At 38.1% G+C, this 107695-nt stretch overlaps 9 protein-coding genes across 24 annotated transcripts; 6 read left to right on the top strand and 3 right to left on the bottom strand.

Moving 5' to 3' along the window:
* Nucleotides 1–4267: 4267 nt before the first annotated feature.
* LOC114352752 (katanin p60 ATPase-containing subunit A-like 2) lies at nt 4268–9623 on the bottom strand. Its single transcript, XM_028304461.1, has 7 exons — nt 9600–9623; nt 8993–9190; nt 8476–8678; nt 7586–7769; nt 6745–6941; nt 5610–5857; nt 4268–4852 (listed from the first exon to the last, which is right to left on the bottom strand). Exons 1-7 carry the CDS (start codon nt 9621–9623, stop codon nt 4722–4724), a joined length of 1185 nt encoding a protein of 394 aa, XP_028160262.1. The 3' UTR covers nt 4268–4721.
* A 6686-nt stretch (nt 9624–16309) lies between these two features.
* Nucleotides 16310–19258, top strand: LOC114352743 (3'(2'),5'-bisphosphate nucleotidase 1). Of its 2 annotated transcripts, XM_028304444.1 has the most exons (6): nt 16310–16514; nt 17017–17136; nt 17230–17374; nt 17532–17636; nt 18534–18820; nt 18898–19258. In XM_028304444.1, the coding sequence occupies exons 1-6, from the start codon at nt 16395–16397 to the stop codon at nt 19156–19158; spliced, it is 1038 nt and encodes a 345-aa protein (XP_028160245.1). In that variant the 5' UTR covers nt 16310–16394; the 3' UTR covers nt 19159–19258. The 2 variants fall into 2 exon arrangements, with proteins under 2 accessions (XP_028160245.1, XP_028160246.1); XM_028304445.1 differs by lacking the exon at nt 17532–17636 and having other exon boundaries at nt 16312–16514.
* Nucleotides 19259–19359: 101 nt separating this feature from the next.
* Nucleotides 19360–26819, bottom strand: LOC114352742 (luciferin 4-monooxygenase-like). Its single transcript, XM_028304443.1, has 9 exons — nt 26404–26819; nt 26104–26311; nt 25679–25997; nt 25324–25507; nt 25093–25238; nt 24835–24961; nt 23970–24197; nt 21110–21280; nt 19360–19612 (listed from the first exon to the last, which is right to left on the bottom strand). Exons 1-9 carry the CDS (start codon nt 26524–26526, stop codon nt 19487–19489), a joined length of 1632 nt encoding a protein of 543 aa, XP_028160244.1. The 5' UTR covers nt 26527–26819; the 3' UTR covers nt 19360–19486.
* A 3993-nt stretch (nt 26820–30812) lies between these two features.
* LOC114352744 (4-coumarate--CoA ligase 1-like) lies at nt 30813–46758 on the top strand. 6 transcript variants are annotated; one of them, XM_028304448.1, is made up of 11 exons: nt 30813–30982; nt 37812–37968; nt 39123–39330; nt 39685–40003; nt 40084–40249; nt 40712–40811; nt 43310–43355; nt 43451–43583; nt 43752–43979; nt 46045–46215; nt 46523–46758. In XM_028304448.1, the coding sequence occupies exons 2-11, from the start codon at nt 37834–37836 to the stop codon at nt 46649–46651; spliced, it is 1635 nt and encodes a 544-aa protein (XP_028160249.1). In that variant the 5' UTR covers nt 30813–30982; nt 37812–37833; the 3' UTR covers nt 46652–46758. The 6 variants fall into 6 exon arrangements, with proteins under 6 accessions (XP_028160249.1, XP_028160253.1, XP_028160250.1 ...); XM_028304452.1 differs by lacking the exon at nt 30813–30982 and adding an exon at nt 37297–37475 and having other exon boundaries at nt 40712–40818; nt 43317–43355; XM_028304449.1 differs by lacking the exon at nt 30813–30982 and adding an exon at nt 37314–37499.
* A 2853-nt stretch (nt 46759–49611) lies between these two features.
* inaF-D (trp-interacting inaF-D) lies at nt 49612–62805 on the top strand. 2 transcript variants are annotated; one of them, XM_028304470.1, is made up of 2 exons: nt 49612–50226; nt 62535–62805. In XM_028304470.1, exons 1-2 carry the CDS (start codon nt 49929–49931, stop codon nt 62732–62734), a joined length of 498 nt encoding a protein of 165 aa, XP_028160271.1. In that variant the 5' UTR covers nt 49612–49928; the 3' UTR covers nt 62735–62805. The 2 variants fall into 2 exon arrangements, with proteins under 2 accessions (XP_028160271.1, XP_028160270.1); XM_028304469.1 differs by lacking the exon at nt 49612–50226 and adding an exon at nt 56090–57035.
* Nucleotides 62806–66156: 3351 nt separating this feature from the next.
* Nucleotides 66157–71414, bottom strand: LOC114352759 (digestive organ expansion factor homolog). Its single transcript, XM_028304467.1, has 8 exons — nt 70916–71414; nt 69956–70564; nt 69605–69847; nt 69204–69478; nt 68933–69088; nt 66895–67090; nt 66564–66740; nt 66157–66345 (listed from the first exon to the last, which is right to left on the bottom strand). Exons 1-8 carry the CDS (start codon nt 71324–71326, stop codon nt 66181–66183), a joined length of 2232 nt encoding a protein of 743 aa, XP_028160268.1. The 5' UTR covers nt 71327–71414; the 3' UTR covers nt 66157–66180.
* Nucleotides 71415–74361: 2947 nt separating this feature from the next.
* On the top strand, nt 74362–82884 carry LOC114352751 (zinc finger MYM-type protein 1-like). The gene is made up of 3 exons (XM_028304460.1): nt 74362–75527; nt 82463–82496; nt 82688–82884. The coding sequence occupies exons 1-3, from the start codon at nt 74406–74408 to the stop codon at nt 82882–82884; spliced, it is 1353 nt and encodes a 450-aa protein (XP_028160261.1). The 5' UTR covers nt 74362–74405.
* On the top strand, nt 76296–79723 carry Fntb (Farnesyl transferase beta subunit). 2 transcript variants are annotated; one of them, XM_028304454.1, is made up of 5 exons: nt 76296–76313; nt 76655–76805; nt 78088–78901; nt 79260–79368; nt 79495–79723. In XM_028304454.1, exons 2-5 carry the CDS (start codon nt 76719–76721, stop codon nt 79700–79702), a joined length of 1218 nt encoding a protein of 405 aa, XP_028160255.1. In that variant the 5' UTR covers nt 76296–76313; nt 76655–76718; the 3' UTR covers nt 79703–79723. The 2 variants fall into 2 exon arrangements, with proteins under 2 accessions (XP_028160255.1, XP_028160254.1); XM_028304453.1 differs by lacking the exon at nt 76296–76313 and adding an exon at nt 76343–76459.
* Nucleotides 82885–87912: 5028 nt separating the features above from the next.
* On the top strand, nt 87913–106302 carry msn (serine/threonine-protein kinase msn). Of its 8 annotated transcripts, none has more exons than XM_028304483.1 (22): nt 87913–88198; nt 88392–88457; nt 89187–89394; nt 89487–89663; nt 89740–89971; nt 90051–90179; nt 90378–90608; nt 90896–90972; nt 91054–91138; nt 91903–92026; nt 95893–95913; nt 96075–96171; nt 96419–96548; nt 97602–97722; nt 98500–99393; nt 101344–101466; nt 103509–103710; nt 104298–104518; nt 104594–104784; nt 104860–104986; nt 105117–105245; nt 105328–106302. In XM_028304483.1, exons 1-22 carry the CDS (start codon nt 88133–88135, stop codon nt 105574–105576), a joined length of 3900 nt encoding a protein of 1299 aa, XP_028160284.1. In that variant the 5' UTR covers nt 87913–88132; the 3' UTR covers nt 105577–106302. The 8 variants fall into 8 exon arrangements, with proteins under 8 accessions (XP_028160284.1, XP_028160283.1, XP_028160282.1 ...); XM_028304482.1 differs by having other exon boundaries at nt 105111–105245; XM_028304481.1 differs by having other exon boundaries at nt 103350–103710.
* Nucleotides 106303–107695: the final 1393 nt, after the last annotated feature.

The following is a 107695-nucleotide window of genomic DNA, read 5'->3' as shown; positions in this document are numbered from 1 at the left end:
GTCGTCAGTTGATTGTTGGTAACTCATTAGTTAAATTTATTTTTGTCCTTTCTTTTTACTTAGTCTATTGTTAAACTATTTTTTATTTTAAAATCAACGAGTTTATTTTCTCTCATACATGTAGAGCTGTGATAACATGTTATTGAGCTGTGCAAAATGTAGATAGAATTTAGTAAGGGCATCTTAATAACAACACAAAAGACAAGTGAATCTATAAATACGAGGCTGATATCGAATTTTCTCCTCCATATTCATAGCCAGCTTGACAATAATTAGACAGTGAACTCGGAATATCCCAAAGTCGATGTATTTTTTACCCGACTGCGCCAGAAGGAGGTTTATGTTTTTTATTACATCACTTATAATGTTCTGATTCCACAGAGTAATGGTGAGTCCACACTGGGCGAACGGGCTCAAGCGGCACGCTGGTCATCCTACTCACCCTGCTCTTGAGTGAGCAGGATGTCGAGTTTTCCGCGCTAACCAATCCGCCCAGTGTGGACGTACCATAAGAATAATGGTGTATTTTAATTAAGAAGTACGATGAAGGGTCACTGTTTAGTTTTTGTCAATCTGTGACTAGCCTGTCCAAGATCCATTTGAGCTCTACTGAGGCATCCACTATCAAAAGGGCGACTTCAAGCTTCGCCTCTGATCAACAATGGCAACACTTATAGCCCGTTAGTCCTATAAAGGTGACAAAATCGATATCAGCTGAAATAACGATTCACTCCAATATTTACAGCTTAGGGTACGTTAACACAAAAATTCGTTATCACTCAAGTCACGATTAAAAACGTATACGATAAAACTAAAGAACGGACTGTTGTGTAAACGTGCCCTAAATTCGATAGAATATTTTGATACATAGATAATATTCATATTTTTTTATTCCGTACTAATACATAATAATATAATTCATAGAATAGTGGTCATTTGAGACCTACTGCCAAAGGTCTTGTTTTCGGTTCCCTTGAATTTCTTTCTGATTTTTCGAGCTTTAGTATAAGTCCGCCTTATTGTTAATTTTGGTGAAAGGTGTATTTTTCTTTCTCATTTTTCTTCACTCGGTGCCAAAAGTATAAAGAATTTTCAATTACAAGAATTTTGATTATCGTTTTAGAAACATTTGTGAAGATAAACAAAATCATCGAATAAAATATTAAATTTAAATTTCATGTTTCGTTTCATTTTGTGACAGAAAAATTGGTAATATCTAGTCAAAATAAAAGCAATGTATTATCGCTATTAATGTGTTAAAGTAAGAAAGGTAGTTGCACAATTTCCAAAATTATTGTTTCTGAACAGAATATAGTTCAGAACAAAAGCAGTCTTAAGACAAGGTGATTAAGTCTTAATTGGCTCCTTAGGGTAAGCAAAATGTTTGTAACAGAATCGTGACGAGGAGGAATTGAGCTCTGTATTGAATTCCTAAGCTTAAGATGTGTATTTTTAAAAGGATATTTTGTATAGCAAGTGATGTTGGTTTAGATCATCAATAAACAGTAACAATATTATTAGCGTTTTATTGTCTTCACAAAATCAATCATAATCTAATATCTTTAACACGTAAACTTCAAAATCATTCTAGAAAAAAAATCAATAGATAAATCTGGACTATGTAAACCAGAGATCTTCTAAAGCCTCAAGGTTGGTTAATCTGTCTAGAGCATTGGTTCCCAAAGTGGGGGGCGCAATGACCTATAAAGGGGGCGCGGGCCATCTTAGTAGGGAATTTAGTGCAAGAACCCCTCCACTTTGGTATAGAAGGCTCATTTTTGCAACAGTGGTTCTTTGGGTGCTCCTGAGTGGATTTCCGTCGGTAGACATCGGGAGCCCCCCCTGTGGTAGCAGGGGGAGGGGGGGCAAGTTTCCTTCCGCCGTGCTTCACTTTAGGGCCATATCTTCAAAACTATGGGTATTAGGGCAAGTGTGGTATCATTTTCGGATAATTAAAGGATGGCGAATTTATTTCTAGAACAAACTTTTTGCCTTTTCATACAAAAAATTAGAAATATTGAGTAAAATTCACAAAAACCAAAAAGTATTTTTTTAAATAAACGTCGTTTACTTTTAAACCACTGGAGATAATCTAATAAAAAAAATATGACCTGAAAGCTACATTTATCAGGATTATAAAAATATAACATTGTATGGTACTTTTTTCGCAAAAAGTAGGTGAAAAAAATTTTTTCTTCAGGACACAGCGGGCGAATTTTTTTGCGCATCGGAAAAAAATATTTATTTTATCCATGAATTCATACTATTTGGTTCATAGCAAGCAAGGATTATTATTTTAGAATTTATTTAGAGTTGCTGGCACATCAATCTAGCATAATTTGTATTTTTTTGTCAATTGATTTTGAACTCTATGTGTGAGACATAAGGTTGAAAATAGTTTAAATACATTTTAATATTGAAAATATCATAAGAAGAAAGCACTATATAAAGAACTTTAATTTGTCTAAACGTCTTAATGATTATTATTATTTTAATTAACACTTATTTCTACATAACAGTACAGACAGCACCAGCTTCTGCACTACTTCTTGCACTTACATCTCACCATTTCCAGGCAAGCCTCGGCAGCTACGGGCAAACCGGTCTATGTAGGCTCCATCTTGCTATCGGCTCTGGTCCACCTCCAACCAGTCGGGTAAAGGGAAGACTGAGTCGGTTCGGTCGGTCGCCCGTAGCTGCCGCGGCTTGCCTGGAAATGGTGAGATGTAAGTGCAAGAAGTAGTGCAGAAGCTGGTGCTGTCTGAAAAAAACAACTGAAAAGGTCACAGCCGTAACCTTTGTGCTAAAAATATCTCCCGCACTATGATTGTGAAACCTCATTTTCCTCACACTTACCTTTCCGTTAAATCACTGGTACAATAGTATGTAGAAATAAGTTTTAATTAAAATAATAATAATCATTAAGACGTTTAGACAAATTAAAGTTCTTTACGTACTATGATTGTGAAACCTCATTTTCCTCACACTTACCTTTCCGTTAAATCACTGGTACAATAGTATGTACAAATAAAAGTGTTAATTAAAATAATAATAATCATTAAGACGTTTAGACAAATTAAAGTTCTTTATTTGTATATGCTTATATAATAGTGCTTTCTTCTTATGATATTTTCAATATTAAAATGTGTTTAAATTATTTTCAACCTTATGTCTCACGCATAGAGTTCAAAATCAGTTGACGAAAAAATACAAATCATGGTAGATTGATGTGCCAGCAACTCTAAATAAATTCTAAAATAATAATTCTTGCTTGCTTATGAACCAAATAGTATGAATTCATGGATAAAATAAATATTTTTTTCCGATGCGCAATACAATTCGCGCGCTGTATCCTGAAGAAAAAAATTTTTTCACCTACTTTTTGCGAAAAAAGTACCATACAATGTTATATTTTTATAATCCTGATAAACGTAGCTTTCAGGTCATATTTTTTTATTAGATTATCTCCAGTGGTTTAAAAGTAAACGACGTTTATTTAAAAAAATACTTTTTGATTTTTGTGAATTTTACTCAATATTTCAATTTTTTTGTATGAAAAGGCAAAAAGTTTGTTCTAGAAATGAATTCGCCATTCTTTAATTATCCGAAAATGATACCACAGTTGCCCTAATAGCCCTAGTTTTGAAGATATGGGCCTTAAAGTGAAGCGCGGCGGAAGGAAACTTGCCCCCCCTCCCTCTGCTACCACAGGGGGGGCTCCCGATGTCTACCGACGGAAATCCACTCAAGAGCACCCAAAGAAACACTGTTGCAAAAATGAGCCTTCTATACCAAAGTGGAGGGGTCTCCATACAAATCATTGCACTAAATTCCCTACTAAGAGTAGGCGCACACCGTTGATATTGAGTTGGCCGATAGTTGTGCCCGATTTTAATTTGTATGAAATCGGCCAAATCGATTTGGCGTAGTGTGCGTACTCCGACATGCCCATACTGATCAACTTNGGAGGGGTCTCCATACAAATCATTGCACTAAATTCCCTACTAATCTGTAAGAAGGCGCGCACACCGTTGATTTTTAGTTGGCCGATTGTTGTGCCCGATTTCAATTTGTATGAAGAATCGGCCAAATCGAATCGGCGTAGTGTGCGCACTCCCATACATGCCCATACTGCCCGACTAAATTATCGGCCGACGAAAAATCAAAGGTGTGCGCCTACTCTAAGAAACCTGCGACCGCTGAGAGAATGCATTCCAGACTGCTCGATACGACCAATAATCTTGACTGGAGGAGGGGGGGGCCGGCCACGGAATTTTTTGTATGGTCGAAAGGGGGCGCGTCTCAAATAAGTTTGGGAACCAATGGTCTACAGACAGTGTAGCGTCCGTTTTTAGTTTTTTTTTATTGGGGATTACTCGTCGTAGCTGAGCCTAGACTACCTTTAATCAAAATCCAATGTCTCATACTTAGGTTATGGAAAATTATAATCATCATTTGGTCAATCAATCTTCACTGTAGGACGTAGGAGCACGACCCTCTCTAACTTCCAGTTGCAAATAGATTTGGCCAACACTACGTGTCCAGGATGGCCAGAAGGATTGGGGAGAAGAAATATTATTTATTTCTAATTAATATCCTTGAGCTAGGAAGCAAATACCTAATCGGACGGGACGATAGGGTATGATAAAATTTTCCGCCTCAAATAAATGAGTTGGTAATAGTAAATGGAATCTAAAATACCGCTTTCACTTCTTCCATCGCTAGGAGCAGCCCATCTCACTCTGCCAGGCCTCGTGTCTCTTGGCCAAGTTCTTGGAGACCGGCTTGGTCTTCTCTATGGCTGTCAAAATATCGGACAAGTTCAGTCTGTCCTTGCGATTGACTTGGGAACCTGAAATAAAAGGAAGTTCCGTCATGATTGTAAGTTTATAAATCTTGCAGGTATGTATAAGTCTTGCATTCTTAAAGTTCTTCATTCATTTCGATACATTATAGCTACATCAACAGATATACTGTGTCAACTGTAACTTGTGCTTCATTCGGTGCTACAATGTTCCGAATCAAAATTTCAACTGTCAAAAAAAACGTTTTCACGTTCAAGTGGAACTCCAACATATTGGAATTTACTTCGACATCGACCAATCAAAAAGGATTGCCACTCCAATTATCCACCCGTGACTATTTTAGCTAAGTGGTAGAGCTAAGTACTCGTCGTTTATACAAAAAGATAAATGCTTTCGCACTAATTATGTATTTTGCACGGACCTTCGTAATTGGCGTCCTTGCATTCTACATTTGCGACGTTCGTTTTAGCAACATAGGCTTGGTTGCACCATCTTACTTTAACTTTGACAAACGTCAAAAATCTGTCAAACTCCATACAAAAAGCACCGGTTATCGTCATAGTTACTGTCAAAGTAAGATGGTGCAACCCACCCTAAGTTAGGTGAGTGTTTAATTTATACTTCAAATCGCTGGAAGACATCGTCTACGATGCTCTACTTACCTCTAGTCTACAAAATAATTACGATTTTAGTTTTCTCATCTGAACCGTTTGCATCCAGCAATTAGAAGCTTTTCACAACCTCAACAGATTCCAAGGAAAAAACGAATTAAAGACGGTTAATATCAAATATTGAAAAACCTACCTTTGAACACCATACTTGGCAGCATCTTCCGCACAGTGGACATTAAGGCCTCCTTGCACACCAGCTTGATGTCGCTTCCAGAATACCCCTCAGTCTTCGCAGCCAGTTCCTGGAAGTCCACCTTCGGGTACAGTTCTATGCTCTTCGAGTCGAGGAACTTCTCGAACAGTTCGGCGCGCGTTTTGAAGTCGGGCAGCGGTATGTAGATGCGTTTTTCCAGTCTTCTTAGCATAGCTGGATCGATCTCCCTGAAAATGGTGATTTGTAGAAAGTTTTCCATGTAAAAACCTTTGAAAGATAATAAGGTAGCTCAAAGTAAATAAAATCAATTAATATTGATTGATTTTTTTAAATTCAATCAATAGGTACCATAGGTTCTATCCTATCATCATTATGATAAATCATTGTTGCCGAAATGCTACTGAAATGGGTAGAGAAAATTACGTTAGAAATCTAATCTTTAAGTAACTATTAGTTAAACAAGATAAAAGTTTTCTAAAAACATTAAAATCCTCGTGTATAAAAACTAACAATCTGCAGTAGTTTTAGCATTATATCTACGGTAGGTAGTGATGATTTCTCCATCCATACTTTTCTTGGCAATGCCGCGAAATGTGGTTGTTTATTTCTTCACGCTGCAGCAGCGAGCGCATCAAAGAGAATGGCTCAAGCTCAAAGGTCAAGGCTGTTAGGCAATATTTACTGGATATTGTCCATTGAAAAATACTTTGGAATATTGGGGTAGGAATTTTTATATTTGAATTTACGTAGCTTACCATTTTGTTTGATATCTGCGTGTATAACCTAGGTCCTAGTTCGAAATATCCGAGAAACCTCTCGTCAAAACGCAGCATTAATTGCCGTTAAGAATTTATGTCTGTCTGGTCTTTTGAAAAAGCATGTCACCTGTGGTCTGTTAATAATCGTACCTACCTAACTTGTTAGAGCACAGCGATGATTCATCATCATCATCGTCATCATTTCAGCCATAGGACGTCCACTGCTGAACATAGGCCTCCCCCAATGCTTGATCGATTGGTAGCGGCCTGCGTCCAGCGCTTCCCTGATCCAGCGATGATTACCTAATAGGATTTCGATATTAAGACCCCTGAAACCTTTATGAAGTTTTACCTACCACGGCATGTTCGAGTTTGCCAGCAGAAACACCACTCCTTCTCTCGCACTGATGCCGTCCAGCTCAGTCAAGAGTTGAACCTTCAATCGACGGGAGGCCTCGTGCTCCCCCGGCGCGGACCGGTCGGAGGCTATCGTCTCCACTTCATCCACGAAGATGATTGACGGGGAGTAGTAGGAGGCCATCTCGAAGAGCACCTAGAAAGAAAACATTATGTAGGAGCAGGAGTGTTGGCGAATAGCAACACCGTAGGCTGCTGCGATGTCGTGTCAAGATTGAAGTGTTGAAAAGGAACCAAAATTGCAAATTACGTAGATAACCCTTTCCCACGACAATCCAGTTTTGTGAATCCCGTGAAACTGGCCGGAAATGCAAAAAAAATAGTCAAAGTCAAAGTATTTATTTGCAAAGAAAATAGGTACAATGGTTTAGGTGTTACGTTTAGGTAAAGTGCTACTATTTTGCTTAACAATATCAGCATGTAAATAAGTGTCTTATGCCCTTAATGTACGAGGTGAAATTACTGAGGCTTGATTTCCTCCTACGCTGACGTCGTCACCGATGTCAGCCTAAAAGGAAATCAAGCCTGAAGAATATCATGCGATTGAATTCTGTAACGATGTAACTAACTCTACCTACCTTTATTTCTGACGTGAAGTTCAGAGTATCAGAGTAAGGCCTAGGTGTAGAGTAGGCTTCTATTTGTTACCTACTTAAAATTAACTTGCGATTTCTTGCGAGTAAGTAGGTGAGCGCCGATGGCTCTCAACCTCAAAATTTAAGGAACAGGCTCTCAGCCTCGAACAATTAACTTCTGAACTCTTGTTCCTGTTGCTATTACCTTGACCAGCTTCTCGGACTCCCCCCGCCACTTGTTGACGATGGTGCTGCAGGACACGTTGAAGAAGGTGCAGCAGCTCTCGCAGGCCACCGCACGCGCCAGCATCGTCTTCCCAGTGCCCGGGGGCCCGTGAAGCAGCACCCCTCGCCACGGCTCCAGAAGACCGGTGAACACTTCTGGATACCTGGGTATTTAAAAATAAAAAAGTAAAAAATATCCTTGGACATTTTACACTGCGCTTCTAGTCCCAAACTAAGCAAAGCTTGTATATGGGTACTAGACTAGACAACGGATATAAACATACTTAGATACTTTTTTTTGTAAATACATACTTATTATACATAGAAAACACCCAGTCCAATACAAACAAATATGTTCATGCACACAAATGTTTGTACTGTGCGGGAATTGAACCCGCTACCTCCGGAATAGTAGTCCGTTTCGAACCACTACACCAAACGGCCGACGCTTAAGATATTTTATAGCCCCTCAATGACTTCCACATCGCACTGTTGGTAGCGGCCTGCATCCAACGCCTCCCTGCTACCTTTATCAGGTCTATGTTCAGCACTGGACGTCCTGTGGCTGAAATGATGATGATGATCAGTTAGCCATGAGATGATGATTCGGAATTAAGTGGACATGACGCATCCCTAGAACATATTTTTCCCACTACAGGTCACTAATGTCGTTTCTCTAACAAGTAAAACCAGTCGAGTAAGGTCAGGCAGACCCAAGAAGACAGCATAGAAATTAGATCAGAAGTTATTAGGTAGGTACCCCTGCATTCACTCGGACGAAGTGAAGACCTATTTCAGTAGAAGCTATATCTAAATCTAGTTCATTTTGTAAATAAATCTGCGTAATCAAGGTATTAATGGCGACCTCACCTTACAGGATAGACGACGGACTCCACAAGCAAGCTCTTAGCCGAGGCCAGCCCCTTGATGTCGTCCCAGGCGACGCCCGAAGGCCTGACGATGTCCTGGTACAACATCTCCACCAACTGCTTTTTGTCAGGCGACACGTTTGACATGAAGGCCGCCAGAGATTTTCTTTCTACCGCAGGTATGTTCGTTTCTTGATTTACTTCCTAGATGAGAAAATGGGCAGTATTATTTTATTATGGCATGTCCAAAGAGTATTAAGGTAATGAAAGGTCTTAATTTGCTTTGGTTTAATTGAACTATTCTACTCATAATAATGATGATGACCCTACTTAATTAAATGAAGGTAGAGTTAGTTGTACTTGCCATTTTTTCTTACATGTCTCCATAAAAGGAACAAACTTCATTCTAGTCACAATGTGGGTACGAAAGACGTTAGCTTTCAACCTTATCTGCAGCAAAATGTTCGTTCGTTCGCCGCAAAATGCATAGCTACTTGCAAAAGAAAATTCTTCTTTACCCTAGTCAACTTGGTGACAGTAAATGTAGAAGGCAAGTCCGCCTCCTTCTCTCCACAGGGCTCCAGGAACACCGCCCTCTTGTCCTCTTGAGGGCGGCCCTTTCTGGTGGGCGGGCGGCGGAGAGCTGGCTTCTCCTCCACCTGGCGGAGGAACTGCGGCTGCTTGTTGAACCTGATCAGGTAGTAGCTGCAGTAATCCTGGGGGAATACATACAATCGTTATTAAAATTTCTTAGTGAATAGTCGCTCCTCAAACTAAATTTTAAATAAACAACTTGAAAAAATCGAACTTCCTAAGGGGGACTCGAACCCACGACCTTCCGCTTGCCTGGCGACTGCTCTTCCGACTGAGCTACTTATACACTGGATGAACCCGTCGAAATAAGTGTTATGGCCGCGTTTTATTTCATCAATCTTGGGTAGTTACTACCCTTTAACATCCAACAGAAATATTGTCACAAATATTTGACTATCAGTTAAGATGAAACAGTACCTTATTCAATCGTTATTAAAATTCAGTTGGAAGAACAGTTGCCCGGCAAGCGGAAGGTCGTGGAGTCCCGCCTTAGGTAGTTCGATCAGAAAGATGACGCTACTACAAGTCAACCAAGAAAGATGAGGACAGGATCATATCATGGATGCATACAAACTCATCAAGGTACATATTTCTTGTAATTTTCGAACCCTCGACCATTAATAGCATTTTATAGTTACCATAATAGCATTTTTATAGTCTACTTATGTATCGGTCGTAAAAAAGTCTAGAGAAAAATTGTACAAACATGCAAAAACTGTGATGCGATAATATTTACCGAGAATAGAAAATACAAAAATAAATAAGCAATAACACCAGCAACAGTTATTTAATATCAAAGCGCATGGATTTACGGTTGGCAGGTAGCGACGGTGGGCGGGCGACAGTAGGGTTGCCATTTATTTGTTTTTTGTTTCAAAATATAAAGTAAATCAAAGGTCGGAGAAGGAAAACAGACAGTATTTACAAAAAAAAAACAGTTTAGCTCTACATCGCGTACCTAAATGTAGTGTTGGGTGGACTTTTAAAAAAATCTATAGATAATAGTGATGCTTGCTGAAAACAGTATTTTGCCTACTTTATTTTTGTTCAACAGTAAAAAGTATAATTTAGTGAAAAACAGTATAATACTGTTCAAAACCGCCTCTGTGGTCTAGTGGTAAGACCACCTGCTTCAGACGCAGACGTCCCGGGTTCGATTCCCAGTGGAGGCAGAATTTTCTGTTCGGTTTGGTTGGTGGTAGGGCTTGTTCTAAGTCCGCCTGGCTACCACCATCTTACCTAAGTCTGTCGCCATAGCAACAATGTTAGCAGCAATGTTGTGTTCTGGCAGTTAGAGGTAAGATAGCCAGATCCTCCGTGGTTGAGGATTCCGGGTGAAGCTCGCTTCCACCTTCGGCCTGATCGTCACTTACCATCAGGTGAGATACAGGCCAAGAGCTTCCTCGTTGTGGATAAAAAAAACAGTGTACTTAGTTGGCAACAACCCTAGGCGACAGACACAGATTCTTGGCGCCCGCGCGTCTCCCGCACGACTTAGGCACCGCTCCAAATGCAACATCACTCGAGACACACGAGAATTAGATATGCACAGAAGGTCCGGCTCAAATAAATACCCGACTACAAATGTAACACATTTGAATAGTTTTTACATCATAGAAAACACCTAGGTGTAGACACAAATTATTAAGCACACAAATTATTGTGAACCCTGAACTTCTGGCAAAAAAGAATAAGTACTTAATGCCAATTTTAAAACTGAGTACATCAAGTTTCCAATAGGCTACTCATGCAATCGTCACAGTAAAACACTATTTTTCTATGAATTTACAAGAAAATCTAGATCCTTTGTTCTGGTTTAAACTTTTTAACGTCGTACTTAAACTACTTAACTCTTCTAGCCGAGCCTTCAACCCGCATAAATTCACATAAAAAATGTCTAGACAAGTTTACACCTTTTGTATCTTCCTACGTTATGATAATAATATAACCCACTATTCACTCTCAGTCATAAAATAAACGCGTTTCACAAAATGTGTGACTTTGATCAACGCTAATATTATTTAATGTCATGGAAGCAATAAGCAGTCTATAAATATGTTGTAGGGATTTACGTGGAAGATATTCCGCGATATATTTCAGTTGATGCGGTGCTGTGCGTCAGGATAAAGTAGGAAGCGTTTTTATAAACAACATGCTCATAGTAAATTACCTATATTTTTGTTGCTTGTAGAGATATCTTTCCCCAAAAGAGTATCGCCTATTCACAAACATTACTATGAGGTCTCACAGTGCGCGTGGACGCACAGGGTCATACACGAACCAATCACAGAGCTCTATCAAACGTGCATCGTTTGTGAATACGGGCGTAAGTCAGTTTATCTTAAGTTTTGTACTATTGGGGAAAACATGTGGTTTTTACCATGTTCCTACTTACTTATATGTATTTTTGCTCGTATTATAGTCAAACTCATAGATAAACACATAATTTAGCTAAAAGTCTGTCCCAAAGTGACCTTCAATCGGAGGGCATGTTTTCTCATTTCCGATCCGCACATCAGCCTGCAAGAAAAGATTTTTTCCTGGCGGCTTGGTGACTGGAATTGAACCGCCACCNCTAAACGCAATCCGCGAGAGCCATAAAGAAGAAAAAAAAAAAAATTTATGTAAATGTCGCTCTTTTTGTGAAATAAAATATTTTATTATTATTTCATTCTTCGTTTGCTCGTTATTGGTGAATGAGGGTTTTCGCGAATGAAAGATCCGCTAGATGGCAGGGCGTGGATGTGGGGTCTGACTGCTGCGTGATTGGTGGATTTTGACATATTATCTGTCAATGTCATGTCAAAAATAATCATGCAGCATTTGGACCTCGCGTCTACGTATTGCGATCTGGCGGATTTTTCATTCGCGAAAACCCTCGTTGACTTCGCTCGCATTACCCAGGTGCTGGAGAAGGTGATAGTGCAGTGCGGCGCGCGCGCGGCGGACCGCGGGCGCTGGTCGCGCGTGCAGTGCCTGCGCGAGAACACCAAGCACCTGTTCGTGTACGCGGTGGAGGACAAGCACATCGCGCGCATGCTCGACACGCACACCATCGACCAGATCGTCCTGCACATCCTCGCGCAGGTCGCCGACGACTGACCGACACCGGTACGTGACGCAGCCGTAGTACTAGTATTGTTTTACTGTCCAGTGTGTTTTTTGATTACATCTGTGCATACAGTTTGTTTCCTGTTCTCGAAAATTTCATAATTAGTTCACATTCAATGTTGCGACTTTGTTGCATATTTTTAGTATTTTGACGATCACCCGGCGATGATACGCAAGTACTACAATAATTTCACTTCGCGATTAACGAGAGGTTTTGTCGCATCACTAGTTCACAGACTAAAAATATTTTTATGTCAGTTGGCCATGTTTGATGACATTTCTGCTGATTTCTAAAAAATTAGACTGTAGAGAGGACCTTTTGAAGCGATGCCCTAATTACTTTTTTTAATGTGATGCATTTTGGGTTGCTACTTGCTAGCCGAGAATCGCGTGCCTTCTACCGTGTTTAGCATTTTTACTAAAATGTTCTGGATTTTGTCAATTACTAGAATTTGCGCAAAGATACAGTTGCAGATAAAGGCATTGCATGCCTCAAATTGTAAGGCAAGCAAATGTTTTTGCAAAAATTTGCCTTTATTCTTGTCAGGTTAGGTACTTTTCATGGTAAACACCCCTGCCCTACGTAATATTCAATACTAGCTACGGCGCTGGACACACCCCGATTGATGCGTATCGTAAAGCTGTTACAGATTTTACACGACACGATGAAATGAGTAATGTGACCCACACATTTTATATCTTAAACACACCAAATGTAAAAATAATACTACTAAATAACTTTTATTGTCGTAATGGTACTACATTGAACAAAGTAAGTTACTGTGCATAATCATATATTTTTAGGATTCCACTTAGTTGGTAAATACAAAAACTATTATTATTAAAATTTACAATGCCTGCTATCTGAAAATCATGTATTATGCCTTAGTTATTAAGTTTATAAAAGATTTATTAGTAATATAAGAATTAAAATTATATTCAGATGTAAGTAGATTTAAGTATTATTACTATTTGAAAACATTATTTAAGTTTATTACATTAAAGCGCATTTTTATATAATGTCACTGTTATTTTGGGGAATGGTATAAAACTTATGTATTATCACGTTTTGGGTAGGTATATCATTTTTATTTTCTATGGTATTATGAATTTATGTGGATTTTGATAATAATATTCTATAACTTTGTTAAACTGTGAGCAATTTCTGAATTATGCTATGCACTTGTATGAACTATCTATAGTTTAACTTCTGCTAATATCATAGTGTTAGTATACCTTGAGGAAATTAACTTTATAGTTATTATTTCACTGTATAAGACCATTGATACTTGAAGACGGATTTATTGTTGATTATTAGTACTTTAAGCCACTTCTTATAATAAGACCTTATTGTTGTGCCTTAAATTGGTTCAATATTATCAATAAATTGATGAAATAAAATGCAAATATATTGCAATGTATTATTTTAATAACACACCATGATAGTTACAGTAGGTACAACTGAGCTGACAACACATTAGACTAACTTTATGTTTCAATTTAATTTGAACTAACACTTAATACAAGTCTTAAGGAACAACCAACCCGAATATTATCGGCATCGCTGTGTGTGGCCCAGGCATTAAAAGCTATGTATTTTCCTCGGAATACCTGATGTAAAGTATCTAGCTGGCTTATAGCATTAGGTATGTAACAAATAGTAGACCAGGATTTTCGTAGATGATAAATAATTTCAACAGCTTATACCTTCAAACATCCGCGGTTCTGTTAATTTTTGAAGGCAATGCTACCCAGCAGTTCGTTGGTTCGTTTCAACCGAAAGACGTCCACAGCTGGACAAAGGCCTCCCCCAAGGATTTCCTCAAAAGACCGGTCCTGCGCCGCTCGCATCCAGGCACCTCCCGTGACCTTCACCAGATCGTCGTTCACCCAGCTGTTACCAGTAGGAACCTATTGTGAGAGCAGGCAGGCGAACTTCATCATTGAAATCTCAGTATTGATGACCTACACTGAACTGTCCCACCAAACTCATTGACGGGGGGGCGCCACCATCATTCTAGTTACCAACATGGCAAAAATCGGAACCAGCGATCTGGTATAGTTCCAAAATGCTGGACTGTCCTGTCGATGACATTGACAGTGGGGCGCCACCGTCAATACCGGATCGCTGGTTCAGATTTTTGCCATGTTGGAAACCATATAGTTTAACGATGGTAGCGCCCCCCTGTCATTGAGTTTGGCGGGACAGTTCAGCGTGGGTCATCTATATTGACGGTGACGCCCCCCTATCAATGTCAAGGGTATAATAGGACAGCGGGTCTAGTCAAAACGCACTTTAAAATCGCAAACCCATCGCAAACCAGTCGCAAACAAATAAACAAATCGCAAAAGAGGTCGATAACAAAAAAGGCTTAGTCAAACGGCAAAAAATCGAATCGCAAAGCCCTACCTATCGATAATCGAAAGACTGGATTGAAATTTACCATACAAAGGCTTAGCCAACATGCATTTAAGACTCAATCAAAATCGAATCGAATCGCAACACCCGCCATTTTCATTGCGATTACTAAAACCCCGGTGATAAGCTTCGATTCGATCGAAAACCAATAGGGTGAGTTGCACCACCTAACTTTGACCGTAACTATCACATTAACCGGTGTTTTTGGTATGGAGTTTGACAGATTTTAGACGTTTGTCAAAGTTAAACTAAGATGGTGCAACCCACCCTAAGGCTGTTTTGACAAATCCGTATCGCGATGTCGTTTTGACAGTTAGTTTGACGGCGAAGCATAGACGTAAACAGAGAGCAGAAAGAAGGAAGAAACAAATTAAAAAAAAAAAGCTGAAAAAAGTAAAAACAATCGCAAAGTCATAGACATTTTTTAACTTTTATTCGATTTTGAATGAACTTTTATATCGCCGCGTCGTTGGTGGTTGAATGTGCATTTTGGCTGCCATTTTCCGATCGAATCGAATTACTGGTGACGCGGCGACTGACATTAGTGAAAACTTCATATTGGTTTGCGATGGCATTTTGACTAGACCCACAGTTCTGTGTACCGGGTCTATACACAGTGGGTCTAGACAAAGTGCAAATTATAATCGCAAACCAGTCGAAAAGTGGTCGAAAAGCCCCTTTTTGTATGGAGTTTTGACGGATTCGATTTTCGATTCGATCAAAAAGTGAATTTTGTCTAGGGGGGCAGATATGGATAGATGCAGCATGTGTCAAAAATTGTATGAAGCCGAGCGTGCCACTTTTTAAACGTCATTAGTGTCATTTTAGCGAATTTTAGTGATTGCCGCAACGTAAAAGTAATCGTATCATCGTACTGCATTCGCAAAGTCATCGAATGATATCGTGTGACTCGATTCAAAAATTAATTAATTCCGATAAAACTGATATTTTGTTAAATTTATAGCTAGTCTGACTGCGGATTAAAATAATTTTGTAGCGGTAGACGTTATTCTACAATTCTGCATTATTAATTTGCAAATAATATTTTGTTGTGCCTAATGTTTATGAAAGTAATGAACGTTATTCCATTATGTTAAATAAGTACTAGTAATTCATACTTAATTCCATACTTTTAAATATCCTAGTAGGTAAATGATCTAGTTTCATAAAATAAAGACTATTTTTAATCAAGCTTTTTATTTTTAATAAATGTAAAAATGCGTAGTTTTGCCAATACGTTTTCTTTCATAAAGCTAAGTCAGGTACCTAGTTTTGAAGATATTTCTAAACGACAAAATCTCGGGCGTCGTATACATAGACTAGTAATAGTAATACTGCGATCACTGACCTAACTTCTTGATTTGTATATTTCGACGTTATACAGATCACTGATCTAACTTGTTTTATAATTCTTCTACTGCTACTTTATTCTAATTAATTACATATTTGTTACTCGTTGCTGTTAATTACAATTATCAATCCGTAAATAATTTCTTCTCTCTACCGTGTTCGTACTACTGTCCTCGTAAAATCATCGTATCCAATTGTTGTAATCGGATTACATGAACATCACTCGACCATGTATGTCCATTTGGACATATCGGAATGGCACGCTTTGACTAGCAACTTGCTGTATCTACTCTAATCCATATCTGTGGGTCTATACCTTTTTAGTCTTTGGTTTTGACAGTTGACATAACAAACATATGACATTGACAGTTCTATGCAAAGTGGCAAAGTGGAGAGCGAGTTAATTTTGTTTTTAGTTTCATAACAATATTTACAAGTTTAGTACCATGTCCTCAACTGTTCCACTTATTGTGAGATTATTAGCTTCTTCAGTTTCGGTCGCTAATAGAGCAGGAAAAATTGTTCGAGATGTTATGAGCAAAGGAGAACTTGGCATAGTTGAAAAGGTTTGTTATTTCGATTCATTGTGTTACGTATCTTTATTTTTTGTATGAATTGTGCCAATAAGGAAGTTATTTTAAACTTCCAGTATGTTACATTCAAAAGTTGTTTGACTAGATATATTAAAAAGGTGTTCGGAGTATTTTTAATAAAGCGCTTTTGTTACCTCTAAAATTCTCATTGTCACTGTTTCGACGCCTTTCACTATGTGATATAATGAAATTGATTGAATACAATAAGGTCGTCAATATAATTGACTGCATGACCATATCAAATTTTAATTACTTAGTCTTCCAAATTGTTCATAAAAGCTTCATTGAAACCTTTTAAATTATTTTTGTAATACAATTGTTTTCTAATAACATTATCATGAAAAGTGGCTATTATTTTAAATTATTGTATAACCCACTTAATTTTAAGCTGCATGTGTCAAACAAGGCTGTATGTTTCTTTAATAAAGATAAATAAATAAAATAAAATAATAAATAACTTTACATTATTTTATAGGGTAAAGATGATTACCAAACCGAAGCTGACAGATCTGCTCAAAAATGTATTATAGCAGCACTATCTGCTCAGTTTCCCAAACTGAGCATAATTGGTGAGGAAGACAGTCCAGAAAATGATGTAAGTAATCCAAAATATACTGCTAACTATGGTTCAAAAATAGATCAATATTTTGTTTGTAGTTATTTCATAATAAATGTCATCTTTTTTCAGACGGAAGTTCCAACCGATTGGCTCGTGGTTGATGCAGACAAGGAGGTGCTGACTTTGAACTGCCCTACCAACCTCCAGGGTGTGAAGGAGGAAGATATAGTTGTATGGGTTGATCCTCTTGATGGCACTTCAGAGTATACTCAAGGTAATTGTGAGCCATTAGATTTTATTCAAAATAATTTTGATCAGTGTAAATCACAATTTTATTTAATTTAATCTTGTAAATACTTTTTATAAATAGTAATTGATTGATTTATGACTGACCAGTAAGTATTAAATTATTCTTGTATGAATAATTTTAGGTGCCCTAATGTTGAAGAGGAATCATTGGGAAAGATGGAAAATGTATTTAATGCATCCATTTATTAGTATCAAGTGGTATTTAAGTTTACTGCAATCAAACTATGGTAAATGAACTGAAAATTAGTGGGATTAGAGGTGCTAACATTTTAAAAATGTTTCAATACATACATAGGTACATTTGCATGCAATATTTAGCATTTACATTATTTATGATTATTTAACCAACACATTTCAACAGTTTCAATCCAATCCTTAAATATTTGGTATGTGCTCTAACTGCTCTAAGCACTAAAGTGTGTGCTCTATTACATTTTGTAACAGTGCCACAAGAAGTCCAGCTCCTTACATAGGTCCCATTTAAATCACAACTCTATCAAAAATATTGTAGATTTTAACAAAGAAACCTATGAAGGATATTATACTACACACTAATGTTATCCTACCTGCCAATGAAATATTCTAGATGGTTCTACTGACTAATCTTATCTCATCTCTTGAGAAGCGAGCTACAGTACAGATATTTTGTGATCCATAGTAGATCAAAATTGTATATTATTGTATAGATAATGAGAATTAAGTTTTTTTTTAATTAAATATTATTAAGGGAATTATTAAATCCAGATACAAATGATATATGGGAATAAACATATAGTTTGATAATGAAATAAGTACAGTTTTCTAAAACTTCACACAACATGATTATAAATATTGGCCTTGTCTTAACATCTTGTTTCTCAATCTGTTGCACTGTACTAAATTACGAAACTGCACTGTTTCTAAAAATCCATAATAATTAAAATTTTCAATGAAATTAGGCAATTTAACACTATCACTGTAGTTTAGTTTGTTTCGGGCTTGAAGGTGTTTTAATTGAGTGTTCTTTGTGTTTATCAAACTAAAAGTGAATTAACAAAGCCATTGATACTTTGTAAATAAAACATCATGAACTAAATATTAATTTGTGACTCAGTTCACTTGTCACATGCACATCATTGTTACAGGTTTTCTAGAACATGTAACAGTATTAATTGGAATATCTGTCAATGAGGAGCCTGTAGCTGGGGTGATCCACCAGCCCTACTATAAGTCGATGATTGGGGGCGAGAAAAAAATGGGCAGGACAATATGGGGACTCAAAGACGCGGGCGTCGGGGGCTTCACGCCCGCCCCGCCTCCCGACTCTCTCATAATAACTACCACCAGAAGCCACTCCAATCCCTTGGTAGAAAAAGCTCTTCAAGTTATGAATGCTTCTCAAATTCTCAGAGTGGGTGGTGCTGGTTATAAGGTATTTTGTTAATATTTTCAGTTGGAATTTATAGAAAAATAAGTAACGAAGTTTATTATACAATATACCCATTTCAGGTGCTACAATTATTGGAAGGGAAAGCTTCTGTCTATGTTTTTGCTAGTGGTGGATGCAAGAAATGGGATACCTGTGCGCCAGAGGCGATCCTGTCTGCCTCCGGCGGCACGCTCAGCGACATGCTGGGCAACCGGTACAAGTACGGCGCGTCCGTGGGCAAGCCCAACAAGACGGGCGTGCTCGCCGCGGCCAACCCAGACCTCTACAACTACGCCTTGAGCAGAATACCACAAGAGCTCAAAGAAGCTCTAGCGAAATGAGATCGTACGTCCGCGTAAGCGCATTAACGTTGTTGTTAACTTACTATGTACAAGGTACACAAATCAGGTGATAATATGAAAATAAAAAATGTTTTCGAAACAAGTGTTTTAATAAATGGTAAAAAAAAAACTAAAAACAAATTATTTGTAAACATCACAACAATCTTAATATTAAAATCGTTACTTACTTATTGTAATAATACCGTGATCATTAAAAAATGCTAAAATAGAAATGCATATTCTTGGCAACAGTGAATGGTTAATTTTAATTATAAATAATGAATTAAGCTATCAAATGCTTAAAACTATCAGGCATTTATTTGAACACTTACAGTTTGCTCTTTGGTATATCAAGCATTTTCTTCAATTCTCGCCTAAGAATTTTCCCTGCTGGGGTTTTGGGAATTTCATCTATAAAACGGATACCTCCACGTAAATATTTGGTGGGTGAAACCTGTAAACGACAATCAAACATTAGAAGCCAGATAATACGAGATATTGGTATTATCACTAAGCAAAGTTCAAAGATAACTAATGATACGTATTAGTTATCTGATGATATGGGCAGGCATTTATGTCGCTCACGCGAATTTTAATCTTTAAACCGCAATATCATAGCAAGATAAACTGTGTAATAGGGAAATGGTTGATTTACTTTAAGGTTATTCCAGGGAAACCTATAATTAGCCATACATACAATTAAGTTACTTTAAGATTTACTCGTTGTGGTTTCTAAATAAAATAAAAATAAAATAGAAATACCAATTCACTTTTAATTGCTTTATACATTGGAAAGCATTTTGTATAGTCTACTTGAACACAGGTCTGCGTATGTTATTCTGCCTTTACTGATACGCCATCTCGCCGGGGTTATTGTGGTTTCTTATACCCGTTCACTTTATAGCCGTATTTTTTTGTCTATTCCAGTTTGATCACTGGGTGGTCAAAGTGGACTCCAGGCGACACCTTTGTGTCCTTTGATCACCTATCCTATCATATAGATAAGATCTTCTAGGATCAAAGTGGACTTCTTATACATGGGTGATCAATCAAAGGACAATAAAGTGTCGCATTTTATTACTACTTTTATTACTTGGGTGATCAAAGTGGAATAGACCTTTTTTTGAGAGCAGTCGGGGCCCTGTGGCCTAATTCACGTATTTTGACACAGTCAAAATCTCGTTGACGTTTAGAAGTCTTCCTATTGAAAAACAGTTCTAAGTCTGTATTCTAAGGGTAATTTCGATATAGTTCCAAAATATTGAACTGTCCTATCGATGACATTGACAGCGGGGCGCCACCGTCAATACCGAATCGCTGGTTCCGATTTTTGCCATGTTGGAAACCATATAGTTGAACGATGCTAGCGCCCCCCTGTCATTGAGTTTGGCGGGACAGTTCAGCGTGGGTCATCTATAGAACGATTACTCGACAGGATCGCAACTCGGCGATTTGTTGTTGAAGTTTTGTTACGTGAATAAGGCTACTACTGGGCTTGTGCTCAATGAGGGCTATCGTTTTTATACTTAACAGTTGGCACCCCTGGCGATTGACAGGACCTTACTCTACAGTGGCGCCATCTTGATGAGTGCAAATGCGATAGTTCTCCTACCACTTTAGCGCTCACCAGTTGGTGCCACTGTCTTCGCTACTATTGTCTGGTCCGTGAGCACGTAGAATTTTGTCCAATGACCCCAAGCTACCCATCCTTATCGCTCGCACGTAATTATATTGCTGTCGCGACTGTGCGACGGGCGCCCGCAGTGAGTGTGCGAGCGCGACAGCAACATAATTACGTGCGAGCGATAAGGATGGGTAGCTTGAGGTCATTGGACAAAATTCTACGTGCTCACGGACCAGACTATAGCAAGTGACAGGACCTTACTCTACAGTGGCGCTAACTGGTGAGCGCTAAAACGATAGCCCTCATTGGAACGAGGGCGCGTCTCACCTTGGAGGCCACGTGGCGCATCAGCTCGTCCTCTGTGACGGCGCTGCCGGGCGCGCGCACCACGAAGGCGGCGGGCAGCTCGCCGGCGCGCGCGTCGGGCACGCCCACCACGCCGCACTCCGCCACGCCGCCGTGACGCAGCAGCACCGCCTCCAGCTCCGCCGGCGCCACCTGCAACGTTCGAAACTGCCCGTCACTATCTGGATTCTGGACCACAGATCACAAACACTAAGGCCGGATTCCCACTATGCCGGACCGGCAGATCTCCCGGTCCGGTAAAATCGCCGGAAGGCCTAGCGGCGGTACAAATTGTATGAAGCTGTTCACATTATCCCGGATCCGGCTTTTTCACCGAGCCCGGCATTTTTACCGAGCGTTTTGTCGCTACAAAATGCCGGCAAAATCACCGGACCGGAGTAATGTGAACGAGTTGCGGCCCACCCCGCCCCGCCCGTGCTCCCCGCACTTCATTCGGCTCGGATTTCGGATCCGGTGATCCGGTGTAATGTGAACACCCTTGTCCGGTGTCCCGTTTCCGGCAGAAATGCCGGTCCGGCATAGTGGGAACCCGGCCTAAAGGGAGATGTGACAAGGGGGCGGGGCCGGTGTCGCAGCAATATTTCCAAAAACAGAACACATTGCTCGTGAAAGCAATGATGACAGCGGCGACGTCATAATGTAAACAGTTTTGCTTGCGTATCTAGTACTAAAGATTATTTAAACTGAGTACCAATACTGCAGTGTTGAGCACATATTTTGATTTGTGTGTGTGAATTTCTAATGCGATACTGAGTTTCTAACTCAGTTCATTAGTTGGCATGATCTGAATCCCTTTTCAGAGCACGAGTACGAGTTACAAATATAGCTTGCCGGCCTTGCCGTGCCAGCACTTCAGGACAACATTCGATTGGTGCTGATAAGAAGTTATTTAAATGTTGCAATGGTCTTACAGGGCTCATGTTTTCGAGTCTGTATTGTATTTAAGACCTAATTGTATGACTATAATAAGCAGTACTTATTATGTATTATTCTGTGCTATAAGTAGCGTTATGAAAGTCACGAGAGTGTCACGTGCGAGACCTCGGTGAAATTGGTTAATAAAACCAATATCAGCATAATTAGGGGCGTGAATTTTAGGTGTCGCTATACAAAAACGTACATATATTTGCTTATGGGTAAATCCGCGAAACAGTAAAAAACTTATGTTCCGATCGATAAAAAAAAAACTGTTGTAGTTCTGATAAATTAAACTTCTGAATAACGATTCATACAAGTTTCCACATAAGGCGCCATGATCCATATTGATTAAATACTTCAAGTTATTTCGATAATCAAGAAAACACGCACTAAACGTCATTACNATCTAAAAAGCTTATTGCTTAACCTTTCAGTTTAAGCTAGTTTGCACGCATCCCTGTTAAGTTTTTCAAAAAACGTAAAATAAATCCCGCGGAATAAAATCGGCGGATCTACCCTTAGCTGTGAATATTTTAGTATCGATAACATTTTGAAAAAGCATTTTCTTTTTGTTGATCGACAATTCGACATATCGATATTTTTTTTTTCACAACCCTGAAAATTGACACAGGGAGGCTGAAACAAATAGGTGGCGCTGCTAGGCATCCAATTTATCGATTTTTCACTATTTTTTTTCATTTGTTTGTATGTCAGGGATGGGAAACCAATCATAGATCACCGTGTATCGGTGTATCATACACGTGCCATTGATGGCATACTCTCTAATCTGTGATTGATGGCACGCCACAAAATTTCGGGCACGCTATACTTATTATCATAATAAAATAGTAAATAATATGTTCTGAATTATGGGGCTTCACTTGTACGATACCCCTCATGGTAGCTACGCACCGTGATGGTAATGGCATAAGTACACTATGCGGGATAGTGTGAACACCATTTCGGTTGCTTTCTCCTTCCTCCTCGCGTGCGTCGCCCATACTTCGGTGTGCGGGCGCCTCGCCACGCGGCGAAAGGCGATACGGTGTTGATGTTACAGTCAAAAACTCATAATCGGTCAAGATCACCTTTTGACTGCAACAAATCAGTCTACTATCCGTTCTCTTTAAGTTTGCCGCTGGTGATTGACGTCACTCGAAGCAAAGCGTCTATAACTTTAACAAACTATATTTAAAATATTATTAATTTATTATTATTGATAAAAATTGTGTATTTGCGTAAAATAAGACACATTACTTAATTGCGTTTAATCACTAACTAATTGCGTTTAATCGCGGTTAGGAGATGGGGCGCGCATTCCTCGGACCGGCAAACTTAGCGCGAACCTTTAATAAATTCATAAATTAAAGGTGTTATGATTAGTGCAAATTACTTAACAAATCATCAAAACCACTTTAGCAGTCAAAAGTGGTTTTGACTGATTTGAGTTTTGACTGCAACATTGATACTTTTCCGGGTTGATTTTTAAGGCTCCTCTTTACAATACATTTTTACAGTAAATGCAGTAATTTAATTAATTACAACTGTCTACAGCATTTTTGCGCACGGGTTATGCATAGCTTATTTTTATTGCTTTAATACCTAGAAATAAGAATAACAACAAAAAATTGTTCTGAATTTGCTTTTATGTGTAAAAAATAGAAAAAATCATATCAATGAATGTATGAAACATGAACATAGAGATGATTTCATTTCNTGAATCATGATTGATTATAAGAATTATCATAATAAACATAGATATTAGAATTATAATATGAATGTAATCCAAAAAGCGAATTTTTTAAAAACTTTCCATGATGTATGAATCGAGAAGGAGTTTGAGTGAGCTTCGTAGAAGAACCCAGACTATTGAATGAATGCCGTTCAGTCAGTACTTCTGTACCTGGAACCCGTTGTACTTGATGAGCTCCTTGAGGCGGTCGACGATGTAGATGTACCCGTCGGCGTCGTAGTAGCCGACGTCGCCGGTGCGCACGTAGCCCTCGGCGTCGACGAGCGCGGCGCTGGCGGCGGCGTCGCCGCGGTAGCCCTTCATGCGCATGGCCGATTTGATGTACAGCTCGCCCTCCTTGCCCGGGCCTAGCTTCTGGCCCGTCTCCAAATCTATCACCTGTACAGTTTTTTTTTAATTATCCTTATACACGAGCGGCTCATAGCAGACGGCAGTGGCAACGGTGGTGACGTCGACGAGTCGACAGCTGCTGCCAACAAGTGCCGTTGCCACTGCCGTCGGCTATGAGCCGCTCGTATAAGAACACTTAGATATTAGCTTAGTACGAGGGACTTACGGGACTAAGGCCGTAAACTCCCCGTACTGAACTAAATATGCTTGTGTTATGTGTGTTCACCACATTAGTCTAGGGACAACGGGGTTCGAACCAGCGTTCCTTAGATTTATAGTCAGCTATTGATACAATACATTCATTATTATATTCAATTTTCAGGTCTCAAGTGCCTATTACGTATGAAGTTTTTAAACAGTAGCACTAACTAATGTGCTTGCTTTCAAAGCATGGATGTGTAGAATGCACAGTATTTGACAATCAAAACAGCGGGCAAAATGGAAGTAAGGTAAGAAATAAAAATAAATAGCATTTAGTAGTAGTAGCTATTTTGTTAATAGAGTCACTCGCAATTCTAGTCTTGTCGTGTGGCGATTATTTTGGATATAACTAAGGTAAACAATAGTTCCGCATTATTTACGTGGTAGATTTTTTTATTGATTTAGTATTTATGCATTAACTCACTTTAATTTTAATTCCAGGACCAGGTGTGCCGCAGGACCCGACTTTGTCTCCACCAGTAAGATCCACACAGCAACCCATTGTAACCTCAGTAAGCCCATAACCATTTTTTATGTATTTTAAGCCTGTTCTGAAATACAAATTATAGAATTGATTGCCATTCAGTGGAAGTGGTTGCAAAAATATTTTCATAAGGCCAACTTTGAATTTAAAGATATCAAAGGCAAAATTATGTACAAAAATATCCTAATGAGAACATACCTTCCTGATATGGCTTTTTGAATATCAGAGGATAGTGGGGCTGCCCCACACCACACTTCATTAAGAGATGACAAGTCATACTTGAGGACAAGGGGGTCTTTGGCCAAAAATACTGCTAGTGGTGGAACTATTGTAGTCATATTGATCTGTAAAAAATACGCATGAAACAACTTTTGACTTGCAAAATCAAGTCAGTGGTGGTGCACATAAAGTGCATCCAGTTAAGTTTACCTTGTATTTCTGAATAGTTTCCAAATATTGCTCTGGCTCAAATCTGGTTAGAAATACAGATTTGATTCGTAAAGCCAAAATTGTGCATGTAGTGATAAAGCCATAGGCATGGAACCATGGTATCAAAGACAGTCCAGAGATAATTTCATGATTTGTCATCTTCATTGAATTATGAAAATAATACCTAGAACAAACATTATAAAATCATTAGAAGTGCAATAGTCAGTAAGTTTAATAAATTTTAATCTAGATCCAAAGGACATTTTAGCCCTGCACTTAACAAGCATATTATTTTGCTACTCATTGTTGACAGCTTAAAATTATTATTAGTCTCCTTAAAAAATCTTTTACTTACTTCATATGAGCTGTTGATGTAAGGATGTTTACATGTGTAAGCATGACTCCTTTAGGGAGGCCAGTAGTTCCAGATGAGCACATGATTGCAAGAGTGTCTTCTCTCCCATTTACATCCACTAGTGAGAAGCTGTCCACATCAATATGTTCCTTAACCAGGTCTTTATACATGAGTGAAGGCACAATTTCATATTCACCAAACATTATAAGCTTTTCCACATAGGTCACCTCTTGACATGCCTCATATACATTTTGTGCCCCAATCGGTGAAACAAATATGTACTTTGGTTTAACTATATTAAGCAAGTGATTGATTTCCTCTGAAACAATTACATCAAATTGAACAGGCTTGTGATTAATCACAATTTCACTTTGTGTTCATGCAAATATTATAATTAAAATATAACAATTTCCAACTTTACTCACCAGGAGTGTATGTAATGTTGAACACAGAGAGAACGCCACCACTAAACATCACAGCCAGTGCAGAGATCATGAACTCAAATCTGTTTTCACTACTCACTACTACTACATCATTTTTCTTAAGACCTAACTTTTGTAGGGCTACTGCCAAATCTACACTACTTTGTAATAATTCTCTATATGTCACTGATTCGTCTGTATCACCAGAGATCTGAAAAATTTTGTTAAAGAAAATATTTTAAAGTTTATAACTTAAATTATAGAATTTAAAAGTATTGCATGTAAATGTAATCGTATTCTTACCAGAGCTATGTTGTCTCCCCCCCTTTTAATCTGATCAAACATAAACTGCCCATAAGACAAATGAGCAGGAATATATTCTTCTTCAGGTCCAGTAACAACATTATTATGAATGGATACTTCCATTTTAAATTATCAAGTTTTTTACAGACCCGTGTAGATAATCGTATTACATTAATTTGACTAAATGTGGACTAGATTAATTATGATTTATTTATCGTCTACTATCACACCGCCAGATAAGATTTTAAGACGTGTTTATCTGAGACACACTTCTTTTTTTTAGAATGGTCAATATGGAAAATTTTAAATATTTAATTTATTCATTAAAATATCCATAATTCAAACTAATTACTCAGTCTAAATTCGTAATTTTGCAGAAAATTTAAAGAATTTCGTCTGGGGTGTTTGTATCCATAGAGAAAAGTAATACATAGGAAATAGAGAACCCTCTCTGTCAAATTTTTGAGCCTACTAATTGACAGCCTGGTGTTAAATTCGCTGTACTTAACCTACGTACGTAACGCTCACATACACACATAGTACACGCACACATACATACATAAAGTCCACGCACACATACACACAGTTCACGCACACATAGGCCCTCATAACCTTCAAAGAATTATTGTTTTTATGATGTACAATGTAGAATTTTTTCAAATCCATTATTTAAGATAAGACGGGGGACGCATCTGACAAGTGTAATTACCGGCCCATATCGCTTGCTACCGCTGCTGCAAAGATACTTGACGGTTTGCTTAACGGCTGTCTCGCAAAGTATGTGGAACTTCGCGATGCGCAATTTGGTTTTAAACCAGGTGTGTCCACAGAAAGCGCCATTTTCAGCCTTAAGCACACTGTCAAGTACTATACAAAGAGGAAAACGCCGGTGTATGCGTGCTTCCTAGACTTATCTAAAGCCTTCGACCTGGTAGACTATGGCCTACTATGGGAGAAACTGGGGAGAGCTGGTATGCCGGCAGACTGTACTAAATTATTTAGATTTTGGTATAAACATCAAAAAAACCAGGTGAGGTGGGCTGGTGCACTCTCAGATGAGTATACCCTTCAATGCGGAGTGAGGCAGGGTGGGTTAAGCTCGCCTACCCTTTTTAACCTCTACATTGACCAGCTGATTGGGGAGCTCAGTGGCATCCATATTGGCTGTTACATAGACGGACAGTGTGTAAATAACCTAAGCTACGCTGATGACATGGTGCTGCTGAGCCCTTCTATTGGTGGGTTAAGAAAATTGGTTTCTCTACGTACGTAACGCTCACATACACACATAGTACACGCACACATACATACATAAAGTCCACGCACACATACACACAGTTCACGCACACATAGGCCCTCATAACCTTCAAAGAATTATTGTTTTTATGATGTACAATGTAGAATTTTTTCAAATCCATTATTTTGAAAATATTTATCTTTATGGTGTACGTATTTTCAAAACAATGTATTTGGAAAAATTCTACATTGCACATGGAAATGCAAATAAGTAAACAAAAACTTTTGAATTTAATAATTTTACTTTATTTATGAACACACATAATATTATACACCAAAAGCGTCTTTTCGCAAAGTTTTCAACAACACTAAAAAAGCATTTGCACATTGAGAAAACTCAGATCACTTGTGAACATAACAGAAAGTTTCTTAGCGATTCACGAAGGAACGAACAAAACTCCGATGAACCAGAACAGCAGCAGGTACGAAGGAATGAACTTGAATTTGACTCGACGACTCTTCAATACTTTAATAGGGCCACAGAAAACTTAAATGATGGATAAGAAAACAAGAATGCATTTAACATAACAACAAAAACAACACCGGCCATTTTGGAGGAAAAACAAAGTTGCCATATGTTAAATAGTAATTTCTAAATATGTAAATTATAACAAAAATGTCAATGTTCAGTTTTAAATTAAAACAAATTAATTTCATTTAAAAAAAGTTTTCACATTGTAATTAACAATATTCTCAAATATATTTTAATTAAGAAAAAAATGAAAATATGAAGGAAAGAGGAGCAGCGACATCTAGAGCGTTTTAGGGTAGTTAAAAAGTATTTGAATTTATTCACCGATGTCGCTGTTTGGAAGCAAGTTTCACTTCGATGACCGTTGTATGGAAGTTTCTTCACCCTGTGGGTCTAGACAAAGTGCAAATTATAATCGCAAACCAGTCGAAAAGTGGTCGAAAAGCCCCTTTTTTGTATGAAGTTTTGACGGATTCGATTTTCGATTCGATCAAAAAGTGCGTTTTGTCTAGGGGGGCTGTTTGTATCTGTCAGTGTCAAGTGTCAACCACAGATTAGAGAGTGGTGTCAACCACAGATTAGAGAGTATGTCTACCCATGAAGCTACAGATAAAAATGGAGGCCACACTCCGAATACCTACTTGAAGCACAATCTATCGGCCGAATACTGAAACGCCATTTAAATATTTGACGGCTTCTCAAATAGTTAAGCAACTCCTAAACTTACATTTCGCATACTCAAAACATATCTGAGCAGTTCTCAATAAAACAATGATTATTTCCTGTAAACAATCTCAAACGAAATTAACTGCTTAATAAACAAAATAGTAAACAACCGCCATGATGTGCCGGATTGGGCCGATGTTGCCACATGGTACCGATTACCCAGGAATTGGGATTGTAATTCCCTGATTCGCCAACACATTAAGCCTAAATGGCCGACAATTTTGTGATTTTTTATTTAACTAGGTAATCTTAGTTTCAAATATTAATTATTTATTTGTTTAACTTCAGATTTGGTTGGTGAATTTGCTATTTCGAAGAATTTACAAGGAGATTTAAATCAGAAGATAGCAATACTACAGTTCACACTAAAAAGAGAGGTAGGGCCGCAGAGAGCGAGATAGATATAAGTAGGTATTTGACTCAAGTTTTTGTTCCAACTCTGCCCTCCATTTTTATCTTTAGCTTCATGATGTCTACCATACTCTCTAATCTGTGGTGTCAACTGTCACTGTCACTTCCAGTCACTAATTAATTTGGTCACTAGTGAGTTGACGCCACAAAATCGAAAGTTTATCGATTAATAAAATTATTAAAATTTGATACCTATAGCTCATATAGGTCGCCTCCCGCAATGAGTGTTGAGGCGATCACAAGCATAGTAAAGTCAGCGACAAATAATTCGTGACACCCAAAGTAGCCAAAACATTCGTGTCAACGTGTTGCGTATGTTACGTATTATTTGAAGGTGACTACAGACGCTGACGTCCATGATCCATCCATGTCACAAGCAATATTTGTATCGCCGCGGGCCGCGCTGATGTCTTGCAATATCGAGTCGATTAGGAATGAATACATAGTCATTATTTTATGACTGGGGTCCATGGTCGCGTTAACAATATTCACTTAATTTCACTTATTCATGATGATGCACTTAGCTCAACTTAAACATTATTGTCGTAAAACTAAAATCGACATTATTAATCTTAATAGATTGTATTGGCATCGACTAATCCGGGGTTCAAATAACTACGGCCCGCGGCGGGCCATATCCGGCTTGTCACCGCCATCAATCCGCGACAGCTTAAGACTAAAAGAATATGTTTGCATAGGCGGGCAGAAAAATTCAAAGTTTGGAGACCCCTTCACTAATCAATGAGGGTGTTCGCGATTGAAAAATCCGCCAGATGGCGGGACGTGGATGTAGGGTCTGACTGCTGCGTGATTGGTGGATTTTGACATATCTGTCAATGTCATGTCAAAAATAACCAATCATGCAGCATTTGGACCTCGCGTCTACGTATTGCCATGTGGCGGATTTTTCAATCGCGAAAACCCTCATTGAAATCGATAATATTCTCTTAAATCTAACGGATATTATCGATTGAAAAATAAAAATCGATTGTTTAAAAGAGTTTTTGAAAACACTATGCCACCAATCTCGGATCTCGTTCTCGTGTGCTTGCGTAGGCGCACAGAGCCACAGATGAGACACAAAGTACTTTTTATATTAGACTTACCTACTCATAAACCGAGATTGTAGTTTTATGTATTCTCAATAAAATAAATAACTTAACGCCCTTTCAAGCCGTAACAGAAGCTTTAAATCTTCCAATTAAGTTACAATAATTCATATTGTATTTTATTTATTTCTGGATGCAATATCAAACCTACAACTTAATGCCTTACCGACATGAACTGAACTTTGAAACTTGATAAACGAGTTACTACCTAAACGTGTGTTATGATTAACCACTGTGAGGTCACTCGTTAATGAAGCCAATAAACAAAGATACTAACGTAAAGGCAACATCATCCAACAAAAATATGTATAAATGTGAAACTAAGATCCAAATTCGAATGCGTAGTTGTCGCCATTGTCGGCGAAGTTAGAAATAGTTAAAAAGTTTATGTACTAGTTAGTTTTATGTACCGTCGGATCACAATATTTTTTATTGCGCTTACTGTGACTTACTTTTTTAAAGGTTGTTGTGGCATGAATATGAATATCATGTGTGTCGTATCGTAAGCTATTGTTTTTTAGTTGTTTTCAAAGTGTTCTTGTTAACTTGTCAGTGATATTTTGTGGTGAGTGTGAAACGGTATTTTTAGTTAATTGGATTGGTTCTGCTTCTTATCAGTCGGTACACCGTTTCGTGATTGTCATCATCTCTCTTGTAATTTGTAGTGGTCATTTGTGAAACCGACTAACCTACATTAAAAAATAAAATAAATAAGATTACCTACCTAATGACATTGAAGACTATGCTCCAGCAAGGTCATGGTCAACATTTGATCTTCCTCTTTTTTAATGTCGGTCAGAAATTAGGAATTTCATTTTTTGCTACCTTACTTTCTTTTATATGCTCGTAACAAACGCTATGGAAAATGCACTGTTTATGTGATATTCAGTGGCGGATTTACCAATAGGCCAAGTAGGCCAGTGCCTAGGGCGGCAGATTTAGAGGGGCGGCAAATTTAGCAAATATTTTTTTACAGGAAAAAAAATAAATAATTATACGTATACCTACACAATCCATATATAAATAAACGATTAAAAAACGCACTGTAATATATACTTAGGTACTTATGTGATTATGAATTTTAAAATATTCCAATAGCGTTTCAATAAAAATAAAATAAAAAACTCTTAAGTAGGTAACACAGGATCTTCGGAGCCTAGGCTAGCACGAGCACCATCTCTCCACAACTTCGTGTATATTGTTTTACAGGGTAGCCCAGAAGAAAATTCACTTTTGAAAATTCAAGGAAAAGAAAACTGTACATTTTTGTAGAACTTAAACTATTGCAATTTAAAGGAAATTTAGTGCAATTTATTTTAAAATTTACTATCTTTTACAAATTTTATCGTACATGTGATTCCCTTGACGTTTACAACATTCGGTCAACATTAACATACATCAACATTTTGGAAAACTTCGTAAGCGCTGAAGCACACGACGCCGCTACCGCGCCGCCGCCGCGCCGTCGCCGCGCCGTCGCCGCGCCTTTGCACTGTTTATACGCGCCGCGTGAACACCGCTGCCGCCGCTTACTCGGTGCGTATGAACAGTGTAGCGGCGCGGCGACGGCGCGGCGGCGGCGCGGTGGCAGCGTCGTGTGCAGGAGCCCTTAGAGTTACCTCAAAATGGATTCAGGATGGCTGAATGCTGCAGAGTTTATGGATTATTAGAGTATACTCTGCTCATAAGGTAACCTCACAAAAAGAAGTCTGCTGGAATGAGATTAGCGCTTCTTAGAGGCAGTGAGATTTCACCGATTGAGAGTTGCATTGAAAGGATGATTAATTTTGGGAGCGCTATACTGGTAGGCTGAAAAGCTTTTTGATTTCAAATCTGCAAGATTTGCAAGGTTATGACCGGAGCACTTGGTTTTATCAAGATGGGGCTACGTGTCACACTTCAACTGAGAGCATTTAGATGGTAAGAGACATGTTCCCACAAAAAAATAATTTCAGGCAGGGGTGACATCTCCTGGTCACCAGGAAGCCCTGATCTCACTCCAGAAAATTATTTTTTGTGGTGTTACATTAAGAATAGAGTATACTTTTATAATCCAACAACCATGCAGCAACTGAAGCTGAGCATTCGGCAAAAAATTGAAAATAGGTTTCAAAGTAATTCTGACGAACGCATTCCAAGATTTTGATGTATGTTGATCGAATGTTGTAAGCGTCAAGGAAATCTCCTGGGCGATGTAATTTAATAAAGGTAAATTTAAAAATAAATTGCATTAAATTTTCTTTAAATTGCAATAGTTAAAGTTCTATAAAGTTTTCGTCTCCTTGAATTTTCAAAAGTTAATTTTCTTCTGGGCCACCCTGTATTACCAAGCCTTGGCCTTTCTGTTTACCTTTAAGTAGTTCTTAGCTAATTATACTGGATATAGCACTTCGCATGGCTCTGTGCACATTCAGGTGAGAAGCTTTTCTTGCTTAAAACGGGTTAAAAACTATCTACGATCTACTTTAAGTCAAGAAAAGCTTATAGGCCAGTAGAATTAAACACAAAAATGAATTAAATCGGATATAATTCCTACTAAAGATTTTATTGCTTTAATGGCCATTAGCGATGCGGGCGATGGAGCGGGCTATGCTCGGAGTTTCCCTGCGTGATCGAATCAGAAATGAGGAGATCCGCAGGAGAACCAAAGTAACCGACATAGCTCGCAGAATTGCTAAAATCAAGTGGCAGTGGGCGGGGCACATAGCTCGTAGAGACGATGGCCGTTGGGGCAGGAAAGTTCTCGAGTGGCGACCACGGGCTGGAAGACGTAGCGTGGGCAGGCCTCCTACTAGGTGGACCGACGATCTGGTAAAGGTCGCGGGAAGAGCCTGGATGCGGGCAGCGCAGGACCGTTCATTGTGGAAAACCTTGGGGGAGGCCTTTGTCCAGCAGTGGACGTCATTTGGCTGAAAAGAAGAAGAAGAAGAATGGCCATTAGTTGCCCATAAAGACTCTCCTAGGTTTTCGACTTAGACGGAGTTGTGCTTAAGTGGTGGGGGCCCCCGAAAGGGGCGCTTTTTCGGTTTTCCGGTTATACCGCGTAAAGGACTTACCCTATCGAAAAGTGGTCTTCCTGAAGGTTAAAGGGCATTTAATCCTGCATTAAATAAGACCAAATTCATATGTTTTGAACAAACCGTTCTCGTGCAAATGTTCGGCAAAGCAGAAAATATGTGTATAATTTAATGACCCTCTCCACGTCCAATGACTCATTACCCGCAGGCTTCCAAGTCTTGAAAAGGAGCGCCTCCACCAGTGTAACCCTATCAAGGTTTACGAGCTGGATGCGCCTATCCTTGTTCGTCCTAGCCGTTCCTTAACTGCGGTTGCTGCACCTCTTCCTGGCACTCACCTGAACGACTCTGTGTTACCTACTGTGGCTGCCCCTCTTCCTTGTACCCTCCTGTACGATTGCATTGCTTAGGTATACGCTGGTTAAGGCGACCCTTTACAAGGCTTGGGAGCCTACGGGTAATTTCAAAAGTCAGTAAGTAGGGGCGGCAAAAATTGAATGGCCTACTAGCGGCAAATTTGTAAATCCGCCACTGGTGATATTGTATTGAGTCATCATGGATCATGTCAGTTCATATTCGTAAATGAACTGTCACCTATCTTATAGTTCAATTCTGTAATATTCTTCAAACAATGGTGTAAATTAAAACACTAATTATTCAGATATTTTGCATTTGTCTTGTAAGTCCACAGCACTTAAATAAAATAAAATTGTGTTGTAAATTGTAGCTCCTTCTAAGATGCCGCAATGTTTAGCTTATCAGACTTGAACGCTTGAACAGACTGCACTCTGCACTGAATTGATAAAAAAGGAATTATTACACTGGTCAACAGTGGTTTTGGTGCCAAGGAACTGTATATATTTTTTGATTGAGGACCTTATGCTGGTTGCTTTAGTAGCAAATTTGTCGATTTCCTACGTGTGGTTTTCTAGATTTTGACGTGTATAGAAAAATACAAAATTTCACCAAAATCAGCGTTTATAATATTTTAAAATGCTTAAAAACTTTATTTTCCACGACTTTTGTGAATAAGGTGTAATGGAACTATCACGTTACATCCTCCAGCAGTAATCAGCCATCATATACCGATCCCATCTGGCTTGGTACCTCTCTTCCAATGGTTTTTAGGTCTTGATAGCATCGCTCTCCCTATTCTTAGCTATAGCATGCTATAGTGACCCAAGATTCTCTGGGGATTGGTCAAGATGACTGTGGAGGTAGTGCTCTTTGATGAAAATTATGACATCCTGAGTTTTTAAGGCATGTCTCACAATTTCAGAGTAGTTACTGGACTAGTAATTTCCGAAAAAAAAAATTGTAATTTCAATTAACAAAATCTATGCAAATCGTTCCAAATAGTCTATCGAACTTAAGAAATCAGTATTTTTTATTAATATTGTTATTTATGGACCATAAAAAATTACTTAATTAAATTAATTAAAAAAAAATATTTATGCTCAAACTAGGATTTTTTTTGTTCTTTCCTCACTTTCTCCACTCTGAACTTCATGTTACGACTTCTTTGACCATTGTAACATTGTCTTAAGTGTTCACAGCAGATTATACAAACAATTTTGGGTATCTACGGCTTGAATACAACCACAATTTCCGACTTAAAGTAAGAAAAATAAGCACTTTTAATAAAATATTGCCTGAATTTTTGAACTTTTTAACTGTGTACACACCACAAATGTAAAAAAAATACATTTTGATTGTTGAGATAACTTCTTGGCAATGCAGACATGATATTAAAATAAATGCATTTATAAAAATGTACCGATAACACTACAAACTGTGCAACCAAAGTACCGATTAAAGCTAAATTTTAAAACTGAGGGTAGATCCAAAACTACACGTAGGAAAAAAGAAAGAAAAATATTTTTATTATTACTAATGCACACCTAATAATAAACTATCAACAGAATCTCGGCACCATTTTCATTTTGATTTTTTGTTGACCAGTGTTATTATGTGTATTACAATGATGTTTTGTTTTTATATAATATCATTGGTGTATTACGAGTATGCGAGCGATAGTAGGTAACTATAGGTACTGTGGCTTTACGTACCTATAATACGCGAGTCGCTCGCGCACACGAAGGGTTCCGAACCATCGCTGCATCGTATTAGGGTCTAAATTAAATTTTTAGCAATAAGATAAATCGACTTTTAAGTCGATTTATCTTATTGTTATTAGGTAGGTACTTTGAATTCAATAAATAAGTAAGTACATGACGCGTTTTGTTTTTGTTAATTATAAAATAATTAAAAACGTATTAAAAATTTCCCTACTCTCGGGAAAATCGCCTTCACTGTCTACACTCCCCAACAAAATTGACACTAACTAATGACATAAGATTTTTGCCTCACTCTTGACGAAGCGTTTGTAATTGAAACTTTGTATGAAGACTATCCATCTAGGTTTTATTAATCTAAGCCTACAATACTAAATATTAAAAAAAAATGACGCCCCATACTATAAATAATAATTAAATTACATTTACTAAAGTACCAAAGGCCGCGGGTTTGATTCCCACATCACCGTGACAGGCAGTCAATTATCTGAAATACAAAGCTGCTGTCTAGTGTCTGTGACAAATTATTATATTAATTGAAATTGGCACTTAATGATTATTTTTAAACTAATTAAGTACGTAGAATTTACAATATGTAGAATAAGTAAATTACGTAAGACTATTATCGCTAGTTTTTGACCCTTTCCTCCCTACTATAAGAAAAAATAAGAATAGGCCGAACCCCTCCCCCCTGTTTAATCCCAACTTCCCAACTAATATCGAGCCTTTACCGCCAAATTATCGTAAGCGACACTTTTGTCAAAAAACCGTTTTTTATCGATTCTAGTATTTTAAACCGTAACGGACCCATCCCTGTTGGTGTTGCCCGCCAAAAAAAAACCGTTACAAAGTTACAGCAAGTGCTAAAATTATCGTGAATACACATTTTTTCTAAAACTTAACGTAAGCGACACATGCATTTTATCGCAAGCGACCGCACTTGTTATCGCAAGCGACATTAGCGCTTCACTGTGGGCGTTTACTAATAAACAAACCTGTTGTTTATATCAGCAAAAGTTCTGATGCAATAGAGATTGCAATCGAATATTAGAATATTCGAATTTTTAATTTCAAATTAGTATTCGAATAGTAAATTAACATGTATTCGAATATTCAAATATTACAAAAATAAACAGAAAATATAGAAAAAAGACGACTTAGTGTTTGCAAATGCAGTCGGAAGCATTCTGTCTGTCTGTCTGTCTGTCTGTTACGCTTTCCCGCTTAAACCTCGCAACCGATTTTGATGAAATTTGGCATAGAGATAGTTTGAGTCCCGAGAAAGAACATAGGATAGTTTTTATCCCGGTATTTGAAACAGGGACGCGCGCGATAAAGTTTTTCTGTGACAGACAAAATTCCACGCAGGCGAAGCCGCGGGGGTGAAAGCTAGTATTTTATAAGTAAGAATCTAAAGGAAAAAAAACACGTTTGACGCTAGTACACAAGCAGGGAATTCCCGGGAGGCGCAGTGCGGGTAGCGCGGGTCCTTTGCCATGGAAATGGAAATCGTTTACCACGCATCCGAGCAAAACTCAAATTTTAACTTTGCGCATTTTTGTAATTTTACGTAAGAACTATCGAGACTCCCTCCCACCCCCTTGTAAGAAAAAATATGACATGGTCGACCCCCCTAAATCGTCTTCCTGTGGTCTTACGTAATAAATGAATGGCCCCTTACGGATGTTGCAAAGCTATAAGCTATTACCCAAAACTGACATAACTTTATTTTAAAATTTTTCTTTTAAAATTGTACGGAACCTCAAAAGACACCACTCAATATTATCTTATCTGCTTGTAATCTATCATGATCTTGAAACATGCTATCCTATCTGATGTTTTATAGATGTTTAAGTAAATGGTTTATTGTTACGACGTTGTTTTGCGAAGAAGCTATCGCGTTCGCGTCTTTTAAATAAATGAGGAAAATAATCTTTGCAACAAATTATTTGAGCACAAATGTTAAGTAAGTTAAATATCGAGCAAGTAAGTAAGTTATCTTTTATTATTATTATATTGCGGTCTGCGGAGGTGTGTATTCTAATAAAGACTGTACGCAATATTTCTGGAAAGAGGAAGTTTATTTAACAAATTAATTTATTATCAACGATCTAACTTCAGGAAAATAATTTACAGCCGTCAGTAAATTGGATTAATTATTTTTTCGCACATTTTGACTTTATATGAAACCGCTTTCAGAATCTTTTTCTTGCAGCGAAAAATTTCTTACGGGATTTCAAAAAAGGTTTATCAATAATAAACTAAATTTTTAGGGGTTTAATGTGTTAATTTTTCTTTCCAGTAAGAATTAGAAAGTGTTCAATATGGTGTCAATAATAAACAACGTTGTGCACGGTGGACCTGCGTTCGATGTTCCTGCCCACTTGTCTTTTGGTCAGTTCGTTTTGGATCAATTACGCGAGTATCAAGATACCGATGAAGGCAATAATGTGGCTTTGGTATGTAACTATGTACAGAAATTATTTTTTATATCTAGATTTATTTTATTTAGAACCTTACTATAGGTAGGTACATATAAATGTGAAGCAATCTTTAAATACCTACTTTTCTTCTGTGTCCATTTGTTTGTCCGAGCACTCCGAGTCCGAGCTGAGTGGTCCTAACGTTCGTCCGTAACTCAAACAGCCCCTTTTCTTAGTTCCATGATTTGTATTCTTAAAATCTTAACGCGATCACACGCCGTCGGCGTGCGCGTGCCGCGTGCAGCAATGACGTTCAATGCATTTATGTCGCCATCACTGCACGCCGGCTGATCGCGTTGGTTTGGCCGAACCTTTATTACAATTATTTATTTAAAAACTCATTAGCATGTACCCACTTTTTCACCCGATAGACAATCTTTTGAACACAACTATTGATGTTTATTTTAACACCTCACGTGTTGTGTCTTCACAAAGTAGGTACAAAGTTCATAGATTATGTACATATCTTGAAAGTAAACATACTTAAGACTAGAATAATAATGTTGCATGACTTAGGTATTTAGTATTTTTAGTCGACACTAATGTTGTAAATTCAATACATATAGAGGAAAAGTTTGATTGTATGTTTGTATTGAATAGGCTCCGATGCCGATGCTACGAAACTACTGAACAGATTTGGAAAATTCTTTCACCATAACCTTATAAAACATAGGCTACTTACAGAATAAAGATGAGATGTTAAACACATTCTTGAGTTTTGACAGACCGAAATTAACACGGGCGAAGATGCGGGAAAAAGCTAGTAGAGAAATTAGAGATTTCAATAATGTTGATGCATTTCAGTTTGTTTGTAATATGTAATTGAGAAAACATTTTATTTTATACCGATATTCATAATATTTGCGGCTCAAAAGAATAATTCTATACATACTTATTAATTTATCTTAATTTAACAATTTGAGTTGTTTAAATTTAAACGTTTAAATTTTGAGTTTATGGTAAAAGTTTGACCACCACCAGTCACCAGTCTCTATTTTGGTTGTGGCCATGCACATCATGCCCGCCCACTCCCACTTGGTACTTAGGTACTAGTATAGTGTATTAAATCCGCGCATATTGTCATTAGAACTTAAAAAATTAAGCTTGCCTAACAACTCAAATGTTTACAGATCGATGGCGAAACTGATCAGAAAATCACTTACAACCAACTGTTACAAGAAATCGTGAACTTTGGCACAGGATTGAAGAAGTTGGGGGTGAAGCGCGGCGATGTGGTCGCCTTGTGTAGCGAAAACAAGATGGAGTACATTTCGGCGGCTCTTGCCGTCGTCTGCTGTGGAGCCACCATCACGCCACTCAACATTCACTACACGAAAGGTAGTGCTACCTTGCTTGACTGATTTCATATAATTAATTTAAATGACTAGTACGCTATGGATTATCTGTGGCTATGAGATTCATCTATTTAGATTAAATACATATTGACACACATAGGTAACTTTTCGAGCAGTATTATTAACATACTTATCTACTCTTATATCTGCTTGACTGCATCAATACTTATTTCCGCTCCGGATATTTTCTTTTTTATACTACATTTAACTAAAAATATTGCAAGTGTTACGAGTGTCACGAGTGAGTGAGTTCGCGGCATCGAGTCCGGTACCGACACCGTTGGGCTATATTGTCGCCTACATTAATGCTACATTGAATTAATTTTCTTGATTTCAGATGAAATGATACACGTATTGAATATATCACGACCGAATATAATGATCAGTTCAGAAGCGGCGATGAAACTGAACTATTCGACGATTAAGGTGTTGCCTTTCATCAAGACAATAATTCAGCTGGACGGGGCGCCCGCCGCGGCCGGGGTCGTGCCCTACAGCCGGGTGCTGGTGGCCGCGGACGCGCGCGCTTTCCAGGCGGAGGAGGTGCAGGGCTGGACCGACACCGCCTACATTCTGTACTCCTCGGGAACCACTGGCCTGCCCAAAGGCGTAATGCTGACGCATCTAAACATTTTATACTCTGCAGCTAATTTTGTGTGAGTAAAACAAAAACAATTTCTGATGAAAATTTTCTTTCAGAATAGCATAATCCAAATTAAAATTTATTTCTTTTCAGAGATACTAAAAATGCAGTAGAGGATGTAACATTTTTAACTATAGTGCCATGGTACCATGCGTACGGATTGATGTCTACGATAAATTATTTAATCACAAAAAGACGGCTGGTGTACTTTTCGGGATTTAACCCTCATAAATACTTGAACGCTATACAAAAATACAAGGTAAAGTAACATCAACTTTGTATCAGATTAGATTTTTTTTAGTCCTATAGTCTGGTCCGTGAGCACGTAGTATTTTGTCCAATGACCCCAAGTTGTGAGACTGTCGCGACTGTGCGACTGGCACCCGCAGTGAGTGTGCGAGCGCGATAGCAACATAATTACGCGCGAGCGATAGGGATGGGTAGCTTGGGGTCATTGGACAAAATTCTACGTGCTCACGGACCGGGCTTTACCTACTTTATATTTATCTTTTACTTATTTCTGTTCTTTATTAAGTCAATGCTTTAATGAAAACCATCTCTACTGTTTGAAGATATTTGAAACTATTATGTTGCATATTTTAGTATAAAATTATCACTCCACGGAATTTTAACTTTTATAACGCTAAAATATAATGTTAAAAAGACTCGAGTAATTTTGACAGGAAATTGTGTTTTAAATGGTTTTTTATGGTATTTGCAGATTAATATCCTATTGGCGGTTCCACCTATAGTGGTGTTTCTTGCGAAGTCCCCACTAGTGAGCAAGTACGACTTGTCGTCGGTGTGGATAGTGTTGTGCGGCGCCGCACAGTGGTCCCGATTTAATAAAACATGGACATTGATGCTAGAGGCACGAAATTTTTTTTGATGGTTACTGCTATGATAACTAATAAGGCAAAAAAATATTACAATCCTACGACGTCTATTTCGTAGTAAAAAAAAATATATACATATTTTTTGTATGGAAGAAATTACGTTTCTGTCAATTTTTCGAAATTCTTTAACGATGTCAAGATGCCGATCACACATGTTATAAAACAAGTGATTCTGAGTATTTCATGCGAAGATACTTGTCACTTATCTCTGCGTACTTTTGAGTTATCGAGGGTTGAAAAATCGATTTTTTTATATTAAATATTTCCACGAAAAATTGCCAAAATTACAATATGGTGTATAAGGGACACCTTTGATGACACATAACAACGACTCACACTCGCGCGCGCTCGTATGCATCAGCTTTTAATAAAATAAAATAAAAAATTAAGGGAAATACTTAATACAAAGTTGTATGTATAGGTCCGCTGGCCGTCAAAAAGTAGCTTATACGAGAGGTTGCCCAATTTACAATATGTCCATCATTGATAACTCACACAAATATCGTCTTTCTCTGAAGGATAACAAGTTTTTTTTGTTTCCAGAAGCTCTTGATAGGATGGAAGCCCATAAATACTCTCTGAAGCGAGAATGAATCTCAATTTGCGATATTGCCATTTTGACAAATTACATGATGTAACTAGCGCTAACGTTTATCTTCAGGTAGACACAGTTTTAAGTTAAAAGATTGTCTACAATTTACACTGTTTTTCGTTTTGGAACAGTTCTTTGATTATAGGTAGTCACTAATTTCGTTTTGTTAGACTCTTTCGGTTTAGCAAATAAAGCGTAAACTAATTCCTCCTCAGAATGATCTAAAAGTGTTAGAGAGCGCCTCTTCTTCTGCAGAAGAAGAATTTTGCATAAATCTTCAAAAGGTCTATGCAAAATTCTTCTTCTGCAAGGTCTTCAAGGGACTAAAAGTCGATGGTTGCACATCTACTTCCGCAGTCTCATCAACTGGAGCGTCTTCCTCAGTATTAACGTTGTCTATGCGTTGTGTTAACTCGGTAAAAAACATATTTTTACAATTCGGCCAGACAATTTCAGAGTCTAGCCAATGCGAATTCTGGTGCAAAAATGTCTTTTGGGCTCTACTGGAAGCAGACCATATCTTCTTTGATATATTTCTTGTAAAATTACGACTTAATGATTTGATAATTACTCAAATCTTCGGAAGACAATTCAATGCCAATACGTTCCTCATTTTAGTCTGAAATGGTCTGGCCGAAATTTAAAAATTAGATTTAAAAAATGTTCTTTTACCGAGTTAACACAACGCATAGACAACGTTAACACCGAGGAAGACGCTCCAGTTGATGAGACTGCGGAAGTAGATGTGCAACCATCGACTTCTGTTGTAAATAAAAAACCTTTTGAAGATTTATGCAAAATTCTTCTTCTGCAGAAGAAGAGGCGCTCTCTAACACTTTTAGATCATTCTGAGGAGGAATTAGTTTACGCTTTATTTGCTAAACCGAAAGAGTCTAACAAAACGAAATTAGTGACTACCTATAATCAAAGAACTGTTCCAAAACGAAAACCAGTGTAAATTGTAGACAATCTTTTAACTTAAAACTGTGTCTACCTGAAGATAAACGTTAGCGCTAGTTACATCATGTAATTTGTCAAAATGGCAATATCGCAAATTGAGATTCATTACAGGATACAATATAACTACAATATTTAAAGAAAACTCATTAATGATTGTGTGAGACCGGAGCCTGAGCTAGGTAAATGAATACCTGTGTTACAGGTCACAGTCATTCTCACTTCAGAGAGTATTTATGAGCTTCCATCCTATCAAAAGCTTCTGGAAACAAAAAAAACTTGTTATCCTTCAGAGAGAGATGATATTTGTGTGAGTAATCAATGATGGACATATTGTAAATTGGGCAACCTCTCGTATAAGCTACTTTTTGACGGCCAGCGGACCTATACATACAATGTTGTATTAAGTATTTCCCTTAATTTTTTATTTTATTTTATTAAAAGCTGATGCATACGAGCGCGCGCGAGTGTGAGTCGTTGTTATGTGTCATCAAAGGTGTCCCTTTATACACCATATTGTAATTTTGGCAATTTTTCGTGGAAATATTTAATATAAAAAAATCGATTTTTCAACCCTCGATAACTCAAAAGTACGCAGAGATAAGTGACAAGTATCTTCGCATGAAATACTCAGAATCACTTGTTTTATAACATGTGTGATCGGCATTTTGACATCGTTTAAGAATTTCGAAAAATTTACAGAAACGTAATTTCTTCCATACAAAAAATATCTACATATTTTTTTTTACTACGAAATAGACGTCGTAGGATTGTAATATTTTTTTGCCTTATTAGTTATCATAGCAGTAACCATCAAAAAAAATTTCGTGCTTCTAGCATCAATGTCCATGTTTTATTAAATCGGGACCACCGTGCGCCGCGCCGCTCAGTGTTGAGACCATCAACGACGCCAAGAAGCAGTAAGATATGCGAATATGCCTGGGAGTCTGGGACTCTTAACACATTCTATTTTTTCTTTAATAAGTAATCTTAACTCTACATTTTTTCGTTTCAGATTGCCAAGTTGTCTTGGAATATTCCAAGGTTACGGCATGACAGAGACATCTTTGCTAGCGACGTCAGATCTTGATATAGAAAAAAGTAAACCTGGAAGTGGGGGTTATCCTGTTCGGGGCGTGAAAGCAAAGGTGAGAATGCGTTTTCGGGTTCAGTCAGCTTCTCAATTTAGAGTTGAGTGAGATAAATCGCTATGTATCCTATTTTTTAAAACTTTTATAACTAGGTATTATTTGTTTAACGATGAGAAAATCTTGTGGTTTATTAATTACTTAGGTAAATGTGTTTTTATTTTTCAGGTGGTAGATTTAGAGACAGGCAAAACTCTGGGCGCTAGGCAGAACGGTGAGATTTGCCTGAAGGGTCCGCTCGTGATGAAGGGCTACGCGGGCAACGAGGCGGCCACGCGCGAGATGATGGACGGCGACGGCTACCTCAGGACCGGCGACATCGGCTACTACGACGAGGACGGCTGCTTCTTCGTCGTCGACCGCTTGAAGGAGCTCATCAAGTACAAGGGCCATCAGGTACGTAAATGTTAATTTCCTATATCACTTACCAGTTACCACCCTGGGGATAGTAACTAGGAGAATATTGAATGCCTGTAAACCTTTGAAAAAGAGGCTGACAATAGTGTCTGAGTTTCTTGCGCTGCTTCTTCTCAGCACTGGCCCATTTATTGTCCTGAAGCAGTGGTAGGGTTAATACTGTGACGTGTAAAAGTGCTTTTTTAAAGCCTACTTACAGAAATAAATGAGTTTTACTGAGTTTTAGTTTTTACGGAGTACATGCGAACGGCGTTTCTCCATAATCCCGCCTTGAGGAGCTTATTTCAGGCGGGGGGTAAATTTGGCGCCTACATATGGTGCTGATTGCTCCGCAATAAAAGAACCATTTAGGTGACTTATTATAAATAATGATATAAATTACTTAACCACGGCTCATGTTGATTAGATAACAATATTATGTACAATATTTAAGGTATGATTATCATGATCGGCAAGTCATTTAGATTAGATATATTCAATAGAACTTTGGACACCGAATATATCTAATCAATTAACTGACTTTAGATTTGAATAAATGTACTTGTACTTGTAGGTACTATCGTCTTCAAATCGGTAGCCCAACATCCTGAGGTGGGTCATGCCCACCCGGCAACCCGTCCGCTATACGTGTGTCCGGGGATGTAGGATGATTAAAATTTAAAGTTAGGGTGGGCGTGATCTATGGACAATTTTATCGATGAAAATGCTTTAACGACCTACTACTACGAGTACCTATAACGACTAAAAATTTAAAACTTAAATCCTTGCAATTTGGTCAAGCACTAGATTTGAAGTATTTTCGTCGATAAAATTGTCCATAGATCACGCCCTTAAAGTTTGATGTTTGATCACTACATGTCCTGGCTGGACACACTGTATACGCGCGCGCATGCCTACATGCCTAGGTATCTTTTATAGATAAATGATTGAAGATATTTGTTACTGATTACTGTCACCGATTATGATAATATCTTGGGTAAATATTTGATATTTATCAATGTCTCTATAATTGCTTTTATTTATTGATACTATTATTATCGGATCCAATATTATGTGACTTATGTGGAGTTGGGGCTGTTAATGAAATAGTTAACTATGTGAATTATCGCTACTAACCCACTAAACTTTTACATCGCTAAAGTTAAAGCGTACCTACGAGTACCTACATTTCGGAAACGCGTGACAAAATACATTTTATCATCTATAATCTGTGCTGCGTTACGAACATACCCGTACGTAAACAAAATTAAATGTTAACTTTCGCTAATTAGCCTAACGGTCTTTTGCCCAGCTGTGCTTATAGGTAGCATGGTCAGTGTTAAAAATACTGAATTTGCTGATAATGATGATATTTTAATTATAATTCAAAAAACGTAGTTAAAGGAATAATTTATTTTAACTACGTAGTACATAAGCAGGTATTCTAATTTCCCGGAAGTTGGGTAAAAGCGTGTGGTGTTTTTACACTACTTACCTATTATACCTAAGAACATTGTTTTATGTAATGAGTCTTAATGCGCGTGGAGTCACAGACTATAAGTGAACATGTGGATGCAGGTAATTGTTCGTATTGGCCGCGGCGATACAAGCTTTCTTGCTTAGTGCAAAGACCGCCAGAATAAATAATTGCATGTTATGTTACGGTTAATGTGATAAATTGAAAATTATTAATAATAACCGGTTATTATGAATAATTACCGACAGTCGCGGTAAAAGTGATAATTTTGAACGTTTTGATATCATATATTAATATAATTTGGCATAATGAGTTTGGAATGTTTCTTGCATAAAATTACTTTTCCATGATGCCTATAACATAATGTTTTGATTTAAAGTGAAAAATAGGTTAAGGTGCGGCGGGGGTGGCCCTTGGGCCACCCCTAAGCCGCCTATTTAGTTTTATACACACATAAATGATCTCATATTAATCACATTTACCAAATTATTCATAATAACCGGCGATTATTCATAATTTTCACATTTATCACTTTGACCGTAACATGTACATGCACATCTTTTAGTAATAAATACTACTTATTTTTAGGTGCCCCCGGCGGAGGTGGAGAGCGTCCTGCTGGAGCACGCGGCGGTGGCGGAGAGCGCCGTGGTGGGCGCGGCCGACGAGCAGGCCGGCGAGCTGCCCACCGCCTTCGTGGTCCTCAAGCCGAACGCCCGCGCCACTGAGAAGGACATCATTGATTTTGCTGCAACGAGGGTCAGTATTTAGCGCGTTTCCTTCAACATTGGTAATGTCGACGTTGTGTGGTCTCTGCATATATGAAATTTTAAATTGGAACGTTTATTCAAAATCATATAGCGCATATAGATGCGCTGATACAGATCGAAACAAATATTATAAGTGATAGAGCATAGGCTCTATCACTAATAATATTTGTTTCGATCTGTCTTTTATACACAAAAGATTCATTCCTGTTATATTTAAGTTATAATAATAATAGTTCTTTATAGTCTGGTAAAATTTTACGTTGTTATTTCAATTTCTTAAAAATTTCTTTCATCAGCTATCGCAAGCGAAGCGTCTCCACGGAGGAGTGATATTTGTGGAAGCTATCCCCAAAAATCCATCTGGAAAGATACTACGGCGAGTGCTCAGACAAAAGTTACAAGAAAAGAAAAAGAGTAAATTATGATTTATGAAATGTTATGTAGGTGTTTGTTTATTGTATTTAATTAATTTAAGTGATTTATTATGACTGGTTTTTGGTTTAAGATACATTAAATCATGTTTTTTTTATAATCAGATTGTTTTTGTAATTATGTAACGTACCTACCTATGTATGTATAGTTTACCTTATTACCTTTACATTTAAAAAGATAAATTGTTGTTTTGAAAATACAGAAGGGTCAATCATACGAGCAAAATACTGCAAAATATTACATCATACAAAACTGCCTATCAGCTAAACACGTTTTTCTCTAATCAGTAGATTATCTATATATATAAAAATGAAACCCGTTTCGCGTTGTCACGGCATCACGTGTGAACGGCTGAACCGATTTCGATAATTCTTTTTTTTAAATGTTTGTGGAAGTCCAAGGATGGTTCTTACGGAAAAAAATATTAAGAAAATCTCTACGCTAAGGCGGTACGAAGTTCGCCGGGTCAGCTAGTTGTAAATATAAATTCTTTGATAATCTTGTAGATAATCTTAAACTGCCTTAGATAATTGAAATCACTAGGATTATCTCTTAGGATTTGCAAGTTCAAACGGAATAGAATGAAACCCCTAACCGAATTAAAAATCCTTTTATGGACTTCTTGGCGTCTACGCTATTCCTGGAATCGTTTGAAATTGAGAAGTAAGTATTACCTATCTGTGTAATACCTATAGATATCGTCCACGATTGATTAGCGCTGTAAAAAACCAAGATCTAAATGAATGTTGACGATGTTGTAGGGGATGAGAAAAGGCGTGTCTCCTCGCAGGGTAAAGACTTTACCTAGCGGCTGCTGATAGTTTAGTCGGGCAGTTAACAGTATGAACACGGTCGATTAAATTCTTCATACAAATTAGCCGATCAAGCTACCGGCTAACAAAGTCTTTAGTCTGCAGGGAATCTCAAGGGTATGGATGGATGGAACCCTTGTGTGATTCATACCTACTCAACTTTCTTGCATAGTACGTGACCCCAAATAGAGTAAAGATGTTTGCTTGTCAGAGCCCTTCTGTGTAGGGCTGGTGTCGGTGCTTGTCGCGAGCATGATTGATTGTGGCGGGGACGGCCCGGCCCGCAGCCAGTGCTCTTCACTGCCCGCTACTCTATTATATCCATCCAATTATCCCTAATGGACGAACTCCCAGCGCTCCTGTGGGCGTAACATAAGCGAATTCGGAAAATTGTTCTACACTTGGTTGTACGTCTATATTGTAAAGTAACATAATGTTAGGTAATAAAATTAATCAATGACTTTAACGCATTTTGATAATTGATAATATTAAATACAAATTCACTAAATACTTAATTAAGTTGTCACAGTTGTGGCACTTTGTGGCGAGAGTTGTCTCTAAGTTGAATCTTAAACAAAGCAAAAAACATCACCTGCCTATACATAACTTTTGGTTTGTAGAACTCAGGTCTATAAGTAAGGTACTTGATACAAATAAGGCCTACGTTCTAATAAGGCCTATACATCAGAAAACACAGATAAATAAATCCAACCGGGATAATACTTCAAGGACACGTACTCATATGCCCTACAACCCGGTAGAGTGCAAGAGTGTCCCGATCCACGATCCCAGCACCAATTGGCACGCGTTCTTCTAAGGTGGTGGGTGATTTCGTGCTCTCTTATAAAAATCTGGCGATTTCATCTTAAATTTTCGGTAAAATAACGCTGTTTTAGATTAATCTTTCCTTAGTAATCGTTTCTAAATATTTCTTACTGGCTAATAATTACCTTAATTTGTACTACTGGCTATAGATGCATTATTTGTAAATTTTTAAAGACAACAAGAGCGAGATATCTAATAAGGCCTAGGCCTTATTTCAGCATGGTAGGCCATATTGGATACTTATGTCAACACCTGATTACGGACAAATTCATTAAACTAAATGAGTCAAAGAGTAACTAAATATTTATTTAATAAGAATGTTACTAACAGCACAGAAAATAAAAAAAACTAGCTGACCCGGCGAACTTCGTACCGCCTTAGCGTAGAGATTTTCTTAATATTTTTTTCCGTAAGAACCATCCTTGGACTTCCACAAACATTAAAAAAAAAGAATTATCGAAATCGGTTCAGCCGTTCACACGTGATGCCGTGACAACGCGAAACGGGTTTCATTTTTATATATATAGATAAGCATTTAAAGTTAGGTAGGCCTTATTTGTATCAAGTACCTTACATAGTCAACCTAATTCGAAAAACATAATGTTAAGTATTAGCCTCTATCTCATTACTTAGTTGTCCCACAGGATTTTTCCACTTGCCGTAAATGCCCTTGATACCAATTCTATCATTTTATTGCAATACTATTACCATAATTAAAATGTAAGTAGATTAGTTTTATATGTCTATATCTTCGTCACATTATTTTACATAATATCTTAGAGATTAAGCTTTCCTTATGGCTTAATGGTGTCGGCCTCGGACAGGCCGGTTTGAAGGTTGGTAGTTCATTCCCTGCTGTTGTCCTATTCACCACAACTCCTCAAAGTTCCTAAAATATCGTAACAAGTAACTTAGAAATACTAAACTCTCTAGTATTGTTTAAATAAAAAATATGCATTACAAATTAAATAATACGGAACGCAGTGTGTTCTATTTGAAGCATGACATGAAGGATTTAATAAATTGTTCCAAACCTATCACATCCTGGCTCAAACTGGAATAATAATAGTTAGGTACCTACTTAAACTAAACATAAATGTTTAATGTCCATGTGCCCTAAAGAGATTCAAACCCGAAACCACATCTTGCGCGTTGTAGTAGGCAACGAAATATATACGTAGCTTTGTTACTTAACTACAGTTTCTTTCATATTATTATAGGTACCAACATCTAGTTCTGATAGAAAGTTTTATTTAGTTACGCAAATTTTATGCTGTTTGAAATACAAATAAATAAACCATGAAAAGATAATTTTACTGGCTCGCTCGTTAACAGGTTTATTTTTGTCCATCCGTCATGTAACTAAATTTTCATACATCTCTGTAGTACCAGGGAGAATCTTCGGTAGGGCATAAAATTGAACATTCGTAAATCCGTGACGTGTGGTAGTTGATCGGCTTAGTGCGGAGCAGTGCGCGCGGTGGACGCGACCGCGGCCGCCCGCACTCGCCGCCCGCCTCATACGCGAATACCACTCACCGCTCACAAATAAACAAAGTTTGTTTTACTTTTTCAAGTGATTTAGTATATTTGGAAAAATAATGTAGGTGAGCCAGAATCCAGACCTAGCACGATGTCGGTGTGCGCTCAGACAGAGGAGGACAGCGCGACGGAGGAGATGGGCGCGCCGATCCGCGATATTTACGAGCAGAAGTCCGTGAGCAAGGTGGTGCGGGTGCTGACGGTGCTGGCGTACCTGCTGTCGGTGTCGCTGGCGGCCATCCTGCTGTCCGTGTACTACGTGTGCGTGTGGAAGTCGCCGGAGCTGCCGCCGCTCGACGACACGGCGGAGCTGGCCGCGCGCCGCGCCGACCCGCACCTCTTCGGCTCCGGCTCCGGCTCACCCAGCTTTAACTTCACTGCTGCAGCTGGTACGTAACATTGGTTAAAGTGCGTATGTAAAAAATCTTGTGGCTTGTGCCTCTAGTTTCCAACTCCCAAACTTGAAAACGATCAGGTAAGTAAAGACTTAATTTTCCTAAATCTCGAATTAAGATTATACAATACATGTAAGTCATGAAAATGATAAGTGACACTCGCACAAGGGAATGTAATGGATCAACCAACAGACAGAGCAATGAATTAATTAACATAATATGCTTTACCTTTTTTTTAATAAGTTTCTGAAAAGTTAAGTTGTTTTCAAGATTTTGCAGGACACTTTCCTGGACAGTGAACTGCTATTAATAGCCGTCATAACATTAAACTTCTATTGTGTCTGGGTTACTGTCCGGGAAAGTGTTAATTTTATAGTGGACCAGACACTAGCATAGGTAGGTACTAATTCCATTCTATATTCTGAGGGTACTAACATCAATATTATTGTCATTCCTTCCTCCTACTCTATGAATAATTCCTTCAATCCAACGACCATACAGTCAGTAATAATAATGGCATTATGTTACATTGAGGATGGCATTACTTAAGTATTTAATAGTTTCAGCTTTTGCATACTTTAATTTACAATACACACCTTTCATTGAATCAACATTCGTTTTCAGAGCAGCTCTACCATTGCGACAATTATTTTTTTTGTCATCTAAACTTCGAGTAGCACTTTTTCGAGGTTTTTAATTACCTGGATTTCTGTAAAATTGTAATCAAAATCTAATTATTTCGAAACGATGTGATAATGATTCTATAATATGCACAGTTAAAACCAATAGATAGGGTAGGTATATTTATTAGGTCCTTACGACTTGGATTAAAAACTTCAAACAATTATTATGTGTACAAAGGAGCAAATTAAACGTGTTGAAGTATTACGATCGGGTCCATAAACTATATAAGATTAAGTTATGTAATATTTAATGTATTAGACGTTATAATCAGGGCAAATTTAATTTGAACGAAACGAAGGCTATATACGCCGACACAAAACATTGTATAAAATCAGTAGGAAAGAAAGTGGCTTATAAAAATCCAATTTATCACTAGGAAACTCTAGTAAGAATGAAGACATACTTGTATATTTACATAAAGACGTTATGTTAAGTGAGCAAACACCTAAGCTTATTTTGAATCAAGCATGTTAAGGTAATAATAACTTCGTTTTTTATTTGATGTTGAATTAATGTCTGTGTCAGTTGCAGAAAAAACTTTCCCGGGCGGGACTGGAACTCCAGTTATGGTGCCATAATTTAGATAATACGAGTATGTAATGTTAACTGGCATATGTAATAGGCATTCGCTACTCTACTAAATCACACTTTTGGTAAAGCAATTAAAGAGGATAGAGGATTAGAGGCAGATTAGAAAGCTGCAATCAGTTTTATTAACGTCTTGGGTCCTTTGTAGTTATTATTATTCTGTTTAATGGATTCAATGGTGCGTATTTGAAGCGGGGTCCTTTGTAGTCTGGTTGTCTTTTAATTGGCACATAGACACGACATAACAAGTGACATGACAAGACAAAGAATACATACGACATAACGAAGCTAGCCGAGCCGAGAGGGCCGCCCGAGGACGTCCCACGAACGTTGTGAATGGCCCTATACGATAACTTGCTTGCACTACTTCACTAAATTATGTCAAATTGTTTGCACAAATTAATTAATTTAGGAAAAACTATCGCGGTTCCGAGTTACACTAGTCTAACCAAAGTTCAACAGCCATAAAATGAAAAGCCCATGTTGGGCTTTGTTGAAACTTACTTTCATGAATGATAAATAAATGATTTTGATTAGGTTACACTCCACGCATCCTTGTCCTATGTTTGATAATATACCTGCGTTATTGTCTGCCTAGACTAGACACAACGTAACTGTTAAGCTTCTCAAACAGGTGTCGGTAAGCCTATTGTCATTAATTAAAATAACAACATAATTAGATACAGATATCCATAATAGATGTCCAAAAAGCGGGTACTTACCTATGTTGTGTACCTACTATACTTATGCAAAAGTAGCATGCTTAGTGGAAACGGTAATATGAACATTAGATTTGACACGAGGGGTTTCCTTCCTGTAATCCAATTAACTGTCTAACCCAATTGTGTCCAGAACTGAACATCAATTACTACCTTGTTCTATTGGTTACGTCATCCTGCCGTGCCTCCTACTTACCAAATTTGATAAGTACATTATAGGTAGGCTTTGAAAAACATATTATGGCTTGTGCATGCATTAATTGTCATAGAAATCGATGCTCTATCCTCTTATTATCAAATTAGTTCTAGGAAACGAATACAACATTATTAACGCTTGTAATCCATCACGTCCAGATCCGAGCCAATGCAAACCAAAAGCTGTGTTTGTGTTTGAATATGATCGAAAATTGAACCCGGGACCCCTTGCGCGCATTACGATTCACCTAACTGCGCCTCTGCGCCCACGTGTGTTTTGTCGATTAGTCAATCTACGTCACTCAGTAGATATAATTTGTTAAGCCGTCGGATAAGTATGTGAGGCATTTCATGCATGTAATGATCTAAGCATATTACTTTGTCCTCTTTCCTGAAAATGTAGAGGGGCTAATTACATTTTTTTACAGCATTAACATCAAGTAAGAGGTAGTACTTATTATTATTCTGTGGTAAGAGGTACAATACAATTACATCAAATCAAAGAATAAGGTTCCAATAAAAAGCGTATCTTCTAAACTTTTTATGGAAGCTGCTCTGCTGGCCACTTTCTAACAAGGATATTTTTTTGTACGAGTATTCGCACATTATTTATTTATTTATTTATTGCAATAAAATACATTGTACACTTGCATTATGTATGTCCTAATTACCTACAAAGAATTTAACAAGGTTAAATTCTTTGGATTTGTCTCATATTTGAGGAATTTTTAATTGAATAGGTATCATGAGTTACCACTTTTGAGGTACCTACTCAAAGTAAGACTCTAGTCTTACACTTTTACATAGTAGGAACCGAACATCATGAAATCAAAACAAAAGTCAATTTTATTTTATCATGGAAAGCGTAAGATAAAATAAATCTATAGGTTAGGTACTTTACACTAATATTATAAAGCTGAAGTTTGTTTGTTATTTTTATCGAGGAAGCATAGGCTATATGCATTCATCACCACGCCGCCACGACCATTAGGAGCAGAGCATTAATGAAAAATGTTGCGAAAACTACGAAAATTATTCAAACTATTTTCACGCGTACGAAGTCGTGGGCACAGTAACCTTACCATGAAATAAAGACGGAAGGCAAAGGAGAATCGGAAATAAGAATAGTTATAAATAAAATAAAAAGCGGGAAATTTGCAAGGAGTGTTGATATCGATTTGCGCTGAGACTGTTGGAGTTGGCAAAAAGCAAGCTGACGAGTGAAGGCTAGAGATGGGTAGTGGGTAAAACCCATTTTACCCGATTGGGTTTAAACTGGGTGATTTGGGTTAAAACTCGGTTTTTACTCATATCACCCATTCTAGTGGGTGAAAACAAAAATAGCATTTTTTTATAGTGAGAAGTTGTATTCGTTGCTAAGGGGGCGTTCTAGTGTTACGTAACGCAATTTGAATAGGGGGTCTTGTATAACGTTACGATGCGTTACAGGGGCGGAAGGGGGTTCGATTTCAAGTGTTTACGCAGAAGTACTTTTAGTCGGTGTTGTTATTTGTAACTTTATACCGTAATGTCCTCAAAGAGGGAGTTTGGCATCACCAGCTGAACTTCTTGGCCTGTAAAAGCTCTTATGCTGACAAACCAGAGCAACTGTGCCAAAGTTATATACTTACTAGCTGTGCCTGGCGTATCTAGGGTTATTTTCCAGGGGACCTAGCCCCTGAAATGCCAAGGCACGGGNCTTACTAGCTGTGCCTGGCGTATCTAGGGTTATTTTCCAGGGGACCTAGCCCCTGAAATGCCAAGGCACGGGGGAGGGGGGGGGGGGGCCGACACGATTACTATCATAGAGCTCTCACGAGTGAGTGCATCAACTACCAGCCGTGCTCGCCCGGTCTATTACAGAAGTCTTTATCGTGTGCGTATCTCCCTTCAAAAACTTCTGGGATAAACTATACTATGTTTTCCCTGGGTCTCAAACCACTATACACTGCATCTAAATATTCATTTTTCATTTTCGCTCTGCACCTATTACTCGTAGCGTGATGGTATATACTAGTATATAGCCTAAAGCCTTCCTCAATAAATGGGCTATTTAACTTTGAAAAAATTTTTTAAATCGGACCTGTAGTTCCTGAGATTAGCGCGTTCAAGTAAACAAACAAACAAACTCTTCAGGATTACTTGATTCTACTATAGGCCTTCGATTCTATCGAGACTTGGGCAGTGCTACAGTCTCTCCACAACGGTGCCGTATTGACTATCGGTATATCGAGGTACTGAAGTGCTTGCACAAAAACGCCACCATGTCGATCCGAGTACAGGACCAGAGCACGAGGGCGATTCTTCTGCAGCTAGGCGTTAGGCAGGGAGATGTTATATCTCCGAAACTGTTCACCGCTGCATTGGAAGATTCGGCATAAACATTAACGGCGAGTACATCACTCATCTTAGGTTTGCTGACGATATTGTGGTCATGGCAATGCTGGAAGACCTTAATAGACTTTCCCAACAGGTAGGCCTGCGGATGAATATGGACAAAACAAAGCTTATGTCCAATGTCCATGTTGCGCCCTACCCAGTTTCGGTTGGGAGCTCAATCCTCGAAATAGTTGACAAGTATGTCTGCCTCGGACAAACGATTCAGCTAGGTAGGTCCAATTTCAAGAAAGAGGTCAATCGTCGAATCCAACTCGGCTGGGTAGCGTTCGGGAAACCACGCAACATCTTTTCGTCCAAAATACCTCATTCAGGTCTACAACTAATATGTGTTACCAGTGATGACTTATGGTTCGGAAACGTGGCCTCTCACTATAGGCCTATACAGAATCTCAAAGTTGCATAGCGTGCTATGGAGAGTGCTGTGCTCGGTGTTTCTTTAAGAGATCGAATCAGAAATGAGGAGATCCGTAAAAGAACTAAAGACGCTGACATAGCCCGACGGATTAGCAAGCTGAAGTGGCAATGGGCAAGGCACAGAAGTGACGGCCGATGGGGCAGCAAGGTTTTGGAGTGGAGGCCGCGTATCGGAAAACGCGGTGGCACCCACAAGGTGGACCGACGACATCATAAAGGTAGATAAATAAACTTAATTCCCCCCCCCCCCCTCGCTAAAACTTTAACAAAGTATTCGATCTCCTACGGATATCAGTCCACCACCCCACCATTGCAGCGCCCACTCTAACCAGCCCAAAATCTCCCAGCACTCCCTATTGAAACTTCTAGTACGAAGTCTCCTGCACCTCCCCAACATGCAAAACCGTCTAGTTTTGCAACCCCACCCTCCAATCGCCTACCCCCTAACCTGGTATCATGTCCTTTGTCCTTGCCATGATCACAAATTATTGTGTTCCTACTACATTTCTTCTAAATCGGTTCAACGATTCTTGAAATAACACTATTTTATGAAATGATCGGTCACATCATCATAAACGTGATCAATTTTACGACTTGGTCACGATATAAATGCATTTAGTGTTAATATTTAACTTAGTACATAATAATTAATAAACTTAAATGAGAAAAAATCAATAAAAAGAAAGAAAAGATACCAATTGATAAAAATATGAAATTATTTGTTTTTACCCGCTATAAACACCCACGGGTGGAATGAAACGGGTTTTTATTGGGTTTTTACCCGGGTGGAAACCCATCTCTAGTGAAGGCGGCGCGCGCCTCCGCGCCGCAGGCGGCCCGCCCGCCCGCCGCCGCCGCGCCGCCCGGCGGCGTCCAGCCCGCCTTGCCTCTCGGCCCGACGCCCGTCCAATAATCGTTGTCACAATAACGCATCACCCTCGTTTGGATTAACTTTGTTTGCGTATTGTTATTCGCGACCTCACTTGACACAAATAACACCCGTCACGCACCGACATCCGAACCGCAGATTGTACCTACTTATACGAAAGTGTTAGTGTTGTGTGCGAACTCGATTGCAGGAAAACACCAACTAGCCCGATCTCTTAACATAATTTACGAATAATAATCTTGTTTTGAATTCGGTGCAATCACGTTACCTACTGAAACCTAAACTGAAACAATGAAAATTGAAGGACGCATTCATGACAGACGAATCGCGATCGTACGGCTACGTCAGAGCAACTGGAATAGATCAACGAACCTCGGGCGTGAAATTAAAGGATAAACAAATGAAAACCGTTTCGGGTGCGATTATAATGTGGCAGCAGTCCGCATCAGGAGGTGTCAAGCAGCAGACACTGGCGGCGGCGTGACCCGGCGTCGCGACTCGGCCGCGGCGCATCGTCCGAACTGGGGCATATCAATAAGCGTGTCCCAGTTACCTGGATTTAGTGCGGAGCGAGTGCCGCGGTGCATTTCGGCGGAGGGCGTCGGGCAGCATGTCGGGCAAGTCGTGCGCGTCGGGCAGCATGCGCTCGTGCGCGGGCTCGGCGCGGCTGGGCACCGGCCATGAGGTGGTGCTGGACGCGCTGTACGAGCGCAAGCGCGACAAGAAGAGCGTGCGGGTGCTCACCGTCATCATTTACGTGTTCTGCGTGTCGTTGGCCGCTATCATGCTCTCGCTGTACTACGTGTTCTTCTGGGAGCCCAAGGACGCGCAATACGCGCAACGCAAGGTGGCACACACTGTAGAGAAGCAAACCAGCACAACACCAATGCCCACATGCTTTATGCCCTACACCGGTAGGTCACACCACCGACACGCTTTCCTTACTCACTTGCATACCTACTTCAATTATTTCCAAACTTATTAGCTACCTAACACAGCTCAATAACAATCGTTACCTTATTTAGTTACAATAAATAATAGTATTTATGTAAGAATATAATAATAATTGTGTTATAAATAATTACTCATATTTACATGGTAACACATTTTGCTGTAAAATAGGGGTAGATTTATGTTACACTTACAAGTAAAAAATACCTTGCGTATTTATCCTCTTAGCGATCCTGCAATCAGCCATGATGATTTTTTTTTCATCATTAATTAATAATGTCTGTCTAATCTTTTACTCGGCCTTATAAATACGATTTGGTAGCTTATAAGCAACCGTAGCCCTGTGCGCAGTGTTACTGTGGTGCACGTCATTACTGTGCTACTTACACGCGCCCGTATTTATTGATAAAATAAAATAAAACAAAATCAAAAATATTTATTCAGTTTAGACCACAAGTGGCACTTATGATATTTGATAGATGTTCAAATACCTACCTACATACCTACTTATTATAGTTATCATGACAAGACTAGAATAGAGGGATGTTTTCTGTCTTTATAAAACCGTCCAATACTTATTCGTTGGTGGTTTCAGGCATTTGGTAGCCAGGTAACAGAAAATTCGTGGAAGAAAACCTTTTAAAATTAAAACTTGGTTGACAACTTTTATCTGGACCTCATGAATCTCTCTAAAAATATAAACCTCAATATTCACTTTGGCATTTACGATCGATAAAATATAAAATTTGAGTGGATTCGTTCCGGTATACAACAACGTAAACGACGATAGACGTAAACTTTACAGCATTTTAATTACTATCATGTCCCAAACAGAGCTTTGTATCTTTCATGTTCCGATAATTAAAACAAAGGTAGTCTTTTGATTTTGGAGTAATAAAGTTATTTGTACAACATGAAAACAAAATGAAAATGTTTTGAAAAGTGGTAGGTATCAAGTAGGTACACAATACATAAATAAAATCCCATCAAAAACAATACTTGTCAAAAAAACCAAGTCTCGCAACTCAGTTGTTCTACGGTAAAAAGTTGTGAGATCCATGTAATACCAAATCCAGGCCAGGAAATCTTTAACGTTTTACATAAATTATTGACTTGGCCATCGCACTAAATAATTTAATTTACACGTGTTTTCATGCGATGGCCAAGTCAATATATTTATGTAAAACGTTAAAGATTTCCTGGCCTGGACTTGGTATTACATGGATCTCACAACTTTTTACCGTAGAACAACTGAGTTGCGAGACTTGGTTTTTTTGACAAGTATTGTTTTTGATGGGATCTCATTTCTTTTTGTATTTTGTAGACAGCAGTTATGTATCTAGAAAACTGGACCGAAATTGAAAAATTTTACTCGACTTGGCGGTTGCACTACCGTGCCCCCAAATATTTTAGTTTTTCCTTGATTCATACACCAAACACTACTTATATTCCAAATTTGAAGCTTCTAGGTCTGCTAGAAGTGCCTTAGAATTTTGATGATCGGTGAGTCAGTCAGTGAGTCAGTGAGTGACAAAATTAAGTAACTTTGACCCGTTATAATTCTTAAAGTACTGGTTCAAATTGAATGAAATTTTAAATATACCGTGTCTTTACAATGCCTGCATAGCTAATGAAAATTCAGCCTTCTAGTTTTATCCACAACATAGTTACAGGCGGTCGAAAATGGCCTGAATTGCTTCGAGAAAAGGATGGTACGGCCGTGCCGCTTTTTTGCTCGACTTGGTGGGGGCACTGCCGTGCCCCCAGATTAGTGTCCGTGCATGTTGTGACCAAACCTTAAGGGCGTACTTAATCTATGAACAATTTTATGGATGAAAATACTTCACAGCGTGGGCACCTTAACACTATGCAAATATTTTATTATCATGGGTTAAGGGATAAGCTACTAAAAATTATCTATTGTTTTAGACAGACACAAGTTTCATACATTTTAAGAAAGGATTTAAGTAGAGAAAACATGACTTTTTTCACTTTTTTTTTCAGTTATTTTACAACACAAGAAAAACCAGGTCGTTTAAGTATGTTTTATTTGCATAGTATTATTGGTATTTGAGCTATTCTACAAAACCAGTGCCGGATTAGCCACGTAGCAAGAGTAGCAAATGCTACGGGCCCCGCGAATTTGGGGGCCCCGCGCTCCAACGCCTATCTGACCGAAATAAAAAAAGATTAATTTAGATAGGAGCGTAAAATATCTTGCATGCCTTAAACGCGAAGCGCTTAGGCTATGCTTGAAAATCTAAAACTCGATTTCATCACGTTAAATCATAAAAATAAGTAGGTAGGTATTTTACGAACTTTTTAACGTGAATGTTCTAATGTTTAATTATAATCGATAAAACTCATTTATTTCTGTGAATAGGCTTAAAAAAAGCACTTTTACACGTCCCAGTATTAACCCTACCACTGCTTCAGGACAATAAATGGGCCAGTGCTGAGAAGAAGCAGCGCAAGAAACTCAGTCACTATTGTCAGCCTCTTTTTCAAAGGTTTACAGGCTTTAAAATGTACAAAGTTAACTATAAATATTTATGCGAGCTAGGCAGTAACGCATCCCAAACATTTTTATCTTTTAAATAATCATTGACTTTATAGTAGCCCTTTTTCATTAAGGTACTTTTAATATGTGCTTTGAATTTATGAATGGTCAATGGGTAGTTCTACAACAGTTTGTGGTAATTTATTAAAGAATTTAATACATTTTCCCATAAATGAATTACCAATCTTATGCAGTCTGAATAAGCCAGTAGAATTAAACACAAAAATGAATTAAATCGGAAATAATTCCTACAAAAGATTTTATTGCTTTAATGGCTTCATTGGTTGCCCATAAAGACTCTCCTAGGTTTTCGACTTCGACGGAGTTGTGCTTAAGTGGTGGGGGCCCCAGAAAGGGGCGTTTTTTCGGTTTTCCGGTTATACTGCGTAAAGGACTTACCCCATCGAAAAGTGGTCTTGATGACGGTTGAAGGGTACTTAATCCTGCATTGAATAAGACCAAATTCATTATGTTTTGGACAAACCGTTCACGTGCTTATCTTCGACAAAGTAGAAAATTTACGTTTAGTTAATAACCCTCTCTACGTCCAATAGCTCGTCACCCGCAGGCTCCCAAGCAAGCCTTATAAAGAAAGGGCCACCTTAACCAGCGTATCCCTGTCAGGGCTCGCGAGTTGGATTCGCCTATCCTTGTTCGTCCCAGCCGATCCTTAACTGCGGTTGCTGCACCTCTTCCTTGCACTCTCCTGAACGACACTGTGTTATCTACTATGGTTCCCCCTCTTCCTTGTACCCTCCTGTACGACTGTAATGCTTAGCCGTATGCCTGGTCCAAGGTTCGATGCCCCAAAATCCTGTACGATTGCATTGCTGAGCCGTAAGCCTTGATAGGGTTACACTGGTTTATACACATATTTTCTACTTTGCCGAACATTTGCACGAGAACGGTTTGTCCAAAACATATGAATTTGGTCTTACTTAATGAAGGATTAAATGCCCTTCAACCGTCAGCAAGACCACTTTTCGATAGGATAAGTCCTTTACGCGGTATAACCGGAAAACCTAAAAAGCGCCCCTTTCGGGGGCCCCCACCACTTAAGCACAACTCCGTCGAAGTCGAAAACCTAGGAGAGTCTTAATGGGCAACCAATTAAGCCATTAAAGCAATAAAATCTTTTGTAGGAATTATTTCCGATTTAAAATCTAATTCTACTGGCCTATGAGTCTACGGCTCAAATTAATGCAACAACTGTACAACACTGTTAAATTAGTGTTTGGGTATCCTTCCGTTTGGCCAAATTACTTTTCGCCAAATTTCACTTCGCAAACAACTTATCGCCAAAGTTTCATTTCCCAAATGAACTTTTAGCAACTGTACCTACTTTTCGCAACTAATTCATTTGGTCAAATTATCATTTGGCCAAATTTTACTTGGCAAATGTTTATATAGCAAATGTTTTATGTTGCCAAATATTATATCCCAAATAATTTGTTTGGTCAAATTGACACTTCACATACTTACCCACCGTTACCCACAAAATAAAATTATAAGGCACATGATCATGGTTTTCACAAGAATTTTATGTAAAACATTGCAGGAAATAGTATGGTTGCAAAAAGTAGGTTTTACAGAAAAAAGTAGGTATTACAGAAAAAAGTAGGTTAGGTTAGGTTAGAAATAGTGACCCTTAATGCCAAATGAAAATTTGCGAAACGTTGTTTGCGATGTGATAATTTGGGAAACGTTTTTTGGCCAAACATTAGTAATCCTAGTGTTTGATATAATAATACACAATCAAAAAGTAAGCTAGTTCCAGACAAGTACCTATGCAAAGAACTATTTTTAAACAATTAAGAACAGGATAATACGTTTTAAAGCTTGAATGATAATTTAATTCCAATAATATATCCGCTCGGCCACGTAGTTTCAAAGAATTCAAACAATGTTTTGGAACACTTGAATGAATTGGATCGAGCTCTCTCATGTAGACTGAATTTTAAGTGCTTGCGCGCTGCGCTTGCTGAGTGCTGCGGCTGTTCTAAATTTAACTGCAGTAGCTTACACCATCGCTACAATACCCAGAGCCCGTTCACTGATCATGTTTATAAGTTATAAATCACCAAACGATTTCGAGCGAATTGCCCGGAATAGCGCAGGCGGAATGAGCAAACGTATTCGTAATCAAGCAGGTTCAAAGTAGTAATAGGTACGGAGGTACCTATTGTTTGCTCACATAGTCATTAGTCACATACCCACTTATGATTTATTTATACCCAGAAGACAAGTAGGTACAAACGTTACGTTTTTTTTAAATTGAAGGGCTCTACTTCATTTTAGCCGAGCACCCCCATGTTGGTTAACGCCTTCAGCCAGGATGAGGCAAGGTTAGGAAGCTTAATAAAGTGATAATTATGATAGATATTGGTTACTGACTTACACCTACCTATGTTATTCAACGAAGGATTATGATGCGATGGTCCTTCCTCATTTATTTTACAAAAGTACCCGTAGGTAATCCCGCCGTTGCACACCTACACTTGTAAGATATTTTTGCACAGCTTTTGCTAAGTGTTTGTAAATATTCTTGTCTAAACTGTTTTTAATCACAAATGAATGAATATTAGAGAGAGCAATGGCGCCCAACCGCAGCTAATTAGACAAAATGTACATACAACTAAGTAGTAGAGCTCCGTCTTGGTAGATAGCTTGGTAGATCAACATTCAACCATCAAAACTTTAAAGCTCTACTATAACAAATAATTATATTCACTCTGTTATTTTCTTAAACCTCTATTATACTTAAGTATTTCATTCTGACAAAGAACGGTTTTTAGAATATGGTTTGTCGCTGCTATGGATGCTGTTCCAGAACCTAGGAAGTTTGAAACTTGAGTTTTAACGTCTGAAGTTCGATTCTAAATGCAAATGTTTTTTTTTTCAGGAGGAGGCAATACCACAGTGAGTGAAAATGCTACAGAACAAACAATAGTCAACATCACCGAGGGTTACTCAAACGGGTCCGAATTCAGCGAGTCCCCATCGTCAGGAAGCGACATCTTAGAGGCCGGTAACGCTTCAACGCCCAATTACTTCGACTCGACTGAGGGTGACGTAGGCGGCGACAGCGGCGACATTACATGACCCTCGAACAAAACGCTAAAAGTAATTATATGCAATTCCAAAAAAACGTAGCAAATATCGTGATGCGTACGGTCAAAAACTTAAGACTTAATACCCTAAAAACTTATTGATAAACTGAAACAGAAACACCAATCAAGTTACAATCGTATCTTGTTAGATTAAAAAGTATATAAAGTTTTATATCTAATTACATAATTGCGCTAAATTAATAACATAGGCTTAAATCCATCGCGTGTAGTGAATTAGGTAGGTAATCTACTTATTCTTGGTCTAAACATATCTTTGTGACTAGAGTAAGCAGTTCCTACCATGAAGTAGGTACGTAGGCCTTTCCTTGGCGTTAAATAAAGCTTAGATCACTATTTTATTAATAAGGGGGTTTATGTTAATACGGGAACTATCAAAGTCTAAGAAACTCATCTGTAGGTATCCATCCTGAGCACACTAACTAATGCAGGTATTTTTTTCCTGAACAGCTGAACAGCGGTAGTGAATGGTAGGGTGGTGCTAGGGTGTATTTATGTTACGTAGAACGTGACGCGAGATATCACCTCTCTAGCATCGCCTCGCCTCGCTAGAGGACTTCACATTGACTTACTTGACTTATGGTCCTATGTCTCCTAGATAGGGCAGAGGGCGTCCACAACAGTCCTCCATCTCGTTCGGTCTTGAGCTTCTCGCTTGATCTCGCTCCAGGTTTTGCCGATCTTCTTCGCCTCGTCCGCTACAGTGCGCCGCCAAGTTTGCCTGGGTCGACCACGTTTGCGTTTTCCTTGGGGATTCCAATCCAGAGCCTGCTTAGGAATGTGATCGGGGTCCCTTCGGAGAGTGTGGCCAATCCAGTTCCACTTGCGGCGCTTGATCTGCTGGTCGATCGGAATTTCGTGGCAGACCAATAGCTGAACAGCGGTAGTGAATGGTAGGGTGGTGCTAGGGTATGTTTATGTTACGTAGAACGTGACGCGAGATATCACCTCTCTAGCATCGCCTCGCCTCGCTAGAGGACTTCACCTAACTACTCAGTAATGCGCTATGCCTTGGACAAGATCATTTTCGCCACCAACCTAGTTTAACTTAACGGCCTTAATGTACGTAAACTTATCCATGAAACACCTCCCAGCTCAGATCATAGTCATACTTAAAATTACTATTATAGGTACTTACTATTTATTAAAATTAATAAGATCAATGGGTTTGATAAAAAAAAATAGATTGAAGTAACTTAGGTAGGTACCTAGTTTTAGTTAAAGCATAAGTAACAACGATACCGAATCGTTGTAAAATCGTAAGTAACTTTACGCAGCTCAGGACCTAAAAGCTTATTTTTAACCACCTACGCTATGAGTAGGCAGATTCTAGTTAGATCTAGATAATATGTATGCTTTCTGTAAGTAAATATGAAACTTAGAAATTAACGCAACATATTATTTAAGTAAATAACATATTAATTGATAAGTATAGTACCTACCTATGTAATAAAAAATATACAATATTTTATTTATTTAATGGAGCGTAATCTTACTTCGGTATAATTTTATCTGTGGTATAATGAAGAAACTATAAATGCAGCTAGCGCACAAAGCTAACTGCTGTTACTGTATCGTCCTTGATAATAAAAAATGTGTGTCCACGAATTAATATGTCATTGTCATCACAGTAGAGTGAGTGCTTTTAAAAGCACTCACTCTACTGCTCGACATTAATGTCGAGCGCATAATCTCTGCATTTGAATGGTACTTTACGATCAAAATCAAAAAAAATCAAAATCAAAAATTTGTTTGGTACTTAAGTCCACCGGCTAGTTACGTAAATAGGTTATGCATTTTTTCTGTATCGCAGAAGAATAACTCAACTTCTATTCAAATAAGTATGAAGATAATGTATGTATAATGCTGTTTCCCTTAGAGAGGTTATACTAATCTTTTTTGCTGTTCTCAAACCATAAAATATTTCATGTTATTCACCGTGTAACGAATTAAACAAATGTGTTTTATTTATAGACTTAGTTAAGTTCAGTGTTAAGAGATAAATAATCTTAATAATAAAATTATTAAGCTTATTTCAGCTAATTCTGTTACTATTACGATTATGTAAATTGAATGGTGATTATGAAAGTGTGTAGAGTGTATAGTTATTAGTCGAGGCGGAGTTGCAGCCCTAGCCTTTTATCAACATACTTACGAGGGTGTAGAAGTATAAGGAATAACAAACTAGCGGTATTCTTATTGTTGTACTACAGACACAGATAATATTAAAATTGTTTTTCTACAACTTTTTGTTATGATTTCGTGCCATGATCAACGTGTAAAAAAATCACTAGAATAGTCCCGCTTTTGCTTAGCATGTCATCTGAGACATGGACTTACATTTACAAAACCTTAGACAGGTTCAAATCAATGAAAAATTTAGCGCAGTGCGTTAATAATGAGGACTATCATATGAATCATCACCATATGGTGCCACTCTAAGGTCCTGTCAGCTTAGTGGCGCCAACTAGTTAGCGCTGAAGAGATAGGAGGACTGACTGCATTTTGTGCACTCACCAGGATGGCGCCACTGTAAAGCCCGGCACTCGCGAGTTAGTGCCAATAATGATGTCAGCCCTAGATAAGTAGCAAAACGTGACAGTAGTAAATTCGAAATCCCTTTTGTTTGCCCTGGCTTTTTGTATGGATGATACGATTTCGAAAATACAACTGTCACGTTTTGTCACTTGTCTGAGGGGCTGGACCAATATTCGAATGCAGTATACCTATTTATACATTATCATCGGCTTATTGCAAGACCTCACCAACAACCTAAGTCAATGAATAAGAAATCAGCAAAATGATTTTTCAATCTGAATCCTGCATAGGTACACAATCTTAAACATAAATAGGAGTTATCTATCGACATTATTTATACGCCATTATGCAATATATGATGTAGTAAATCTTTACTGGTATTAGTGTTTTTTTTTTAGTGTTTTTTAACACAAAGCACTTCAACGAGCAGGGAGCGCAGTGTCAGTTTACGTCAAACGCATTCGACATCGACTGCGTAAAAAAGTGACTTTAGATGTATGACGGATTGTACAGCGCCCCTAGCGAAGACTTTTTAGAACTAAAATCTTAATATATTTTTTTGCGCGCTCGCTAGTGACGACGTTTGATGTCAACTCACACTAAGAGTAGGCGCACACCGTTGATTTTTAGTTGGCCGATAGTTGTGCCCGATTTTAACTTGTATGAAGAATCGGCCAAATCGAATCGGCGTAGTGTGCGCACTCCCATACATGCCCATACTGATCAACTGCCCGACTAAACTATCGGCCGACGAAAAATCAACGGTGTGCGCCTACTCTAAGCCCTCAGGGACTTGCAATAGGTCGACGATAAAAGCTCAGACGAAGAGTTGTTAAATGAAATAAAACTGTATGTACTTGGATTTAGAAGTATATTCGTGCGTCAGTCGCCGGTCATGTAGACGTGCAGCGCGCGGTCGGCGGCGAGCGCGGCGCCCAGGCGCGGCGCGCCCAGCAGCGCCGCCGCGCGCTCGCCGTCGTAGCGGCAGTACAGCGCCGTCACCGACATGTTGCACTCGCTGCCGCCGTACTTGTTCTGATTCGACTCCTGGGAACGAAACTCTTATTATGTACACGCCAGCACACACACGATATACCTGTCGACTGAACTGTCAGTGTATAAAACGCGACGAATAATCAGAATGAACAAAGACAATACTGATCCAGAAGTAACAGGGCAGGGCCAGGAGCTAAATTATTGTCAGTTACAAAACTGTTTTTACAAAAACACAAAAGTCAATATTTAAATAAATATTATTTATTTACCTGCATGAGATTGCACATCTCTGAATAAAAATGTGGATAAGTAGGGGGTTGATAAAATATTATGTGTCTTATTCCTTTCATCCGGAATCTTCTAAAGAAATGAACTCTCTCTGAATACAACAAAAAGTGTGCTTCCGTGTGGAAAAACATATCTCTTGCACGTGCTATTTTTGAATCCTGAAATTAATATGGAACAAAACATGCATTAAGTACTCAGAAGAAATATGCTCACTAATCTAGGTAATAAGAATGTTAAGTTAGTTTTTATTATTATTATAAAAAATTATAGTGTCTTGTACTTTTACTTATTTAATTTGAAATAATATTTTACCTTAGAATATTCACAAATTTGAACAAAACCGATATCTTCCTTCTTGAAATAGTTTCTGATTCGGACGTAATCAAAATAGCTTGGCACATAGATGAGTGTATGACTCATTAGAGTATCCCTATGCTTCGGCAGGATCTCTTTGACGAAGTACTCGAACCTCGCGTCGGCAGACGCCAAGGGATTATCGGCTTTAAATCTGTGAATAACGCATTAAACTTTAACTTAGCATAGTACGACGCAACTTCATTGCTATACTTATTGTACATGGAGAACCTATCCGAGTCTATAATTGAAAATAAAAATACAAAATTGACGGGCCACGCGGAAATCAAACTCGATCACTGAAGTGATTACCCACACTTGCAGGCAGGAGGAGACAGATGTTATTACTACACTTGCGAGCAAAAGTATGGAATCACTTACATGAAATTGTTTCCACGCGATCTTGTGTACTAACCAAATTGTTAGTAACAAAAAAGTAGCACCATTTTAAAGATTAAACTTTTAACTTTAAATTGATACCAAATTCATTTAAATCACACCAGTTTTTAAAAAGATATCCCGGCTGATGTGAAGAAGTAACGAAAAAGGCATGTATCAACTGATTGATACGTCGCGAGTTGCGGCCTATTTACCCCCCATAAAAGCAAGTGTTTTCTGATTTTTGCTTTCACACGTTGATCCATACACATCTCCGCTTCTTTTGACACTTTACCTGGGATTCTACACCTTCAGAAGCAGCACAAATCGTTGCACTATTGCAAGAAGGGCTCAGCCAGCGGGCTGTCGCACGTCAGATCCACATAAGCCAGTCCTGGGTTTCGAAAGTTTGAAGACGCTTTCGGGATACCGGTGGCTTTATCCCGAGACCAAGTTCTGAACATTGCCGGTGCATATCGCAGAGGGAAAACCGTTTTTTCATGTCAACTTCTCTACGAAATCGTCATTTGACTGGTATCGACGTCCAGCAAGAGCTCAGAAATGTTCGTAGGATAGCTGTTAGCAAGTGGACAGTTCGTCTAAGATATAAACAATAGAATTTGACTCCAAAAAGGCCTGCCACAGGCTTGAAACTGACGGCAGGTCACCGATAAGCACGCTTTCAATTTGCTCCTACACATCTCGATGGGAAGTCGAGCAAGCCACTCCCATAAGCCAATGTTTTAGCGAACCAGCACTGCACAAATCGCTCCCTAGGCCGTCTATAGACCCGACCTCTTCGACTGCTGCACTGCAAAAACAGTCTGCATTCATCGGAGAACAAAACTCGCCTCCATTACTCGCCTTCCGAGTGCGACCTAATTGAAAGCGTGCTTGTCGGTGACCTGCCGTCAGTTTCCAGCCTGTGGCAGGCCTTTTTGGAGTCAAATTTTATTGCTCATATCTTAGACGAACTATCCACTCGCAAACAGCTATCCTACGAACATTTCTGAGCTCTTGCTGGACGTCGATACCAGTCAAATGACGATTTCATAGAGAGGTTGACATGAAAAAACGGTCATCCCTCTGCGATGTGCACCGGCGCTGTTGAGAACTTGGTCTTGGGATAAAGTCTCCCAAAAGCGTCTTAAAACTTTCGAAACCCAGGACTGGCTTATGTGGAGCTGACGTGCGACAGCCCGGTGGCTGAGCCCTTCTTGCAACAGTGCAACGATTTGTGCTGCTTCTGTAGGTGTAGAATCCCAGGTAAAGTGTCAAAAGAAGCCGAGATGTGTATGGATCAACGTGTGAACGCAAAAATCCGAAAACACGTGCTTTTATAGGGGGTAAATAGGCCGCAACTCGCGACGTATCAAACAGTTGGTACATGTCTTTTTTCTTACTTCTTCTCATCAGCCGGGATATCTTTTTAAATACTGGTGTGATTTAAATGAATTTGGTATCAATTTAAAGTTAAAAGTTTAATCTTTAAAATGGTGCTACTTTTTTTGTTACTAACAAATTCGTTAGTACACAAGATTGCGTGGAAACAACTTCATGTAAGTGATTCCATACTTTTGCTCGCGAGTGTATATTGGTTATATTACACTATAATTACCTGTGAAATATCTGAGGTATTTGTAAAATTACTTGCTGAATAGACCCATTTTCAACAGGATTAGTAACAATCACTTTACCAGCATAATTTTGACATTTCCGATTTATTATAGACTTTATTTCTGGAAGTGAAACTGACGAGAAGACTAATGTTTGCCTGAAAAAAAATCAAAAGAAGCCATTGAAGGGAGACAACATATTCATTTGGCACTGTACAACAATAAAAAATACTTTGATTTTCCAAAGAGAATCCTGTTATTACTACTACTCACCTATAATATTTCGACCAACCATTCACAGACCACATTCGTACTCTAGAAAAGTCAGTTCCATGGGTTTTTTTGGGCTGTAAATGGAAGTGATCAAGGACATGTAACAAGTGATCCCAATTTTGCATCAGAAAAACATCAGTTTGGTCCATTATTAGCACTTCAATTGAAGCTAAAAAATCGAAGTCTCTTTCTTCTTCACCCTCCGCTCCAACAAGCATTCGCAAACCCAATGGCGAGGCTACTATAATATCGGAAGAATAAAAATCTGTATAAAGCTGAAACAAATAATGATGATTTGATGATTCATATTGTATGTATAACACCAGTCACAAATAGTCTAAATAGGCCATGTCTGGATAGGTGACTGGAGATAGTACTGAGATCACATTTAAACATTATACCTTGAGAGTTTTTTTTGTCAAAGCCATTCCAAGACGAAATGTGTCTTCTGTATTGCCACTGAAAAGTAATTCATAATCCTCAGGTTTAGGATTCTTTTTGGGCATAATTAGTTCACCACCAGTAAAGTCCTCTTCAAATCTATTTTTATTTACAACTTGCCCAGCTTCCTTAGGTACTAAAATATCTATTATAGTTTTAACCACCCTATAGGCTGCATCCTTGAAAGGTACCATTATCAAAACCTGAAAAAATCATAAGGATTAAAGTAGCAAAAGTAATCCAATTGAAAATCAATAAATGATGAGGATTAAGGAGTAAGACAATTTAATTGATTCAAACCAAAACTTTACCTTTGGTCTCACCAGTCCTTGATCACGATATTCTTCTGTGAGGTCTGACTTTTTTGATATTTTAGCATTATGATGTAAAATTTTTGTCCTAGTTTTTAACATATGATTTACCACATGAAGACAGTAAGTATACCTAATTTCATCAGCATTAATAAAATTTCTATGTGGATAATAAAGATCTTGGTAATTATTTATTACAGCAAGCAATTCTTTTTGTAAAGGTGTAAACACTTCATGAAGATCTAAATCATTTTTGACAAGATTTTTCTTGTTTGATGAAACTATATTACTGTGTATTTGTGTTTTAAGATGAAGTGTTTTATAATCCACATTGCAAATTGTTCGAGGAACTGTCCCACAAGCTGCAAAAGTTTTATTTTCTGCAATAGAAATTTTAGGCATTTTCTTCTGTGAGACTGTGATGACAGGTTTTGGGATAATAATATTTAGGTTTCCAAGTACGGGCCAAGTTTTCACAGTTTTGTCCACTGTTGGTGGAGTGGTAGACAAAGCAACAAGTAGCTCATCTCCGAGATCAAATTGTAAATGTTTTGTAAATGGATCATCTGGCACATCTGGTTCAGTTTCTATATCATCTTCAAGTATTACCTGAAATAAATTGAATGTCAAGATAAAAACAAAACCTATTACTGAGTAAATGAAACAATAAACATTCCTGGTATTTTAATCGGCATAGTTATTTTTAAGGCCAAACATTGGCCAAATTCTAACACATTTTAAAAAATTATTTCATTCAGAAGAGGGTTGTATAGTTTGGAAAGTTAAATGTATGTACAACAATGCAATGTAAGCAATGTAAAAAATGTTAAAGTTGATAATAAACTTTTTTTTATTTTTTAAATGTCTAGGTTATAAAATATACATATTATATATTATATGGGGAATATTATTATTTACATGGAGTAAAAAGGGGAAAATAAAAGTATGCCAAATATCTACCTCATTTTCATCTTCGTCTTCATCCATGTTTTCAACTGTGGTTTCTTTAGGCTGGCCCATGTTTTCTTCACTATTTACCGAATCATTGTCAGATAATTCGTGTTCATTATCACTGTCTTCTTCACTCTCCACTTTTTTGGTCACTGACTTAGTAAAACATGATATTAATTGGCCATATGTATCTTCTTCTTCACTTTCTGAATAGTTGACCGGCTCTTCTAGGAACTTCTTTTCCATAATTTTTTTCTTGGCAAGTTCTTCTTCTACTTTTTGTTTGTTTTTATACCGATTAAAGATAGCCTTTTTGTTTTGGATATCTTTTTCAGGAAATGCTCTCTTTTGCTTTTTCCTTGTAATATTTTTGTTTCCATTTTTATTTTTCCTACCAAAATTTTTCTTACCTTTCTTCATGTCAGTTCTAATTTCTATTTTAGACGTCTTTTAAACAAATACCATGCACCCACTAAAGGTTTCAAAACATAACCTCAAACAAAATGAAATGACAAGCAGCAGGTTATGTGTCAGTGTCACTCAGCTGTCAGAGGCACAGATATGGATCTGTGGTCAGAGCACAGATATGGATTAGAGTAGATACAGCAAGTTGCTCGTCAAAGCGTGCCATTCCGATATGTCCAAATGGACATACATGGTCGAGTGATTTCATGTAATCCGATTACAACAATCGGTTACGATAATTTTACGAGAACAGTAGTACGAACACGGTAGAAAGAAGAAATTATTTACGGATTGAGAATTGTAATTAACAGCAACGAGTAACAAATATGTAATTAATTAGAATAAAGTAGCAGTAGAAGAATTATAAAACAAGTTAGATCAGTGATCGCGGAAGACAGAGTGCACTGTACAACGTCGAAATATACAATTAATCAAGAAGTTAGGTCAGTGATCGCAGTATACACTATTACTAGTCTATGTATACGACGGCCGAGATTTTGCCGTTTAGAAATATCTTCAAAACTAGGTACCTGACTTAGCTTTATGAAAGAAAACGTATTGGCAAAACTACGCATTTTTACATTTATTAAAAATAAAAAGCTTGAGTAAAATAGTTTTTATTTTATGAAACTAGGTCATTTACTTGGATTTACAACTAGGNGTATTAAACTTTCAATGCATTGGTAAAAAAAAATTTAACCCAGTTTTAGAAAGAATGTTCAAAATCCAATTACTCGTAATAATTTTGGAAACATGTGTGGACAAACATACCTCAAAAATGTGTATATTGGTTTACATTTATATTCACTGGGCATGTCTCGCTGAGACTAGGTAGGTATACTGCCGGCATTAAAATCAGTGTTGCCGTTATAGTGCATTTCTCGCTAGATAGCGCAATTCTAAACTCTTCAGCGCTTTTTTTCTCAATACAATGCGCTAAAAAATATTTTTTGGAATCTAGTAGAAAATTGTAAAAATTATTGACGATCGTAAATTTAAGCCAATAAGTTAATTGCCAGAGCCGTAAAACGTTACATAAATTACGATCTGGGAATTCCCCGAAGGATTTAGTATTCCCCGACCACAATGTTATTGATGCGTTTATTATTTTGTCTCTTTTTTACATTAAAGTGTTATGTTATGACTGTCTCTGATTTTACTAACAGAGTTCAATTATAATGATACGTCATCAGTTGATCGAGAACGGACACTGTAAACCAAAAGGCCCCTTTTTAAGGGATAGTAACAATAGATCTTTCTTAGATAAATATTATTACACTGTTTCTAAATCTGGCGTAAAGTTAGAACGCACATGGCTGTCCTATTCTCTATTGCTTCAAAAAGCATATTGTGAACCATGTTGGTTATTTGCAAATAGGGCATCTAAAAATATACAAAATATTTGGATGGAAGGCTATGATGATTGGAAACATATTGTGGAAGCCATAGAAAGACATGAGACATCGAAAGAACATTTGCATTCTTGTTTTGTACATCGACAGTGGCAGTTACATGGAACACTAGATGAAGAGCAAGAGTCCATTATCAAGAGAGAAAAAAATTTTTGGCGCCAGGTACTCACTAGACTCTTTGATGTTACTCTGACACTTTCAACCTGTAATTTAGCTTTTCGTGGCCATAAAGAAACGGTATATGGCAACGATTCTGGTCCAAAAGGAAATTTTTTGAGTATTGTTGAGTTATTAGCCAAATACGATCCTATTTTACAAGAGTTGCTAAGCAAATCTAAGGGCCAGATTAAATACTTAAGTCCAAAGATACAAAATGAGCTCATTGCTGTTCTGGTTCAAAAAGTGGAAAATGCTCTGGTAAATGAAATAGTCACCGCACCGTTTTATTCCATTTTGTTTGATACTACTCAAGATATTTCCAAAACAGATCAATTGTGTGAACTTTACCGTTACTGTGTAATCGAGAAAGATGAAACTGGAACTCCAAAGGCGCTCGTAATTAAAGAGTCATTTTTAGGATTTCATGAGGTTAAGGATCAAACTGCCTTATCAATGTCCAAGCAGATAATAAAATCCATAAATGACAAAAGTATTTCTCTGAATAAGTGCCGTGGACAAGGGTACGATGGAGCTAATACCATGAAAGGTACTTATGGCGGAGTTCAAAAACTCATAAGAGATATAGAGCCAAATGCAGTGTATGTCCATTGTGCNCAACATTTATTATTACACATACTACTTAAGTAAAAAAAAGTTTTGTCTTTAATTTATTTGTTACCTTCTTAGTTGCATACACAACTAAAAAAAATATACCTATGTATTAAACTTTCAATGCATTGGTAAAAAAAAATTTAACCCAGTTTTAGAAAGAATGTTCAAAATCCAATTACTCGTAATAATTTTGGAAACATGTGTGGACAAACATACCTCAAAAATGTGTATATTGGTTTACATTTATATTCACTGGGCATGTCTCGCTGAGACTAGGTAGGTATACTGCCGGCATTAAAATCAGTGTTGCCGTTATAGTGCATTTCTCGCTAGATAGCGCAATTCTAAACTCTTCAGCGCTTTTTTTCTCAATACAATGCGCTAAAAAATATTTTTTGGAATCTAGTAGAAAATTGTAAAAATTATTGACGATCGTAAATTTAAGCCAATAAGTTAATTGCCAGAGCCGTAAAACGTTACATAAATTACGATCTGGGAATTCCCCGAAGGATTTAGTATTCCCCGACCACAATGTTATTGATGCGTTTATTATTTTGTCTCTTTTTTACATTAAAGTGTTATGTTATGACTGTCTCTGATTTTACTAACAGAGTTCAATTATAATGATACGTCATCAGTTGATCGAGAACGGACACTGTAAACCAAAAGGCCCCTTTTTAAGGGATAGTAACAATAGATCTTTCTTAGATAAATATTATTACACTGTTTCTAAATCTGGCGTAAAGTTAGAACGCACATGGCTGTCCTATTCTCTATTGCTTCAAAAAGCATATTGTGAACCATGTTGGTTATTTGCAAATAGGGCATCTAAAAATATACAAAATATTTGGATGGAAGGCTATGATGATTGGAAACATATTGTGGAAGCCATAGAAAGACATGAGACATCGAAAGAACATTTGCATTCTTGTTTTGTACATCGACAGTGGCAGTTACATGGAACACTAGATGAAGAGCAAGAGTCCATTATCAAGAGAGAAAAAAATTTTTGGCGCCAGGTACTCACTAGACTCTTTGATGTTACTCTGACACTTTCAACCTGTAATTTAGCTTTTCGTGGCCATAAAGAAACGGTATATGGCAACGATTCTGGTCCAAAAGGAAATTTTTTGAGTATTGTTGAGTTATTAGCCAAATACGATCCTATTTTACAAGAGTTGCTAAGCAAATCTAAGGGCCAGATTAAATACTTAAGTCCAAAGATACAAAATGAGCTCATTGCTGTTCTGGTTCAAAAAGTGGAAAATGCTCTGGTAAATGAAATAGTCACCGCACCGTTTTATTCCATTTTGTTTGATACTACTCAAGATATTTCCAAAACAGATCAATTGTGTGAACTTTACCGTTACTGTGTAATCGAGAAAGATGAAACTGGAACTCCAAAGGCGCTCGTAATTAAAGAGTCATTTTTAGGATTTCATGAGGTTAAGGATCAAACTGCCTTATCAATGTCCAAGCAGATAATAAAATCCATAAATGACAAAAGTATTTCTCTGAATAAGTGCCGTGGACAAGGGTACGATGGAGCTAATACCATGAAAGGTACTTATGGCGGAGTTCAAAAACTCATAAGAGATATAGAGCCAAATGCAGTGTATGTCCATTGTGCTGCTCATAATTTAAAATTGGTAGTAAATGATGCAGTAAAAGAGGTCATAGAAATACAAACATTATTCGAAACTGTGCAACAAATTTATAATTTTTTTGGCCATAGTGTTAGACGATGGAATATATTATCTAGTTTTATATCTGACAACAAAAAAGGAGAAACCGTTGTATCATCAAATTCAGTAACATTAAAAACAATGAATCCAACTAGATGGGCAGGACGCTTTGATGCCATGTTTGCTTTAAAGGTTCGATTTGTTGATGTTCAAAAAGCGCTAACAGAAACCATTTTATTAAATTCCAAATCAGATGAGAGAAATGAAGCTATCTTGCTAAAGAAGAAGGTATGGGATCATTGTAAACATTTTTCACATTTTTTACAGTAATTTCTTCCTAAAACGTTTTACCAGTAATTACACTTATCATTTTTAATGATACCTATGTCAAGAAATAAAGATTTTACATTGAGTTTCACTGAATTTAGCAATTTTATATTTTTTGTTTATTTAGAAAGAGCGAGTCTGCCCACAGAGAGCGAGATAGTGATACATAGTTTGTGCTTCAAGTAGGTATTCGGAGTGTGGCCTCCATTTTTATCTGTAGCTTCATGATCTATCCATAACTGTGGGTCAGAGGCTTTCGTTTGTTTTTTTTTTACTCCGCTAGGATTATTCTATGATAATATAATATTATTCTGCTTGCTACCAGTTGGCTGTGGTTCTCTTATTTATTTATAGGCCGCTCAACGAAAGTTGAGGTGAACACGTACTCACACTGTATTAATTGAAAATAATAGAATATACAGGGTGTTAGGTAAATGGGTATATGAGCCGACACTAGCCCATGTTAACATGTTCATATAAATGGTATGGTGAAGTCAGAAAATTGTTATCTTCATTTTAATTTAGAGACATTACAAATTAGCGCAATCGGGGCTCAGTGCAGGAGTGCAGCACAGACAGCGTATACCTCCTAAGACCAAGAATCTAAGGCGTATACAGCATACTCTCTAATCTGTGGTATACAGATACGAATCTTTGTTATTTTGATGTCCTCAACTCTCATTGAAGACTTGGCTGATATAGTTTAATGCCTTCTTTGCCTTTGTCGTAAATCGAACTAAAAAAAATGTTAGTGTCATTTTTTGTTTGAAGTTTGATTGACATTTCTTTCATTTATAACACCCACTGTGCTTGTAAAATTGTGAAGAAGAAATTTTAAAATTTTTAAATTAGATTAGTTTTGTGGCATTACTTGTAAAGTTAATGTATTTAAAGTAAGCTAATTTTGGCCGATTTGTTATTCGAAAATATTGACTATTTCGACCAATATGTTTAGTGTTAATTGATGTCTTGTACAACGTTTTGTTTACATACTTCTAACCTGTGAGATTATAATAACTGCTCACCTGTCTGACAAATAACTCTTGCTTGCTGCTATTAATAAAGTAAAGGTTACCGATTATTTATAGATAACACACGCTGCAAGATTTTACACCTCCTCTACCTTTACAATCTGAATAACTTCTTCTGATCATGGACAACGAAGTAAGATGTTATAATGACATAGCAAAAGAAAAATACGTTTCAGAAGGTGTAATTACGGATACTTCGTCAGATCAGGTATGTGAAATCTTGTTATTTTTTAAATTGTTGAATTGTATTCTGTGATTGTGCCTTTAGTTAAATAAATAGTAGTTTTCTGATAAAATTAAATACCTATCTTCGTAAATGGCTAGTTCAAACTGTTATTTTTACAAAAGTTTAAATTTACTGAAATCTTTACTTAAAATTTACAAAACAGTGTATTTATTTGTTATTCTTTAACAAGGCATGGAATTCATTTTCATTCATTTGTTTTTAACCTTTAACTATGGACGTCGGGTCTCAGAGGCCCACCCCCCATTCCGATTTCTCGGTTTAAACACCTTCCCGCCACGTGCTGCTCTCGACCATCTCAGTAGCTTCAGTTTTAACTGTGTTTAGACCGATGAGGCATAAAATCGCGTCTTCCGGCACATATTACGTGAGTAATAACCATCCAAAATTTTGTCCGGGCCTGGGAGACCCGATGACTATAATTTCCATACAAACATACTTGTATGGATGTGACTTGTCAACTATTTTTTTTAATATTATATTATTATAGGTAATCTTAAGTAAATTGCTCTAGTTTAAGAATACTTCATGGCAGAAAGTATCTGAGTACATCAGCTATATTATTAGCCCAACTATTTAAAGAACATTTCAGGAGTAAGGTATTACTTGTAGACAATTCTTCTTTTGAGTTTGGATGTCTTAGAATTCACCATTGCTGCAGATTCCGATTCTGAATGGTATACATTTTGTCTATCAAAGCTCTCAAAGAAAGATAACACATGCCTGTAGAGATAGTTTGTTTTTAGTGTTCTAGGCCACTGTGTATAATTTTAGTAACTTTAACCCTTGTCAAAATTTTTAATTTATGTCCTTCAGAAATTTTGTTCATGTTTTTATGTTACATGGTTATTAATTAGCTAGGAAAAAAATATTACTTTCATTTATTAATAATCGACTGTAATCAAGGAGCCTACATGTGATGGCAAGTCAATTAACACTGAAAACTGTCTAAGTTTTTTAAATTTGCAAAAAAATAATTCAATGATGGTTAAAATTTGATTACATTTACCACTGAATCCTTTATTAATAGTTATTAGATATATATCAACTCTTTAATAAATTCAAATTAATTCAGATATAAAAATAAGAAGTATTTTAGAATTTTTAGATAGGGGTCTGTGAGACCCGACGTCCATGGGAGTGTGATTATTTTTTCACGTCCATAGTTAAAGGTTAAAATTTCATTAATACCAATCACTATCACTTATTTTAACATTAATAAAACATAGGTATTTGTTGTTTTAAGATTGATGTGGAAGCTGTCATCTTGAACCTATACAAACAGTTTGAGAAAAATGCTGCCATTGATCCAGATTTGCCATTACTCAATAGGAAAGCTCACATAACTGTGCTTAAGACGTGGTTAAAAGGTCTGCCTAAGAGTTATGAATGCTTAGATGCCAGCAGAACATGGCTAGTTTACTGGATCCTGCATTCACTATGGCTGCTTAATGACATGCCTGATGCTGAAACTCTTTCACACACTGTTCAATTCTTGTCACATTGTCAACATGAAGAAGGTGGTTATGGAGGTGGACCAAAACAATTCCCTCATCTTGGCACTACCTATGCTGCAGTAAATGCGCTTAGTATTATTGGCACAGATGAAGCATACGATTCCATAGACAGAAGTTCTCTTCAGAAGTTTTTGTGGACAGTAAGAGAAGTTGATGGCTCCTTTGCCCTTCATAAAGGTGGTGAACAGGATATAAGAGGTGCATATTGCGCTATAAGCATTGCTAAAATAACAAATACTTACACAGAAGCCTTGTTTGATAAAACAGCTGAATGGATTGTTAGTTGCCAAACATATGAAGGTGGTTTTGCTGGCTGTCCTGGCATGGAAGCTCATGGTGGATATGCATTTTGTGGCTTGGCATCTCTAGCCCTCTTAAATAGAACAGCTCTGTGTGACATTGATGCCCTGTTAAGATGGTGTGTGAATCGCCAAATGCGTGTAGAAGGTGGATTTCAAGGACGAACTAATAAATTGGTAGACGGATGTTATTCATTTTGGCAAGGAGCTGCTTTTCCAATTATAAGTGCAATACTATCACAAGGTTAGTTTCAAAAATAATATATGATTAGGCTTCCTAATAAACTGACAAAATACATAGGTATGCACTTACTATTCACACACTTTATTAACTTATTTAAGCCATTAAAAGGCGTAACAAGTCCAAATTTTTCAATGTTTTTGGATCTTGGTAGTGGGAACTATATTCCCACTGCCGTATAAAGGGTTAACAAAGAAATAATAACTTTGCTTCTAAAAAGTTACATTAAGAGCTCTAGAGCTATATTACTTCAAGAGTTCATAATGTACTTTTTTTAATGTAAAATGCAATTACAAGTTTAGTGTTCTGAATGCTCTGTAACTGTTTTGCCTTGTCCCTTAGCCATGTTATTTTTTTACAGGGAATAAAGAACTAATCGAAACAGTATTTTTCAACCAGAGTGCTCTCCAAGAGTACATCACTGTGTGCTGTCAAGCTCGCGATGGCGGCCTTATTGATAAACCTGGAAAGTAAGTAAAAAATATGTTTAACTTCCTACAGTCAGCAACAGTCTAAAATGTTTGTTTGTTTTGTTAAATTCTAAAATACAATATGTTTAAGTGAATTACCAGCAATTAATTTCAATTCTTTTTCAGATTTCGTGACATATATCATACCTGTTACACTTTGAGCGGCTTATCGGTGGCGCAACACGGCACCGGTGTCGGCGACGCCTTCGTAGTTGGTTCACCGAGTAACGAGCTAAACCGGGTCCACCCTCTGCATAATGTTGCACCACATCTTGTTTATAACGCTGTTCACTATTTTATCAGACACCCGCCTCCGGTAAAGGATAAGAATTAATGAAAATGACATACATTTTTACTTTTTACATACAGCTCGATCGAGCTAACTGCCTCGCTGGAATGCGACTCCCTCCCACTTCCGCACACCTCCCCGAGTTGGCCCCGTCCGTACCGTCGATGGCCGCCAGGTACGCAATTAATTCGACAGGTTGTACCTATTCAGTGTACATGCAAATTCGTCTTAAAATAGGATTTAAAAGGATCGTGAGTAAAAAGTAACCAAAACCGTTAGGCGTTTATCAGCGCAGCGGCAGCGGCACCTGTACGGCTAGCACGAAAAACTTTCGAGTTCGAATCGTTTGCATATTCGGTAAAATTCGATACTCAACCTTCGAATCAAACGATAACGAGACAATTTTAATTCTCAAAATAAGTTTCGTGCAACCATTTCTCATACTAAGTTCACTTTAGGACACGTTCACAAGGGCTCTGTTGTAGTTTTTGTACTAAATCTTTTGATGGCGATTCGAATACCTAAACGATTCGAACTCGAAAATTTTTCGTGCTAGCCGTAACGTACTGCTGCCACAATGACATAGTGTACCTATAACGCGCAGGTAGGCGCGCCGAGGCATAGATCTGGCGTCTAAAATTACCTACCATTCTAGTTCTATTTTCTCGTAGATATAAAAATATGTATTTATAATTTGTTATACTGGTTTATTGAATGTTCGTTTGTTTGTTCGTTCGTTCGTTTCAGCCGAAAGACGTCCACTGCTGGACAAAGGCCTTATTGAATGTAGAAAAGCGAAATGCAACTCACTGATTAATCACGAAATCTCAGAAACTATAACACCTACAAACTTGAAATTGGGCAAGTAGGTTTCTAGATTGTAGAAATCTGCTAAAAACGGATTTTACGAAACTCCACTCCTAAGGGGTTATAACGAGGTCCAAGCGTACGAAGTCGCTAATCTCAATCTGTTTTTGTTGTTCCAACTATCACATCAAAACCAGAGCTTATACTATGGCGACGAGATAGGTATCTACAGGGTGTTAGTTAAATGGTATATTAAGCCGACACAAACATGAAAAACTTCAACACACTATGGACCTATTTATTTATATTCTTAATGTTAACATAGGCTAATGTCGGCTATACCATTTACCTAACAGCCTCTATTAAAGCTTAATATTAAAGCTTAAAGGTTTGTTTACTTGAACGCGCTAATCACAAGAACTACTGGGCCGAATTGAAAAAATATTTTTGTATTGCATAGCCCATTCTATCGAGGAAGGCTTCAGGCTATACAGGGTGGAATTTTGTAATGCCACCTGGAGGGAAAGTACTTTTAATATTGTAGATAGAATTTTTTCCTCAAAGAAAAATTTTCCTTTATTTTTGAAAAGAAATAGAACTGCATTCAAAGATTTCCTAAAATTTTATTGCCACACCCGGGAATCGAACCAACTAAAATATGACAAAAATTACACCCTGTATTTGTATTGCATCGATCGTTAGGGTTAAGTATAATGATGAAATCTCTCTAACAAACTTGATAAATTAAATGAAAGGAAAACTATGAAATCTTAAATTATCTTAATTATTATTTACAGAAAATTGTATGGTATGGTAGTGAGTTTTCGAAATTTTTTCGAAAATGTATGAATGCAGTTCTCTTTCTTTTCAAAATTAAAGGAATGTTTTCTTTCAGTATAATTTTCTGTCTACAGTATTAAGAGTACTTTCCCTCCAGGTGGCATTACAAAATTCCACCCTGTATAACATTATTATCCTAGGGGCGCAGCAGTAGAGAAATAAATGTTACAAAATTGGGAATTATTGATAATTCTAGAGCTCGTATGCCGAGATGAGCACTAATGAAGTAGATATTATTAATAATCTGTGCAACGCGACCAAACGGGCACCCAGTGTGACACGCGCGCCATCTCCTTTGGAACCGCACAAACGACGATGGTCTGTGGTCCGTGTGGTCAGTGGCCATTATTAATAATCGTAGCTGAAATTTATTATTTACCTATAATAGATTTGTATCGAGTGGCTGCCACATGTGTCGCGAAAGAGTCGCTAGTGGACGCCTCTCGCTACACGTGTATAATACAAAACGTGTTTTTTTTCTAATGATCAATCATGTAAGATCGATATGGCTGTGGTCAGTGGGCGCGAAGCCCTGGTTCCGTACCTTTTATCACACTTCACGTTTATGGCCGAAGTCCTCAAATACTTAACTATCAGCAATTATATTTCCATTGTTTAATTAACCTAATAACTCTTGCTTACATACACTAATAGTAAATTTGTAAATATTATTCTAATATGTAAGTACTTAGCTAATAAAGGAGTTCATGTTCAAGTTTTCTTTAATAGTCTAGAACTTTCCACTGACAGTTTTATGTAGGAACCTACTGAATAATGTGTTTAAGTAAATTCTACAATAATCTGTAATTCATATTTATTTACCTACAAATAAATATTTGTCCTATCGCACAAATGAGTTTCACTGGTTTCACATTCGATCTCGCACGTGATAGTTTACTAATGCGCTTTCGCTCAATAGTCCACTCAAAAAAGTAGTTGTAGAGTGCGTGAGCTGGTACGACCAGTGGCGTAACTATAGGGTGGCAAGTCGGCAAAATGCCACGGGCCCCCAGCCCGAAGGGGCCCCCGGTCAGAGGAAATCTCAATTCCCAACATTTATTATTACACATACTACTTAAGTAAAAAAAAGTTTTGTCTTTAATTTTATTAAATTCCAAATCAGATGAGAGAAATGAAGCTATCTTGCTAAAGAAGAAGGTAGAGAACTACAATTTTATTATGTTGCTGGTTTTCTATTGCAAAGTCTTACAAACCATAGACGCGGCTTCTAAAGCACTTCAATCTAAAGCCATCGATCTTTCAAATGCTTCAAAGCGTTTGCAAGTCTGTATAGAAGAACTTGAAAAGTATCGACATGAATTTGAAGATTTAAAAACGGAAGCAAATAGTATTGCAGTTAAATGGTCTACAGGGTGGAAACGNTCCATTGCAAAGTCTTACAAACCATAGACGCGGCTTCTAAAGCACTTCAATCTAAAGTCATCGATCTTTCAAATGCTTCAAAGCGTTTGCAAGTCTGTCTAGAAGAACTTGAAAAGTATCGACATGAATTTGAAGATTTAAAAACGGAAGCAAATAGTATTGCAGTTAAATGGTCTATAAACCCTGAATTTCCTTAAACTCGTCAGAGAAAAGTGAAACGTCATTTTGATGAAATTTGTGAGGATGAACGTCTCCAAGATCCTGAAAGCTTGTTTAAAGTGAACGTATTCTATCGTGTATTAGACATCATCATTAATCAACTTAAATCGCGTTTCCTTGGAATGAATGAAATTGTTTCCAATTTTAGTGTCTTGCAGCCTGCCACTTTGCAAAACTTGAATGATACTGATTTATTGGAAAAGGCTTTAGCATTTGTCCATTTATATAAAAATGATATATCCCATCAAAAACAATACTTGTCAAAAAAACCAAGTCTCGCAACTCAGTTGTTCTACGGTAAAAAGTTGTGAGATCCATGTAATACCAAGTCCAGGCCAGGAAATCTTTAACGTTTTACATAAATATATTGACTTGGTCATCGCATGAAAACACGTGTAAATAAAATTATTTAGTGCGATGGCCAAGTCAATAATTTATGTAAAACGTTAAAGATTTCCTGGCCTGGACTTGGTATTACATGGATCTCACAACTTTTTACCGTAGAACAACTGAGTTGCGAGACTTGGTTTTTTTGACAAGTATTGTTTTTGATGGGATATACATTACATTAATGTAGTAAAGATATACCAAAATAGCTTGTTAGCTTATTATTATGTTAGTTTTGAAAGCAACCTGTAATATAAAACCCTTTTTAACATGTACCAGCCAAAACAAACACGCTGAAGTTAGTGCATTGTCTTCACTAAAGGTCTTAGACATTTTTCGTGTTCATTGACACGAAATTATCGGAATCTTCCTCAGAAGCGCTTGGTCTGCGGCTACGAGCTTCGGCGCATTTAGTGTAAAAAGAAACACTTAAAACTTATTGGTGGAACAGTTTTAAAAGCTATTTTCCTTAACCAGCTTACAACTTACACGTGAACTCCGTTTATAATCAAATCTGAAGCCTTTATATTTATATTGTGCTTATAAAATACCTTATCGTAAGCATGCGCAATGGATATAATAAATTGTAGGTGCATATTGTTAGTGTTATAACTGTGCTTAACCTAAAGTAAGTAGTTAATTACAGTTAGAGCAATAAATGTAGGTAAAAGCCAAAACAGGAACACATAATAGATATTGTTAATCATAAAATGCTTATAAGTGTCATAATATTAAAACTCACCTTCGTGGATGTAAAAGCGATCCAATAAACCACCAGAATCTGAATAACACTCCAGTGAATAAAGCACGAGATGTAGCACTTCGTCTCTACCTTCCAGAACAAGTTTCGAGTTAGTTCATGAACACCCTCGTGGCACAGCAAGTCCTGAGAGTCCCGGTGACCAGTCAGGTCGAGTGCAGTAGCTGGGTGCCGGCGGCGCGCGGGTCGCGGTCCGATCCGGCCGCACTACACGCCTCGCAACGGTAAACTGGCGGGCCGCGACAACACCTCTCCCTCGCTTGTATGAGTGCCTTCAACCTCCCTCCAAACAAATAGTACCGTACACTGTGCCTGTGTCTTGGTAACATTTATTATACTTTTATTAGTGTTGCCTCCGCTGCGCCTGTGTGCGGCACCAGCACAGCCAAAGATGCGAGTGTGGGAGTGCTGTGGGTAAAGTACCTATGCGTGCTTTGATCTTACGATTCGGTATGCACGGCCGCGCGGCCGCACGTAGCACCGCCGCTATATTTTACTTCTGTAATATCTAGTCAATAATTTTAGTTTGGTGTTTGTGCAATAGCACACGTCGTTTCGAGCGACTACAACTAGGCCAGGAACCGGTATCGAGTACAACCGAAATTGCGTCTTCATGATTTTGCTTGTATTCAGATGTAGCCTAATTTAAATGCAAGGGTGTCTGATGATCTTAACAATGATAGTAGTGATGAGTCTTGCCGTAGACAAGGTAGACTCTTGCGAGACTTTATTAATTGGTTCCCGTTGAACCCTCGTGCGGGGGTCTTTAGTGCTGGACTGAATGAGCCTTAATGACGCGCGCGACGTCAGCTTTGAATCATCATCATCATCATAATTTCAGCCATAGGACGTCCACTGCTCACTGCTGAACATAGGCCTCCCCCAATGCTTTCCATGTTGATCGATTGGTAGCGGCCTGCGTCCAGCGCTTCCCCTTTATGATGTCGTAGCATATGCAACTTTGAATACTTAACATTAAATAATCTCCCAATGCAATCAGAAAAATACAATATCTCTAAAGGGACCCGATTAGTATCCAAACCTAGGACTTGTTTATACAGATGCGGATAAACGTATTTTTATCAGACAGTATAGTTAGAACCGCTTCAAAGTGATCTTCACAACTTTGTGGCCTACCTGGAAATCGAACCCATAATCTCTGGGTCAAAAGTCCCAACTTTCAAACCATAGGCACTAAAATTTGCATGAAACATTATCAGATGTCGATAGAAGGACTTAATTGAAAGTTCTAAAGTCAGATTGACCCCTTCGGTCTTACGGCTATAGCATTAGTACTTAGAGTCAGGGGTGAAAACCTTCATTCCTTCAACAAGACAAAGGTGTTTCCCTGACTGCTTATGGTTACTTCGTGTCTTACTTATTTCCCATATTAGAAATATACCGAATACAAAAGATTATAATTATTGAAGCAACATGTAAGTAAGTTCCTACTCCTAGTTCTGTTTAAGGATATTCTCACCAAGCATTTACAATTTAAGTTACGTTACTGAAGATAGTATCAACGCATTTCCACACGCACATGCAGTTCGAGAGGTTTCTATATTACATAGACAGAGGACCTACTAGAAATACGAGTAGGTACCAATATTTATCAACACTTGAGAAAATCTTTTTCTTAAATATTTGGAGTGAGATTTAAAACTGAGCAATTGCTTGTAAGATTGCTAAGGCCATTGGGTCTGTAGACGTTACTGTTGTCATTTTTGTTAAAGTTAATAAAGTTAAAGCTAACTATATAGTTTTTGCCCGCGGCTTCACCCGCGTGAAATTTAGTTTGTCACATATCGTCATAAAATCAATAGTGTTATTCTGGGTTATGAACAATGATACTGTAAAGTTTCATCAAAATCCATTTAGTAGTTTTTGCGTGAAAGAGTAACAAACATCCAGACATCCACACATCCACACATCTACACATCCAAACTTTCGCATTTATAATATTAAAGTAGGATAAGCCTAATCTAATAGGTAGGTAGTAGATAGGTAGGTACATAATGTGTTTAGGAATGGACTTCCGATACCTTTTTTTTTTTCGGGAAAAAAATGCGTTGAATCGCATACCTACCCTGCGGGGACAGGGTAGGTTATGTGGGGCTCACCAAGTCAGAAAGACGAGGCATACCCACTAAAAAGACCCCGGTGCTCCGTCACTCGCCATAAGTGGGAGGAAACTGTGGGTTTCCGGACAAAGCCTTCTCTACCACAGCCCTTCCCGGCGATTGCCCGCCTACACGGCGGGCCCTACAAGCCCCCCAGGACGGGGGGCGACAGGAACTGCTGGAAGCACACAGCTGTTCCCGTCCGACGGTGGTGGTGGCCTGTGCAATGCAGGCGGGGGCGCCCCCACGCCCCCGGCCCGCTGGCCATCACCGAGGAGAGGAAACTGAAGGCGATCATATTGTCGCCTCCTCTGACCCCTCCGCCGTCGCCGGATCGAGGGCGCGTTTGGATCATCCTCGCGCTCTCGCTCCGCGGCTTCCTTCTGAGACATCACGTCTTCACAGAAGGATGCCATTGCCACCCAGGCCTCGTTGCTGTCCAGCATAGCTTTGACTATACTGAGCAGCACAAGGTCGCGGCCTACCGCCGCGATAAGCGTATTGCGCTGCGGAGCCCACGCTGCACATACCGCAAGGGTATGGTGCGCCGTGTCCTCCGCACCGCCACGACACGCGTGGCAGGACGGCGTCTCTTCCCTCCCAATGCGGTGCAGATATGAGCCAAAGCATCCGTGCCCGGTCAACACCTGCACCAAATGTAAGGAGGACTTCCGATACCTACTTTAACCCTGTGTTCTTTTTGCAACTACATCGACAAAACACCATAAAAGTTTATTGAATGAAACATTCTTTTTCATCATTTTATTTTCCCTTCATGATACAAACCATATTTTATTACATCTGAAAATACTGTAAATGTCCATCTGCTTAATAGATCCTACTCCTCTGGGGAAATTTAAAAAGTTCAAGGCAAGCAGCAGACCGTGGCTTGACATAATATTTAGTTAAATTAATATAAAATGTTTTAGGAACTCTTGAAAACAAATAAGTACTAATATGAATTTTATTTGGCTCATTTCTTTGCAACGACGCCAGTTTCCATTGGCGCAAACTCTATCGGCGCACCAAAGGACCGCCAATCTCGCTGCTCCGTTCGTGAAAACACAGACTCTGTGTCCTTATCTGTGGTGTCTTCTGTGTCACAGAGGAGTCCTCTGAGAGGACCCGTGTCGCGGGTCCAATCAATATTATGGGTCTAGTGAAAAATCCAACCTTTGTCATTAAAAATCAGAAACCAACTGCAATGGGCCATTATTAATCTTCCTCTTGATCTTTCCTACTGTGGAAGAGAGAAATAAAAAATCCTTAATTTATACTCGGTTCCCTAGGATAAAACTTGCTAAAAGCTATGAAAAGCGCAATCTAAGTATTTCAGATTCATTTGTAAGAACAAAAATATTTATTGCACCTACATAAAATCTACTAATCGATATACTCATTCGTAAACTTATAGTTTAGCGATTCTAGCGCCGTTGTGACAGCTGTCAGTCTTATAAAAAGTAATATAAAGATGGCAGCACAATCGCACCTAAAAGGGTTTTAAAATGACGTAGTCTCGTTTGTACATTGTATTTTTAGGTATAAAGTTATCGTCATTGATATTCAAAGACTCAGTATAACATTTTCGTCACTGATATTCTACATAACAAATAAATACTTGATTACTAATAAATATCATTGTTCCTAATATTTCAATTGAATGCAATTGAAACTTATTTGATATTGGTCGGAAAACAATCACGTCACATCACTAAATAAAATAAAATAAATCTGGCAATTCTGGCATCTCTGCCGGGTGTGTGTGCGACATACGAATTGTGTATCTGTAATTTACTCAAAATTTAGGTGTAAACAATGTGTCTCTTAAATCATTTATACATTTAATACAACAATATTAATAATCCCTTTGCCAATGTCATAGTTTAGTGCTTTTTTTACTTGTTATACATTGATGTGAGGCTCCCGTGCTTTGTCTTCGTGTGTGACAATATACTCAAAATGGCGCATCAACTGGCACCGTCTGTAAATTGTTCATTGGACGACATTGACCTCAGCGCTCTAAAGGTATGTTTTAAAAGCATTTTAAGAATAGGAGCAACTAAAGGCCTATAGATTAGCAGCCTCCTTACGTGTAACATTTTATAAAATCCAACTAAAGGGCAATGATCTCACAGGGCGTGAATCATAGGTATAGGTTCACTTTACAGAAAAGTATATCAACCTTTATCTCCAGTTTAATTGCCCGTATTCATTTCAGGATCCTGCTGGCATTTTCGAACTCATAGAAGTTGTCGGAAATGGCACATATGGCCAAGTGTACAAGGTAACATTAATCGTATTCTACTATGAAAGTGCAAGTAGCCCTTCACTGGGAAAATACTCTAGTAACAATACCTGTGATATGACACAAAACTTATTTCATTGCATATGATAAATGTCCATCTGCTTATTAGATCAACTCTCCTGGGGAACTTATTAAAGTTAATAGGCTTCAATGAAAGCTGTACAATTAGAGAGTCAAGCTATTAATGTCAATGAATGTAGGTAATGTCATCATCATACCTCGAGAGTGATAATGTAACAATGAATCTTACTTTCAGATAGCCCCCACTTTTAAGTTCAGTTATTCTATTAACTATAATGTGCAGAATTTGGTTCATTATACAATAGGTATTTAAAAATATATCTAGTATTTTCATATTTTGTATGTTATGATAAAACTTGTTTAAAAAATCTAACTTCACTTTTTACTAGCTGATTATGAATTGATTATTTGAATAAAAACATGTTTACAACTGAGAATATCAATCATTAAACATTGCAGTAATAGTAAATGAGTAGATCTAGATGTAAATTCAAACACTTTATTTACTTGTATTTATCATTTGTGTGTCATGAACCTAAATTATAGATTGATATCATGCCCATTACTATCATCATTCACATACTTGTTAGTAAGTTATCTGTAATGATAAATAATGATATTTACAACATAATGAAATGGAAATACTAAATAATGTACTTAAATTTTAATTGGGTGTACTATCTTCAGGGCCGCCACACCAAAACTGGCCAACTTGCTGCCATCAAAGTTATGGACGTCACACAAGACGAAGAGGAAGAAATCAAACTTGAGATAAATGTTCTGAAAAAGTACTCTAACCATCGAAATATAGCTACTTATTATGGTGCATTTATTAAGAAAAGTCCCCCCGGCAAAGATGACCAACTTTGGTTAGTCATGGAGTATTGTGGTGCTGGTACGTCACATTGAATTTATTTAATTATCTTTGATTTAAATTAAAGCTCGATCTATGAGTATGCAATAAACCTTTTTATAATGTAAACACAGGTTCAGTGACGGATTTGGTGAAATCAACCAAAGGACAATCTTTGAAAGAAGAATGGATCTCTTACATTTGCAGAGAAATCTTGAGAGGTCTAAGCTACCTGCACTCAAACAAAGTCATCCACAGGGATATCAAAGGACAAAATGTCTTGTTGACTGACAATGCTGAAGTTAAACTTGGTATGCTAAATCTCTATTTTTTATTTGCTCAAATGTACTTGACATATTGTATTGATTGTTTTTATTTGGTTTTTAGTGGATTTTGGTGTGTCAGCACAACTTGATAGGACCATCGGTAGAAGGAATACATTCATTGGTACACCTTACTGGATGGCGCCAGAAGTCATTGCCTGTGATGAGAATCCAGATGCCACCTATGACAACCGCTCTGATCTTTGGTCTCTTGGCATCACTGCCTTGGAGATGGCTGAGAGTCAGCCACCTCTCTGTGATCTCCATCCTATGCGTGCTCTCTTTCTTATTCCAAGGTAAGTGAATTTATACAAATATGTTCACAGCAACCTAATGTAGAACTTAATTTGTTCTAATATAATTCTCATATTTCAGAAATCCGCCTCCTCGTCTCAAATCCAAAAAATGGGCTAAGAAATTTCATAGTTTTATTGAGACTGTTCTTGTCAAGGATTATCATCAACGGCCTTATACTGAGCAGCTTCTAAAGCATCCCTTTATCAGGTAAATGATTACTTTTAGGAGGATATTTAAAACATTACTAACAGGTAACAGCATCAACAAAATGTAGCAAGTCAAAATAACAAATGAGTCAGACTATAACATGTTTTAAAAAGTAATGTACTAGGTTTGTCCTCTTTAAACTTGTATTTTAGCTGTAACTTCTAATTTTTATTTACTTATTGAAACTTCATTGTGCAGGGACCAACCTACCGAAAGACAAGTGAGAATACAGTTGAAGGATCACATAGATAGGTGTAAAAAGAGAAAGCAGGACAATTCTGTCCGCGAAGACTACAAATACTCGGGATCTGAGGGCGAAGAAGAGGAGAATGCGATCGCTGGGGAGCCCTCTTCCATCGTGCACAACGCCGCGGCGCACCAGGGCGGCGACACGCTGCGCCGCAACTTCCAACAGATACAGGAGGGACGGTGAGTGTCTTTTGTTTTCATAGCCACTGGGATAGCAGTCTCCATCTGTGATGGTAAGTGCTCACCAATTACCATCACATGCTAAGGTTTATAAAGTGTGTTTTAACAAAGTGCAGTGTTTACTGCAGATAATGATCTTTTTGAGAAAGCCATTAGCAAAATCATTACAAATAGACATAAATCAGTGAAGTGTTTCTAACTGCAAGAATTTTTCGAAGCTAATGATGAATCAAACTAAAACTGCCTATTAACTGTGTTCGTCCTCAATTAACTGTTTCTTAACCCAGAGCTCCCGCGGAGCCCCCACAGCCGCAGCCGCCGCCTAAACGCAACAGTAAACGCGAGGAGCGGGAGGAGATACCAGGTAACCGACGTTCCTAACTTCATGTGACCACGTGACGTTATTTGCATTGTTTATTAACATTTGTCGTTTGTCGGACTCTAGAACCTGGCCCGCCGGCGAGGCCTTCCATTCCACAAAGACTGATTGTAGTGCCAGACCCACAAACACAGCAACCTAATAGATATAGGTAAATATCATTATTTATTTACAAGCTAAATACAATTTAATGCTGCATCTTTCCTCAGAACATGTCATCAATCTACATATCGTACATCCACGAAAATATTACAGTGAAATGCCTTTGTCATCATGTAATTAGAACCCGGATTTTAATTAATTTGGTTTTGTGCTAACAAAGGTTACGAACATTAAAAAACTGCATGATTAAATGAATGAATAATACAAGATAAAAATGCTCAGTGACTAGAACTCCCGGGATTAGTAAAAATCAGCTGAAGAAATCAAAAGTAGTGTAGTTTTAAAGCTAGATTCAGATGGTTGTGAGATCAATTATCTTTAATGTAGAGCTCATAAAGCTGATCATAAGATCGTAATAAGTTGAAGTGGTACAATTTAAGCATTCTCATCGGGCATAAAATAAGTAAAAAATCCATGATATCACATGGAAGACACGTCATCGCGCAACCATCTGAGCGTCGCTTTAATCAACGGAAATGAAATCGGATAACGAATGTTTTTTAGTACGAATTAGTAAGTTTTTTCGCCAAATAATACAGCTAGATATTTGGATTAAACAGGCAGACAGTGGTGACTGAGTTTGTTGCGGCGCTTCTTCTCAGCACTTGCCAAATGTTTGTCTCGAAGCGCTGGTAGGGCAAAAAAAGAATGAGACATGTATAGGCTCCTTAAGAGCATTTGACGATTTGTAAGTACTAATTTAATTAGTCTAAATAAATAAGGATAATTTTGATTTTGGATGTAATGTGGTAGGCCTCTGCCCCCGACGCCGAAGTCGTCGGGCTCGTCCAACAGCTCGGGCTCCAACAACGGGACGCCGCCTGCCAGCGGCCCGCAGCCGCCGCAGCGCGGCTCGCACCACATGTTCAAGCCTATGGTGCGTACTGTACTGTATGCTAGTGCATGGTAGACTTATTTTTATTAAATCTATGTTTAGACAATACGAAATGATGATTCTTTTACTGTTACTTCTGACAAAGTACAAACAGGGTATTTTTTTTATTACCATGTAAATGTATTTTAAAGATTATTAGATAGCAGTAACGAGGCTGTTGAATTTCATTCTGTTTGTTTATTTCATTGTCATCTCTTTTACTTTAGGAGTGATTTGCTTAGAGATTTTATAAACATAACTTATAGTCTATCCAATATAGCTTGATTAGAATGACAGCTGTCATCAAAAGTAACGACATAACTTTGTAGTAGCGATCAATGAGAGCTAAATATTGGCGGACAAGAAATAATTCACGTCTGACCTACAAACAATATTTTCGACGACAGTGCTTCCAATAAAAATGATAATTTCGTGTAAATGCAGCGTTAAATTACACCAATAAGTAGTAATTCGAAATTATAAAAATCAAGCTAGAGTATTAACGACGTCTCTACAAGGTTATCTCGAGTTACAAAAATGTNGCACGACTGCCCTTTTTAGGTACGGGCTGTACGTTTGCAAGCTTCCATGATTTAGGGACTAGTCCAGTCTCAAGTGAGAGTCGATACAGGCGTGTCAGAATAGGAGACAACTCCGGCGCACAGTTACGCAGGACAATTGCCGGAATTCCGTCGGGTCCACTGGCTTTATTTACGTCAAGAGAACGCAAGACATTTAAAACCTCTCTCTGCCGTATGCGGACCACACGCATGGTGGAGGAGGCAGGGGGTAATGAGGGTGGCGTTTTGCCTGCGACGTCAAGACGTGAGTTATCAGTGAACAGGGTGGCAAAAAGGTTCGCCTTTTCCTCAGCAGTNGTTTCCAACTGTCCCTTCCTAACAGGCCTCGGTCGCTAGACATGGAGGTGTCTGGTGGCGGCTAAGGACGAATGCTACAGGCAACAGCCAATGGCGATGTCCCGCGTTCCCTCATATCCCCAATAAATATCACTCAATGAATCATGGCAGTAACAGTCAGGTTTTTAGTGGGTGTAGGGGCTACCCACCTTCTGGTAGGAAGAACCCCACATAACCCACTAGCTGCCCCCGCAGCTGGTGGGTATGAAATGTTATGCATTTTCCGAATAAAAAAAAGAATAGTTAACAGGAAAAGTTTGTTTTGAATAGAACCGATTTGAAAAAATCTCTCACCATTAAAATTCAATTTTTTTTTCTGCTGAACATAGGCTGCATAAAATATTCTCAAAATAGTAAAAAAACATTGATAATTTACTATTTGATAAATAATTTACGTATTTATTATTTACTAGCGGCCGCCCGCGACTTCGTACGCGTGGATCCCGTTTTACCCCCTTCATCTATCATACGCGGTTTAGATTTTTTCATACAAATGTTTTTTCCCGCTAACTCCCGTTTCAGTGGGAATTTTGCAATATCCTGTTGTAACTAAGCTTCAAGTTTACTAAGGTACCTGCATGCCAAATTTCAAGCGTCTATCTTACGCGGTTTAGATTTTTTCATACAAATGTTTTCTTCCCGCTAACTCCCGTTTCAGTAGGAATTTTGCAATATCCTGTTGTAACTAAGCTTTAAGTTTACTAAGGTACCTGCATGCCAAATTTCAAGCGTCTATCTTACGCGGTTTAGATTTTTTCATACAAATGTTTTCTTCCCGCTAACTCTCGTTTCAGTGGGAATTTTGCAATATCCTGTTGTAACTAAGCTGTAAGTTTACTAAGGTACCTGCATGCCAAATGGCAATGCCAGATTTTGTATGGAAAGTGGCGTCTTTTTTTTTTCGCGCGGCCATCGACCAAACTTTGTTTTTTGGTTACAAAATAGTGTAATAAACCAAACTTACTATTTCATGTATACCTCTAAACTCAGTCTGAANCTGGTGACGCGGCGACTGACATTAGTGAAAACTTCACATTGGTTTGCGATGGCATTTTGACTAGACCCACAGAAAGAAGGAAGAAACAAATTAAAAAAGAAAAGCGAAAAAAAGTAAAAACAATCGCAAAGTCATAGATATTTTTTAACTTTTATTCGATTTTGAATGAACTTTCATATCGCCGCGTCGTTGGTGGTTCAATGTGCATTTTGGCTGCCATTTTCCGATCGAATCGAATTACTGGTGACGCGGCGACTGACATTAGTGAAAACTTCATATTGGTTTGCGATGGCATTTTGACTAGACCCACTGAACTGTCCTGTCGATGACATTGACAGTGGGGCGCAACCGTCAATACCGGAACGCTGGTTCAGATTTTTGCCATGTTGGAAACCATATTATTATAGTTGAACGATGGTAGCGCCCCCCTGTCATTGAGTTTGGTGGGACAGTTCAGCGTGGGTCATCTATAAGCATTGTGATTTGAAACTTAAACAGGTGGTCTGACGTCACGGCACCTCTTATGTTTAAGTTCCACGCGAAAATATGGAGCTAATTTAAATAATTAATTTCTCAGCCATTTCTTGATGGATTTCAAAAATAACTTCACCGGCTTTTTAGTTTTGGTCTATATTTTAATCCTATTCAGTGAAATCTAATGTTTTCAACATCACGAAACTTCTCCATTACCTATGTTTACAAAAATTACATTGACTCATAAATATTTACTCAACTAGAATGTATTAAAATTACATTGACTCATTACTTTACTAGTTGAATGAATCTAAGGCTGAGTTGCACCAACTTACTTTAACTGTAACTATAACAATAACCGGTGTTTTGTGTATGGCGTTTGACAGAATTGTGACGTTTGTTAAAGTTAAAGTAAGATGGTGCAACTCAGCCTAAGTAAACAAAAGAGATGCCCTTTTTTTCCTTGACTTTGGGAATCATTAAAACGTAGTTTTATTGACATTCTTACACATGTATACCTAGGTAAGTATTAACTACGAGTACCTACTTATTGATACTAAAGGTGATGAAATGATATTATGAGCTTCTTCTTCTCTTTCTTTTTCGTTTTTTCATACTTAAATCACATTAGGTATGCAGTAGGTCCATTACCACGAGCCTACGTCGTTTAGAGTGCCCAGCACACCCAGACGCGAATCATTTCAGTCAAAAATATATCTAAAGACAGACAATAATTAATTACGATTTCTATGGATAATATTACTTGTTCGCTGTAAGTACTTACATTATTTGACCACTTTAAGGTCAAGGGAAAATTGAAAATAGTTTAAACTGATTAAAATTTATAGATTATTAAATTTATATATAGCTATTTTAATTGAAATTCAATAAAAAAAAGTAATGCAGAATTAAACCTTTAATGGTACTTATAGGAATTAAGTTTATTACCCGACTACGGCAAAGCCAAANACTATGGCTTTCATACAAAATTGATATATATCAAAGTTAATATATATCGAATATATATCATAAATATCCGATATTTTGATATTTATAATAAATATCGGATATTTTCGAACCCTGCTTTACATTTAAATCATAATTGTCATTTTTATGAATAAAGATATATGAAGAAAAATTGGGTGCATTTTTTCATATCATTTTTTCGAAAACTTATCGATACATCTATGTGAACCGTACGAAACATACCCATCACTAGTCACATTCGTTTGACAGCCGTCATTCTAATCAAGCTATATTGGATAGACTATAGTAAGTAGTTAGTTACTATTCTACAATGTAGTAAGAAATTGTAATTTACACAAATATGAATTCATCATTTGGTGTTAGCTAATTTTATGACTGTATTATATCCATTTCAATACAAGTTGTTGTAATTGTTTGTTTTATTTGCGTATTTGTTTTATTTCCATGTCACGCTGTTACATTACTTTGCACTCCAATGTAATCTTCAACTGCAGCTTCCTCCGCGAAGACCAGAGGTTGGTTTATCTTTATTTATTGCAATGCTTTATTGTACATGTACTTGCTTCCCAAGGTTTTACTAAATATGCACGAGTAGAAAACCAGTTTATATGGATGTTGTAGTTCATATTTTGTTAAGAAAAATTAAGAATTGTAGTGAATGCTTTAAAATTTTCAGGATTTGGATAAGTTGGCTGCACAACTCAACGAACTGGGAGTGGTGTCAGGCAACGAGCCGCCCAATCGACCTCCGCGTGCACCTACTAATGGGCAAGGTACGTGCCCTTACATGTTTTCTAAATGATAACATGGTGTGTGACAACCAAAAAATTATATCACTTTTTATTCCAAGTGAGAATTTAGATGCTTAAAACGGTATAAAAATGCTTAAAACTATTGGTACACTTACGAATATGTGATTGAATTTACAAGTACTTAATTCGTTTTGGATGTTATGATATGTTAAATTATTTTGAATTCTACCTATTTTATTGTAAGGTATAAAATGGTATGTAATGCTAGGTCCTCCCGTGGAGCGCAACCCACCGGAGCCGACGTTCGACGAGTCGGACAGCGACTCGGACGCGGAAGAGAGCGGCGGCCGCGTGCGCAACGACGGCACGCTGCTCGCCAGCGACCCGCCCAAACCGCTGTAAGTAGCACGCCACGTTACAGATAGTTACCACTGTGACCGAGAGATGGCGCCGATTGCATATTAGATTGCAGTGGCGACTGGTGATATCGATATCTGGATGATATACCTGCTTTCTGGATGTCGTATTTTTAATTTCATATAACATATCACATTGTGTTTACATTACTTTTGTTGAACCATCGGTGGTTCAACAGATTTTTTACCTTTCATTTCAACATTGATGAACATTATTATTTCGTTTAGTAGTGTAGTCAAAGGACAATAACCAAAAATGTATGGAGTGTGGTCCAAATGTCCACCACTAACGAGACCTATGTAGTAAAATAGTCTACTAAATACTGATTCATTATAACCAAACCGCAATCAAAAATATTCTGTCAGTAAAAAGTTATGACTGAATGAAAAGTCTGTTTTTTACCTTTTCATCCGAAAAATGTTCTTGATATAATTCTATCTATGGCACATTTGTAGATTAGTCCATCTACGTATGTTATGTCATGTCGCATGTGGCGCGGGGTTATAGATGAACTTTATCTCTCTCTAACTCTATAGGGTTAAATATTATACTAGCTGTGCCTACGACTTTGTACGTGTGAGAATTGTTAGAATAATGTTTCCCATTTTTACAACATTTGTCTTTACTGGTTGTTGGGTGATGTTATTTTAAAACCATCCTTGATAAATAGGCTATCCATAACAAAAAGATTTTTTCCAATCGGACCAGTAGTTCCTGAGATTAGCGCGTAAACTACTACATTTTTTCAAACAGTCATAACTTTTTACTGACAGCTTATTTTTTTTTCGTCTCATACTAAAAGTTAATCTCTATTTAATGGACTATAAGCCAATATAAGTCTCATTGGTGGTGGACATTTGGACCACTTTTGGTCATTGTCATTTAATTCATTTTCAATCATGTTTCCCACACTTTTATTTCCGTGTACACTAACCATTACCCTTTCTGTTACTTTTGATTTGCGTTTACCTTTTCGTTTGCCCCGTTTTTTTGGTTCCGTTTGGTTCGCTTGTCAGTCCCGAGTTCTGCTACAGACCGGGCCTGAGCGCGGTGTCGGAGGACGGCGGCGGCGCCGGCGGAGCGCCCACGCGCCCGCTGCCGCCCACGCCCGACGACGACGAGCCACACCCAGACCGCACGCTCGTGATGAAGCGGGTAAGTTTAAGACCGAGATGACACGATCGTGAGGGTGCATTTGAAACTGCCTGATTTGAAACACATTCGCGTATTTGTGAAGATGCTACATTATTTGTCATTTCTAAGTAGTTTATAGACATGTTTAGAACTACTTCAATATAATATTGTGAATGTGTTTCTATCACCTGTATCAAGGTTCACATTGGCGACTTTGCAGCGTCTGACTGCAAGTAATAGATATAACTGAGCCTTATTTTTCAATTTTCATAGTTTCGAATCTAAATTTCATATCGCAAGAATGTAACAACGATTGTAAATGATTGCGATGCTTGAGCTAAGCTCCAGAGTCGCCAAATAAGAAATTTAAATCATACTGCAGCATCAGTGACATTAAGTTACAGCGACATTCTTGCGCGGATTTTGATTCGACTTTAATTAAAATAAGAAAAACATGCACCCGGTTTGCAAAAACCTTTTTTGATTAGCTTCAAAACTTAATGTAAGGCATTATGAGGTTGGGGAAGTACTTGAGGTCGCATGAGGTTGAGGATAATGGATTTGTACATAAAACTAGTTACTTAAGCAATTTCATTCTTGAATACACCACAGCGTCGCGCAAGATTGTCGCTGTGCCACTTTATAATGTTCAGGTAGGACTGAAAGCAAACATCTAAATTATAGCTTCTCACGCCAAAGTAAGATTAGTGAGCACAATCCCTAACATTTTCATGTTTTATTTTTGTTTTTATTATTTACGTGTACTTTTTGTATCGGACATGTTCGAAAAAACACCAGAAAGAGAATACGGAAACCGATAAACGGCAGTCGGACGTTGACGAGGCGGTGCTCCTGAAGGATTGGGACTTCGCGCGGTTTTTCCCCTCGCGGAATGCAGAAGGCAAGGGCGAGAAGAAAGAAACGCCGCGCGTAGAGCCTACGCCCCCGCCGCGACGCGAAGACCCCTGGTCCCAATTCAAGGCCAACAACACGCCGCCCGCCCGCCACAAGCAACCTCAACCACAAAAACCCAGCGAGAAATCCACCCAGGACAAACTCTCCGACATCATCAAATACAAGAAGGAACAAGACGCGGAGTTGAACTCTCCAAACAGATTCTTTAGAGGGTTCAGAAGGGAGAACTCCGATTTTTTTCCTTTGCCCAGCACGCGACACTCCGCAATATACTTTCCTAAGCACGAAAGTCAGGTCGGAGCGAGCAAGCAGCTGAGATCCAGTGGCATATTTAACAATTCGCGGAAGCAAGTGATCAAGTCGCCGGCCTCGGGCGAGCCGATATTGACTGATTTTATAAAGATGAACGACAGTCTGAAGATGTCGGCGCAGGGCGAGGTCAAGAAGAGTGATAAGAAGGCGAGCGATAGAAAGGTGTCGGCGAATAATCCGATTGACGCTCTGAAGACGGTGGCGGCGCTGATCAGGCAAGATAGCGAGAATAGCACGCCGAGTCGGCAGAGTTCCGTCAACAGCGATTCACCTGCGTCAAGCGTGTGCTTCGCGGGCGCGCCTGACGTCACCGCCGATACCGCCACGCCAGCGCCCGACGCCAGCATCGTCAGGCCCCGCAGAGAAAAGACTGAATCTGACATAGTATTCCGAAGAAACTCACATTACAATCGGCACTCTGAGCTTATGTCGAGTGGGCAGGAAGCGGTACTCGCACAGGATAAGGTAAATTGCTTCCCCGCTCAGGATAGTTTGATTAATGAATTTATCATACTTACATTTTGGTATGGGGTTCGATTTCTAACCTAGTTATTACTAACCATTAGTGAAAGAACGTTAGTCCTTTATCTGTATTCTGGTTTTGGTTTGTATTACATCTGTGTGGGAATGGTTAACATGGTTACTCGACTGTGCGTGTAAGCGATGCTATTAAAAAATATAACAAATCTAGTCCAAACCTACATAAAAATGCGTCCTTTATACCATACAAGTCTGTACATATAATAATAGATAACTAATTCAAGATAAGTTACACTTTATATCTTTATACCTTCATAAACTAACTTGTTTTTTTTTATTATGTCCTTTTGGGTTATATTTACTTTATATTTATTTGTAACAAGATATAAATTGTTATCGTCTCCCGTAAATAAACGAGTGTTAATGAAGATTCTGTGTTTTAAAATTGGTGTGGTATATAGTTAACGTATATTTATGTAGATTAACCAGTGGAGGTGTAGTTATAGAGAAATGGCTTCCTGTAGAATTAAAATTTGAATGGTTGATTTTGTTGTAACAATTAATATTGCTCACACGTCTTACATATTGGCGTGATTAAATAATAAATACATTCATAGGCGTATTTATTTAATTTATATTTACATTTTCATTGATCACTTCGGGATTTGGAATAATTAGATTTTAATCAACATAATATTCTTCAGTATTTTATCATTTTAGTTTGCACATAACAGCTTCTTTTCAGACTAACTGACCATAACACTAGTCACAAAGAGTTTCTAACCTTGTCCATTAATCTGTGCGCGCGAATACCGTCTTCCTGCCAGAAGTGCGACTTCTAAATAACGAGCCTAGGAGACCGAGCATCGACACCTCCAACTATTAACAAGTTTGGGAATGACCGCCTAACGACATGTCGAAGCTGAAAAGGATATCTACAGTTTTTTGTGAATGTGTTTATTGCATGTATGGCTGTGCATTGTTTGTGTTTGTCACGCTCTGATGCTGAGAAATTATTAATAATACTAGTCATTGTAACATTCATCAATCCATTACTTAGTTATAGATATTACTCTTGTTCTTATTTTGATCGATAGCGTAAAATTGTGATGTTGCGTTTAAGGCCCTTATTATTATATCTACACTTAATATTAGATTCAAGTCTGAATGCTCCAACTTACAAATTCAATTAATTACAGATTCGAATCTATCTTGAGTGTGAATCAAGTTTTGTCATTTGTATCACAAAACGAGTGTTGGCTGCCTGTCCACTGAAGCGCAGCAGAGGACCACATTTACCAATAAGGCTCGCTTGCACTATCTTACTTTAACTTTGACAAACTTCAAAAATCTGTTAAACTCCATACAAAATACATCGGATAATGTTATAGTTACGGTCAAAGTTAGGTGGTGCAACTCAGCCTAAGTCTCTACACTGCGGCTAGCCTAGGATGTGAGCCACGATATAAACTTATCCAGGAATTTTATCAATTTTACATGATAAGCCCATACATTTATCGCTAAAATGACGATAAGATTATATCGTGATGCGTATCCTACAAGCGAGTTTTAGAGTATCAATATTTGCAGAAGTTGACTTCCGCAAACTGTCACCACTGTAAATCTTGCAGAATTTGGCTTGCCACAGCTATTTACACAGTGGCAAACAGCTTGCGAAAGTCAACTTCTGCAAGTTTAATTGCTAGTCTAATGCCCGTTTTCACCATCGATCCCTAATTTTTAAGAGACCCCTATGTATACAAAATTCCTGTTGTGTTACCATAGGGGTCACTTAAAAATAGGGATTGATGGTGAAAACGGGCATTAACTCAGCTATAGGCTATCTGTCTTCCTATTGCTTAATATAGGCCCTCTTCCAATGGCCAGGCAGCCTAAATCTTACGCCCGTGTTATGTAAACCGGCTTTATGCGCAGGGTCGGTCGAGTGGCGCGAACGACGGCAGTGGGGCTCGCACCAGCTCTGTGCTCCCCGACTTGGTGAGCCAGGCGGGCCAGCCCACCACGCCGCCGCGCCACGACAAGTCCACCAGCGAGGAGGTGAGATACACGACCACTGTACCGCTCACACGCTCACCCGATGAGCAGACTCATGATAGCCTAGCCTTACACTCGCTACACATACAGCGTAGAAACTGCTTGATGTCGGGATTTGGTCTGAGGAACTTCACTTTAGCAATTCAATTACTTAACCCATTCTCATGTTGTATTCATCTATTTGTTGATGCAAAACACGCGTTAAAGGCGACAAACTGGATTATCTTTTTCCGCATCTTAGCGCGATAACAATAAAATTGTTTTCTATTGTCTTGTTTTTCTGATACTAGATAGGTTAATTGATATCGATTGACGTCACTGAACACCTTGTATGGTGCTATGAGAATTACACCTGCAATAATCAACTATAAATCTTATTGTATTTTTGCCAATAAAGTATAACACATTTTAACCATTGATTACTTACGTCTAGTTAGAGTTTGTACACTATGCATAGAACAAATTCATTATCATAACTCAGACCAAACACTGACAATACATAGAATAATTTTATAGTATCTTTAATTAAAATACCTACATAATCATTTTCTATATAATTTCATGGGATTATATTCGCAACATCTATCCATGTACTATCATACAGTCTCCCAAATGGGCGCTTATAAAACACTATACCTAATTATACAATTTGAATCTTTAAATTGGCTCATAAAATTGCCTAATGAGTGTTAACATAAGGGGCTACCAAAACAAATTCCGAATCTTGTCCAATCACTTGTATTTATTCCATAGCCCATTCAGTAGCTTCCCTTTAACACTGAAAGTCTAGTCTTGATATTTGTAACTGGACGCTAGTTTTGGGAGCCCCCGAGGAGAACGGGTCCCGTGTGGTTTCGTGCTTTTGGTTTACCGTATTAATGTATAATCGTTGTCAATCATGCCAACACCCGGAGCCCGACCGCGACCGGTTCGCCGACGACTGTTGCCAATCAGTAAGTATCCATCGAGTTGCAACGAAGCGCTTCTAAAGGTTCTCATAGATTGTTGTTTGTTATAATAGATCTGTATCATTTCTTCCTATTTATGCATTTTCTAGATGCTTTCATTTGTATCGGATTGATTATGTTGACCATCAATGCGTATGAATATGCCCTAGCTTTAGGTAGTGAAGTATTTTGAGGCTTAATTAATAACTTTGTAAACAATGGTCGCGGGTCCTAGGACTGGGAGCACGCGGGCTGCCTCCCGCTTGCGGATGAAGAACGTACGGGGCCATGTATATTGTATACTAAACAAACCTTCACAGTCTATTAAATTGTTATAGAACTAAAAAAAAACAAATTTTATGGACAAACTTTACCATAAGGACAAAATTTGTAGAAATCAAAGATAGCAGGAAAGCAAAGGCGCTTTGCCATACTGCCTCAAAATTTAATTGGTTTTAAAACTAATTGAGATGACACTACAATCTTATTTTTTATCCAAATTTACAACACATAAAAAAAAATATCACATAAAAAAAAAACAACAACAGTCAAATGTCTTATTGTCAACATACAAGGTTTTAGGACATTCATAAAATTATCATTGATGAATGGAATGAATCCACACTCGAGGAATGCCAAATATAATCTGATCATTGCCTGCAATCATTCATACTGTCATGTGTCATATTTAGTCATGATTTTGTAGATAATAGCAATGAGCAAATAACTTTCCAACTGTATTGAATTATGACCACTAATAACTGGGAAATGGACTTACCTGACTAACATCACTTATTAATGTTTAGATTTAAGTGTCAATGATCACGATCGAACGGCATCGAAGTTAAAAAATCGAGTAATATTCACATCAATTGAAATTTGCATATAATTGAGTTTTCAAATGAGAATGTAAAGTAATACTAATTTGGTCTTCCACAGTACAGGCAAGCGATTGCCGGGGGCATGCCCCTCCCCCACCACCACCCGTCCCCCCCCTCGGCGCAGTCCACGCCGTCCAAGTCGTTCGTGGCGGGCGCGCTGCAGCAGTCGCCGTCGAGCTCGTCGGTGGGCTCGCAACAGTTCCTCCCCCTGCAACAGAAGCAGCGCTCCTTCCTCACGTTCGGCTTCGGCGCGGGCTCGGCCGGCAGCGGCACCGGCGGCTCCGGCAACGCGTCGCGCCGCGAGTCGCACGTCAACGTCAACGTCACGCCCACCGGCCACGACCTCAGCTCCGACACGCCCGAGATCAGGAAGTACAAGAAGCGGTTCAACTCGGAGATACTCTGCGCGGCGCTCTGGGGTTAGTGGCGAGCGTTTTGGTATTCCACATTCAAACTTGCGACGGCACATCAGAGTAAAATGAGCGAATAGGCGCGATTGGTCCAATTCGCAATTGGTCCAATCGTGAAAAATTCACAAATTCGCGGTTAGTCCAATTCGTGATTGGTCCAATTCGCTATTGGTCTAAAATAAAAGGATATCCAAAATGAAAAAAATAAGGAGGATATTCAACTTTTACTACTATTGCAGAAAAAAACGAATTGGACCAATAGCAAATTGACCCAATAGCGAAATGAGCACTGTAGCGTCTCATAATAAGAACAATTTTTCATAAGTTACTTTCCTGATGTGCTGTCGCCTGTACAGAGGACCATAGTTTCAGCTACCCATTTTCGGTCATAGTCGTCTCGTTCTATTGCAAAGTTAAGCATCACTATTTTATGAGAGCGAAAGAGAAAACGGAAATATGTAGCTGTAACTAGCCAGCTACTGTAACTTACTGATGGCATACAATTTCAACATAGATAATTTCGTAATTCTTCCTAGTTTTGGCATAATATTATAATAGCGTAATATTTATTCTAATAAGCTACACTCATTCTACAGGAGTCAACTTACTAATCGGAACGGAAAATGGATTGATGCTACTTGACCGCTCTGGACAAGGCAAAGTTTATCAATTGATCTCACGACGCCGCTTCCAACAAATGGAAGTGCTAGAAGGACAGAACATTCTCGTGACGGTATCCGGCAAGAAGAACCGCGTCCGAGTGTACTATCTCAGTTGGCTCAAGTCAAAAATACTGCGCACCGATGGATTAAGTGATGTGAGTAGAAGCACCTCTTATTTTAATCGAATTATTAACAATGAACAAATTTTAATGTTTGACCTCGTATTACAGCAAGCGGAAAGGAGGAATGGTTGGATCAACGTTGGTGAGCTGCAAGGAGCAGTCCACTTCCGCATTGTGAAATATCAACGAATCAAATTCCTTGTAATTGCTCTCAAGGATTCTATTGAGATATACGCCTGGGCTCCTAAGCCCTATCACAAATTCATGGCCTTCAAAAACTTTGGAGAGCTACAGCATAGGTATGTGATTTGTTAACATTTTAAGTAATTGATTTATTTTAAACATTATCATACTCACTTCATAACTTTTTTCAGGCCTCTTTTAGTAGATCTTACCATTGAAGAAGAAACAAGACTGAAAGTAATTTATGGTTCTGCCGATGGTTTCCACGCTGTTGACTTGGACACTGCCACAGTCTATGACATTTATATTCCGAAGCATGTAAGTGTATTGTTTAAATAATTGGCTTTTTTAAACTCTAACAAGCATGCAAGTTCAAAGGTTTAAAGATGCTTCATTAAATTTCTTAGCCTCAACAAAATGTATTTGATACTATTTTTTTCAGACACAGGGAGCCATTGTACCACATTGCATTGTACCTCTTCCGAACTCCAATGGGATGCAGTTATTGTTATGCTACGACAACGAAGGCGTGTATGTGAATACTAATGGACGTGTTAGCAAAAATATTGTTCTTCAGGTTAGTGTATTTTGTTATTGCCAATATTGAAGTGTGTTTCGTTGCTAGTACATTTTAATAATTACTTTTTTTTTTGTTACAGTGGGGAGAAATGCCCACTTCAGTAGCCTACATCGGCACAGGACAAATCATGGGCTGGGGCAACAAGGCAATCGAAATACGTTCCGTCGAGAGCGGCCACCTCGACGGCGTGTTCATGCACAAAAAGGCCCAACGACTCAAGTTCTTGTGCGAGCGCAACGACAAAGTATTCTTCTCGTCGGCCAAGGGCGGCTCCTCGTGCCAGATATACTTCATGACGCTGAACAAGCCCGGCATGGCCAACTGGTAGTGGCGCCGCCTGTGATCTGTGATGACGCACACCGCACGCGGCCCGGTGCCCGCAGCCAATGTAACTTCGCCACAAAGCCACAGTTCGTCTCGCTCGCACGACAATATGTAGATGACGTTACCATATGCGAATCCATTTGGACGATATCAGTACATTTACGTAGCTTTAGATAACGCGTCCGTGCACCCTGACGAGAGCATACGTCATGACCGTACATTTTTCGGCGGGGCGTTTCGAACAACGAATGTTACTTGCCTGGGGAGCTGGTGTACGCTCGTGCCCTCATTGTACAAGACGACATGCCAGTAGTTTAGTCAAAGTAACAAAATTATACCATGTGCTTCGGTCATTTGAAATTTAAAGACTTGTGATAGTGACAGATGGTAATTTATGCTCAAAAGACAATCCACGTAATTACAATCGAGTTAATTGAAACCCATTTATTACAAGTGTCATTTTGTACTGAGAATCGATACAACCTACTAAGAAATATTATTGTAATATTAAGCAATAACCTCTAGAATAAATGTTTTGATATTGAAAATTATTCTTAAGTAAGTTAATATTGCTTAGGTTTTATTATTATGTTGCAATTGTTTATTTCTAAAAGAAAGTGTAATGAGAAATCTACCTATTCATTCGTATATGGCCATATTATATTGTTTATATAAAGTTAAGCTAGTTGGTGGTGATGATGAAAAGTAATTGGTTACATTATGTTACGTTTTGAACAAAGAACAATGCCATTATTAACTGATATAAATAATTTTATTATTGACTATTAAAACAACAATTTAGATAATGTAAATTTATTCTTCAATTTTAAGAGTATCCCACATAATATACAAATTGGCATTTAGTCAAGTCACTTTGTATTATAACTCTCACCAAACGACAATTTCTTAATGGATAAATCCTGAAATTTGGTACTATTTATTATTTATTTGTTATGTACTATATTATTTACATGTATAAAGATGTAACTGTGCATATTGAAAATTATATATTTGATGATTTTTTATTTGAGACTACCTTAGCGTAATAAAAAATATTTAAAAAATACTTTTGTTTTATTCAATTGGGACATTTCAACTCGATGTAGGTAGAGATGGGTAGTGGGTAAAAACCTATTTCACCCGATTGGGTTTAAACTGGGTGATTTGGGTAAAAACCCGGTTTTTACCCATTATCACCCATTCTTTCAAAATTCAAAACAAAAATAGCGTTTTTTTAAAGTGAGAAGTGGTATTTGTTGCTAAGGGGGCGTTCTAGTGTTACGTAATGCAATCTGGGGGGAGAGGAGGTCTTGAAAAACGTTACAATGTGTTACAGTGGCGGAAGGGCGGTCGATTTCAAGTTTTCAAGCAGAAGTACTTTGTAGTTGCGTGTTGTTATTTGTAACGTTATACCGTAATGTCATCAAAGAGAGAGTTTGGCATCTTTGGCATCCCCCCCTCCATGTCCTTGCCATGATCACAAATTATTGTGTTCCTACTAAATTTCTTTTAAATCGGTTCAACGATTCTTGAAATAACACCATTTTATAAAATAATTGGTCACAACATCATAACGTGATCAATTTTACGATTTGGCCACGATATAAATGCATATTAGTGTTAAATTTGACTTATTACTTATTAATCAATAAACTTAAATGAGAAAAATTCAATAAAAATAAAGAAAAGATACCAATTGAAATAATTATAAAATTATTTGTTTTCACCCGGTGTAAACACCCACGGGTGGAATGAAACGGGTTTTTACCCTCATGTGGGTTTTTACCCGGGTGGAAACCCATCTCTAGATGTAGGTAGCACAAAAAAAAAGTTAGCACTGTTATTATTTAATTGTGAAAGAAAATACGAGTCTAATATTTTGTCATCTAGCCTATTGGCTTAGATTAATAATACGGTTTTATTAATCTAAGCCTATTGGTAACAAAACAGTAAGGCCCTTTTCACACGTCCCGGTTGCCGGCTAACCGGCGCTGGGTACCCGGTCGTGAAGTGTATGGGCATGCCGGATTAATGACGCCGGAACGTGTGAAAGCTACGTACCATTCCCATACGCTTCACCACCGTATTTTAACCGTAACAATAACATTAACCTGTGCTTTGTG

This window comes from Ostrinia furnacalis, unplaced genomic scaffold (assembly GCF_004193835.3).
Source record: "Ostrinia furnacalis isolate ACB-3 unplaced genomic scaffold, ASM419383v2 OfSCF1435, whole genome shotgun sequence".
Classification (NCBI taxonomy): Eukaryota; Metazoa; Arthropoda; class Insecta; order Lepidoptera; family Crambidae; genus Ostrinia; species Ostrinia furnacalis.
Note: the sequence above shows the minus strand (reverse complement) of the source record. Positions and strands in the feature narration are given on the sequence as shown.

Excerpts from the sequence above, each read along its gene's own strand:
- LOC114352752 (XM_028304461.1), bottom strand. The coding sequence starts at position 9,623 with ATGATCCTGTCCTCATCTTTCTTG. Across the intron at positions 9,191-9,599 it reads TCCTGTCCTCATCTTTCTTG|GATTACTGCAGCTACTACCT; the intron begins GTTGACTTGTAG and ends GTATTCCCCCAG. Across the intron at positions 6,942-7,585 it reads AGTCCGAGAAGCTGGTCAAG|GTGCTCTTCGAGATGGCCTC; the intron begins GTAATAGCAACA and ends TTTTCTTTCTAG.
- LOC114352743 (XM_028304444.1), top strand. The coding sequence starts at position 16,395 with ATGTCCTCAACTGTTCCACTTATTGTGAGATTATTAGCTTCTTCAGTT. Across the intron at positions 17,375-17,531 it reads CACTTCAGAGTATACTCAAG|GTGCCCTAATGTTGAAGAGG; the intron begins GTAATTGTGAGC and ends GAATAATTTTAG. Across the intron at positions 17,637-18,533 it reads TTTACTGCAATCAAACTATG|GTTTTCTAGAACATGTAACA; the intron begins GTAAATGAACTG and ends TCATTGTTACAG.
- LOC114352742 (XM_028304443.1), bottom strand. The coding sequence starts at position 26,526 with ATGGAAGTATCCATTCATAATAATGTTGTTACTGGACCTGAAGAAGAA. Across the intron at positions 26,312-26,403 it reads GGGGAGACAACATAGCTCTG|ATCTCTGGTGATACAGACGA; the intron begins GTAAGAATACGA and ends AAAATTTTTCAG. Across the intron at positions 25,239-25,323 it reads AAACTATTCAGAAATACAAG|ATCAATATGACTACAATAGT; the intron begins GTAAACTTAACT and ends TATTTTTTACAG.
- LOC114352744 (XM_028304448.1), top strand. The coding sequence starts at position 37,834 with ATGGTGTCAATAATAAACAACGTTGTGCACGGTGGACCTGCGTTCGAT. Across the intron at positions 37,969-39,122 it reads AAGGCAATAATGTGGCTTTG|ATCGATGGCGAAACTGATCA; the intron begins GTATGTAACTAT and ends AAATGTTTACAG. Across the intron at positions 43,980-46,044 it reads TCAAGTACAAGGGCCATCAG|GTGCCCCCGGCGGAGGTGGA; the intron begins GTACGTAAATGT and ends ACTTATTTTTAG.
- inaF-D (XM_028304469.1), top strand. The coding sequence starts at position 56,732 with ATGTCGGGCAAGTCGTGCGCGTCGGGCAGCATGCGCTCGTGCGCGGGC. Across the intron at positions 57,036-62,534 it reads ATGCTTTATGCCCTACACCG|GAGGAGGCAATACCACAGTG; the intron begins GTAGGTCACACC and ends TTTTTTTTTCAG.
- LOC114352759 (XM_028304467.1), bottom strand. The coding sequence starts at position 71,326 with ATGAAGAAAGGTAAGAAAAATTTTGGTAGGAAAAATAAAAATGGAAAC. Across the intron at positions 67,091-68,932 it reads ATACCTCAGATATTTCACAG|ATTTAAAGCCGATAATCCCT; the intron begins GTAATTATAGTG and ends CGTTATTCACAG. Across the intron at positions 66,741-66,894 it reads AAATTTGTGAATATTCTAAG|GATTCAAAAATAGCACGTGC; the intron begins GTAAAATATTAT and ends TATTAATTTCAG.
- LOC114352751 (XM_028304460.1), top strand. The coding sequence starts at position 74,406 with ATGGAAGGCTATGATGATTGGAAACATATTGTGGAAGCCATAGAAAGA. Across the intron at positions 75,528-82,462 it reads CTATCTTGCTAAAGAAGAAG|GTAGAGAACTACAATTTTAT; the intron begins GTATGGGATCAT and ends CTAAAGAAGAAG.
- Fntb (XM_028304454.1), top strand. The coding sequence starts at position 76,719 with ATGGACAACGAAGTAAGATGTTATAATGACATAGCAAAAGAAAAATAC. Across the intron at positions 78,902-79,259 it reads AAGTGCAATACTATCACAAG|GGAATAAAGAACTAATCGAA; the intron begins GTTAGTTTCAAA and ends ATTTTTTTACAG. Across the intron at positions 79,369-79,494 it reads CTTATTGATAAACCTGGAAA|ATTTCGTGACATATATCATA; the intron begins GTAAGTAAAAAA and ends ATTCTTTTTCAG.
- msn (XM_028304479.1), top strand. The coding sequence starts at position 88,133 with ATGGCGCATCAACTGGCACCGTCTGTAAATTGTTCATTGGACGACATT. Across the intron at positions 88,199-88,391 it reads TTGACCTCAGCGCTCTAAAG|GATCCTGCTGGCATTTTCGA; the intron begins GTATGTTTTAAA and ends TATTCATTTCAG. Across the intron at positions 88,458-89,186 it reads CATATGGCCAAGTGTACAAG|GGCCGCCACACCAAAACTGG; the intron begins GTAACATTAATC and ends TACTATCTTCAG.